Source organism: Engystomops pustulosus, chromosome 8, assembly GCF_040894005.1.
Source record: "Engystomops pustulosus chromosome 8, aEngPut4.maternal, whole genome shotgun sequence".
Lineage (NCBI taxonomy): Eukaryota > Metazoa > Chordata > Amphibia > Anura > Leptodactylidae > Engystomops > Engystomops pustulosus.
In genome coordinates, this window is record NC_092418.1 from 75,685,885 (window position 1) to 75,826,998 (window position 141,114).

General features: G+C 41.5%; 1 protein-coding gene across 3 annotated transcripts; it reads left to right on the forward strand.

Moving 5' to 3' along the window:
• The first annotated feature begins 22,632 nt into the window (after positions 1 to 22,632).
• ADARB1 (adenosine deaminase RNA specific B1) lies at positions 22,633 to 84,374 on the forward strand. 3 transcript variants are annotated; one of them, XM_072121289.1, is made up of 12 exons: positions 22,633 to 22,982; positions 36,523 to 36,603; positions 57,326 to 57,352; positions 65,943 to 66,017; positions 67,672 to 68,600; positions 71,696 to 71,810; positions 71,903 to 72,071; positions 73,428 to 73,576; positions 75,049 to 75,217; positions 75,925 to 76,106; positions 77,778 to 77,956; positions 78,702 to 84,374. In XM_072121289.1, exons 3-12 carry the CDS (start codon positions 57,343 to 57,345, stop codon positions 78,876 to 78,878), a joined length of 2,154 nt encoding a protein of 717 aa, XP_071977390.1. In that variant the 5' UTR covers positions 22,633 to 22,982; positions 36,523 to 36,603; positions 57,326 to 57,342; the 3' UTR covers positions 78,879 to 84,374. The 3 variants fall into 3 exon arrangements, with proteins under 3 accessions (XP_071977390.1, XP_071977389.1, XP_071977388.1); XM_072121288.1 differs by having other exon boundaries at positions 22,633 to 22,871; XM_072121287.1 differs by lacking the exons at positions 22,633 to 22,982; positions 36,523 to 36,603 and adding an exon at positions 48,384 to 48,617.
• Positions 84,375 to 141,114: the final 56,740 nt, after the last annotated feature.

The window sequence follows — 141,114 nt, forward strand, 5'->3', positions numbered from 1 at the left end:
CTAGATACCTGTGGTTAAGAGAGCAGAAAAACAATAGCCTGAGGAATTATAGAAATGATGAGTATTTTACACAGCGATGGATGGAAAGTCATACTTTTTAATAATCCATTGGTTTTTTTTGGCAAAAATGCATTTGCTTCTGCAAACTATATAAGGAAAAGATCAAAGATGTGATGAACAGAAGATAGCAAATACACACAGTAATACAAATAAAGAACAAAACTGTATTTTATTTTGGAAAGCTTTTAGATGGATAAATTTGCAGTCTAGGTTTATTGTGCACGGATGCATAAAATATAGATAACTTAATAGATAGTAGATAGCTAGATACATAGACAGTCGATAACTTAGCAGGTTGGGGACCAGTTATATCTCCTTATTAGTTTGGCTTATGGCCATTCTTGAGAAATGCTAGGGGGATGCACCAAGTGTCTTATGGCTTCTTTCACACGAACGTATGCTACGCCTTAGTATATAGTATGGTATGTATGGTGACAAACATGTGTGCTCACAGTACTGTGCCGTGCACAATGCACTCCTATGGCGGACATAGGTTAGCTGCCGTTCATACAGCTAGCATACGGCTGCCATATAGGATCCTCTAAAAGGGGACTCAAAGTGAGGTCAGGAGCAAGCTGGGATCAGAGCAGATCGGATTCTATCCTAGTCAAGAGTCAGGTAATGCTAAGTATTAGGATAGGCTACCACAGATTTGTAGTTAGGACAAGTGATAAGCAGACCACACCAGTAACACCCATGATCAGTACTGTTATCTGGCAAATGCTCCAACTGCATTGAAATTTATGCAACCGCACGCGCCTATACACATAACAGCATATCTATGGATAGAATTACAATTTATTTTTAGCTGCTTTCTTTTTTCCATCTGTAATTGTATGTATGAAATACTGTCTAAAATGCATAATGAACCTTATCGTTCTCATAGTTTGCTAATGCAGTTCTGCACATTGTTCTTCTTTCTTTGTGGATCTGTTGCTGTGGCTGTAAGCAAGTAAATGACAGTCGTTATGGAATTAAAGAAAAAAATATTCCCCCTAGTATTACACCTCTCAAAAATTGGCTGCTGGTCAAGTCCCATTTATTTTCTGTATTATTCTTACAGATTGTTGTGGCTCTCTGACCAAAAATTTGACTGTGAGCAAGCCGCTTGTGAATGTTCCCAGACATTCCATACAAGTGCAGAACAAAGAGAGAGGCACCCTGGGCCCTCTCATGAGGGTGCAGACATAATACACAACCCTTATAAAAAGAGGAGCTCTACAAGCAGTGTAGCCTGCGTCTCACATTAGAGTGTTTTGGATGGCTAAACATGATAGGGGTTATGTGAATCCCAAGAAATGCAGATAACAGACGGAGGAAGTAGAACTATATCCTATTTACAACATTTGTTGTCCCTTTGGTTAAACATATGGTGATAGTTTATTCTGCACTGGGAGCACAGATTTTATGGATATCTGGAGAAAATGGTGTTATTATCTTCCCTCATGCAAGGCAAGGTCAAGAATTCACCAGACATTAATCGAAGACTCATTAACTTTACCAGGAAATGCTGTACAGGGATAGCTGGAGGTTAAGTTGCCATGAAATGTAGTGTATATATGTATAATATATGTATCTCTTCTTTCTGTTAAATTGTAATTCAAATGTATTTTTGATAATGTTCTATATTCTTCTTGCTAATTATTCATGGCGTCACATGAGAATTAAGTCGTCTCCCGATTGCTACGCCCCATTGTGTATACTGTATGTTCCAACGGAGCTCCTGGCACCATAGGTCTTTCATTATACTGTTGGGAGCCTAAAGAGTACTGTGAGAAAGGTTACACAGTACTCCAACCACAAATATTTAAAGGGGTATTCCTACAAATACCCTATTCGCGGGATTAGGGCAAACTTACTGATCAGTGGGGGTCTCAGTGATGCGACCCCCACAGATTATGAAAGCATCGGACTAATGGAGCAGATGGCCGCGCATGACCATTCTGCTCCATTAATTTCTATGCTGACAGAGATCTGACGGAGCGTGGCGCTCTGCAATTTCCGTCAGATTTATACAGATTAATGGAGCAGACTGGTCATGCGCGGCCACCTACTCCATTAGTCTGACTGAGCAACGAGGGGTCCGACGGAGGTACGTGGGACCCCAGCGGACCCCTCATTTTTGTGGTCTGTGGGGGTCTTATCACTGAGGTCACCAAGTTAGGCCCTATCATGTGGATAGGGCCTAACTTTTGTTTGTGGGAAAACCCCTTTAATTAAAGTTTAATGCAAGAAAGAGATTTGCCACTGTCTCAAAAAATGAATTCATATGCTTGATAAGCATGGTGGTGACGGACTGGGGGGGTACTATTGAAGATTTTTTGTATGTCTTTGTATGTCTTTGTATGTGTTTGGCAGGTTCCATTACACATTAATGTAATGGATGAGTTAAGGAAGGTCCATTAAAGTCTATAGGCAACATAAGGTTTACGGAAGACCTGTTCACCCTCTGTTTTTAGTCTCCATTATACTCTTCTTAAAAGATCGGGAACACAGGTGTGAACTGGATTGGACCTGCTCATATGTAAAGTAACCCATGACAAAGATGTGTGCAATGTACACATAGGGGTGCTAGTGTTTGTACCTGCAGACATGGGACTGTATACTATATTCATTGGTGGACATTTATTATATGCTCTGGGCTTCATGAACTGGCGTATGATATTAGCCCCAGCCCTCTGGATACAACAGGAAGCTCCAACCACCTGCGTACAACTCAAGTGCTCAGTGGTCACAGGCAATAGCCAATGCACAGGCACAGGGCAGCAACGGCCCACGCCGGCCCACTCCACTGCCGACTTCACTTCACTTCATGCTCCTTCGTATCTCCATGGTGTGGGGTGGCATATATGGGAAAATAAATGCAATTCCTGGTGGTTCCAAGTCATTGTGATTATTTTAGGGCTTTTACGCCAGAATACTGGCAAAATCTTCACCATTGATTACTTTTTTTACATTGTGACAAATTTTGGATGTTCTTGTTATATTCTACAGCCGTCCTTTGGTAATGATCGCTGAATCCATGTGATCAGGCAGGACTCAATAGTGCATGTCTGGCCACTGTTGCCAAAATGTGAGGTGGTCGTATCTGAGGAAGCCATCTCGTTTCTAAGGGACAACATGACTACATTTATGAGAACACAGGAACATATTTTTTAATAAGAAATGTTTACATGTGGCAAATTAAATGTAAATTAAATGTAAATGCCCAGATGGGAATAGCCCTTTAATTTACTGCCCAATGAACACTGAGCATTTAATGGAATGTTTTAATACATCATCCCCCATGGGGACTCTGTGTGCGCTGTATAAACAAAGGAATTATTGTTATGCTTTTATTCTTGTTGATTATATATTGTTATATAAGTGATATCATTTGAGCTGACTGAAGATTAAGCTTTCAAGATGATGATATGTAAGTTTGATATTTAAAATTTTGGTAACCTTTCCTACAATGGATAATGTTTTTAATATGAAAGCTTATGTCACCTAATGGTATAACTAATAAAGAAGAAAGTACAAAGTTTCATGCAGAAAGATGTGAGAAAAGACATAATAAGGAGACAGGGTGAGTATGAATGGACGGATGTAAGGCAATTAGCCTTACAACAATGGCCATATGACATGGGAGCTCATGTTACCACATCTAACGCTAGAATGCTAGGTCATATTTAAGCTGAACGTATCAGATTCCAGTATTGTGGTTTAAAAGAAATTGACAAGAATACAAAAGGCTGTTTAGAAATGCAGTCTACTAAGCCACAAAGGGCACTGAAAGACATAGATACAGATATTTCAATGAGAATGATACCACAGAAGGAATCAGCTAAAAACATACTACTTCTTCGTGTATAATTCATGTATTTATCATTATTTTTTCCAAAATTTGTGTTTTCTACAAAGACACAATTAAAGGTGAGCCAAAGGGGGATAATTTATCATACAGCGCTCGAGCCTCTTGATGTATCCGGCAGGGGCCTGTGCAGTGCAGTATTTCTATGTGAGACCCTACCTGCACAGGTGCAGGGACAGGAAAAACCACCACCAGCCCACTCCCTGCCGGCTGTGCTAACCCCCCAGCCAGCCGTCACCCTCCTTCATGCAGGAGGAAGTGAAGGTGGCAGAAAGGGGGAAATAATCGCTAGTGCTAGTGACGTGGTGCCGGAGCCCTCAAAAATACCCCCCAAAGAGGCGATTGTTGTCCTTAGATACGATTGCTGCTGCTCGAGTGGTGTATGTGAGTGCATTGTCTTGCGACACAATTTGAATTTTAAATCCCGCGCTTAGTCGGGTTGTCCGACGGCCACGACCCCCGATTTGTGTCACATGAAAGTCGGCGCCAAAATCCAATCGCGTGCGGCAAAAAATCCTGTTAAATGCGGTGCAAATCGGAAATAGACGGGAAACCCGACGGAAATGCGGTGTGCGGACCCTTAATGTGCCCCAATATGTTGTCTGTACTGTGTTGGACTGGCCCAGCAGAGAACAAGAGGATCCTCCAGGCGACCCAGTCTCTCACTCACTACTAGGGCCCAACAGTAGATAACTCAATTTGGAGACTTCTAGGGGCCCTTTCGATAATTTTATCTGGTGGGCACAAGGAACCCATGTCTAACATTGTGTTTGTAACTTGGTCATATACAGTACAATATGGGACATAACTTCAGTCATGTTCTTAGGGCATGTGCCCTAATCAGCACATAATGGGGCAGATTTACTTACCCGTCCCTGCGCGATCCCTGAGGTGCGTTCCCCGACTTCAATGCCCAGTTCACTACGTGCATGCACCCAATTTCCAGCATTTGTCGCTTCCCTAATCAGGTTCGCCGGAGTTCACCTTCTTCTTCCCGGTGCACGGAAGTGCTTGATCTTGCGACACAAATTCAAAGTTAAATCCCGCGGTTTGTCCGAATATGTCAGATCGTCCGATAGCCCGCCCCCCGATTTGTGTCGCGTGAAAGTTGGCGCGTTTGTGCCAAAATCCGATTGTGGGCAACACAATACCATTTTAAATGCGCCTCAAACCTGAAATCAGCGGAATATCGGACGTTTGTGAGGTCCGCGGACCCTTAGTAACACCCAATCTTGGTTATTTAATGCACCTTCTCCTGTGGCAATGCCCTTGGGCTGAAAACGGTGTTTGCCATAATTCTGTCTGTACTACCTATATTTACCTCTACTGCTGCTTAAATAATTACAGTGATTCTGTGCTCCCTAGTGACCACTGCCTGGATTACCATAGGGACACTGTTCGACCAGCCTCAGTATCTATCTGGATAACCATAAAGCACAAATGATTCCCGTACTCACTTGTGATTAGGGCCACGAAAAGGGATGGGCTCCGCTGGTATGCAGTGCTATTCTATACAGTGATTGTTGCGTATAGATTCAATTGTCTAGAGTAAAGCAAAAAGCTGTTTAAATGGGAGTGGGGGGTATAGTTAAATCCAAGGTCAATGGAGTAATAGAAAAGATCTTATCTTGGTATTATATACATGAATCATAAGGTCCTGGCAGGGCAATTGCTTACTGACAGACAGTGATCACATGACCCTTCAACTGTGGCCATTTTAGGGTCAGGAACGTCTGGCTGATGAGGTTAAAGACAGGAGGCTTCAATTTACTTTCAATAAATTGGTTCAGAACTTTTATTAGATGTATATTAGTAAATTACCTATTAACTTGTCCCCCACACTTACACACACAATAAAGAAAATATGAGGTAAGGTGGCCAACTCCTTTAAGGAAAAACATATTGCATTGTGGAGAGATCTGTGGATGATATTCTAAACTACATACATCAGGTAGAGAAAGATGAAAGCATTTTTGCTAATTTTTCATTATATTAGTACTAATAAGTGTCAGATCACATCTCTGTTAGGTCTTCAGTTACTTTAAAGTGCTTGTACACACAGAAGAGAAGCTCTGCCCTTTCCAATATACCTTAAAGGAAAGCTACCACCACGGATCTACCTATTAAGGTACATCGGGTGGTAAGTGCCTCTATTGTACATGAGGATAGCCCTTTTAAGGACTAATCCTCACGTCCCATGTATCTGTTTATAACTTTTTTCCCCTAATATGCTAATTTTCTAAAGAGGCTACTGGGGCGTGGAGTAGCCGGAGCTGAGGCTACACGGCATGGCTACTCCACGCCCCAGTAACCTCTTTAGAAAATTAGCATATTAGGGGAAAAAAAGTTATAAAAAGATACAGGGGACGTGAGGATTAGCCCTTAAAAGGGCTATCCTCATGTACAATAGAGGCACCTACCACCCGAAGTGGAATTCGACTTGCACCTATTTCTTGTGGTCCACTACTGGTTTTGGCTCAAAATAACTGAAGGGAATGTGAAGTGTTATGACAAAAATTAAAATGGCTATTTGAAGTTTAAGATGGGGGCTGCATTTGTGTAATATTTCCCATGATATTGTCACAAGTACTTCCGTAATGGTTTGCGGCTGTGTAACATTATTTAAACCTTCCCTTATATCTACATTCAGTCAAACTTTCATAATTCCCTAATAACTTTCCCAAGCAGACTTTTTCTTTTATTTAACTACTGGAAGCCATTATCTTTAAAAGCTGATTTCCCACAATCTTCACATAGGAAAAAAGCTAGATTCTTCTAGATATGACTGCATTAGGAGGCACATTGGATGGACTAATAATGGCTTTTGATTAACTCTAAAGTAATTTTCTAATTATTTTGGACAAAAACAACTTAGTTGAACTTAAAGTAAACATATTTGGAAATTACAGTGATTTTTTTAGCACTATAACTAGGATGTAGTCTACCACTGCAGTACAGTTACTGGTCCACAAGCAGTTCTTTTAATGAATTATCCATGTGCCTGTTCTTTGTATTGATCACACATATATACGTTATATACACCTCTAAGGCATCTTTTCCCAAGATGAACATGCCCAATGTTTCTAGCATTATATTTCATTAAATAATCAAGTCTCCAATATGAAAGTGGTGCCTAAAATCTAATCCCCTGCACATATGAGCTATTTATAGAGGTAATATACACCCCCCATTTTCACCAAGAAAACTGGAAAATTACCTTCACACCTATAAATAGTTCTGCATAAAGTCATCAGATGTTATATTTCTTTAGCTTTTTGTGTTTAACATTTTACATAGTGGGAATCCGTCAAAATCAACCTAGCTTTAAACAACAAGTCAATGTATTCAGTTGTCTCTAGTCATAGCTCCGTAATGTAAACGGTGATCGGTGTTTGAAAAATTGATAATCTATCCATAACATAAGTGTTCAACTACAAGCATGGTTTTTATAATGCGGCACAGTTGAAACTCAAGCACCGATTCTCTTGAATCCTCTACCATCAGACTAATACCAAACCACTCAAGCATTAAACCTACTCTAAAACCCCATTTCTTTAGGCAATCCTACCACATTCCCTAACTGCATAAAACTTCATCTTTCCTTTCACTAGCCCACCATGTGTACTCCAACAGTCTGTTATCCTGGAAGCACCGGATACCAAGCTCCGGGCTTCTCTGCAGTCCGATTAACCTTGGACTCAGTATATAAGATGGCGGCTGATGACTGGTTCAAGCAGCAGCATTATTTAATTCTTTGTTAAAATATTTTTATTTTGGTCCCTTATAAAGAATGGCTGGACCATTATACAAGCTCTTATACCTCTTGTATCACCCCCTTCTTCCTCATAAACTGTAACCTCTTGTGTCTAGTCATAAATTGTAAGCAGAGCCCTCACTCCTTTTGTTTTTATTCTTTAATTTCTTATTTTGTTTGTATATGTACCCCATAAACTGTAACGCGCTGTGGAATATGATGGCATTATATAAATAAATATGTATTATTATTATGGTCCTCAAAGTGTGATGGCAATAGAGGTGGAGTTAATTGCCAAAGGTGGAGGAGGAGCTAAGAACCAAACCAGGCAGGAAGTGCTCTGCCACTGCCCACAACAGACAATTTAGGCAATAGAAGGGGAGGGGGGGGGAGTTGAGCCGATTATAGCAAGGCCACATGACTTATACTGCCAATCAAATCACTTTTGCTACTTACTGCATTTGTAGCCGACAGGTATGGTAACCAGCTCTCAATACATCCGGATCATGAAGGGTTGGGTCATTCTAGACACCTCATGCAGGGAAGACCAAATGAATATACATTCTCAGACAGGGCATTTCCCAATCCTGCTATTAACTGCACTAGTGCCCTGAGGATAAAGGTTTAGGGCCCCTTTTATATCTGGTGTCCACTGTCATTGGACCTTGGGTCCTTTTATTGATACATCTGCCCCTGGCTACTTACAGTGTTTGTAATAAAGTGGCAGGTGTGTGTATATTGCTCAGATGATGTTGACCAAAGTCTTTATTCTTGCAGATTTATTGTAGAGGATTTACACTTGATTCATGTTGGGATATTTAAATATTTACCCGAGGCGCAATACTTGAGTGATGTGCCATCATTAACAACTCTCAACCACTTCATAGGCGGCTTCAGTGAACTTTCATAAAGAGCTGCAATGTGCTATCAATTGTGAATTAATCATTACGGTTTACTTTGGCTTCTTGCTTGTTTTCTAAGTAATATAAATCTGGGGACTGAGCAGAATTTTGCAGCTTGGATCAGCCAAGTCCTTCCTCGGTCAGTTTATAAATATTTGTGATATATCTGAGCTGTGACTACATCTTTAACAACTTCTATTAGATGAAGAAAAGTGATCCACATACAAAGCCTCTGCTCATCATCAACCCATAGTGCCATCAAAAGACAGGCATAAAACATTATTATTCTGTGTAACTTTTCTGTAAATTTTAATATTCATTGTTGAATGAATAGACAGTGGTCCTTTAATTTAAAGGAAACCAGCCATCTTGGATCTACGTATTAAGGTAGATCCAATGGTTGGTTGCTATATACTTTATTATCCCTATTCTTTTTTTTTTGTTAAGTTAAAATTTAGCAGAAATATTAAAAATTCTTATCTTAAAAATATGCAAATTACCAGTGGATGCTACTGGGGCATGGAGTAGTTGCACCCTAGAGCGGGAGCTGTGGCTACTCCACGCCCCAGTAGCCTCCTACCCACCTGCTCTTTAGTACGCAGCAACTTCAGATTTGTGGGTGAGTGCGCGCAGCTACAGAAATGCAGCCTCATCTCCGAAGTCTTAATTACTGTAAATGCACAGAACTCTGGCTTCGGAGACTATAGTCCTATAGCGATCTGCGTTCTGAAGACAGGTGGGTTGGAAGGATCAAAAGAGCCTACTGGTACATGGATAAGAAGTAACTCCCGCTCCACGCCCCAGTAGCCTCCACCGGTAATTTGCATATTTGTAAGATAAGAATTTTCAACATTTCTGCCAAATCTTAGCTTTTGCAAAAAAAAAAAAAAAATGGATGAGGATAATCAAGTATATAGCAACCAACCATTGGATCTGCCTTATTAGGTAGATTGAGATGGTTGGTTTCCTTTAAGGAAAGGTAGAGTAAGATGAAGCAATTGTACAATAATTAAAAGTTGAAAAAAATGAATGTGCTTCACTCAGAGCTCTGCATAATTTTGGTGAAACATCTCCATGTCTATTTGGAATGCTTCTTTGTACTATTTTCATGTATTCTTTACAGAGTTCAATGAACCCAATAACCATTGCTGTGTGACCTGCATTTACCTCTTGGCAGAAATATGCTGAGAGCTCCTACTTGGCTAATAATCCAAATGAAAAGGTCAGATCATTTTATATTATAAAACATTCTATGGATCACCCTTTTTATGAATTCTATGTTTTCATGGTAAAAGATGGACTATATATTTTACCAAAATACATTCCTGTATCTGCTCATATCAGTTTGAATTGAGCAGTGTTCAAGTCTCCACACTATGGTTCTAATAAAAGTCCATGGGACTGCCTAAGATAGTCATGCACAGCACTTGGCTATGTTCACCAATAACATAGACATTGGTAGTGATTATGCTCTTGCATTGCCCCTAATCTAGCACCGATCTAGTGATAATAGTAACAACAGAAATACCCCTGCAACCAATACTGAGGTACATGTTTTGGAGCAACTAATGTGTTTAGAGAGACAACCTGTATGATAAATCACATACAAAACTGATGGAATAACGGGACAATGACCAAAAAATAATATCTTCAGGTCCAGAATCCTATTATTGGGATACACATCTTGCTAAAGGATGAGGTTCTTGTTTATAAGCATATTTTTTTTTTTTAAAGCAGTGTGTTCAATATAGACAGATCTACACTCATGGAATAAATGTGACTAACTCAGGTTACTTCGATATTTAAAGGACACCTGTCATGAGGTCTGTGTCACTAGTCTTGTCACTACTACCTGTTGGAGCAGATCACAAGGATCCCATCCCAGCCTTTATCTAGTTATTTCATACATTAATCATTATAAAATCATCTTTTCTTTATTATGTAAATGAGGCTGGTCACATGGTCAGAGGCAGTGATGTCACTCCTGTTACCCCTCCCCTCTCCTCTCCCTGCTCATGTCTGTGTGTAATGTATAGTAAAGCATGGCTAGTGTGTGTACTGCATCTGCTGACATACTGCATCCTCCTAATATACAGGTGAGAGACACAGACATCAGCTACACATGAATCTGACATGTTCTGCTGTAACATGGCTGCATCCTGGAGCTGCTGTATCTCTCCTAAACACACCTAAAATGTGTCGCTTGACACGCACTTACCTGCACCCAGCCTAGCTTGGTGAACTCCGGTGGACCTCGGCGGACTTAAGCGCAGCAGCGACACCTGGTGGACATCGGGCGCACTACCTTAGTGAATCGCCGGAAGACACGAATCAGCGTCGGAGAACCTGCCGCTGGATCGCGAATGGACCGGGTAAGTAAATCTGCCCCTATATGTCATTTTCATGTGCCATCTATAATGTTCTGTAGGTTAACAGAAGAACCCACCTTGCTCAACATAATGAGCCACATTTACTAAAGAACCTGCACCACTTTCATGTTCAAATTGCTTTAAGAAGTATCCATTCCACATATGTGTCGCACACTACACATTTGTGTGGTGGTTGCACTATCCCAACGCAACACAACATTTCTGCACTGAAATCAGCGTTCTGGTGCAAAGTTGGACGGTTGGACACATTTATCGTGCAGTGTCCGACAGAATTGTGTTGCACTCCCTTGGTTAAAGGTGCACCAAAAAAAAAGTTGGTGCACTCTGTTGAAGCAGTGCAAGGGGCGCCAGATTCATGCAGAACGGTCGCCAGAAATCCTGAATATTCGCCATCTGCACACTACACAGGCAAACTGCACATAGTACACACTGCACTGTTTTTGATAGATGTGGCCATTAAGTTTCAAAACTGCTTCAAATGACTGGTTTAGAGGAAGCCTCTTGCCACAGGACTCTTTCATAACCATTGCTGGTCCTGACAACTCAATAACTGCACTGTATGGCGTTGGTTTATATTAGATTACTGCAATGTCCTCCTTTTCCGCAGTCTTCCTTATCCAATGCTATCTGTTAAAGTAAATCTCGATAAAGCACAAACATAATTCAGTTTGTGACAAAACATTTATACACATTTATACAGCACAAACTCATTTTTTACAGCACAGAGCAAACACGATACATCTTTATGCTTGGTGAACACCTTCTTTTGTTCCCCTTATTCAGTCCCTGCATGTGAGAGGACCAGGGTTCCAGTCAGCAGGGACAAGGTTAGCAGAGATTAAAATTTTGGTCTGCTTTCCTTCACAGCTTTGGCACAATGTGCGGCAGTGCCCTACAAAACAGCAAGCGGACAAAAATAGCAAAGTTAAATAAAAACCTCATGTTGTTCTCTAGCTGTAATCATTGCAGGAAGGCAGAATTCATTCTGAAGTGAAGGGCAGTAGAAAGGGTTAATGGCAATGATTGAACCATATGTCCCCAGTCAGCACCATGGAGAGATCCAGCATGAATGAGATACCAGAAAGGTATTTGTATTATAGCTATATATATATTACTACCATCGTCTATCTAGTCCAGGTTATCCAACTGTTATTGCAAAAATGCCTGAAAAATAGTTATTTTCCCCTAGGAATCTATGTCTATATCCATAGCAAGTTAACCTACAAAAACCTAAAAGGGGTATCCAACAAACTATACCGATTCGCTCGACCACAAGGTCACTGTCATGGATGCTCCCGTGACCCACGTCTTGAGCTCACCCGTGATCCTCGGTATGCCCCAGCGTCCCTCCGCTCTGTCGTATCTCTCCCCGTTCCTGATTCCCGTTCGGCGACTGTGCGTGCGCGTTCCTGTCTCCTAGGGCACGTGCGCGCCGGCTTCAGAAGATTGGTGCTGGCCCTTTTCAGGAAATGGACCTCCCGTTGTGACCCTGGACCTTTTCCTGATTTCGCTCCTCCGCTAAGCCCTGACAACCTGCTACGTCTCAGAACCTGAACCTTTGCCGCATGTCTTGACCTCCTGCCTGTCCCCAACCACGAGATTGCCTGCTGACTTTGTACCTCAACCTTGACTGCCACCACGGACAAGTCACACCTGGTGGTACCACGACGCAGCGAGTCCAACCCGCTTTGCAACGGGGTCTGGTGAAAACCGGGTGCCACTTAGATTCCGGTCCCAGGTGTCGGCTTGTGTCATTGTCCAGGGGGTTCACTACCCCAGAAGCCTGACAGTCACTAGAACCAACCAAAAAACAGGCGAGAGTACACAATAATCATAATCCACATGATAATAAAATAATAAATGAATAATAATAATAATAATAATAAATAATAATAATAAAAGAATGTATAAATACAAAATATCTAATCAAATATCAAATGGAGAGGCAGTCAGGAATGTAACATCAGAAAAAGACTAGAAAGGGGGTAGACACCTAAGTATCCACATCGTGGATTTACCACTGACAGGTAACCAAGGCCTAAATCGATGGAGGCAATACCAGTTATAACATGTCACTAAGAAATATACTTCCTCTAAGGTAGAGCTAAATGAGCTCAATAACTAAAGGTAAATGGGGGAATATATAATACACAGGAATAATCTAATACGCATGAATACCAGCACATATAGTTCTTATATGCAAAAGGATATGATGACTCACAGGAGATGAATCATGTATAAAATCAGACATGCTGGAAAAAGCCATGTAAAATAACCACAATAGGTCATTCAAGAGATAAGGTCCCATGTATACCTTGCATCATTCTATCATGCATTGAATTTTATTCATATGGATTATGATTATTGTGTTTTTTGGTTGGTACATCCATAGCAAGAACAGGTCCCGTCAGGTGGGTACATCTAAATGATGCTTCTCTGTGTGTAAACTCCCGGCTTTCTAATGGATAATACAGACAAGTATTCTGCCTCTAAACATACCAGTAGGGAGGGATATTGCATTCAAAGTGCAAGAGCATTAGTGGTAGAAAAATAAGAAAATCTGTCTATTTACCTAATTTCTATATTACAAAAGAAGAATGGTGGTAGGTTTCCTAGTAAGTCATGTTTATGAAAGCATAGCAACAATTTTTATTATAGTACAGATCATTTTAGTGAAGTTCCAAAGCACCTATAGTAATATAGGAAATGTAGTATAGTTGGGGCATATGGTGTTCTATCATCTGTAGCTAATCTATCACATCAATTTACACCTCACACTTTCACATCAACAAGTGATCAATGGTTCTGACACTTTTTCACATTCACAAAATGCAAGGAAATGAAGATAGAAATGGCAATTACAGGTTACTAAGAATATCTTTTAGAATCCTTGTTCCATCACTTGATATCAAGCCATATAAACGACCTGCTCAACTGGAAGATCCAAGCCTGTAACCACTGCTGAACCACCAAGAATAATTAGGAGAGAAGTTTTTATACTATACCAGAAAGGTGCAAGGAAAAGGACTGAGCAAAGACACTTTTAAGTCGCAGATGCAAGGGCACACCAAGCCTGGCAGGAGAGTGACTGGTGATTATTACTCTCCTCTTGACACTCTTGGACGATAATGATGGTTTTGGAAGTATTATGGTATATGCAATATTTACCAAGCCCGTGTAGTAAAGGTGCTTTGATATTTGAGGTGAGAAGGGCACAGTGCAATGGTGCCATTGTGTCACCTAACCAGTTTAGCTTTGCCCTACTGTCGAGGGTGACCCCACAGGTTTTCACCCTTTAACCTCGACACAAGGATAAGACACAGGGTCGATGACTAGTTGCTTCTTGGGAATAATCCCAGTGTAAGTGACAGCTGAACCAGGGAGGTCAGGAGAAGCTAATTCAACAGTGGTTAGACTGGGAAATGCCAGAAACAAGCCGAGTATTGGGCAGTATTATAGGCAAGAAACAGGCCCTGATGGGCAGCACAACATTATAGTTAGGAGTAGCCACAGGAGAAATAAATGGCTCCCTGCCAGCAAACTGCACTGAGTCATGGGGAGTCTGTTACAAGGCTGCAATCATCACCATTATCTCCTTTCTGCTCTACTGGCTATCTCACCACCCCTCCCTTATGAGGCTGGAAAATCTCTGTCAGCTCACGTCTGCAGAATGGAGCGGGATGGAAGATCTAGCAGAGAGGACATGATGATGAAACCATCAGGGACTCCAATGCCCCTGTGACTAGATGCAGTTTGCTGGTAGGGAAATAATTTTGCAACTTTAAAAATTGAGTGGAACCATTAATGTTAATTATAAAAGCAAATAGAATTGGGAAATAGAATTAAATAGTCATTAGTTCAAAATGGTTGTCCTGATGACAGGTTACCATCCTGCCTTTACCAGCAATCACCAGTCACTTATATTCCATGGGATACCTTAACCTACCCCCTTGTCACCTGCATGACAGAAGTGACCCTGAGGGAGAAAAAGAAATCCAACAAAAAAAAAACATCTGCAAAGCACCTGTATTAGGTGAGAAAAACCTTTCAATAATAACCAGTTTAAAATGATTTCTTACCACCAGGATGGAGGATTGTAAGCCAAGCACACTGACATACTGGTGTGTGTCCCCTCTAACAGGATCCGCTCTTCTTTTAGCTTTTTATGCTCTAATTTTATAAAAATAGGCTTTAGAATTATGCAAATGACCCTGAGGGGCTCTGGGCTCAATTAACAGCTATAATATGAAATTCTTTTTTTTTTGTAAAAACAAGTGCGTAAGGAGCTAAAATAAGAGTGGATTCTGCCAGAGGGGGCACGCACCTGCATGTAAGTGTGATTGTTTTACACTCTTTGATCCTGGTGGTAGATTTAAGAATATGTAACACAAATCATGCTGTTATGTAAAGACACTTGTTTTACCTTCTTTCTCGAAGTGAAACTTGTGGATTGCTATTATCTAATAGTTTAGGCTTTTATACTGTAGCCTGCAAAATCTGGGTCACAGAATATGTTTAGAGCTGAAAAACATTGCAATTAACACAAAGTGCTGCATTGTCTGATCACTAAGTGCAAGGTTAGACCCAGATTTCTCCAGACAAAAAACGGATATCTTCCTTGCAGTCTTTCCCTGTGAAACACAAGTAGGGCTTCTATAATCTCTCCTCATTGTGAGAAGAGACTTTGGCTAGAACTTTTAAAAGTGTAGTTTACAATCGGCCAATCAACATATGACCTAGCTCAGAAAAGGGAAGCTCAAGTGAACAAAAGGTCCAGAACATTGCAGATCATTATACACTGGGACAAGCTCATTTAAATGCTACTACCAGCATTGCTTGCTGCACTATACATAATGATGAACGCGCTATATAGCTTCCCTCAAGGACTCCACATTTGTCTCACTTCAATCATGCCATATAAATAATGGGTATTTCACAAAGAAGCCTTGTTACACATAAGTAGGGGAGCTGCAGAAGAATCCAAGTGTTACTCAAGATATTTGCCTTAACACTCAGTGACAGTTTCGATACTACCCCTGAAGGGTACAGTCAGACACTGCAGGCTCTTGTGCTAATGATTAGAGTAGACCGATGCGTATAATTGCTGCTGGTGGCGATAACTCTACATTAGCCTTGTGCAATCAATGGCTTAGGCCACACTGTTATAAACCTGAGATTACAATATGTAATAGTAATTGTACATTTAAAGCAAACCTCTTGTTTCAGGTGACTTTTCAGGATAACTTCCCACATGTGCATTGAAAGTCACTATGACGTGTGAGGGGCTCTATCCGTCTGTTCTCTCTCTGCAGCTTATTGTCAGTTAAAGGGAACCTGGCAACCTGACAGGTTGCAAAAGCCCACCAAACCTGCAGTGCACATCTGCCTTTGTGCCTTCTCTGAGCATTTGCATTACAATATAATTGTGTTATAACTTACCTTGCACCCTGACAGAATCATCTGTGTAGTCCCAGGGGTTGGGCCTAGGTTTGGATGCATTTCAAAAAACAACACGTGACTTGTCTGTCCTGCAGACTGCTCAGCTCTCAGCCCCCACCTTGTGCTCCTGTACAGCTCCCCCGTCTCCCACTAATGTCTTCTGACCAGGCTGTGACCTCTGTGAAGGAGCAGGAGTGCTAGTGCTAGTTAATGAAGGCTAGCTGCTATGATTTCACCTTGACACTGTACAAATGTGTATATTCTAGTCGTCTATTGCTTATAGAGAAAAGGAAGAGGACGTTAAAAGGGTTTGCCCGTGAAAGAAAGTTCTCAACTTTTAATCCCCTAGTTATGTTTACACAATAAAGATAATTTTTAACCCCCTTTCTTTGCAGTTTTAATCAGTGTCATTGCTATTTTTGGTCCCATCACTCCCTAGACTGTTCAGTGTAAGAATCCAAAGTATCGATGGGGTCTCTCTAAGCAGACACTTTATGATCCCTCTAGTGCTATGAGATGCTGTGAGCTGACAATGTGCTTACATTATAAGAGTACAAGTTGTATCTACATTTTCATTTAGCTTCTAAACATTCTACTAGTATCTGATACATAGAAAAAGAGAGAAACAGATCAGAGTCAGATCACAGTCATGAGATGGATGTAAGACATAATGACACGCTCAGCGCTGCTATCTCACCTAATTAATAAAACACAGTAAGCACTGTTATGTCACCCCTCCCCTTGGATCCAGAGCTTATCTTGTCTGTAGCACTACTGCTGTTTAAAGGGTAATACCCCTTTAAAGAGAGGTACAGACTGGTGTAGCTGCTATTCTAGGGCTGTAGTGACATAGCTCTGTCTATGCATGGTCTGCAGTCTTCTGCCCTCTCCACTGATATAACATGGTCATTCAATAAGCTGGAAGTCATACTTGTCTCTGAAGATGGATTTAGCAGTGAATTTAGCAGTGAATTTAGAGTGAACAAACAATTTACGTGAAGGAAGAAAAATAAATATACAGATGATCCCGTACTTAAGAACACCTGACTTACATACGACCCCTAGTTACAAACGGACCTCTGGATTTTGGTAATTTACTGTACTTCAGTCCTGGGCTACAATAAACAGCTTTAACAGTTATCAATGGTGCCTGTAATTAAGATTTATAGTTAATCCTGGTTCTTATGACAATCCAACATTTTTAAAATCCAATTGCCACAGAGACCAAAAAAATTTTGACTGGGGTTACAATAATAAAGTATACGGTTCCGACTTACATACAAACTCAACTTAAGAACGAACCTACAGACCTATCTTGTATGTAACCCGGGGACTGCCTGTATTATAAAGTTTAATACTGTCCATAGGGGCACATGTCATCAAACTTTTGGCTTGACTTTTCATGGTGCATGTGCTCAGTTGCAACTTTTTTGTGCCTAAGACAACCTCCCTTTAAAGTTTGCCATTGTCAGTGTTCCCTGACTTATCACCAGAATCCAGATGTGAAAGATAAGACTTTCTTTTTAAGAAAGTAGCAAATTTTTTCTGAAATCTAAGGCTGCCTGGGACCAAGGTATTGAAATTAGCTTAGAGCCCGACAAAGCCAGACGTATGATAAATGTGCCTTATAGACTACCTTAAAAACGTGATAAATTTTAGATTAGTTATTGGGGGTACAACTGTCAGGAGTAAAAAACTAACTAATAATTTTGTATTCACAATAACTAATTAGAGCTTATCAATGGCCAATGCAAACTGAAAGAGGACATGAGGCACCTTCAGGATAGCTAATCCCAACTTGGTGATTTACTTTAAAATTATCTATTTATTTATAATAACATTTTTCAAACATCATTCAACAGGTCCATTGAATAAATGTGTTTTATTTAATTTATAATTTATACTGATTTCACCTCTACAAAATACTTAAAGGGTCTCAGCCGTATTTCCCAAAAAGTTTGAGGTTGAGCAAATAGCCACATTTTGCTGTTCTACATTATTTTGGAAACTCCCGCAGAGGTGAAGAGAAATTACAGTAACATCATAGGACAGTGAGCTATGCTGCTTCCTTAAAGGGGTTGTCCGACCTTTACAGAAAAGATGTACCAATCTGAGGGGGGAGGGTAATGGGGGGGGCAGGTGGCAGCTGGGAGTCTGTGGACCCTCTGGACCACAGCGGGAGATGGTACTAGCCGACCTGGGATCGGAGCCTAAGTGTGGCACCCGGTCTTCACCAGAGCCCGCCGCAAGGCGGGATGGGTTTGCTGCGGCGGGATACCACCAGGTCGTTCCACAGGTGCGACTAGCCCGCGGTGGCTGCCAAGGTAGTAATGCAGGAGAATAGCACAGGAAGGCACACTAAAACTCACGTCAGGAATCGCAGGAGCTGGCACACGGATCAGTAACACAGGAACGCAGGAATCACAGGAACGGACAGGTGCACAGGAACGCAGGATACACAGGAACGGACTGGCACACAGGAATCACAGGAACGGACTGGCGCACAGGAACGCAGGATACACAGAAACGGACTGGCACACAGGAACGCAGGACAAACAGGGGAGCTTTCTCTTCAGAGGAAGGCTTGAAGAAGGGCCAATTATCGGCGCGCCGGCCCTTTAAATCTTAGAAGACAGGGACGCGCGTGCCGTATTTGGAGCAGCGGAGATCACCGCTGGAGCCAGGGAAGGTAAGAGGCGCCAAGCTCCGGGGGCACACGGAAAGACACGGATGCGCCTGCGATCCGAGACAGGGATCGCGGGAGCACCAGTGACAGTAAGCATACATTTTTGTTTACAGCCCCCCAGCCGGATATATTGTTTTTTTCTCCCAAAGTACTTTAGAATTAAAGTCCAATTAACCCTATAATACTTAATGGGATCTTTTGGGCTTTGTTAGTGCTTTTCATTTTAAATATCCAGTGCTTCATTTTACTTTCGAACCTATAATGGAGCATGACAAGGGTGAACCTAGTCTTTCATATTTTTAATTGTTTCCCCAAACATAAAATATAGCTTATAAAAACATAAAAAACATCTGATCAGAGGTATAAAACGGAAGAGAAACTGTGCAAATTTTTCAAATATCAGCTAAAAAGTAAACATTTTCATAATTGCAGAGGCTTTGCATGAACAAAGTTTTATTCACAGGATAGTAGCCATACAGCTGGCATGTTCAATCCATATATCTCCGATTTCTGACTGTAGTTTAATGTCCTAATAATCTGTGTGCTAATGAGTCAGGATTCAGGAATCATTATGAATGAAATGAGGAAAATGTAAACTATTTAAATGCAAGAGGTGCCATATTACACAGCAGACATAAACAGCCCTAGGATACAGGAGCTGATACAGCTCCAGACAACACTTGGATGTGTGATAACAGCTCTGCCTCTATAAGGGGAGGCTTTGCTTAACACATTGCAAATCTCTTAAATAGCTTGATGCTGTCTCTCTATATATATCTATATATACACCGTGAGAAGTGTTGTATCAGTGACTTGATTTTGTGACAGCCAAATGCATTACATTTTTTATTTGGAGGGGGTAAAAAAAAATGCAGTCCTCCATTACAATGAAGGGGTCCATGGATTTTCCCAGCATAGTATGATCCTGTGATGGAACCACAACACTGCCACCTATGTGAGAAGCCCTGAGTGCCTTTGTGGAGAAGAAATGCCAAAGTGATCTTGGTGCTATCCATTTTTTCATTACCTGGGGTTTAAATAGGTCAGATCAGCTTGAAAATAATGTTATAGCCTATTCGAGTAATATGCTCCTAAATGACATAATAAAATCCTAAAATCCATCACTACGATTTGCCTACCGGAACTAATGGCTATGCCCACACATGCCATCCATTCCTTTGTATTCCAAAACTGCACTATAGAAATATAGGAGTCTGAAGTGCTTTGGGTGTGTGGGCAGAGCACCTTAGACCTCATGCTCCACAGCAATAACAACACTCCCCTTTACACTTCCACCATCTAACACCTTCTCTCTTCATACCCATTCAGCTGCATGTTACATCTCATAAATCCTACATATTCAGGGAATGTAATGAATATCCAATTTACATATCCAATATCAGCAGACTAGTGGAGCCTTTAGGCAGAATATCAAAGGCGCCAAGGCTCAACAAAAAGGCTCAACAATGTATCCTAGTATTTTGCATATATAATTACAGAAACACAATAATATGAGAATAAGGCTAGGCTCACATATGTGCAAAAAAATCTTGCTTTGTGTTCTGAAAACCTAAAAGAACAGCAGATGGGTCACAGAAGAAGAAGTGCAAAATATCCATGGAAAACTCTGTATTGGAAAAATGAGATCTGCTGTGAAATCTACAGCTTAAAATTCACAGGTTACGAATATTAAAGAATACACTTCCATTCAATTTCTATCTTTCTTCTGTAGTTCCGTGTTTCTCCGAAAATAAGGCTTAGACTCAAAATAAGCCTTACTTACAAACGGCCATATCTCCTGAACCATGGCACACAGTTACGCTGTGAGTTTATAGAAGAGACTGTTTCTACACAATTGGAGACATGCATCAGCAGTGATTTTGTCATATACAGCTTCAAACTCCTCTAACTTTAACTGTAGATCTCTATTCTCTGGCACCTAGAAACACAATAGGCCACATTTACTAAGGGTTTGGCGCATGCGATCGGATTTTGGCGCAATTGCGCAGACTTTCATGCAACACAAATCGGGAGGCGTGGCCATCGGACACCCCGCCTGATTCGGCCAACCAGCGGGATTTACAATTCAAATTGTGTTGCAAGACATGCACTCACATACACCGGGAAGAAGATGGTGAACTTCGGCGGACCTCAACGGGGAAGAGACACATGCAGGATTGCTTGTTGAATCACAGCAGACTTCATCCTTGTCGGACAACACACCTCGGGGATCGCGCAGGGACCGGGTAAGTAAACGTGCCCCAATGTGGCACATTTACTAAGAGTTGTGCAAACTGCACTAAAAGTGAGTTTGTCTCTGTATCATGCAGGGTGCGCCAGATTTATGAAGAACGGGTGCCATAAATCATAAATCTGGCGCAGCACAGTGGCTCAGTGTTTAGCACTACAGCCTTGCAGCGCTGGGGTCCTGGGTTCAAGTACCATCCAGTTTGTATGTTCTCTCTCTGTTTGCGTGGGTTTCCTTTGGATCCTCCGGTTTCTCCAAAACAAACTGGTAGGTTCTTTAGATTGTGAGCCGAATTGGGGACAGGGTATGATTTGGCAAGCTCTGTGCAGCGCTGTGGCATATGTGTGAGCTATATAAATAATTATAATAATTAAAACACAGGGCTTGTGACACACTTATGTCTGAATTTGCATAATAAATCTGGTGCACAGTCGTAATGAGCTCCAGAACGCCCCCTAATTTGTGTTGCATGATGACTAGTGCAGCTGCGCCACAAAATGGTTGCGTGCGGCACAAACGTGTCCCAGACACTTCTTAGCTACCTGTGCAAGCAGTTTGCGCTTAAAAAACATGCAAAGTCAGACAGAAAACTGGCGCAAGTGCATTAGTAAATGTGCCCCAATATTCTCTTCTTTAAAAGGGAGCAAAAAATCGCAAGACATTCACAATGGAATTCGAGGTTAGGTTCGATTTTCCAGTTTTATGAATTTTAAAAGAGAGAGGTCCATGGTTTAGTAATGGAAAGAATTTTGGTTCAGCACCCTGGACCTGAGGCTCAGTATTTGTCCTCTGGGCCCTCAGCATACAAACATTTGCGTTTTTTCGAGCTAAAGGTGTCGCAGAGTTTTAAATGAGTTTTAAAAACTTTTTCATGATAAAAATGATAACTTCCCCCTTTATGTGTGGAACTTCTCATTGTTACCAGAAAGTCATAGACTTGGAGTTGAATGGACTCTGCACTGGGAATCTCACCATCTAATGATCCATCTCAGTGCTAAGGACAGAGACAATACAATCAGAATGAATTACAGTTCACACAGAAACTCCTACAAGAAGAAGCTAAATCCCCCGACGCCAATAATATTGTAGGCTCTGACATGCCCGAGGGCGGCAGCTGCTGCTCTCACCCTGCGCACGACCCTGCCCATTACCAACATGTCACCTTCTGCGCTCCACAAGTCCCGCCCGCAGTGACGCACGCAGAAGGTGGGCGGGGCTTATCGGAACAGACACGCCCTCTATACGTAAACCATTGTCGGGGGGCTGCGGGGACGAGCGGTGGGCGTGGTGAGTGATGATGGAGGCAGGACGGTGATTGGCTGGAGGCGTGCGCGCGGTGTTGGCGGGAGGAGAATAGCGGAGCGCTGCGTGTGAACTGTGTGAGAGTGCGCAGCACCGGGCATAGCACCGAGCTCCGGCTGACAGGAAAGGTGCACCTGACTGACCCTGGAGGCGACACAGCGCTCCATATCTGTGACACAGACACCCCGCGCTGCCGCCACCGGAGCGTCCCTCCGTAGCCCGCCGGCCTGTGTGAAGGTGAGAGCCGGGGAGACTGCTGGACGTGCGGCTCAGGAGGGCGGGAGCGCCGCTGTGCTGGAGGATTAGGAACGTGGATCCCATTCATTGTACTGGGGAGGGGGCTGCCAGGTGAGGCAGAGGGGGCTGCACCGGGGGCACCGGCTCTCACTATGGAGGGTCTGATGCATCGTCATGTAATATACACGGGAAATATATATATATTCCTTATAGCCAAGAAAATCTGTGGGAATGTTTCAGAAAATGTCAAATTGGTCTGAAGCAATTACATGTGTGATGGCAGCACATAGCAAGGGGTGTCTTCTGAGTCGTCTCAATCAGTAGCATCATGGGGGGTAATCCTGTACTGTCGTCAGATGTGAGGGCAGAGCTCTGACATGCTGTGGCATCTGTGTGAGCAAGTGTGTGACCACAAGATAGCAGGTAAACATGCAAAGGGGATCTGTTGTCTTGTTATAGAGCAGGAGGAGCCGATCAGATTGTGCATAGTGTCCTATCTGCAGGCAGCATGTTATAGAGCAGGAGGAGATGAGCAGATTGTGCATAATGTCCTACCTGCAGGCGGCATGTTATAGAGCAGGAGGAGATGAGCAGATTGTGCATAATGTCCTACCTGCAGGCAGCACGTTATAGAGCAGGAGGAGATGAGCAGATTGTACATAGTATCCTATTTGCAGGCAGCACGTTATAGAGCAGGAGGAGATGAGCAGATTGTACATAGTATCCTATTTGTAGGCAGCATGTTATAGAGCAGGAGGAGATGAGTAGATTGTGCATAGTGTCTTATCTATATGCAGATTGATATAAACTTGTCATTATTCATCTATATCTCTGACCTGTCATATGCTACAGATCAGGCACCGTGTTTAATGTCCTCCTAGATAAGTGTTTGAAAATAATTAAGACTCATCACTGGACAAAAGTGAAAGCGATTGTCCTGATGAAGCCTCTCCCAGCCAGGAGTAGGAATAGAGTTGCATGCAGTTGTCATGACAAATAATTTACTCTCCGGTCTTCTGTGGTGACACTTGTGCCAGGTTGTGACATTCTGTGGGGCACTCGGTTTAAGCTGTGGTTTATGTGCTGGGCCAGCAGCACAGGAGTGAGAGGTAAGTAAGTCTGAAGCCATATCCAGTGTAGTAACTATTTTCTCTTGTTCTTCATAAGGATTTTTAGAGCATCCTCATACACAGATGTTAGGAGTGTTGGTCTTTGGTTGTAATTGAATTCATTATATTAAAAAAAAAAGTCCAATACAGCTCACTGATCACTTTTCAGATCTGTGGGATACCAATAGTACAAACTCAGGTGAAAAATTGAAGCAGTTCTTTGATGTTTTATTAGGTTACATTAATAAAGTGACTACATACATGCAGACAATCTGACACATTTCAGCTGAAAAAACACCCTTTGTCAATGCGTTGGCTTGTCTGCATGTATGTAGTTGCTCTTTTAATGTAACCTAATAAAACATTAAAGATTTTCTTACTCTAGTTCTGAACGCCTTCAGTTTTTCTCTTGTGTATTTGAAGTCTCCTTATTGAGTCTGTTCTAACTTTTTTCTGCAATTTGACTTTTTTCATGCTTGGCTAATTACAGGACCAGACCCTCTGCTGTTCCTATTGCTAGTGAATATGCTCGCTCCAGGTCCATCAGGGTTAGATTTCTTTGCATGTTGTGGGTTACATCAGAGCTACATTTGCTACTTGTGGTCTTCTATGTCACCTATAGCTGGATGTTAGGTTTTACTTTAAGATAAACATCCATCTTTGTCAATAACAAGCAGCAATGTGTAAAAGGTAGCATTGTCCGGCATCTCTTTGCCCTGCCATCACCATTGTTTATCATGGGGCTTTGTAAGCTGTGATTGAATTAGGTTGAGCCTTGTTTATGGGCCGGCCTGACCATCTGCTTCTTATTTTATAGCAGATATTGAGCTGCTGCACTGCTGGATCTGGAGATCTGAGCCTAAGCATCGCTGACTTGTTATCTTATGTTTCCTGTGTATTTCTAGCAGGACCTGAAGTAAACCTTCAGCTTTGGACCTGGGTGGCAGCATGACATTGTCTATGTTTGGAGCTTTATTGCATTTCTCCTTGAATATAATGTTGGGTGAATACAAAGTAACCTGTGAAGATCCTTATCTCAACGCTTATACTGTACCATAGTTTATTTGCCTGTGTTTAGTACTATAACAGGGTCTACATAGCGGATGCTGTAAGTTAGTGACACAATTGGAAATTAATGAATAACCAGAATTAGATTGACATGTAGATTGCTCTGCATACAGAGAGCCCGCTGCAGCATTCCTGCCCCATCCCCCTCGCCTAGATCCTGTCATTAGAAAGCTGATCACAGCATCCCTTAGCACCACGCTAACATGTACAGCCATACTTCACATTGTCATGCCAGTAAACTGGGCCTTTCACCAGGGGTTGTTCTTCATTGTGCCTTGTAACTAATAAATACTTTCCTTTTCCTAAGAGATTTTTGCATCTACCAGGTGGAAGGGTGAAGACCTGGTTGTTACATTTTTTGACTTTTACATAGACTGCCCACAAAGTGTTCTATCTAACCAAATGGTGATGCCTAAATATAAGAGGTTGCATTGGATTGGGGGGATCAGTATGTGAATGGCCACTTGCATTTCTTCAGTGGATACTTCTATATGTCTGGGTTTTTATCCATTGTCAAGGTCAGTAGCTCAGATCTGCCCCAGAGTGCCTGAGTTTTGCTTCCATTGTAAAGATTCTTTAAAAATGTCAATTTTCTGTAGATATCAATACAAATAGAAATCACACGGAGGCCAAGCTGTTTTGTGTTAGAGAAATGCATGCAGATCTGACCTGAACTGTAGGAAATACACAGTGTATGATGACTGCATGATCCCTGCACATGGAGCAGAGGCTACATACACGCTGTGTTCATCATCGTTTCTGATGATTCTGTGAGAAAAGACCAAAGCATAATGCACCTCTATGTAGCCCTGTTTGACTCTAGAAGAAGTTGACAAATCTTGTTTATGAATGCGCTAAAATTTGCAGAATTCCCATCTAATAAAAAAGTGTTACGGAAGGTGAGGGTGAAGTGTTTAACTGGTAAAAAGGAAATACACCCTTAAATTCTGTATTTAAAGTAGTTGTCTTAAACACTCCTATTTTTATGGGGTGCCCTTCAAGTGCAGGTCATTGCTGCAACCAATTGCTAGACAAATGGCACGTGTGTGTGTGTGTAGAGGTCAGCACTGAGGCCAGTGATTGGCTGCAGAGCTGATCTGCCATCAAATGCTACTGTATATATGAGAATCTGTATCGTGGGAGCTGTTGCTGAAATGTGAAGAGTGAGGAATAATTGTTTTCTGTAGAAATGACTGTCCCTCACATTAATCTTGAGAAAAGTGGTATAGAAATTTGCTCATTATGTGTTGGGCTTCTTAGCTGTTGGTCCAAAACTTGTGTTGCTTGACTTGCTTGATGTAATAAAATTGTGCCCTCCCCTACCCTAGGCACAATAGTTTTCTTTGCTCAATCTCAAATTTGAATATCCTGTTGGAAGAACTGGTCTTAATACTGAGCAACTGATCTGCACACATACTACATTGCCTCACATCTGCACACAACTCCGCATATGTAATACAGTAGTGTTGAAGTGTATGGGACTTAAAGGAAACCTACCACTTGTAGTGGCAGGTTTCCGATGGCAATACTGAGCACCAGCTCAGGGTGAGCTGGTGCCGGAGCTTATTTTTGTTAGTGTTTTAAACCGCAGTATCGCGGTTTAAAACACTTTTTAAACTTTATAGCCGGCGCAGGCAGGTACGCGCTCGGCGCTTACCGTGCACGCGGCTCTCATTCACTTCCTATGTAGCCGCGTGCACGGTAAGCGCCGAGCGCGTACCTCCCTGCACCGGCTATACAGTTTAAAAAGTGTTTTAAACCGCGATACCGCGGTTTAAAACACTAACGAAAATAAGCTCCGGCACCAGCTCACCCTGAGCTGGTGCCCGGTATTTCCATCAGAAACCTGCCACTACAAGTGGTAGGTTTCCTTTAAGAGAAAGCCAAACACAAAATGCTTTCACTGTGGATTTTTCATGTGGCTCATGGTGCGGTCAAAGGTTGAGATCAGTCTAACCTGTCACTGCAAGATTGTCGCATTATCTGCATTAGAAAGAAGCCAACTGTGGGTTGTGTCAAATGAGTAAAAAAAAATGGCTGCATGGTTACAGCTAACAAGGGCTCTATACACAAACATTTCAGAAGCAAAAAACAAATGATTTTGGTCAATTTTATGACTGTTTTCTTTGCTGGTTTTTCATAAAGTCAAAGTTTTGTTGAAATATGCACTACAATGGTTTGCAAATGCAGTAAAAATGGTTTTACTTACTCTTAGGGCATTGGACAGTAGATAGGTGTGAATTATTTTAAAATTAAAAACTACATTTTGTGTTGATACACACTCCTAGAACTGCTTGAGTTGTACTTGGTATGATTCATATTTTATATTTATGTAATATTCATTGATCACTTTTATTGTAGCCATTGGATTAGGTTGAAGGTCAGAAGCTGTGAAGAGAAATGTATACTTTGTTACAAAATGTTTTAGCATTTGTGAATTTTGTCTTTCTCTGAACCAATAAATTGAGTCTGCAGATTTCTCACACAGATTGAGACACTATTCTCTTGTTTCATCCATTTTTTTAATATATATATTTTTATGTATGCATATTTTTAGTTTTGTGATTTAAAGGGAACCTGTCAGCATAAATTGACCTGATCAATCACTACATTGTCAAACACTTAAACATTCTAACTCCTGTTTCTTTCATGACCTAGTGTGGTGGCATCATCAAGAAATGAAGTTGGATGTAAATTGGTTGTCTAAAAATCAGGGAGGCCGAGGGTTTAGTGCTATAGTCAAGCTTTCTCCACCTCAGAGCGCCCCCTTCATTGTAACTGACAGCCCTGCAGGGACATCACCGGAGGTCTGGTGCATGATGTCCAACAAAGCAGAGGGATGATCTGAAGTGGGGAGAGCGTGGCTTCAATGCTTAGCTCTCTGCCTTCATGACTTTATAAAACCATTTCATCTTGCTTCAAAGATTTTCTGAATGATGGCACCACAGTGGCCCAAGAAATAAACATGTTCTGGTAGATGTTAAAGGGTTTTGCCCATGAAAGAAAGTTCTCAAATGTTAATCCCCTAGTGATGTTTCCACAATAAAGATCATTTTTACCCCCATCTACTTCCCTCTAGTGCTATGAGATCTTGTGAGCTGACAATGTGCTTAGATTATGAGGGTACAGGGTTTTCACCAAGCCTTAATATATGTGGATATTTCAACAAAGTTAATAAAATGGATTGAAGCATTTTAACCGAGTGCTGGATCGCATCTTCTGATTATTTTTACAGGGTTTATAGTCAGAACGGTCGTGCACGGCTGCCTGCTCCATTACTCTCCCAGAGCGACGAGGTGTCCGACTGAGGTAACTTGGACTCCATCGGACCCCTTGTTTTCATGATCTGTGGGGTCTCGTCACTGGATAAGGCCTAACTTTGATTCGGGGGGGGGGGGACTTTTAATGGAGCAGCCGGCGTATGTGCAAACGACTGCTCTCCATCTCTGGTTATGACCGGGGTACAACGGAGAACCTCTTTGATCGGCAAGTTAGCCCCTATGTTACTGGAGAACCCTTTTAATAAATCTGTCCACCACATATAGATTTACATAAAACATCTGTCAAACCGTTCCACTGTTCACTTTAAACAACTTTTTCCAAAGTCACCACATTGGCACCAATCGACAGATGCTACAGTTGTGAGACATTGTGAAGATGGAAAACTGATGTAGCTGTATGCGCCCCATAGAGCATTTTTTAGGTAGGGCTTGCTGTGAATTTTTTGCAGAAGTGCATGTATGATGGGAAAAACCTATCTAGATCTTGTTCAGACATCCGTATTAGAAGCTGCCAAGTTGCTTCTGCAAAAAACCTGGTATATTGCATGTACACATTACAAATTACTGGGTGCTACTTACCGATCGCATGCACTTCAATGGAAACGCATATGCAATCGGTCTGATTGCCGACCACTTGCATTTCTAAACAGAATGCAAACGCAATGTGTGAATGCAGGCTAAGGACTTTTGCACACAACAGTATCCACTTTACAGACGGCAGACGGGGGGAAGTGTTAACTTTTTTGTGGCCAGTTTGATATTGGTGGAGAGCAGCAAAGAGTGGTAGGGATCTTCTCTTCAGCGGCACGGGCAGTCGGCATTTAGCGGTCTGCGAGAAAGCCCATAGATGTTAATGGATCGCTAACGGCCCATTACATGTTTGTGTGCATGAGGGCTAAGGCTGCATACATAAATTGTTGGATTGCGCTTAGAAATGTATTTCAAGCGCTGCTGGGAGGAATTTCTCTTGATCGCGTATATGTTTAGATCCAGATGCATATGCGATTGGGAGAAACTCTTCCCCGCTGCACTTCATTTACATTTATAGACATAACTGAAACGCAACGTAAGAATGCGTCCTGCGGCAGGTGCCAGAGGTCATGGTCGTTCTGTGATAAACGGGTTTTGTGCTGGACGCATTTCATTGCCCAACTATAGTGCAGAGAACGGGACACATTACTCTCTGTGCCTTCTTCAAGATGCTGAACACATGTTACTACTTGCTGAGTGACAAGCATTTTGGTCAAAACACATGTGTCAGGAAGGAGTTTAAATGATAAAAATAATCATAATTCTTAATATAGCGCACGGAGCTTGCCAAAGGTGTAAACACAGCCCAATAGCAAAGCAGAAGCCCTTCACTACTGACATGATTTATTTCTATGAGAAATCAGTCTACAATTTCCTTATGTAGAGATGGTTGATTAAGGTGCAGCCTGATAACCTTTCCTTTTGACATTTTTACACTCTAGTATACTGCATATTTAAGCAGATGGTTAAAGGAAAGCAAGGAGTAAGATGCTGTGCCCTGTAGAGAGTTATCGGAAATGGTTATTACGTATCTGGCATTCGTTACATATTTATGGTTCCATAATTAATTTAGATGTTGCAATACAAATGACTACACGAGGTAACAATGAACGTGCTGAAATATTCATGCCCGTTTCAGGAGGTTTGTTGGACATGATGTGAAATGGTTTTCTGTAGTTGTATTTTTCACCGGTAGTTTAAATAGCAAGAAGATAATTTTCTTGCGTCATTGAGGTGTACACTTGTCTGTGTGTGTCTGAATCACTTTCCAATTTTGGTGCTGTATTTGCTTTCCCTTAACATCCCACATTACCCAGTTTGACTGAAATCCAATCCCTCAGGTGCTGCTATTACAAGCTATTGCCAAAATAAATGTGAATGTCAGTGTGTGTTTTGTGTCTTCACAAGTTCAGTTTCTTTCCTGGGTTCTGCGTGCGAAAATATATTCTATCAGATTTGTGAAAAAAACAAATATTCCGCTGGTGTGAGGAAAGAATGACAGCTTGTAGTGTTTGTTCTTTGTTTGGTCATGGTGTGGCATTTTATCTTTCTGCAGTTTAGCCATCTGTTGCCTTTTAGCTGGTAAACTTTGTAATGTGTAGGCTTTTAGCAAGTTCTGTAACATACTGTATCTGTTTGGCTATATCTACCACTACATAACCTTCACTGATAAACCCTACTGCTGGGATAACCCCACAAGTCATGTTTTCAGACACCTTTTTCATTATGTCAAATTTTATCCTACTTTTTGAGAAATCTCAGTCTTTATCTGTTCACATTGTGTTAACATTTCTGCTATGTATTTGCATTAACACATTTTATTTTTTTTATTAAAGCCTTTGTTAAATTCATACAATCCAGAAATATTTTCAGATCAGCAAAATGATTTTACAAAAACCATCAAACATATATATTTTTTTTTAATGAGTTTAGAATATACCAATCCCCCACCTGCCCCTAGATTTAACACAATTAACACAATTTTAATTGATTTAAACAAATTGTTGATTTTGTCAGTTTTGTTATAAAGTCCAATGTGGAAGTTTTATCAATGTGTTGCACGTTAGCCCAGTCTTCTACAGCAGAGATCCCCAACCTTTTTTGCACCAGGGACCGGCTTTAAGCTAGACCAGTTTTCCATGGCCCGGTGGGGGCGGGGCTTTGGTCATATGGGGTGGGCTTATGGAGGGGTGGAGCTTAGTGCATACTTATCATATAATTATGACATTTATAATGAGATTGTGATTCAACTTACCATAGGTTCAGAATGAGTGGGAACACCAGGCTAGTTTCCCTGAATCAGTGGGAGCACTGGGCTTGTTTTCCTGCACCCACCCGCCCCACGCCGTCCTGCATAATGTTCTCTGCCGGGAGCTGCGAGCTGTCACAGTTATGGCAGAAAACATTATAAATCCACACAGAGCGAGCTCTGACCAGGCGCGGACCGGCGGTTGGGGACCTCTGTTCTACAGTAGCAGATTTATCAGTTTGTTTTCTGCTGGACACTGGAGTAGTTTGACTGCCCTGTTGTACTTTTGCTCCAATGCCATTTTACTCGTGAGTTGGTTTTCAGAGGAGGCTCAAAAAATACTGATCCCTCAGCCCTTGCCCATGGTCCTGTGGCCTCACATCAATGCTTTCATATCCCTGCACACTCCACCTGTTGTCTGTGTGTCACACATTGGTTTTCTATTATAAACTGCACTTTCTTTTGGCAGTGCTGCTTCTCCATCTTGATTTTAACATTTTCGCTGCTTTCTCTTCCTTTATGCATTGCTGTTATATTCCCATAATGCTTCAGCACTGCAGAACATGACCAGCAACTATTCAACCTCTCCTGATTTCTGTGTTTTTCTTAGTAATGTGTTAAGACTTTTAAATGAAGTCTACCTGCTATAAATTCAAGAAAACGTTTTTTTCAGTAGATCCAGACGTGTGGCTGCTATGTGTTGCCTACTTTTAGTGAGTGCAGTGTAAAGTCTCTCATTTGGCATGATGGTGGATAGATACTAAACATTCGACAAAACCTTTTAAAAGAAATCTACCATCTGGAAACTACTTTTTTTCAGTAGCTCCATAGGTAGATGACCCATGTGTGGTTCATCTGGTTTATAGTGTTATAAAGTTTAATCTGTGATTATGCAAAATACACCTTCAGAGGCTATTTGGGACGTTTAGTAACCTCTTTGAAGTCCGGGAGCTAAGGCTACTCCACAGCCAGAGAATCCTCTGCAATTTCTACCCCCAGTACTGAGTGTTGCAGACCGTGCAAGCACATTGTCCTCAGCTGAGGTTGTGGCTTCTGCCAATGCTCCTAGTCCCCTGCCTGCATTTCATAGGCTACTGGGGAATTGGTATAGCGTTAGCCACTGGAGTTGAGGTGCTACTGCTAATTTGCATAATCACACAAACTTTATAACACAATAGGCTGCTCTCTAAGAGGTTATTAAAAATCCCCCCCCTCTGGAACTACTGAAAAAGTAGTTTCTAGGCGGTATATTTCGGATATTAAAGGACACCTGTCATCAGGTCTGTGTCACTTGTCCTGTCACTACTACCTGTTGGAGCAGCTCACAAGGATCCCATCACAGCCTTTATCTAGTTATTTCATACATTATTCATTGTAAAATCATCTATTTTTTATCATGTAAATGAAGCTTGTCACATGGTCAGAGGCAGTGATGTCACCCCTGTTACCACTCCTATCTCCTCCCCCTGCTCATGTCTGTGTGTAATGTATAGTAAAGCATGGCTAGTGTGTGTTGCATCTGCTGACATGCTGCATCCTCCTAATACACAGAGACACAGACATCAGCTACACAAGTACCTGACATGTTCTGCTATATCATGGCTGCCTGGAGCTGTTGTATCTCTTACACACAGGCTGCAGGAGGCGTGGCCTCCAGCACCAGGAAGCACATCATTATACAGGCTGTCAGTCAAGCACTGGGGGTGTGGCTGTACCTCCCACTCGTTAATAAGCTGGACAGCTTGAATATGCTAATGACTCATTGGACATCTCACAGGTCATTTGCATACAGCTTTAGGAACTCATTGCTTAAAGGGGTATTCTCGTCTGGGCAGTCACATTCAGTTTGATAAATCTGCCATGTATATACATTTCTTCAATTAGATGTTATTAACAAAAATCTTCCTGTGTGAAGATAATTTCTCATAAATGTAGTCATATGGTCCCTTAGAGGACTCAATAGTGCATGTCTGGCCACCGCTGCCAGAGTGTGAGGTGGTCGTAACCGAGGAAGCTATCTGGTTTCTAAGGGACAACGTGGCTATGTTTATGGGAAATTATCTTCACACAGGAACATTTTTTTTTTTTTTTTTTTTTTTTTTTTTTATAACATCCAATTGAAGAAATGTTTACATATGGAAGATTAGTGAAACTGAATGTGAATGTCCAGACGAGAATACCCTTTTAAGTTTACAGGCATGTAGAGGGACAATGAAGGGGTAGGAGCAATGCTCTCTATTGGTAGTTTGGGAAAATCTATTTAGATTAGGGGGGGTTATTTTGCATGACGGGATGTTGTGGAAAGGCATTTTGAATCGATACTTGGAAAGTCTTACTTTTACTAATATTCGCATAATAACCTGTGGAAAGTCTATAGAATCTCTATCTAACAGCATATGGGCAGTGGCAGGTTTGGGAGTAGTTGGCTGTGTGTGCTGAATGCTTCTTAAACTGATGCCTGTGGTCCTTACAGTGCTGGCTTGTAACTTTTTTTAAAGCATAGTCATGTCGGTTTCAGTTTTTGTATAACCCTGTGTACGGTCTTAAATATAAAATTCTGTGATTATTTGGCAATAACCACTTGATTACTAGAGCTCCATTCATTTGCTTGGGACAAAGTTTGCCCTTCTGCACATCTGGAAGGCTAAAAGATTATAAATAGAGTTTTGACATCATAATCTCTCCGCTGTGAGGCTTCAGTAATTCTAATCACTATGGACATTAACACAGATGATACAGAAAACTTTTGAAAGATTAATGGTGAAAACGGGGTTTATTTGGTGTAGCATACACTTAGTAACTTATAGAAAAACCCATCCTTTCAGTAAATGTAGCAGATATTAGTAGTTCAGTGAGTGAAAATGAGGAGCAACTTTTGTTTTTCCATAAAATGACTTTCATACAGTCTATGTAGTCTCTAGTAGTTGGAAAAACTTCATTAAAACTTCTTTGCTATCTACTGTATGATTTCTATTGGAAACTTTCATGAGTGAAAAATCCCCCTCCACAGACAGGTTCCCTTCAAGGGATTAGGTCCTGAGTTCACATCTGTTTAATTTCTAATAAAAGGAAATAATAATTATTATTATTTGTATAGTGCTCACAGATTATGCAGCGCTGCACAGAGCTTGCCAAATCAGTCCCGTTCCCCATGGGGCTCACAATTTAATCAACATGTCTTCAGTTACTGTGATCCACAACCAGGATTGGTGGAACACGCGGTACAGCTGCAGGTTCTTCCATTTCCTCTTTATAGACTCGCACCTGTTCTGTGAGTTCTGACCATTCCTGGATTTTGTCAGCCTTTCCATCATAAGGCACTTGGATGAGATAGAAATCTTGTTGGGTCACGAAAAGAACCTTTTATATGTAGAAAGATACTGTACTTGTTTTGTACCTTTATTCACAAATTGAACCTTGTTGCCTGTTTTTACTTTGGCTTTTTTTTAATCTTTTTGCATCTTGGACCACGCCGTCCTGGCAATTAGATAATTGTGAAGCAGTGTATCCTGTTTTATGGAGCATAATTCTGGTACATTTTATTTTCATGACCCGCTTAACACTTTTTTTGCATTTATTAAAAATGCAGCTAAACAATTGCACAAATTTTGATGCAAATCGCCAGCTGCTCACAGCAGGGTACAGCTTTCTGATGTTTGTTCTTAAAGAGACATAGTAAGAGAAGTGCGGCTGTAATAAATGGATGCAAATCGTCTCGGCTCCCCCTCCTATACTTGTGCTGCTATAAATATATCCATAGCACCGGAGGGTACTATACATACTGCTTTTAGTGCTTACACGCCACAGGATCTCATCTGTGTATCCATTCCTGGCACTTTATTGTTATTGCTGTGTGTAACATGTTTGTTCTGCTGAGAAATATTTAGCATTATTGTAAACCTGCATTCCTCCAGACAAAGGGAAATGTGCATCTAAGCCTCTGTCAGCAGGTCGCTCATGGAAAAAGTATTTAGACTTTGTTTCTGAAGAATGTACAGTTTGTCAGGATGAATATTTTAGATAAAGCCTTATATGGGTAAGCATTGAGAGAATGACATTTCAGAGTGTTTGTGGTGTTAAATGCCAGGCATTTTTTGTTGAATTATATTCTTTTACAGTATATTTTATTGAAAGACTTGTTGTAGTGTCTCCTCCACTGACAGCTTGTGATGATAGTATATGAAACGGTCTTGTTTCTTTCCTGTCTTCTTTTTTATTACCTCCATGGGTTAAGTTCACCTGAGATGACACAACACATGATGCGCCCTGCATTTAGTTCACTTCAATTAATTTCTGTCATCTTCCACTTTCTCCAGAAATTACAGTGATGATTGATGAACTTGCGCTGTGCATATCAGGAACACGTATGTCTTCAGGTTATGGCTTTAGCTTTTCTTCATAGTCTTGCATGCTCTATCCACTGGAACAGAGCCTGCTGACCTAATCCTATATAATCCCAAATGCTGACAACAGAACATTAGAGTATAGGGGTTGCCTGGTTTCTGTAAGTAAGTTATTGATTGTGTAATGAAAAGCTATACAATTCTTTTCTGTTTACTTTTCTAGAGCTCTGCTGTCATTCTATAAGAAGCTTCATTGTTTACTTCCTGTGGATAAGTACCAGTGCCAATCACACAGGTGCAGCGCTCAGTATATCCCCGGTCATTTGATGTCACAAGGGTGCACTGCTCATTAATATCACAGAGTAATCAGAGCTGTGTGTAATACTGAGCCTGCACCTGTGTGACATCATATGACCAGGGACAGATTTCTATCCACAGGAAGTAAACAATGAAGCTTCCTATAGAATGAAAGCAAGCAGAGATCTAAAAACACAGTGAGGAAATGATATACAAAATATATTGGAAGCTTTTTTATTATAAAAACAATAGCATTCATTTGCTGAAATTGGACAACCCCTTATATGTTGGTGAAACTCTCCTGTTATGGAATGAATGCATGGAGAGACTCCCCATTATTCTCCCCATGACATGTTTATGGTAAGAGGCCTATTGCATTTCATAATTATGGGACCCATTACCTGTAGAACAACCTCAAAGTTTGTAACTTAAATTTGTAGTTTTTATTATTGCATTTTCTTTAGTGGGTGTAAGAGGACAATTAATATGATGCGTCTTTCCTACATGTAGTTTATGACTAGATCTGACGACTGTTGTGATTGATAATCGGTCTCCCCCATTGTTTATTATTGATACACAAGCTTACATGAAACAACATGCAGTGTTTGCACAGTCACTGGTGTTCAGCATGGTTGGAGCTGACTTGCTGGCATAAGATTATTCATTACGTATGTAAAATGGCAGAGACACAGCCAACTCTTCCGCCGTATTGAAGAGGATTTTCTAGGCCATCTGCTATCAAGTGCTAAAAATAGATTTCTTTATTTCCTCCAGGCGACATACCAGCTGGGGATCTTCCTGGTCATCCCAAGTTCCATAAGTCTGCAAAAACCACCATCTACCTGAAACCTTAAGGTAAGTCTCCTTATTCAGTGTTTGTATAGTTTTTACCCCTAGGAGGAGACATAATGGCTTGACCTGATTTTGTGTCGTGGAGACGCTAAATGGCCATTGACGCGGAGGTCAAATTCGAATAAACGGTTGAGCTGTAAAAGTTGTACATCATGGGTGAGATATTATTACACAGCAATACAAAATAATAAGTTTTATCAACTTATTTGTACCTCCTAATAATACCATTATATCGAATGAGTCTAAAAACTGCCGTCATCTAAGCTGACAGAAATAATAACTTATAGCGTTTAATGTAGCATGAAACAAAAAGATGTCATGTCTTCAAGTAGCAAACAAGACTCTCCTTATTTTGTTGCATACAAGTCCAGAGAAGTCGACTTCCTAACTCCTCTGTTAGTTATTTTAAAGCTAAAATACAAATATGTTATAAAACAAGAGTTAATTACAGGCACATAGATAAATCCGCATCTCGTGGCTTGTCTCGAGGACTGATGACGAGCCCGCTGCAAGCTCAAAAAGGCGTCTCTTATCTGTTATTTTAAAGGTGGGTTCATCTTCAGAAAACAAGGGACTTGAGCTAGGCTTAGTTCAGAGGACGTTTCCATTACACTCTCCATTTTTAGCAGAGGGAAATGGAAACTAAGAATGTGATTGGAAATTCTTAAACATTTGTTCCCCATTGACTTAAAGGGGTTATCCGAGTTAACTAATAAATTGGTGCTGGGGTGGGCTATTTAAAAATAATAAACCTGTACTTTCCTCCTTTGGCGCTGCCGATGTCCAGTGCCGCGGTCCGTTTGATCTGTGCTCCTGTTTGTTTACAGGGGCACAGAAGCCGCGCACAGGGAGCTTACGGCCGACGATGTGGCCGGCTCCTCCCATCCATCCTTATCTCTCAGCGTTGTAAACGCTGAGATGGTTTTGGATGGGAGCTTCCGGCCGGCCTTGTAATCAAACCGGCGCACAGATCAGATGAACCACGGTGCGGGACATCGGCAGCACCGGACGAGGTAAGTACACATTTATTATTTTTAAATAGTCCACCCTAGCACTGCCCTAAATTATGCCTAAACTCGGATAACACCTTTTAAGTGTATGGGAGGTTGCCTTCAATTAAATGTCAGCTCTATTTTCTCCACTATTTGACCATCTGATGAGAACAGAATCTGCTGAATGCATCTGTGAACTAATTCTTATCTTCAAACTGAACTTACATTAACATTAATTGGAGATAAAAGGTCACTCTCGCATTGGAAAACACAACGGGGAGGAGCTTTGCCAGAGTGTATATCTGTTTCCTCTGAAACACGTACGTTCTGGAATGAGCACCATGTGTTTTCCATGTTTATAATGCAAAACACCTGGTGATCATTCCAGAACCCATGTGTTTCAGTGGAAACGCGTATGCATTCTGGCAAAGCTCCTCCCTGTTGCGTTTTCCAATGCATTCACACACAGCGTAAGAACGCGGCCTCAAGCAGTTTTATTCTCCCCCCCCCCCCCCTTTTTATTGTGTAAATGTGTCCTATGGGTTTGTGTCGAATGGTAAAAATTTACGCTGGTGTAAAACTTTGGTTGTATTGTGTAGAACTCAGACCTGAATGAATGGTTATATTTATTATGATATATTCTAGTTTTACTTGTGCTTGGTGTGTAGAACATTTTAGCAGATTAATATTTTATGCAGTACTTTGTATTCTCATCCTTTACTTCAGGTGCTTAGCAGAGATTCATCCTTTTTTTTTTTTTTTTTCCCCTTCCCTTTTTTCTTTCTGGTAATGTCCATTCATCTGGAATCTGGTCTTTATAAATGTATATGTAACTAGGAGGTGTCTTTGGAGTAGTCAATTAATTCATCCAGAAATAACCTTTTGAAAGATGTAGATTAGTGGAAAAGACTTCAAAACACCAAAGAGATCTCCTGCGATGAATGTGCCACCTGGAGCGCCAGAATAAATCATTCTTTTTCAAGTGTGGTGGTTGTTGACCTTCTTTTCCTTTTTATTTTTATGTTTCTAATGTAAACAGAATCCCTAATTGCTAATTAAGCGCTTATTATAATTGACAATCCTGTGTACATAATCTGGTGTAATTGCTTTATAAGACATGTACATTTATTATTAGTTGGTATTTCTTTTCTAAAAATTTCTACTTGCTCTTAATATCCCATTTTATTCAGTACTGTTATATCTATTATTCTTTTAAATTCAAAGTGTTTGTTCCACCTTTAAAATCTGCTCTGAAAAACGCACATAATCCGCAGCCCATTGTTTGCAATACAAGGTCACAGCTGACAATTCCTTTTTTCATTACGATGGAGAATAATACGTCTTGATCCATCTTGCCACGACTGAAAGGGGTTTGCCCATGAAAGAAAATTCTCAAATTTCAATCCTCTAGTAGTGATTGCTTATCGTAGTGCAAACTCTTAGCAGAGACTAGCTAGAATTAGCGGTATCTGGAGGTTCGGGCTGCATTCGGGCATTGCGAATTTAGATGCAACGTCCAGGGGCTTGGCCAGAACGCACATGCGCATGCGTTCGGGAATGAGCACTACGTGTTTTGCATGTCATGCCCTACTGAAATGCATTATCTGACCGCAACCTTAGCCTACTGTTTCTTCCACAGTTACTACAGGCACAATGCAGAAAGTACCGAAGGAAAAAATCTGACAATTGGGTTTAAGGATTTGCTTTACTAAAACAAAAATTTAATTTCCCAATTATATGTAATAAAACTCCACTATATAATAATGACATTGGCTTTGTCCTTTTATTAATCTGCGATTGGTTTCTCCAAGTGGCATAAATATGCATTGTATTTGGGACATGTTCACACTTTTTTGGGTACCGTATGGGTTTTTTTTTTTTGTGCGTGATACTGCAGCAGTTCATCATGTAAAGTGACCATACGCTGACCCCCATATAGGCACATTAAAAAAATATCAGCATATACTTCTTGTGTGGACATGCTGTGGATCGGAAGTCATTCTTTCTATGTATTCTGATGAGACCCCCAGTGCAGGTTTCCTTCAAGCATCAAATGCAACAGAATTTCATCCCCCACCCCCACCCCACCCCACCCCACCCCATGGTGCAGTGGAGATAAAGCTGCCAGTAAGACAATGTAACAGAAGGGACTTTAGACTGTTGTACTGACATCTAGTGGACAGTATTAAAAACTACACTAAACATGTATTTGCATAACAAGTGTACAATATAATATATACATACATACATACATACACACTAATTGTCTAACCAATTCCTTAAGAGAGAGAAAACACATTTTTAATTCCTGATGTTTGTGACCTGGATCTTCTGCAGATCCGCTTGAAGATTATCCATATTCAGTGGAGATTGTTCTTTCCATGCAGCATTATAGGAAAGCAAATGCCTTCTCTCTCGAGCAGATTTTTTTTGGTATTCCTGCAAATTTGCTGCTGAAACTGTTGCACATCTAGTGCATAATATAAGTCTGTATAGGTTTCTGGCTGAGGAGAACAAAAGTTCCCTTTATAAATATCCATAAGACTTGCATGTCACAAAATGTCAGCTCAATCTTTGTATCCATAGCGCTATCCCTAGTAATGCAGAAATGTAAAATTGTAGTTTCTACAAAAATAATTTGTAATACATGGAGTACATACCAGTGGCATGGCTCTGAAAACTATCCTGGGTCTCAAAACCTTTCCAAACAAAAGATGTTTCACTTGTTAGGTGTCTAAACGTATATAGTAAGGGAAATCAGACCAGCATTACACAGAGTATTACGCACAGATTATTCATGCATATTTTTCCAGCTTTTTATTAAGACAAGTACAACTTTGAAGGTTCAGATTTAAAGTTACATGAATTGAGCATGGAAAATGTTTTTGATGGGGATCCTGGTGCTCTTATACCTATTAGGATCTGAATCCTATACAGTAGACTTGGAACATTCAATTCTGAATGCAGTCTTGTAAGTCTCATTGCACCAGCCTCATTTACTATGCTTGGAAAGTTGTATGATGGCATTGTGGATATTTCTATGCAGTGTCCTTCCAGCTTCTGTATAATATGTGGCCTCCCATTACCATAACAGAGTTGTCATTTATAGACTTTTGTTACTTGTCTTTGATTTTGATTTTTTCTCCCTGTCTGTATTATAGCAAGAAATGCCTTGAGCAGCTGCACTACATTAAATCTGTCAGTACTTCCTAAAATAGAAAGCCTTTGTGCCAAACCCCCCAATGTTCTCTTCAATTCTATTCTCACTCTTTGCCATCTTCTCATTTACACAAGATCAGCAGATGGTATAATGGTGAGGTGGAATAAAGTATAGTTGTGCAGCTGCTCTTAAGAGTACAGAGCACGCAATATATAAAGCCTGATCTCGGAAGATGAAATTGTGTATATGGGAGGAATTCACCCTGCAGATACCGGAGAATAAATGAGTGAACCTCTCTATGGTGAACACATGAGGTTATCTTAGATATATCATATCATAGTTTATATGGTTGAAAAAGGACATGTCCATCAAGTTCATCCAAGGAAGAGAATGGATTGGATGAGGATTTAGGGGAAACAATTCTATATAACCTAACCGTCAGTGTTATTTAGATGTAAAAAGGCACCTAGACCCTTCTTGAAGCTCTCTGCTGTCCCTACTGTGACCAGCGCTTGAGGCAGGCTATTCCAGAGATTGACCCTTCTCTAAGTAAAGAGAGCCTCAACAAGTCACTAGGAGTTGCAGTTTTTCATGTTATGTTGCAATGCTTTAAATGGTTGTCAGGTTTTATTTATATTTTTTTGGCAAGAGCCTTAAATGGATCAAGTCAAGTCCTCCGTGAATATTGGGTTGTACATTTTGGAGATCAGAGTGCCCCCCCCCCCCTCTTCATTTTCATTGATTTCAGAATCTATGATTTTGGGCACCAGTTTATTTCTATATAGGTTTAGAAGGGCTTTAAACAACACCATCACAAATCACTCGCACCACTCAAAATATTCAAAACTGCTTTAAAAAAAAAGTCATACAATGGCTGATGTACTCTGAAAATCACTCTGGTTCTGTGATTTTTATATTGGGTTTCCAAATTTTAGGATCGCCCTTCATGTGGCCCCAATCATTTTACTACCCAATCTTTAGTTTTCAAGACTACTATGCACATATAATTTGCTCATGTAAATTGCCCTGAAAATCAATGCAACAAATATGAAAAAGAATCTATAAGATTTCTGGCTTTAGCCTGTTTTCAGAAGGTCTTTTTGGTTTGAAGTAAGACTTTTTGAACAATCTTGTTTTAAAATAAGAATGGTTAATGGTTGTCCAATTCTAGGAGCATCAATTTATCCATATATTTCTATATGGTCCTGAAATGCATCATCTAAAAGCCTAAGGCTGCATTCACACGAACGTATGATCGCCGTGCCAAAGCCGTTCTCGCCATGAACGAGAGGAGGGGGGTTGACCCCTCCCTATAGCAATGCATGGCGCCCTAACATGGGGAAAGATAGGACATTGTCCTATCTTTTCCCCATGTATGGAGCGGTACCCCTACCCTCTCCATATCGATGCATGGTGCATTAAAACGGGGAAGGATAGCGCATTGTCTTATCTTTTCCCTGTGTACGGAGCGGTAAGGCACCATATCACTCTGTGCGGCCATTACTGTCTATGGGGGAGTTGTGTGCGGACATATATGCGTCTCCCCCCCCCCCCCAACGATCGTGCAAATTCAGCCAAAGAGCGTGGCTTCCCTTCTCCATCCTGCTGCGCAAACAGGCTTTCCATGCACGGCATCTGCATCCAATTTTACTTCCTGAACATAGCGTACAAGTAACAATGTATATGTACAGTAACCAACTTGTACCTCATTGTAACATGATCAGAAACTCCTCATCTGATTGACTGGACTGATTTCTCATATATCCATAATTTGGGATCACAAATGTAATTTTTTTTTTTTAGACACTCTATGGTAGTGCCTATTGGGAATCTTTGTAATATGTAAGCCTAAAATGCTTGTACAGAACCTATAGTTCTCATATAATACGGTATCACTTTGGCTTCAACTTTTTCATCTGCTTTAGTTTTTGGTTTTGGTTATTCTTGGATAAATAGTGCCTCCTTGTGGTGAAATGTTTTACTGCATTTTAGATTTCTACTGTTTTAAATTTTAGTCTTTCTCAGACTGCATGCCATTTCTTGGTAAATAAGGTTAGAAAAAGGCATCGGTTCATCAAGTCCAACCTATACTTTATATTGATTTGATCCAGAAGAAGGCAAAAACGCTCCAAGGCCGATCGTTGTTATGGCAGTGCCTGAAAGATGGCGTTTGTGATGTCTATGCATGTGCATAGGCTGACACTGCTAATACCCTGCAATAATCAGATGATTGCTTGTTCACTTCCCATGGTGGAAATTATAAAAAGTTCAAGTTGTTTAATAAAAAATAAATTAATAAAGCAATAAAAATCCCCATAAGCCCCAAAACAAATAGAGTCCTATAATGCTCAAAAACCCCACATATAAAGTATCACTGCATCCGTAACAACCTGTAGAACAAAAGTAAATAATTATTGAACCTGTTCGATGAGAGCCGTAAAAATTTTTTTTAAAAAACCCGCCAAAAATTATGATTTTTAAACAAAAAAAGTGCAAGAAAAAGTGATCAAAGAACATAAGTAATCCAGAATGTGACTGTTGCAAAGTACAACATGTCCCGCAAAATAACAAACAAGCCATCAACCAGCTTCATAGCCAAAAAAAATTTGATTTTTCCCGATATTTATTTGGCAAATTTTAGTAAAACATGAGAAAAAATATTCATGTATGGTATCCCTGTAATCGCATCAACCCATAGAATAAAGATAAAATGATTATTAGAAAAAAGTAAAAAATACAGTACAGAATTGATGCTTTTCTATAAAGTTCATAAAGTTTTAACAATAGGAGATACCAACCCCAAAATGGTAACACTGGAAAAAGTATCTCTTCTTGCAAAAAAATGCCATCACATGGCATGGCAACGAAAAAGCTAAAGTTTTATAACTCGCTGTGCACCCATAAAACAAGTAACTGCCAAATGTGGGGGCCCTGTACTCGGGGGAAATTGTATAACAAATTTTAAGATGGGTTTTCTCTTTTTATCTTTTGCAAATGTGTAAATTTTAGGGCTAAATGAACGTATAACCAACCAAATCGGTCCATTCCAAATTTCACTTCCATTTTGATTCAGTTAGCATATATACTCTAGTATAAGCAAAGTTTTTCAGCACAAAAAATTTGCTGAAAACCCCAAACTCTGCTTATACTCACAAAAAAAACCAAAAAACAAAACGTTTTGAATTATTTATTTATTTTTTTTAATCATCTGTATAACGGGGCGTGGGGCCAGCGCATAACGTGGTGGGGGCCTCCCACATAACTGGGTAGAGGGTTCATAGTATACAGGGGCGGCTGGCTGTATACTATGGGGGGGGGGGGCGGCTGGCTGTATACTATGGGGGGGGGGCGGCTGGGTGTATACTATGGGGGGGGGCGGCTGGCTGTATACTATGGGGGGGGCGGCTGGCTGTATACTATGGGGGGGGGGCGGCTGGCTGTATACTATGGGGGGGGGGCGGCTGGCTGTATACTATGGGGGGGGCGGCTGGCTGTATACTATGGGGGGGGGGCGGCTGGCTGTATACTATGGGGGGGGGCGGCTGGCTGTATACTATGGGGGGGGGGGCGGCTGGCTGTATACTATGGGGGGGGGGGGGCGGCTGGCTGTATACTATGGGGGGGGGCGGCTGGCTGTATACTATGGGGGGGGGGGCGGCTGGCTGTATACTATGGGGGGGGGCGGGCCGGCTGGCTGTATACTATGACCAATTCATTTCCCAGCCTCTGCTTATATTCGAGTCAATAGGTTTTCCCAGGTTTTTTTTTTTTTTTGTGGTTAAATTAGGGATCTCTGCTTATATTTGGGTCGGCTAATACTCGAGTATATACGGTACAATGAATATCTCAAGCAGTTAACAATCTTCCTAAAAGCTGTTTCTGATAGTTTGAGGGGTGCAGATTTGAAAATGGGTTAATTATATAGGGGGGGGGGGGTTTAATGCTAAATATTAAAATTTCATTCAAAACAGTACAGGCAGTCCCCGGGTTACATACAAGATAGGGTCCGGAGGTTTGTTCTTAAGTTGAATTTGTATGTAAGTCGAAACTGTATATGTTATAATTGTAGAGCCAGACAAAGAAATTTTTGGCCGCAGTGACATTTGGAGTTTCAAAATTTTTGCTGTAATTTGACCAAGAATTATCAATAAAGCTTCATTACAGACACCTTACAGCTGATTATTGCAGTCTGGGACTATAGTAAAGCATCCAGAGACCTTCACCAGAGGTCATAGTGGGCAGAGGGGTCCGTCTGTAACTATGGGTGTCCTTAAGTAGGGGATCGCCTGTATTTATCTCCAACATAATAGATTCTAAAAATACAGAAAAGCGATATTCAATTTGTAAACCGGCCAACAAAATAAATTATCAAGACATTTCAAAAATTATAAAAATGTAATGTAGACATATGGGAAATGTTATTCAGCAACTTATTTAGGTGGTAAATCTATCTACCTGTAAACACTATTATGTAGAATTTCGAAAATGGCAAATCTTTAAAAAAATTCATATATTTTTTTTTTTCTTGTAAATAAATGCAAAACTTATCAGCCAAACTTTACCACGGAAATGTGGGGAAAAAACAATCTCAGAATCGTTTAGATAAGTAACAGTGTTCAAAAGTTATAACCATATAAAGCGACGCAGGTCAGAATACAAAAAATGGGGCTGAGCCTTAAGCTACAAAATGGCTGCGTCCTTAAGGAGTTTATAACATGTCCGCAGCAGGCACCCCCAGCTTGAAAATTCCCCAAGAGTATTCCCCCTACTAATGAAATGCCCACAGCGGAGGTCCCATGAAAATAATAAAGAAAATACTTGCCTCCGGCACTCCCCTTCACCACGTGGTTCCGACTTCATCTTTTCTCATATTCCCTGCAGTGTGCGAAGAGTTATGGCATGGAATGGCAGATGGCTCATTGTAGCCATACTGCTCATACTAGTATATGGTAGGAACGATCTAACTATCTAGGGTTAATGTACCCTAGAAGGTCTAAGAAATTGTGAAAAAAAAAGTTTCAAAAATGTAAAATAATTAATAAAATATTAAATTCAAATCGCCCCCTTTCCCTAGAACTGATATAAAATATAAAAAACAGTAAAAATCACAAACACATTGGGTATCGCCATGCCCCAAAATGCCTGATCTAAAAAAAAATTAAAATGGTTATAACCAGCGGTAACCTCAGAAACGGGAAATGGCGCCCAAATGTCCGAAATGCGACTTTTACACCTTTTTACATGACTTGTAATGAAAAGTGACCAAAATGTCGCACAGTCCTCAAAATGGGAGCAATGAAACCGTCGGCTCTTTTCGCAAAAAATGACACCTCACACAGCTCCGTGTACCAAAGTATGAAAAAGTTATTAGCGTCAGAAGATGGCAAAAAAATTTTTTCCCTTTTCGTACACATCTGTTTAATTTTTGAAAATGTATTAAAATGCAATAAAACCTGTATAAATTTGGTATGACCGCGATTATACCGAACCAAAGAATAAAGTAGAAGTGTTATTATAAAAAAAAATGTGGTGTTTTTTTTTTTTTTTTTTTCAATTTTTCCACATTGGCATGGAATAATAAATAACATCACGGCAAAGTAAAATTTGTTACGCACAAAATAAGCCCTTACACAGCTCTGTACACAGAAAAAATGAAAAAGTTATGGATTTTTGAAGGTGGAGAGCGAGAAATGAGCGAAAAAACCCTTAGTCCTTAAGGTGTTACGGACATCCGACTTACAGATGACCTCTAGTTAAAAACGGACCTCTGATAATTAAAGGACATTTGGCCTTGGGCTGAAATGGTCAACTGGTCAAGAGGTGTTTGTCATGAAGGTTTGTTAATCCTTATTCCCAAATTTATGAAAATCCTATTGTCCCTGGAATGAACAAATACTTTACAAATATAAAATATACCTGAGTTGCATACAAATTCAACTTAAGAACAAACCTATATAACCTATCTGCCCTATACTGCCTGTGTGGGATCTGATCTAATGTACTGTACCCTCCTCTATTGCAGTGGGCACATTTAGAGACACAGTGCCCAAACCACAACCAAAACCCACTTACTGCAAAGTGCCAAAACGGTAATTTGAACAGGAATTTATTGCTCTCTGCACACACACTGCTCACAGCTTGCAATCATATCAGCGTCCTGAGGACACAAATACAGTGGAAATAAAGTTTGGTGTGTTATTTTAGCTTCTCTCCAGTGTCCTCAGAACAGAAGTAATTGTGGGGCCCTATCAAAATGATAATTTGGCTCTGTCCACACCTTCTTGGTTCTTTGGTATTTTCAGGCAGTGTAGGATGTGTGTTTGAACATAGAATTGAACATGGCATGTCCCGACACTTAGCGAACCGGAGCAGGAGGTCTTCAGCTCTGTTAGGGTGACAGCCATTGTGCCCACAGAGTGCTTGGAGTGCCACCGCTGGTACCCGTGGCATAGGTTCACCACCACTGCTCTATCGCATCCTTTGCACATTTTATCTCCACGTGGATTTGCTAAATCACTTACATTACATGTGTGCAAAACTATTACAGCAGATATACAGATGAAAGTTTAACTACTTTAACAGTAGATGGCGCTAATGTGTCATTTATCTTCCCATCCGTTCTGTAGCAAGTAGCCTCATAGACTCTCGTATCTCACAGGGATCTGTGAGCTCAATAGGTGTGAAAATTTGCTTCACACCACCTACCAAAAAAAATAAATCTGTTCTGTATATGTATAAGTCTGATCAACCGGTGCACAAATCTTTTAAAGGGAAGAAGTTTCCTGCGGTCCGTGAATATGGAAAAAAAACAAGAACCGTAAGAGTAGTTTGGTTTGGATAAACCTATCTTCTTAGAAGTGTCTCATGTTTAAAAAAAAAAAAAAAAAATTATATATGTCACAAATTTTGTCACTCGTGGGTTTTAATTTAAATATTTTCTTGCTTCTGATCTACTCCCTCGTTATATGCAAGTCTTGCAATATTACTTGCAGTGCTCTGTGGAATTGTATAGATCTTAAATTATCAGCTGCTAAAGTCTTTGCTAATATTTTATGGCTGACATCAGGATCCATATTTTATATCTTAAAATACTTTTAATGTCAAATACACTATTGGTGATGCCTGGTTTATGCAACCCTGGTGATCATGGAACAAGATTTTCCCTTATGAATAAAATGGCAATGTATTTGCACCACTGATCCCCATTCTGGTTCCTGCTGGGGGGATTATCCCTGGTTCAGAGATCCTGTGTATAGAGTTTCTATAGGGTTTTTCTATAGTTTTTTTTCTTCAACTCCCTTTTAATAAGTATCTGAATATACTATTGTGATGCTGTCTTTATGTACTAATACATATCAGTGTGTGAAATGTGATAATGATGTTGTTCTGCATCGCTAAAAAAATATTAGATGTGAAGCTGGTTAGTGGATTGGAAGGAAATGTTAAGCCTCTTGCCTTGTTCCCCTGTGCTGCTCTCAGTTACCGTGTATGATGCTGGATTGCTCAGCAAGTTGTCTCTCTGGGTCTGCTTAGGATATGAATGATGCCACAGGAGGGTTCAGCGTCACATGGACCTCTCGTGCCTAGTAGAGATGTATTCCTGAGCATCTGGATTAGGAAGAGTGAGAGCTCATGTGGAGGAGGGCACTTGTGCGCTGGGGATGCTCATTGAGGGTTAACTGCCTGCTCTGCTACTTGCTATAAAGAGACTGGTACCCGGATAACCAGGCTGTCGGCTTCAGTGCTCTGACCCTCTGTACTTGCCATGGCATCCCTTTTGGTTAATACCTGTTACTTGGGAAACCTTTTTAGCCTTGTCCGGCGCCGTTTTAAAAGAAGAAGAAAGAAGCGATCTGAGAGGAAAGGTAGGTGCTCTGCTTCTGGCTCTTGTTACATGGGGTTTGTAGCTGTTCATAACTATTACATACCCTCTGCTGATTTATGTGTAGAGCTGGCAGTGTGCATCCAGACATTTCCTAAGATCCTGTGTTTTAGGCTCTTTTATCACGTTATTGAACTTGTGTCTTTGAGGATTGACTTGTATGTATACTAACCATTCATGGACCTATCTTTGGAGCAAGGGTGAAGTGATTCAGTCACAATCGGCTTTTCATCTTTCAGCCCTACATCGCTTGTCAGCTGTAATTTACATATTCATACGTCTCACAGTAACCATTTCCAATATGTGTGCAATACAGAAAATGTATAGATGCAGATATATATTTAGATTTACAAAGTGTTGTCATTGTTTGAAATGTTGTGCTTTTTTGCTATATCATATTGGTAGCATCCCAAATCCCCTAAATTGTATCATTTAGCTTTAGTCTGTGATCTTTATTCTATAAATGCCAAATACCATTGTGTAAACAAAATGAAGTGGACCCTATTACTGTGCTCCTGCTGAATACTTATGGAGGTGCTCAGGATTTATACAGCTTGTCTGGTCATTGTCCTCCTGAATCCATTCTGCTCCGAGGGTATTGGATTAAGACTTTCGCTTCCAGGCAGTCATTTGGATAAAATGCCAATTTTTGTTGTTTACCTAAGAGAGTTAAGACTTTAGAAATGGAATAAATGCGTCTTATTTTGTTTGGAAATTCAAGCTTTCAGCAGCTCCACAATGGCTTCTGTGCCATAGACCCAAGTGTCATCCATCCAGTGCTACTTGTAGGTTTATGAGCGGTTACTCTAACAAATGGACTTTTCTACATCTTCTATTTATCAGTCTTGTCTGAAATAGACTTTCTCTGGTGACTGTGCACTAAACTTGATAATGTCTTCCTCATCACAGTCCTACTACTAAACCCTACTCGTGTTCTGCTTTTTGTATTCCAAATCTTTTTGGGCACTTTGGATTTTATTTAGAAGTTAAATTCTTATTAGTTGTTTGGTGTGAAGCTACAGATGACAACATACAGCTTCTATGGGCAGTTTTTTTTTATTTCACCTTGTAAAATTCCTATTAGCTGCAAAATAATATTGCATGAAAATGAGCAGATTGTTATAGAGATATGTGTAAGGTGTGTTGACCTAATGGCCGCTTCACCCTTTGTTGCAATTCCTGGTTCACAGACCCTAAAAAGTGGAAGCAAATACAGCTGAATGCGTAGTACACAGACAAGACTACAGAAAAGCGGCACAGATGGGGTAGACCATCTAAAACTTTGACCATAAAAAGATAGACTAGTCGACTTACAGCTAGTTCAGACCTCAATGATCATCAGCTTATGAGAGCCCTGAAAACACTTCAATGTGTTGCAAATCATGTGAGACAGTTTTGCACATAAATTACATAAATAACCCTAATTGTGACATATATCCTTTAGTATATCTGAAGCTCTGTCTAATATTTTGCCACGTTTTTGGTGCATTTTATAACCTGGTGAAGAATCTATCGTATATCTGCCCGGACAATTTTTTTATTTTTTTTTTGTCAGTTTTGGTTAACGTGCTTTTATCTTTTTTTTTAATAAAAAAAAAAAAATCAATGTTCCTGTAGTGACAGATTTGAACCAACAAATTGTACTGTATATATTGTGCATTTGTAACTATATCTTTGTGCCACCCATAGCAACTTTTTTTTTAAATGGTAAAGTTTCTTATAATGCAATAGTGACACAATATAGCTATCGTAAGTTAGTATTCTGAAGCTGGATCATATACTGCATGTAATGTAAAGTGATGTTCCTCACATACTGTGTGGGACATTTATCTTTAGCACTAGAACAGTTTTTGTGCCATTTTACAGCAAAAAAGTAACATCACTATTTTCTGAAGTAGTTCCCTATGTAGATTCCCCCCCCCCTCCTTGCCCCATCCCCAAACTGTTTTTACCCAACTCTGGTGTGTAGCCTTTGCTTAAATAAACTTTTATTTGCATGAAGAAGAAATAAATTGTAAGAGCTACTGGGGGAGTGGAGTAGCCTCAGAAAGCTTTAGGGGTGAAAGCTAGTCCTCTCCTCCGTTAGCATGTGAGCTCTGCGTAAGTGACACTTATGATAAATCTCCCCCACAGTGTCTATAAGTATCAGCTATCACAAGGTGCAGGAGCAGCTGCACAGTATGTGATGAGCAGTAGAAAAGAGTATTCTCTGCTGTGTGAGATGCTAAGGGTCTCTTGAGAAGCTGAATTGAACTGGCATGCTTCAGTTCGGTTGCTCAGCTTTTGGGCTAGTTATCCTGCAAATGCACACAGATAGTTTGCTTGGGAGCTGCAGAGGTGTAACTGAGTCATAAGTGCAGTCTGAGCTGCAGTAGTGGGCATAGAAAGTAGCGCAAGATCAGACTGGGATGGTAGGACTGATTGGGAATATGGGAGCTGCTTTGCATTCCCTATTGTATGCACAGGCATGCGGCTTGTTGCTGGATACAGTAAGAACAGCAATCACCTCATCTGCACCTTAAAGAAAAACCTGTCACCACATTTCCACATATAAAGCTTAGTCGCAAGTTCCTATAGAGCCCTAGTAACTGACTGCCTTCTTTCAGCTAAAAATTGTTTCCTTCACATACCCATGAGTCAATTTTATCTTGTATTTACCTAGAATCATAGGGGGGAGGGGGTCTTGCTTGGCCAGCTCCTCCCATCTACTTCTCCTTGTGTCTCTTCACACTTTCTCACTATTCAGCAGTTAATGTCATGTGATCAGTGTGATGTCATCAAAGGTCCTGTACCCTTTACATTTACAAAATGTACCCCTTGTATGTATCTGATGACATGATATCACAGCAGCCTGCATGGACCTTTACCCCTGTCCATCCTCCATAGAGGGTGCTGTGATTTCATGTGATTAGATTAAGTGCAGTACAGTTTGCTAATGTTAGGAGGCTTAAGGAGCTTATGTGATGTCACATGACATGAATGTAACAAAAGGCAGAGTTGTCAGTAAAAATGAGGGGGCGTGGTTTACTGTCAGCCTGGGAGAGAGGAGAGTCAAAGCCAGAAGACACGAGTCAGAAAATAAATTGCAGTTGCATTGGCAGCTAATTTTAGGTGATATTGGGAGTACTTGTAACCCTTAAAGCCGGCATTGTTAGTCAGGGTGGTAGAATTCTGCTGACAGGTCTTCTTTAATCTCCAGCTTTTCCTTGCATATTATATAATTTCATGGAGATAATCTGCAAGGAGACTGTAGTACTGTTCTGATGGGCTACACTGTGGAGGAAGGAAAAGGAATAAAAGTAATCGGCTAAGCAGATCTAAAATGACAAAAGGCTAGAAAAAAATATTTATAAAACTAGCACTTTGAAACCTTTAGTGTTGCTAATTGTGCTGATCCAGAATTAAAGAGAACCCGTCATGCAAAATAACCCCCCTAAACTAAATATATTTTCATAAACTGCCATTAGAGAGCATTGCCTCTATCCCTTCATTGCCTCTCTACATGCCTGTAAACTTAAGCAATGAGGTCCTAAAGCTGTATGCAAATGACCTGTGAAATGTCCAATGAAGCATTAGCATATTCAAGCTGTCCACTCTATTCATGAGTGGGAGGCACAGCCACACCCCCAGTGCATGACTGACAGCCTGTATAATGATGTGAGGCTGTATAATGATGTGCTTCCTGGTGCTGGAGCCCCATGCAGCCTGTGTGTGCATGTGTGTGTATGTTTAGGAGGGATACAGCAGCTCCAGGCAGCCATGTTATAGCAGAACATGTCAGATTCATGTGTAGCTGATGTCTGTGTCTCTCACCTGTATATTAGGTGGATGCAGCATGTCAGCAGATGCAGCACACACACTAGCCATGCTTTACTATACATTACACACAGACATGAGCAGGGGGAGGGGAGGAGAGGGGAGGGGGAACAGGGGTGACATCACTGCCTCTGACCATGTGACCAGCCTCATTTACATGATAAAAAATAGATGATTTTACAATGAATAATGTATGAAATAACTAGATAAAGGCTGGGATGGGATCCTTGTGAGCTGCTCCAACAGTTAGTGGTGATAGGACTAGTGACACAGACCTGTTGACAGGTGTCCTTTAATGTTCTTCCCACTAAAATTGTATCATGTTCATGAGAACATTGTGAATATGTAGTTCAGTGCGACAGTGGGCTTGTCAAAGGATATAAAGTGCTTAAGCGCTACTTATTTTAAAAGGTTTTTTTTTTTCCCCTTTAAGTAGAAATTGTGCTGAGCTGTTGAATCATTTTAGTTTTTGTGCTACTTGGCTGGTCACCACAGGTTATGATAGATTGTCCATTATAGAGACGCATGAGCTGAATGTTTTATACAGCAAGCAATCCACATCCTATCGCTGAGCCCCCCATTTCCTTTCCGACAGATTTAGAGAAGTAAAGTCTTATCAATGTGTGCACCATGTTTTTGGTAAAAATACTGGATCTATTGTACCTATACGGTTGCCAGTGACTTACACATATACCTCTTCATACTATGGACATAATGAAGGAAATCTGCAAACTTGTCCTTGTGTCTCTAATTCTCACTGGAGTAGATTTTTTTTTTATATATATATTTTGTGGCAAAGTCTGATAATGGGTTAAAGGACTTCTTTACTCTCTTGTCAAAAGCCATCAGGTTTCCCTTTTCACCAGGTCCCACATCGGTTCCCACTTAGGGAGTGAAATGGAAATAATGTGGTACCTAGTTAGGAAGACACTTGGGGACCTTGGCACAAATTACTACTGTCACAAACATTTACTGCATCTGTGGAGGATGAGGCCGGAGCACACACTAAATGTCCTTGAATCTCATCGGCCTAAATGAGTTTTGTTATTGGAATCGCTAAGTAATTTACCAACCACTTTACTAGCAGAATTTCCAAAATCCTAAAATGGTGTTAAAATGTTACCACTTACTAAATATTAGTATTTTACTGTACATGTAAGTCATATCCTGAACTTTTTTCCCTTTTTGTCTTGTCTTGTGTCACTTACATTTACCTTGTAAACTTTTGTCAGAGACAGAGTACTGTCTAATGCCTTGGTCTGCTTTTCCATGTAATTACCTCTAGCTTAAAGGAAATATGCTATTTGTTTTTATATATTGTGAACCAAATATACCTTGAGAATGCTGTAGCGACGCTGATGCAGAAACATGTTGATTTGATCCCTGATCCAAGTGGTTTTCTCAAAAAAAAAAAAAAAATTATAAAATTCGGGACCTTGGGAAAAGCTGGGTTGCATACTGGCTGCTGTTCAGGAAGCTCTGTGCTGTACGTTTATGAACGGTCCAGACAGGACTAATCAACCTGTGCTGGGTGACTCATACACAGCAGCTGGGGGCATGGTTCAGTGATTGATTACTTCTGCCTGTCTGGGACAACACATTGGTTACAGCATTCTCTGAGCAGTCACATTGGCGAAAGAGCCTCATTATCATAATTTTATAATTTTTTTTTTTTAGCAAAACCAATTCGATCAGGGAGTAAACAAGCTATGTTTCTGCATCATTGTAGCTCCAGCATTCTCAAGGTATATTTATTTCATTATGCATAAAAGCAAGATTTCCTTTAAGGTAAAACGGAAATCTAAATGGTAGTGTGAACTTAACCCAACATGGGGAGATGCGCTAAAACTTATGCACTTGTGCACTGCTTAATTTTGGGGCATGAGATAGCCTAACTCAAGGCTGTGTGTGAGAGGGGATGAATCATGGTGTAGGTGTTCCCAATCATTTTATTGTACGTCACAATAATGAAACTGCCGTATATAAACCCGAGTATAAGCCAACCTGAGTATAAGCAGAGACCCCTTATTTTAACACAAAAAACTGAAAAAACCCATTGACTCAAGTATAAGCCGAGGGTGGGAATTGCATTGGTAACAGCCCCTTGTAGCATACAGCTCCCCCCCCCCTTTCCCCGTTATATAGCCTGTCGGAAAAAAAACAGTGTACTCTCCTTCAGTTTAACGCCAAAAATACAGGTTTTATTGTGTACAAAAAAATATACAAAAAAGATGTTTTTGCCATCTTCTGACACTAATAACTTTTTCATATTTCAATGCGTGGAGCAGTGTGATGTGTCATATTTTGCAAAATGAGCAGACATTGCTCATTGCTACCATTTTGAGGACTGTGCGACATTTTGATCACTTATTACATTTTTTTATGTCATGTAAAATGGTGTAAAAGTCGCGTTTTTGGACATTTGGGTGCCATTTTCCGTTATGGAGGTCACCGCCAGGGGATTTGGGGACGCGGCGATACCTAATGTGTTTGTGACTTTTACTTTTTATTATGTTTTATATTAGTTCTAGGGAAAGGCGTGATTTGAATTTTTAACATTTTATTAATTTTTTTAATTTTTAAACTTTTTTTGTTTATTTTTTTTCACTATTTCTTAGCCCCTGTAGGGTACATTAACCCTAGATGGTCTATTCAATGTATGCTGGACTGGAGGTGTGGTGTGTGTGTGGTTTTTTTTTTTTAATTCTATGTTACCTGTTTATGAAATGTGCACATTATGTGCTTTACTAGAATTACCGTAAGTAAGTTTCTCGAGTCGGCTTATATCAAAGCGTTATAACAATCCTGTCTATAGACTCTCATAGTCTGTGTTTTCAATCCACAATTCTTCTTTTCCCCCCCCTTTTACATTTCCATAACCCTGGGAGCCCATAAAACTCCCAGCCTGTCCCTGAAACACAATTGTGGTGATAGATCTTATGCGATTTGTACAATGAATCATTCCCACTTTGCAGGGTAAGGTAGCCTTGAAGATGATGCAGTTTTATTCCACATTGGAATATGATACTTGAAAAATGTATTCATTACAGCAAAGTTTAGCCAGGCGTGATATCGAGCTCTGCTATTATTCTCATCTGCATTTTAACTTGATGGCAACTGGCTGGTAATCAAGCCTGTCACTCTACAGAATATGCTGCTACATTGAGTAATGCTTGAGGTCGCTCCCAAGTGATCATCCCCATTGCATAGTATTCACTCTATTCTTAGCCCTTTATATTCTAACTACCTGTAATTATGCTATGGCTGATGCAGGCATTGGATCTCTGTAACTAACACTTTCTGTTTTCAGTTTTTTTGTATTGTTGCTTGAGGAATTTTATTTTTCCTGATACTTGGGGGTCATTTAATTGACTTTTTAATTTATTTTCTGTGTTATTATGCGGTTGATGTACACATTTTGTAACTTGCAATTTAATTTAAAAATAGATTTACTGTACTTTTGTGTGTAGATCCTATTGTATATATAATATCTATAGACTGGGAATATTTTTTATTTTTTTTTGCCTCTATTCACTACATACTCCTTCAACCCTATGTTGTGAGTATAGGAGAAGATGGTGATAATAAAGGGTAAATGATGTCAATGACAGAAAGAAACCCAACTGTTCCTGCAGCAACCTAGAAAGACGTCTTCGGTGGCGTGAGGTGCACATCCACACGAAAGACAGTAGGGGGATTTAAAAATGCACTTGCACCACAATTCTGGTGGTTTTGTGCCAAAAACACTGTCTGTAAAATGCCTTGCACCACAGTTATCAAGGCTTGCAAAAAATTGTCGTGGCTTGCAGGAATTTGTCTGTGCCCCCAAAATTCTAGAGCATGGAGCACAGTTTAGACCAACTAGAAATAGCAGCAAAAGACTGGTGTTTTCTAGCTAGATCTGGCGGAACCTGAAACACATTGTAAAATATCCCTCCCCCCGTGGGTATTGAGATAATAATATGGCCCAAATTTGAAGGCTGTCTTGCTTTCTGCAGACTTTCATCATTAATACACCCCACCCCTGATAATTGCATACTCCTTTATAGTAATGCTTAGAGAAATCCTCTGCCGGCCACTTCCCTATCTATATTCCCCATCAGTGTGGAGATGGCATGAAGGAGGATGTAATCTGAATTGGTGGCATTGTGCTTCTATGTGTGATTTAAGGGCTTTTATGTCAAAGAAACTGTCGTACAAGTCCTGATAAATGCCCCCCATAAACTTGTTTTCCCAAATTCTTTTTTCATTCTGTGACCTGAAAATGCCCCTTTTAATATTACAACATTCATATATATTATAGCCAGGACTTTAGAAATTTCTGGCAACATGTAGTTGTGTCTTTGCATTTTGTATTGTATGATGATGAGACCTCAACCACACTTTGTGTGCCTCTTTTTTAACATAACCCCCCCCCCCCACAGTACATGTCTGAAGCATATAAACATAGTTAGTTCTCTGCTTGCTGTCCTTCTATAGAAGGCGTCTATTCTTTACTTCCATTAGATGGAAATCTGTCTATGGTCACACATGTGCACGGTTTGGTAGTATCGGAGAGTAATCAGAGCTGTGTGTCATAACGAGCTGTGCTCCTGTGTGACCATGGTCAGATTTCTGTCCACCGGAAGTAAACACAGAAGCTTCCTATAGAATGACAACATGCAGAGATCTAGAAAACCATGAGGAATTGATACAGAAAGTTTATTAGAAAATTGTATAACTTTTCATCATGCAAACTTCAACATTTATTTGCTGAAATTGGAATAACCTTTAATTTTGGTCAACCCATTCATTTCTATTAACAGATAATAAAATGTTGCCATAGCTGTGTATTTTGTATAATGAGCCATAATGTATTTTCTTTTCTTTTTGTAGGCATCATCACGAAAGCAATGACAGAAGGTAGGAATCTTGGAATTTTTTTTTATCCTATGTCAGTAGCAAAACATTTTCCTAGAACTGTTTAAATATGAAAATCCCCAAGTAACTGCAGACAGAACAGAACCACTAGAGACACGAATGTTTAGCTTTTATTTGCTTGTTCCTTGTTTTTTTTTTCCCACTCTGTGCCTTTGATCTGACACTGGGAAAGCAATGTTGTATATTAAAAATGATAAAGGAGCTCATATTATGTAGAAAAGGGCAAGAACAAAGCTACTGGTGCTCTTGTGTATTCTGGAAGCTGAATGTGATTGCTGGTTGTATTCCTGTGTAAATAACTTAAAGAGAACCCGTCATGCAAAATAACCCCCCTAAACTAAATATATTTTCATAAACTGAGAGAGCATTGCCTCGATCCCTTCATTGTCCCTCTACATGGCAGTAAACCTAAGCAATGAGGTCCTAAAGCTGTATGCAAATGACCTGTGAGATGTCCAATGAAGCATTAGCATATTCAAGCTGTCCACTCTATTCATGAGTGGGAGGCACAGCCACACCCCCAGTGCATGACTGACAGCCTGTGTAATGATGTCAGGCTGTATAATGATGTGCTTGCTGGTGGCCACGCCCCCTGCAGCCTGTGTGTGTGTGTGTGTGTGTGTGTGTGTGTATAGGAGAGATACAGCAGCTCCAGGCAGCCATGTTACAGCAGAACATGTCAGATTCATGTGTAGCTGATGTCTGTGTCTCTCACCTGTATATTAGGAGGATGCAGCATGTCAGCAGATGCAGCACACACACTAGCAATGCTTTACTATACATTATACACAGACATGAGCAGGGGGAGGAGAGGGGAGGGGGAACAGGGGTGACATCACTGCCTCTGACCATGTGACCAGCCTCATTTACATAATAAAGAATAGATGATTTTACAATGAATAATGTATGAAATAACTAGATAAAGGCTGGGATGGGATCCTTGTGAGCTGCTCCAACAGGTAGAGGTGACAGGACAAGTGACACAGACCTGATGACAGGTGTCCTTTATAATGGTACTAAAGAGGTTACTTCATGCTATATTGAAGAACCACTTGGTACAAGCCTTTTCTCCTGTCCTCACAAAGCATTTTTAGGGTGATCCCACATGTGGCGTTTTGTACAAGGTTTTTGGGCCGTTTTTAAGGAATCCGTGAAAAACCGAATGCGGTTTTGAAAAACACATGCGGTTTCTGAAAACAAATGCGTTTTTGACCAGTTTGAATTAAGAGAATTGGTCAAACCAGTCAAAAATGAATGCGTTCGCGCCGCCATGTGTGGCATCACTTTTAAATTAAGACAAAAAATTCCATGGTGCATCTGACTCTTTTGGTTCTATTTTGGTCAAGTAGAACAATGGCTACTAGTCTGCGTGGTGGTTTCATAAAAGCAGTGGTCCGTGGAAACTGTGTTCATCTGAATAGACTCCTTATAGTCAATGGATGTGTGAATTAGCCCCAAGGGTCAGGGTTCAGCCAAGCCTGAGCTTGAAGTCCACACAGTCACCTTTCACATTTTTTTATGTGTTCTGTGTTTTGCATCAGTTATTTTGATCCGAACCAGGGAAGCAACTACAGATGAGTATGGTGTAATGCAGAGACTTGCACTTCTGTGAGTTCAGGCACAATAACTGATACAAAAACTGAGGATGGGTTTACATGTGGCGTTAATTAATGCATGTGTTTTAAAACACTTCTCCACTTCTGATGAGGAGATTTGCCTGATAACATTGTTAATGTTATGTTAACACAATATTGAAAGCAAACTTATGCATTAACAGTGTGTTAACACATGCGTCTTGTAAACGCAATGTTGACAGCAATGTAATCGGGCAAATCTCCTCTTCTCAGCTTTTCTGATGCGTTAATGTCACATTAGCATTGGTTCTAACAAATGGAGCCTCATAACTCGGTCACTAATCAAGTTGATGAGACAATAAAGAAAAAGTACAGTTGGTTCAATATTATCACACAAATGTTAAGTTGCATTTTGTAAACACAAATGTTAACAGTTATTTAGTTCAGCAAATCTTTCTTTAGCTGTTGCAATAAGTTTTTAAAATCAACTCATGCGCTAGACCCTTTGGTCTAGGCTCAAAATTACTGATTGAAATGTTGGTATGAACTGGCCTCAGGACTAGTACATAGACAAGTTTGTTCCAACAAACTCGCTCTGTGTGTCTGCTGTATTTACCAAGCAAATGTTCAGGCTGAAATGTGCAACCAGCATTAAGTCCTAGACACAAGATCGCAAGACAAACTTAGAAAATCTGATGAGTTTAAAATTTCTCAGTCATACCCATATTTATGCAAACCGTGGTACATGTGAGTAACTTACTGGGGTTACACCTAAAGTCTGGAAATATAAGCATATTTATTTCTTTTGCTTTGATTTTGTTTTGCCAAGATGTCCATATTATAATGCTGGGAGAAGGGGGGGTTGCATTGTCTCCCCAACAAATTGGACATTAGACATCTCTTTGCCAGATTGAATGAGCGATAATCCTTTAAAGTTTTCTGCCACTGTAAAATTGTAGTGTTAGCTGCATAAAATCTGCATTCATCAACCTGTTGAAAAATCGCTGATATAATGAAAAAGGAAACTCATGCCTCAGCAGTTGGGAAGAAGCATGGCATCATTTTCTAAGCCTCACTAGTCAGAATGGAAGATGAGGAGGCGCAACAAGCCATTTCCTACTGAGCCTGGAGGAATGATGAGTAGAGGACCCCTGGTGTGTCTTCAAACCTGTTCTCAATCCAAGTGTAAATTGTCTGATTATTTCTAAGTGAAAATGAGGTTTTCAGGTGAGGGTGCGGTCACACGTCGCGTTTAAAAGCACATTGCAATAGCTTAAGTGAGATTTGCCTAATTAACCCCTTAAGGACGCAGGGTTTTTCGGCCGATTTCTCGCTCTCCAACTTCAAAAATCCATAACTTTTTCATTTTTACGTGTACAGACCTGTGTGAGGGCTTATTTTGTGCGTAACAAATTTTACTTTCCCGTGATGTTATTTATTTTAACATGCCCTGTACTGCGAAGCCGAAAAAAAATTCCAAATGTGGAAAAATTTTAAAAAAACGTCACGTGCGTCACGTTCTTGTGGGCTCAGTTTTTATGACTTTCACTCTTTGCTCCAAATAACACGCCTACTTTATTCTTTGGTTCGGTGCGATCGCGGTGATACCAAATTTATACAGGTTTTATTGTGTTTTAATACATTTTCAAAAATTAAACGAATGTGTACAAAAAAGAAAAAAAAAATTTTGCCATCTTCTGACGCTAATAACTTTTTCATACTTTGGCGCACAGAGATGTGTGAGGGGTCATTTTTTGCGAAATGAGGCGACGTTTTCATTGCTACCATTTTGAGGTCTTTGCGACATTTTAATCATTTTTTATTTCATTTTTTATGTTATGTAAAAAGGTGTAAAAGTCGCATTTCGGACATTTGGGCGCCATTTCCCGCCTCGGAGGTCACCGCCGGCCGTAACCGTTTTTATATTTTGATAGATCGGGCATTTTGGGAGGCGGCGATACCTAATATGTTTGATTTTTACTGTTTATTATGTTTTATATCCGTTCTAGGGAAAGGGGGGTGATTTGAACTTTTAATATTTTATTAAATTTTTTTAAACTTTTTTTTTTTTCTATTTTTTCACTATTTTTTAGACCATCTAGGGTACATTAACCCTAGATAGTCAGATCGCTCCTACCATATACTGCAATACTACAGTATTGCAATATATGGCATTTTTGCAGGTCATACATTACAATGAGCCACTGGTTCATTGTAACGAACCTGCATAAGCCATGTAGCCTCGTGTCAAAAGAAGACCCGAGGCTACCATGGTAACCGATCGCCGCCCCCCGATGACGTTCGCCTGCGATTGGGAACGAGCCGCTGGTGTTTTGCATTAAATTAACGCAAAACACCAGCGGCTCGTTCCGGACCGCAGGCGTTTCCATAGAAATGCCGATGCGATCAGGACGCGGCTCGTCCCTGTGGGAGCGGCTTTGTTTGCGTTTGCAAACGGAGACAAAGCGGCTCGGGTGATGGGACAACTGCCGTTTTGAACATTTTTTTGGCCCGTTTTTAAGCAGCCCGTCAAAAGACTAGTTTCAATTAAGATAATTGGTCAAACCTGTCAAAAACTGATGCGTTTTCAAAAAACGCATGCGTTTTTAATGTACTGCTTAAAACGACCCACATATGCCATCACCCTAACTCTTGATAGCCACCAATGTCTCTGATAGGTCATAATTGTCTGGTGTAGGCAGGTTGGATACATCTATCTATGCAAGTTTATTCATAAGTAACAGCAGGTGAATAAATCCAGATATAGCTCCTAGGAATAAATCAATGGAATGCATTTTAGATGGAAACCATGCAGATTTTTAATTTTTTTTAATCCTATTATAAAGACTTTGTGAACATGTACAGCCATCAAGGAAACTATCAGAATACCAGAAGAAAGAATTGTATTGTATATTTAGTATGCAGCTTTTATGTAAGAGGGGAATTCTGCACACCCACATTCCTACGAGGAACACGACTTAAGTTTTAGATTCCCCAGACTCCTCTACTGTCACAAAGGACATTGTCACAGGAAGGAAAGTTTAAGCAGTCCACTAGATCTAAAACAAGGAAAGTGATAGGTAAATACATACACTGACAGTTATTTATTATGATATGTGAGGCCGGATTCTTTACACGGCTTTTCTTACTACCTGGAGTTCCCCAGAGGGACAGCAGCAAGATACACTGTGAATGCTTTCTCAGTAGGGGGAGGGAAGCTGTTTCCAGTCCTGTAAATGGAAAGGTTTTTCTATATACATTCTGTATCAATTGTGCACCCTCTTAAGAAAGCAGTTGACAAATCTCATCAGAATCAATGTTCTAATTTTTTTTCACTTCTTAATACTGAGCTTTTACTTGGGCCCAATGCACATGCTCGCAAATGGCAGCCGTGAGCTAGCCGCAAAATTGTCAGCTAGCTCCTAGTTGCCATAGACACACATTGTGAATGCCTGAGCAGGGCCTATTCCTGCCTGGCTTTGCAGCACAGCTGCTCAGCTACCTGTTTATAGAGAAGGGTTAGCAGAGCCACCTTTGCATTTTTTTTTCACTGAAGCTAGTTTGGCTTATAGACGCATACATATTGGGTTTCTCTTCCTGCCTTCAGTGATTTATTTTTATTTTCATTTAGTGATTTATTTTTATTTTCATTTTTTTTCCCCCACTGATGTTTTACTGAACCATTCTTTTCACTGATCCGATGTTGTGTGAACAAAAAAATGACAGGGCTCAAAATATGTTTCCACCTACAACATTGGACCAGTGGAAAGAGATTGAAGTGTGGAAACACACATTAAAAAGAATGGATCAGTAAGGCATACCTTTTTTGTAGGTTTGTACGAAAAAAATTGACCATGCACCGTCCACTTTTGAAAAAGACTAAATGCAATACATTTTAATGGATCCGTTCTCGATCCATGAAAAAGTAAACCATGTATCACTGGAATTGCACAATATATTGAAACTTTGATAATTTTTAGATACCATAATTTTCTGCACTGATTGATTATGCTGCAATAGGGGGTTTTCAATGTAGTAGCTGTCAGCAGTGCAGGAATCAATAATGTCTCAAGGGAATCCTCTTAGAGTAGATGCTGGCAGGAACCAATCGGGGGAAGCCATATCACCTGTCCATGTATGGTATTTCCACATTGTAGAGGGTTCTCCCTGACACAAGATGGGAGATTTATCAGAAGTGTCTGAGAGCAGAACTGTTCTAGTTGCCCATGGCAACCAATCGGAGCAAAGCTTTCATTTTACAACCGCTTTGGGAAAGCTGGGCTCCAATTGGATGACATGACATTGATGGGTCTTAAATTATTCTCGAAGTTATTCATGTAGTTTTTGGTCAGAAAGGATCCAAAAGCCCAACCTTGATGTTTGCAGGCAAGATCTTTACCACGGAGTTATTTACTTCCCTGCTACAATTAGCACAATATGTGCAGATGCCCAAAATTAGTTTTTGGTGGGGGGTTGTTCTTTTTCCCATTTCAAAGTATTGTTTTGGTATCGTGATACTAAATATCGGTATTAAATTAAAGTTTCTGGTATTGGTGCAACTTAATTTCCTAGTCAGATCTGTTTTTCACACATCACTCATAGACTATAGTTCAAAAGGATCCTTGAAAAAATGGATGCCATACTGACGTTTTGCATGGCCGATTTTTGCAACATTTATGTGCAGGTAGGATTAGTGTATGTAAGAAATATTTGACCCAATTTTTTGATGTATGTTCTTACAGCTTTGGTCACCTACACAGTGAATCCATATTTCCATTTTTTTGTGCAGCCCTGTCCCATTTTTACTGTAAACTGTGAAAAGTATTGTTAAAAAAAATTACCGTAAGTGAACCAATAACAAATATCTGGTCGTCAGCTGTGAAAAATACCCAGCTTTGAATTGAGTATTTGTATATGTATGTGTCTCGGTGTATAAGGTCCTGTTAAAGAATAGGAGCAGCTCAAATTTGTGGCCCAAGCAGTTGGCTCATACACACCCAAGAAAATCATTGTTGTGTGCATGAGCTCATGGAAATAAATGGGGACGTATGCTAGCACATGTCTAAATACAAAGTTTGTGTGCATGAGCCTGTCATCCCCACAGGTTTCCGCTCTTCTGTTATAAAGGGGTTTTCAGGAAATGAATATTTATAGCCTATACTTAGGACTCCCCAGGCGTTCTCTGGCACATTCTCTCAGCCGATTTGTTAAGGTGTCATCGATAATAATGTCCCAGAAAATCCCTTTAAGTGTTCTGATGACAATAATCAAAAAATTACAGAAAAATGTCCACTTATATTAACCGTAATCTCTTCACTCGGGAGCCCAGATCTCGATTGCTGTGGGAGATTTTCTGTTCTACATTAAGCCTATGACCCATGTCCAAATAACCTATTATTTTTAAGTTCCATATTGGATGGCTGACAATACAGCTGACAGATCAGTGATTAACTAAAGTGGAAAATACTGATCAGCTCATACTTTTTATGTCATGAGCAGATGGAAGCAGAATTCCGGTGGCAATAGATTCATGTAGTCAAGGACAAGAATGTAGGACACGAAGAAATGATTTCTTCTTAGAGATGCTAATCCACACAGCAATGAAACTTCTTTATTCTCTCTTCCCTCATACAAGAAAAAGTAGAGTTAAAACTGTGACTGATCAGCTGGCACTGACTGTCAGTGTTGCTGTATATTGTAAGAGGTTAAAAGTGCCGTAGTAAAAAAGTATAAATCACAATCCTCAAATAATATTCTAATCACTCCCCTTTCCTTACAACGCATATACAAATCATCACATTTATAAACATCTTGGATATTCACATGTCCTAAAAGAAGCAGTCTATCAAAATGATTATCCCATACAGTTAAAGCTGTAAACAGAAAAAGATTTAAAAAAAAAAACAAACTTGCACTTGGACTCTTTCCAGCTTTCCAGTACATTGCATGGAAGTGTGTCCTGCAGATAAATGGGAAAAAAATAAGTATATTTTAAAAACCATCATAATACTAAACGATGTAATATACTTAATAATCTTTATATAGAATCATCAAATTCCGTTACACTTTACAGATTATAGGGAACATTTACAAATTGAATAAGACATTACAGACTAATAACATTGTCATATGAAACAATAGGAATGAGGACCCTGCTCGCAAGACTTTATAGTCCATGGATTTATTAAAGGCCTCTTTCACACAGATGTATGCTAGCCCATACTTTCTTTACTTTACTTTACTTTCTTCTTTATTTAGTCAGTTATGTAATTCTGCTTTCTGTCCTGTATCCACTGACTGCTGAGAGAAAAGGAACCTGATGGTGTCTAATTATTTATCTCTTTACATACAGTCCCTGGATATCTAATTTCATTAGAGCTTCCTATACATTCTCTATGTATAGGAAGAGTTAAACATTAGCCTCCTTATCTGTCTAAAGTGTACAGAACGCAGAAGTTCTTCAGATACACTACTCGAATCCTGGAGAAACTGCACAGACGCTCCTTTTACTTAAAGGGGTATTCCCATATTGACATTCACATTTAATACATCATATATATATATATATTTCTTCAATTGGATTTTATTAAAAAATTTACCTGTATGTAGATAATTTCCCATCAATGTAGCTACATGGTCCCTTGACAGCTGTCCTTGGATATACTGCTGCTGGAGGGGTGGCACAAAGAAACACATAGTTTTTACATATGAAATGTTGGGGAGTCGCTTCATGTCCCACAGCCGTCCTGCGGTAATGAACACTGAATCCAGGTGATCACTCTGGCAGCCACATATCTGCTATTGAGTCCTGCCTGAATGGTGGTCATAGCCAAGGATGATTCTGAAATTTAAAAAAAAAAGCTTCAAAGGTCTAGATATTCTTTAAATATTTTAACTTGTTTGTTGAAAAATAGTTTTGAATTTCTCCGTATAAAGTTTACTTAATTTTAAATGAATATTAAAATTGACCTATAATTACTTGTTCATTTTCCTTGCAGAGCGAGGTGGGTTTCACCAGTCCAGGAAGCAGCAAAAGTATTTCACAATGGATGTGGATGATGAAGAAAATATGAGTAAGATGTAGTAGATAATGAGTTTTTGAGAAGTGCTTCATTTTGGTAAATGAAGCCTTACACGGTCTCCTAGCAGCATGCATTTAAAGCTTCCCCTCTGCTAATATCCATGAAGGGCAATTTACCCAGTGCCTTCACCATTTTCAGCTAGCCAGTGTTTCCACTTAAACCAACATATTCCGATATATTCATTTTCTTTGTGTTGTGTTCCAGCCTCGCTCCATAGAAACCCCTTTGAATTGGTTTGTTACAGGCTCTCTGCTTGTTATAATATTCTAAGGCTATGTTCATACATCAGGTTTTTCATATGTAAAAATACAACACGAAATCTGACCCTGCTAATTTACAGTTTGACCAGAGTACAAATGACTACAAATGAACTTGTATATAACTTGCATAATTAACTTGTATAAACAGTATGAATTAACCAGACTTAATCTGTGCACGGTAACCTACTTCAGTAATTGACCCATTACTTATTAACTTAATAACTTAATTTGGCGCAGTATTCGCAAAATCTGCAATCGTGAAGGCTTCATGCACACAGCCGGGAGAAATGGCCAAGAGCTAGTCACACACCTGCCCAACAACACTGTGAATGTGCCAACAGTCCCCCCCCGCAAAATTTTCTAGAGCAGGTCCTATTGCGACCAAAAGACTTGGGCGGGATAGAGAATGTATCCGAAAAGATGTGTTCAGCAGTAAATGGCCCAGTTAGTTGCCCATCTTTGATGGAGAGTAGTAGGCAATACATTTACAGATTTCTGTGGTATAAAGTAATTAATGTACTTTTAATATGTTGTAATGATATTTATGGTTCCAAAGGTAGTTATAAGTAATTACTCAAATCACACATAAGTTGTAAGACCTGTTTGACTGTGATTCTTTTATAATCGTAAAATGATCACTTGTAAAAGATCCTTTCAGCAAACCTTTTTTTTGATTTTTTTTTTTTAATTTCAAAATGTTCTTTCCCTCCCCTTGGTCTGTTGAGCGCCGAAAGGAGTAACCTATCGAGCTTTTGCTGGAGGATGTTATAAATGAAAATTTAGCAACCATTCCATCAGCTTTGTTAGCTGGGTAAAGTGGTGTGTGTTTGCTTAGTGTTCATGTTCCAAGATTCACTACCGTTTAAGACTATTTTACTAAAAGTGAAATATTTATAAAAGTGAAAATGCCTTTTACTAATCCTTGACCTTTACTTGATGGAAATAATGTGCAGATAATCTGTGGGTTTTTTCAAAATTTATATAATAAGTATTAAAGTTTGTTTTACTGTAGATCACAATATCTTTTTGGCTAAGAGAATTGTTATAGTTTTATGTAAGGAATTGTCTGCATTCATTAATTGAATGTGTCTGTGTTCGAGTTGTAGAAATTCAGATATTTATTTTTGTCATTATTTGTATACTATTTAACATTCAATACCCATAAGACATGGAGATAGAGTAGAGACAATTGATTTCCTTTAGATTCCGTGTTGATTTAAAAAGTTAATAGGCAAGTAGCCTCTGCTATTATAGCCTAAAAACAAATATTCCGTGACCACACATCACTGAACCAGTAACAAAGATAGATAAAGGAATCTATAAATTTTGCATTTACAAGATCCTGCAACGAAGGCGTTGTAAGTTACTCTTTCTGGGCACCACAGGTTCAAGCAGCACTGACGTTAAAGAAAATCGTAACGTGGATGGAGTGTCAAGAAAGGATGGGAATGGCCAAAGTACCGGGGAGGGGGCTCTACTATCCAATGGGGGTGAGGGAAGCAGCAGGAAAAGACCATTGGAGGAAGGTAATAATGGCCATTCCAAGTTTCGTCCAAAGAAGAGGAAGAAAACACCAGGGCCGGTATTGCCAAAAAATGCGCTCATGCAGCTGAACGAAATAAAGCCAGGTTTGCAGTATAAACTACTTTCTCAGTCTGGGCCAGTCCATGCACCGGTTTTTATTATGACTGTAGATGTAAATGGGCAAGCTTTTGAGGGATCAGGCCCAACAAAAAAGAAAGCAAAGCTTCATGCGGCCGAAAAAGCATTGCGGTCCTTTGTGCAATTTCCCAATGCCTCTGAAGCTCACATTGCTATGGGGAGAACTCTATCTATAAACACTGACTTTACATCGGACCAAGCAGACTTCCCAGACACACTCTTCAATGGATTTGAGAAACCTGAGCTGTCGGATCATACATTTTTCTTGGGTTCCAATGGGAATGAACCCTTTAATTCAACAAGTGACTATAGCATGGCATTGGCTGGATCTTGTAATCTCATCCAGGCCCCACTTCCAACACCTTCCTTTTTTCCTCCTTCAAGTGGGAAAAATCCTGTAATGATCTTAAATGAGTTGCGACCCGGACTGAAGTATGACTTTGTATCCGAGAGTGGCGAAAGCCACGCCAAGAATTTTGTCATGTCTGTCACAGTGGACAACCAGACATTTGAGGGGTCTGGTAGAAACAAGAAACTTGCTAAGGCACGAGCAGCACAGTCGGCTTTGGCCTCATTATTTAACATGCAGTTGGACCAGACTCCTTCGAGACAGCCTGTTCCAAGTGAGGGCCTACAATTGCACTTACCTCAGGTTAGTGGCTTGAGCATTCCTCCCCCTCCCCAAAGTTATTATATACTTTCTAATAATCACATGTTATCTATAAATATATTTACAATTTAAGAAAATAACCTGCCATGTTTTAAAGGGGTTATCCGGGTATTAAAAATTACTGAGGGCCGGGCTGGGTGGGAGGAGCCGGCCACATCGCGGACCGGAAGCTCCCTGTGCGTGGCTTCTGTGCCCCTGTAAACAAACAGGGGCACGGATTGAAGGGACAGTGTAATAAAAGTTTATTATGTTTAACTATCCCACCCAAGCCCAGCCATCAGTAATTTTTAAAACCCAGATAACCCCTTTAAGTGGTCCACATGCAGTCCATTATTTGGGGTATAAATAACAAACTTATTAAGGTGGTTTGGGGTCTATTAATAATAACCATCTTTTTATAGCTCCGTCATATTCTGTAGCGCTTAAGAAATCATAGGGGACATATACAAATATAATATTACATTGGAGTCATATGGAACAGTAGAAGTGAGGGCCCTGCTCGCAAGAGCTTACAGTCCTATCCCATAATTCCAAGTATTTGAACTTCTTGCAGAACCACTACAGTGATACCCATTAAAATGAAAGGATAGGGCATAAATGTATGATTGCAGGGACAGATCCTCCACAAGTTGCAGAATTGGGGGCCACAAGTCATCCAGACTTGTGTATATATCGCAATTCAATATTTTGCTTTTTATAATTCAAAAAATTTTATGCACTTTCTAAAGTAGGCAGAGTTATCTCCAAGATGGCTGCCACAAGATACTACAACTCCTATTATCTTTCTGTTCTCAGTAAAATCTCTTCCCTCTTCTGCTCTGCTCCCAGTAATGATATAACAGACTGTCCTTCTCTGTTACCATAGTAATGATGTGTAACTGCCATCACTGCACATTACCTCACTGAGATGGGTCACAACACTGGGCATACTGGATGCACTGCAACCAACCAACTATAGCTAAACATAGTGGTGATCACATGACCAGCCCAAGCGGAACTTACCAGGGGGGCATCTGTGGTTCGCGTGTCAGCCCTGGGTCTGCCAGTGCCCCGGGGCTGCGCGATCCTCTTCCTGGAGCTGGGTCCTGCCTCCTAGCAGGATCCGGCTGTAACACATAGAGCTTGTCCAGCAGCTCAGTGTGTTGCATAACACAGTGTAATACAAGTGCTTGAACAAGTAATAAGAGCATCGCTTGTTCAAGCCAACCTGTAAAAGTAAAAAAACCTAGTTAACCCCTTATCACCGACCCTTGTTTTCAGCTCAATGACCAGACCCGATTTTTTTTATTTTTTTTTTTATCTGATGTGTCTTAAGGTAATTGGCTATAACTTCGGAACGCTTTAACATATCTTGGTGATTTTGAGATTTACTCGACACACATTGTACTTCACGATAGTGGTAAAATTGATTAAAAAAAAGTGATACGTTTTTTGCGTTTCATTCTGGAAAAAAATGAAAATTGGCAAAATTTTGGAAAAAATCTTCATTTTCAAAATCTTGATATTTTCTGCATTCCAGACAGGTAAAACTACCCCAAAAGCTAGATAACTAACATTTCTGGATTGCCTGCTTTATGTTAGAATGATATTTTATCCATCCTCTCCGTTTTCTAGGATGTTATGAGGCTTAGAACTCTAGGTGCGTTTTTTAACATTTTTATGAAAATCGCCAAAACTCACATTTTGAGGGACAACTCGGCTTTCAAGTGATTTGGAAAACCCTAAATAATACTAAAACCCCATAAATTACCCCACTATATAAACTACACCACTCAACATATGTAAAACAACTTCTATGAAGTCTATTACCCTTTAAGTTTTTCAAATTGGTTAAAATAAAATGTAAGTGCTTTTGACTTTTTTTGGAAAATACATTCATTTAGGCCAAAAATGACACTTTCATAATGACTAAAATGATGAAATGCTCTTCAAAGTTTGATGCCCCATTTCTCTTGAGTGTATAGACTCCCCATATTTACTGGTAAACTGCTATATGGGGCACGGCCGGGCATAGGATCATTCAGTGCAGATTTGTATTGTCACAATGTACAGGCTATAAAATTTTATATTTTTTGGTAATGTAAACATATAAGGGCTTATTATTTGCGGGATGAGATACAATGCATAATTAATAAAATAATAAGCTATAGACCCCCAAAATTAATTAACTATTTCAAGGGGAACTGTGTGGAAAAAGTAGAACATTTTGAATTTCTAAAATCAAGAATTTTTCTAATTTTTCAACAAATATCCGTTTTTGTTTGTTTTTTTTTTTTTTTTACATAAATAAACGCAAAACATACCACCAAAATTTTTCAACTAACATGAAGTACAAAGTGTCACGAGAAAACATACCAAAATCACTTGGATGTGTTAAAGCGTTCCGAAGTTATAACCATTTATAGTGACACAGGGCAGATTTGAAAAAATGGGCCGTGTCAGGAAGGTGAAAAGTGGCTTCGGCCTTAAGGCGTTAAATTAATAAAAAAAATGTGAAGACATTACTATATAACAAAACTATAAATAAATTTGGTATCTCCAAATTATAAATGGAATGCAGTCAACTTGACCCAATTGTTTTTTTGTTACTTGCATAGTAAGGGGTTGATTTGGACCATACAGTGAATGCTGCAATTACAAAATCCCAAAAATTAAAAGCCAGCTCTATAAAGTTCAGCTCTATAAATGGAAAATGGAAAATAAAAAATTATTGCTTTTGCGGCACAGGAAGTGAATAACACAAAAACTTTAAAGGGCCTGAAGGGGTTAATCAGAATCGCTGTAGATGATGGCAGCAGAGGTACTGACTAGTATGTACCCTGAGGTTAAATGTGATTAGCTGATTCTAAAAACAACCTCATTCTTAGTTCTACGAGGGTGTTTGCATTTGTGGAACCACATTATTTTAATTGTTTTATTTTTGTGGAAATAAATTGCCTTTAAAAAAAAAAAAAACCTTGGCATATTATATATTCAATGTGTGGATATTATGTGTATGTGGTCATAGAGCTGAGCACAGACATATTATTTTGAGGGAAGTGTCTCCTCTTGTTACATTGGCGTTTTGTCTTCTGAAGGTTCTGGCCGATGCAGTTGCACGTTTGGTTGTAGATAAGTTCAGTGATCTCACGGATAACTTCACCTCCCCACATGCAAGAAGAAAAGTCCTGGCCGGAATTGTCATGACCACAGGTACTATAAGGAATTCTGTTTACCCCTCCTCTTCCTTACCACTTTGCATCTTTGAGAGGAAGCTACCCAATAATGGTTATTTTAATACTTAGGAATAGATGTGAAAGATGCCCAGGTTATTAGTGTTTCCACCGGAACCAAATGCATCAATGGAGAATACATGAGTGATCGTGGTCTGGCACTAAATGACTGTCATGCTGAGATTGTCGCTCGCAGGTCACTGCTTCGATTCCTCTACACACAGCTCGAATTATTTCTAAGGTGAGCAGAAAATCTTTCAAGCATTTTGATTGAAATCCCAAGTATTCTGAGTATTCATTGAGTCGCTGACATGATGGAATATAAAACACTTTGTATACTGTTCTAAATATTACAAGTGGAAACTTTTTTCAGTTTTCTGTCCTTTTTGTACCAAAATCCAGTTCCTTGAATGCACACAAGTTGTTGCCATGATCTAATATTTGTCTTACACAGAGTATCTACCACATTCTTTTGCATTCATTTGCATATACAAGTTGTTTGCTCCCATCGACATTTTCCTCTGGCTAAGTACAGTATAGGGTTGTCCAGGGTTAATTGAGTGAAGTGACTACCATTCTCAGACAAAACACTGATAAAGGTGATCTCTTCTCCTCCATGCATAGTGCAGCAGTTGTGCTTGGTATTCCTTTCACTTCGCTTTCACTTTATTCACTTGAATGAGACTGAGCTTCACAAAGGCCACTTGATGAATGGATGTGACAATGTAAGCGGTTGTCATATGACTACTTCACGCCATTTGCCAAAAGTGTAAGATACGGTGCGGGCTCTATCCAACTGTTAATGATCACCAATCCCATAGGTGATCGGTTTTTTTAAACTCTAAAAACCCTTTTGGGTAGTTTTACACAATATCTTTAGGAGATTTTCTTTAAAAGAAAACCATCTTTCTATGACAGTACCATTGGACGCCTGTATAACAGAAGACTTTTTCTGTTCACTTTCTGCTCCCCATAAAGTTCGGTACATAAATGTATTCATGACATCTTTTTAAACAAAAATAACTATATCCTGCAATTTTTACTTTGCTGTCGCTACTGACAGTAGAAGATGTTACAACTTATGTATTCTTCCTATCAGTGGCGTAACTAGAAGCTGATGGGCCCCAGTGCAAAGTCTGTGCCAGGCCCCTGACTATAATGTATGGTTTATAGTAATAGTCTTCTCATATGGGTAAGTGACACCATAAGGGCCCCCTAAATCTCTTGGGCCCAGGTGAGATCGCAACCTCTGCAGCCCCTAAAGTTACGTCCCTGCCTCCTATCTTTGGTGAGAATGTCCAGATAATTCTCCATAGACTGCAGCAAGTAGTCTATTGTTGTCCATAGTCATAAGACTAAGAATAGCCATAACAATATAAACCGATTAGACAGTGATTTTTTTTTTTTTTTTGTCCTAATGAAATTGTTGACCCTTTCCTTCTAATGTAGCTAATATAAAGGAATAGAGGTAGTTATTGGTTTTTAGTTTTTTATTTTGTTTTTTAACAGAGCTGCATTTTCAGTGTTTTTATAGTATGCTAAACCTTATTGCATATCTTAAACACAATCCTTTCTTCTTGTCTTGTACTTTTAACAGTACTAAAGAAGATCAGCAAAAATCCATATTTATTAAGTCAGAGCATGGTGGATATAGACTAAAGGACAATGTTCAGTTCCATCTGTACATCAGTACATCACCATGTGGAGACGCTCGGATTTTCTCACCTCATGAAGCTGGACAGGAAGGTACTATCATCATTATTGCTGAAAACAATGTGTCCTTCATTATATTCTATGTAAATGTGTGATGTGATATACTCTGATATTATTATACAACCCTTTGCACTGAAAAACATTGGCAGTCATGGCGTTTTTTTGAAATCTCATAGATCTTATCTTATCCATGGCCTCCTTCCTTCTAACATCAACTTTCAAAATTATGCTAATAGAGCCAAAGTGCTATGGGGTCGTTGTCAGACCCCCTCATGCTGCAGCTTCACAGGCTGTTACACAGGCCGTCTCCCCTTTCCCTGCTCCATCAGCAGATCCCACTCCCTCTGTTCCTTCAAAATGTACCAGCCTGTGAAGCTACAGCACGGAAGGGCTTTGGTAACACCCCCTTCCCCCTATATCACTTCTGGTTTCTAAAGGCTAATGCTATCCTATGCTATAAACCCTGGAGGCCATGAAGTGCCCTTGGTTTATCATGTTTAATTTTGATGTTTTCCTTTAAAATGTCTTTTTTACACCCTGCCTCAAATAATAATAAAAAGATAAATTAATACATTTACTCTGTACCACAAAATAGTGGAAATGAGAAATATTGCATATCCAGAGACTACTACTAAACTGCAGCAAGCTATCTACAATAAAGGTTATGGATCACCTTGAATGCATCAGCGAGGGAACATAATGCTTATCCTTTGAAGAGTTAAATGGATATCCTATCATTTGGATTGGGGCTCAGTTATGTGTGTTTGGGTGTGAGGATATTCTTTTGATTCTACCCTTTGGATTCCTCGAGCAGGCGGACATAAATGTACAAGCTCCAATACAGTATAGAGTGAATCTATGTATGACCTTCCTGAGTAATGGCATGCCAGATAAATGTAACGGAGTACTAGAATGAATGTGGCTTTACGTTTTTGAAAAGTAGAATAGATTCAACAGATTTCTTACAGATGTGAATCTCTTATCTAAGTTTTATTGATGTCTGACTGCTGGTTATATATATCTGTCTATTACTGTGCAAACCTGTTCCTAAGTGACTTCATCTGTTACAGAGCCGAGTTAGGGTTTAGTATGACTACTGTATCTTTACTTTTATACAGGCAGTCCCCGGGTTACTTACCGGATAGGTTCTATAGGTTTGTTCTTAAGTTGAATTTGCATGCAAGTCGGAACTGTACATGTTAAAATTGTAGCCCCAGCCAAATTTTATTTTTGGTTTCTGACAATTGGATTTAAAAAATGTTGGATTGACATTAGAACCCGGATTTGCAATAAACCTTAATTGCAGACACTTTTGATAAGTGTTATAGCTGTTTATTGTAGCCAAAGGCAAAAAGACAGTAAGTTACCAACATCCAGAGGTCCATTTGTAACTAGGGGTCATCTGTAAGTCAGGTGTTCTTAAGTAAGGTACCACCGGTATATAGCTTAATAATGATTGTGTAAAAATGAGTTCATTCTTTATAGTATTTTATTCTCCTTGGTAGATCAGGGGGATCGCCATCCTAACCGAAAGGCACGTGGACAGCTTCGTACCAAGATAGAGTCTGGAGAAGGGACAATTCCTGTACGATCAAGTAGTACAATCCAAACATGGGATGGGGTGTTACAAGGAGAGAGGTTGCTCACCATGTCTTGCAGCGATAAGATTGCCCGGTAAGGATGTGAAATAATAGTAGGATAAAAACTGGAATATTCTGCACGCACTTGCACAGTTTTGGCCAAGAAGATTTTAATGGATTTAATTCGAATCAAATGAATTGAACAACATGACTGCTCAAACACAGATTTGTCTTTAATGAAATGCATAAGAAATCGTGGCAAATATGAAGCAGGATACTGCAAGGTTTTTGCCTTTCATAGGAAATTGTGCTATATTCTTGGAGACAGACATATTAGGATGGGTATTCTGGTCTTATAGGGGAAGATGAGCCAAATATATGAGAAACCATTCCAGATTTATAACCTAAATTATATAATTTTCTTGAGATCATAGAATCCCGGTCCTTCCCTTTTCTACCACACTATAACAAAGGATAGACCAAACTTTTTATTTCCGGTTTAGGCTCTACTTATATTTGAGTATATTGTTGTCTGTACGGCATAGTGTACTATAGAAAAGCATGACAGTACCTGGTAATTATTGTTCTGGGTCCATCTTGATAGTGATATAGCCTCCTATCTACAGTGACATGGCTATAATACCGCTGTTAAAAGGTTCTGGCATATTTAAATGAATGTAACACATGTATATAGGTTAGACATGAACCCTACCTTAGTGTTGTGAGTTTTTTTTTTTTTTTTTTGGTACATGTCGGTTGTAACCAGATAATAACTTTTGTTTTTGAAAACTTTCAATACAGATGGAACGTTGTAGGAATCCAGGGATCTCTGTTTAGTCTCTTTGTCGAGCCAATTTATTTCTCCAGTATTATATTGGGAAGTCTCTATCACGGTGATCATCTCTCCAGGGCTGTGTATCAGAGAATATCTGATATTGAAGATTTGCCCCAGCTGTATTCACTAAACAAACCTTTACTAAGTGGTAGGTTATTTACACTGTCACGTATGAATGTTTTTTGTTTGTTTTTTTTGTTAGCCATTGCTGCTTCCAAATTGAGATAAAAAATGGACCATGGTGCAGTAAAAAAAAAAAAAAAAAAAAAAAAAGTTCCGCCTCCAAAACTTGATAAAGCCTTCCACTAAATACCACATTTAATCAGGTGCAGCATGAGGGCCATATGTGGTCGCCTGCCTAACTCATCCCTTCATTGATTGAAATGGGGAGAAGGCTGTAAATCAGCAATAAGTAGGGAGGAATTTGCAGTGTCCCTCAATTAGAATAGTATCAAAGGGGGACATTTGTCATAGGCCTGATGTAAAATGGGACTATAGCTTGTCAACTTTCAGGCCTGATTATTTGCATATATAGCTTCTCGCTCACCCCTTCCCACTTTGCATGGAGATGGTGTTGAGGAAAAAATAATCACAATTATTATTGCGGGTTGCTAGTAATTGCAATTATTTTAGGGTCTGTTCACTAAGAAAAAAAGTTAGCATACCGATCCTGATAAATATTCCTCAAAGGATGTATGTCATTGAGAGCCCTTTTGCCCATTGATACAATCAGTGCCAGCTACGCACTGCTGTACGTCATGAAATGAAATACCTTTTATACTTGAGTATAAGCCAACCCGATTATAAGCTGCGGTACCCAATTTTAACACAAACTGGGAAAACATATTGACTAAAGTATAAGTCTAGTGTGGGAAATGCATTGGTCAAAGACTCCAGTCAGTATATAGCCTGTCGGCTCCTGCCCCCCAGTATATAGCCTGTCGGCTCCTGCCCCCAGGTATATAGCCTGTCGGCTCCTGCCCCCCGGTATATAGCCTGTCGGCTCCTGCCCCCCAGTATATAGCCTGTCGGCTCCTGCCCCCCAGTATATAGCCTGTCGGCTCCTGCCCCCCAGTATATAGCCTGTCGGCTCCTGCCCCCCAGTATATAGCCTGTCGGCTCCTGCCCCCCGCCTTCTAGTATGCCAAGCCTGTAATTTAAAAAAAAAAAAAGAACAATGTACTGAACCTTCTGAGGCCCCACAAGGCTGCCTTCTTGCTTCCGATGCTCCGGTGCCTCTTTGGGTCCTTACGCTCTTCTTCAGGTCCCCTTGCATGGTCGGCACACCAAATGACATCAGCCATTTGCCAATGTTATTGTTTGTGAGCCACCGGCATGGGGAAGGGACCGGAGAAGCACCATGGCATCGGAAGCAAGAAGAGGACCTGAGGGGGCATCGGAAACATGAGTACAGTGCTAATTTTTGTGCTGAAAAACTTTGCTTATACTAAAGTATATATGGTAATAAGAAATGTTTTTATTTTTTTGAAACCTAAACTGGTCCAGCAAAGCAAACTAAAATTCCTACCAGGAGGAAAGCAACACCTGTCAAGTTTTGCATTAATGATCCTTTTAGATTAAAAGGAAGATTGCACTGTAGCAAATTAGAGGGGCGAAACTTCTAAAGTTTAGGAAGGTTTGTGCTGTGAACCTGCATGTGCAGATGTACAGGAGAAGATATTTCCCATATGTGACATTAAATGGGCCTAATCACATTTTCCACCAATCCGGATCTCCATTGTGCATACACAAGTCACTGTTTTATGGCTCGCAACAAGCCTTTCCCTCATCACTTCTTCTTTTTCTTACTTTTTGCCAGGTATTAGTAATGCTGAAGCACGCCAACCGGGCAAAGCTCCGAGCTTTAGTGTCAACTGGACAATAGGAGATACCAGCCTTGAAGTAATTAATGCTACGACTGGCAAGGATGAAATGGGTCGTGCATCGCGTCTTTGTAAACATGCTCTTTACAGCCGATGGATGCGTATTCATGGCAAGGTGAGTTTTATAGTTTTTCACCGGGTTTTTTGAGTTACTGTTACAAGAAATATTGTCTCATTTCATTGGGTTCTTGAAGATTTTTAATGAGGGTTGATTTGAACATCCTGATTTATTTTGGATAAGCCGTAATAAAGTGCTATATAAACGAATATAGGCAGTCTCCGGGTCACATAAAAGAATCTGTAGGTTTGTCCTTAAAGGGAACCTGTCATCAGAAAATGACCCGATTAACCAGTACCAGTATGTTAAGAAGAACCCTTCACACCTTCCAGATCATGTTTTTTTCATAACCCAGTGTTGCGGCATCATCCACCTCCCTACCTCAAAATGTTCCCATTTCTATAATTGAGATCTCTGCATCTAGGGATATAGTAACCGTCTGGTGCATGTTGTCAATTTTAGCAAAGGGGGTGTTCTGAGCTAGGGAGAGCTTGACTTCAGCACTGAACTCTCCATCCATGATGATGGACCATGATAAAAACCTAATATGCCACCAGAATGTTGTGAGGCTTCTTATTAGGTCAACTTTTAAGTTGAATTTGTATGCAAGTCTGGGGTCAAGGATTAATAATAAAGTTTAATTGCGGTCCACCTTTCATAACTTTTTGTTGAACATTGTATCCCGGGGCTGAAGGACCGTTCCCAGTGGGCAAAGGTCTTTTTGTAACTAGGGGTTGTCTGTAAGTCATGGATTGCCTGGATAGAATTGGATACTAATCCCTCCTTGCATTTCATTCCACAGCTTTCTTACAACCTGAGATGTAAAATTGGAAAGCCCAATCTATACTATGACACGAAGCAATCGGCCTTAGAATACCAAGCGGCAAAGGAGAGCGTCTTCAAAGCCTTCCAAAAGGCAGGACTTGGAGCTTGGGTTAAAAAACCTATAGAGCAGGATCAGTTTCCCCTAACTGCTTAAAGTTCTGAACAAATCTCTCCCTTCAGTTTTTCCTCTGTATCGGACACTGTTTTTAGACCTGGTTATGATTTCTCAGTCCTCTGACGTGCCAATCATTCTCATCTGCCTTTTTATCTCCCTATCTTTAAAACCTGTAATTTTTAATTCATTGCATTGTTTTATAGGATCTGGAAAAAAATATTGAATTTATTTATTCCTTAGTGACCAAAGGCAGTATATATATATTATTTTTTTTGTAAACGCCTGCCTCAGTTTTTATTTTAAGTAAAATGTACCTGTAGCTGGATCTCTCTCACCTCTGTAAATTGTAGATAGTCACTTATCACAGCACCAGTGTGCAATACAATTGGGCAGTTGTACTGAACTTGGAAAGTGATTCTTCTTTTCACTGCAGATGTGTTATTGGTCTTTGAAACACTGTATTTTTAGGTAGCGTATTTCATGAGCTTCGTTTTGTGAAATCTAGCCTCCTGAGGACAGTAATGTAACCAGCAATATGTCTGCCTGGAGTTAGCAGTTGTTCAAACCTTCACCTTTCCTTGCTAACATATTGCCGATTTGGAAAGTGTAAGAAATGGCGCCCATTCTTCTACAGTACAAGGGTTCAAAATGAGCTGCTATACATTTGTATCATTTGGTATCTATTTAAGTGTGGCTAAGATTTTATTCTGTATCTGTGTCTCATTTACCCATGTTGTGAATTTCCGTATCTTACTGTTGGTAACTGGATTGAAATACATTTGTATTTTTCTTGATCTCTAGGATGTAATTGTGTACCAAAACCTATAAAGAAGTGAAATGTTTGCTGAAAATACAGTATATACATAAAACCACTATTTGTTTTGCAAAAAAAAAATGTTGCTTGACATCTGTTTAGATCCCTTTCTATTTCATATAGACAGATTTCAAAATCAAATAAATTCTTAAAGGAGTGGATTAAATGCAAATATATATTTGTAGTCCCATCATCTACAGGTGAATCTTCAACCATTCACTTTCATTAACCTGCAATCTGCTTTTTTGACCTCATACACAATTGTGTTATAGTGTAAAGTCACCCATGAGGTATCCAAAGCCATGATGTGGTACCTACATCCTCCATGAACTCCATGGCAAGCATGCTGCAACAGTTTTTAGAGTGTCTTAGGAGATCTCTTGCACATCAGATTTATCAACGTGGCTTTAACAGCTTGATAAATGTGGTTATGTCCACGTTATTTTGTGAAAATTTTCACATTGGGGAGAATCATTATCCCTTTTCTGCCAGTTTTCTGACGGAGAAAGCACATGAATCTCCCCCTCCTTACCAGTCTTTTTGCTTTTTCCGTGGCTGAACGCCACTTTGTGTGTGTGTGTGTCGTGAACACCCAGGCTGCCACATTTACTATAGTCTACACCAGAAAACCGGTGCTTTACAGATCAGAACTGGTGCCCGTTGCTAGTGCCTCTTAGAAGATATTAGCGCCATAGCACAAGTGGGGTGAATTTTAAGTCTGGCATGGAAAACACCAGTCATAATGTATAATAATGTAGAATGCAAAGTGGAATGGCTAGGCAAGAATGGTGCAAATTCGCAATTGCAGCAATTGACAGAAAACTGACATAACTATAATGATACGGTTAACCTACCACCCTACCCCCCACCCTTTCCTACACACACTTACACTCACTCACTCTTTATACATGCTTTGTGCATACATTCAACTTTTTGGCTATTGTTCACATGGGACTTCAATGGGAGGGTAAAGATGCAAAGGTGGCCAAGAATAGGACCTGGTCTGAGTTTTTTTTTTCAGGGGCACTAGGCCTTATACACTGGCGATGAGGAAATTATGAGCCCATAGAAATACATATGGCATGAGTTGTGGCTTTCACGCTTTAGACAAATATGTTTGTGTGCATTAGAGCAAAGATTGACAGAGACGGCCTGCAGGGATTCCTACCAATCGCTGAATCGTAATTTAAATGGAGCCGTCATCGAGCAAGTGTATTATTGCTCCATTTAATGTTTAGAAGCTGGTAGTAGCATACTCATCCACTCATTAAACGAGGGCCGCTTAATGGGAAGGCTGCTCAGCAGATGAAATACCCTTCACTCAGTCGGGTTACGCACCCATCTATTGTCATTGCCATATTTGATATTAGCCAAGTAGTATGACGCACATAAAACCATTCACTCGGCTTGGAATGTGTGCCACCTTTAACTACCCTGTTAGTTTTGGCTCCAGCAGCAGTCGCTGAGAGTTTGGCAAGGTTTATCTCTTTGTACAATTGTTCCATAATGTTATTTGAGTTTATTCATTACTGGAGTATTTTGCACCTGAAATGCTCTGTGCATTTACTGACGGTTTTATACCAATCTTAGGCAAATTTTTTCCTACTCCTATGAAAAGAACTTTTTGTCAGTAACATGGGTGTGTCTGCATCAGAATATTTAAAATTGTGGTGAAGCGAACTAGACCAACTAAAGGAGGTTCAAATTAGGACTGACCAGTCTTGGGCCCTATTCACATGACCGTTATTTGGACATATATGGACGGCTAAGGTGTCACGTGTGGCATCATACACTGAGAAAAGATAGAGCATGCACAGCTGTGCGCTGCTGCACCATACTAGTCATCCAGCATCAGACACAAAGATTAATCTGGCACAGCAGAGAACTGTCTAGTTCTACTCTGCACTGGTCTAAAGACCGATACGTTACCACATCTCCTGCGTTTAGTGTTAGTAAGTTAGGTTACTAAATGATAACTAGTGAATACGTTTAATGAGAAGCATTACAATGGTACTGATGTGTAATACCCCATCTGTGAACACGCAATGACTTTCCTTTTTTTTAACTGGTTATTTCTTTTATATTGCTACACTGGAGATTTGGTAAGACTCTACCTCATACTTGCCATCAGGACTGATTTGTAGGTATGACATATGCATTACATGATAGATTACGTTCCTGCGTAGAACTGGTCACCCCAACACAATTTCAAGGAAACCTACCATTTGTTTTCATGCATTATGAACCAAACATACACTGAGAATGTTGTAGTTACGCTGATGCAGAAACCAATCTTGTTTAATCTCTGAACTGAGTGGTTGCTGAAAAAAACAATTATAAAATTATGATAATGAGGCTCTGTCGCTCCTGTGGCTGGCTTGGCGCTTCTCCTCTCACATTAAAGGGGTTTCCCCACAAAAGAAAATTGTCACATTTCAATCCCCTAGTGATGTTAACACTATAAATATGATTTTAGCCCCTTCCTTTACAATTTTACTCAGTATTTTGGCTCCTATCACTCTCTAAGGTGCTCAGTGTAAAATCCCAGGGTGTGGGCTTGGCCTCTCTAGCAGACACCTTATGCTCCATCTAGTTTTGTGGGCTGACAATGTGGCTAGATTATCAGGGTACGGGTGTAAATACACTTTCATTTGGCTTCTACTAACTCACTGACACATAGAAAGAGATGAGACAGATCAGAGATGCATGAGGTCCGTTAGATTACACACACACAGCGCTGCTACATCTGTGTTCTCACAGATCTGTGCCTGCCTCCCCCATCCCCCGGATCACTTATCTCCTTGTAGTTTGTAGTTTTCAGCTAGTCTCTCCAACCAATCTCCTGCCAGGAAGTGAATTGGTGTGAGCTTTGTGCAGGGGGTGTGGCTACAGACACAAGACACAGAAATCTCATCTGCAGGATCTCACACAAAAATCCAAGATGGCGCCCAATTCTAGTCAGAAGTTATAGGGTCGGATCTAGGGGCACCTGAAAATGTGTACAGTAGGACTGATAGACAGGTTGAACTTATATCTGTGAAATCTGCATTTTTGTGCTGAGTACATATAAGAAACTTGTCTTCGTGGGAGCACCCCTTTAAGTATGCACTGCTCCAGTGAATGATGTAATCACTGACAGGTAGAAGTAATCAATCTCTGCACCATCCCCTGGCTGCTGTATATGAGTAATCCAGCTCAGGTTGATTAGTCCTGTCTGGACAGTTCAGGAAGCTTCGTGTAAGGTGTTTATGACTGGCAGCCAGCATGCAACCCAGCTTTCCCAACCAAGTTCTTGAATTTTCTAATTGTTTTTTGTGCAAAACCACTCAGTTCATGGACTAAACAAGATATGCTTCTGCATCAGTGTAGTGACAGCATTCTCAATTGATGAAAACAAATGGTATATTTCCTTTTAAGGACATCTACCATCAGATCACCTGATGTTAGATTTTTTTTTTTCCCACCCATAATTTAGAAGTGACGGATTGCATAGATATAAAGCTTTATAAACGATGCAACTGAGCCAGAGGCGTTCTGCGGAACCAATAATTATTTTAGGCTCTTACCCCGGCCGATTGGCACGCCCACACAAAGCTGAGATCGGCGGTGACGTCTCCGCCTCTCCTCCTTCTATTCTCGCACTATGCCCGATTATAACAGAATGTAGTTGGACAATGTTGTGATGTCCTTTAAGCCTCAAGTAGCCTGACTAGGCATACATACAGAGAAGCGAGAGTGGTTTGTTTTCTACATTGTATTTTACATTAGGAATACAGATTTCATATATGGCTGCATGAGCACCCCCCCCCCCCCCTATATTTTAGATAGCTTTCTCAAAAATACATGAGATAATGCTAATAGAAGAAAATGTTGTAATGATTGTATAGAGCAATGTATCCTAAGAAAAGACTTTACCCTGGAAGGCACAACAGATACGCCAATGGGGCATAACTACTAGGATAACATGGGGACTATAGTACTGTGCACCATTTAAAGGGGTTATCCAGGTGTTAAAAATTACTGAGGGGTGGGCTAGTTAATACACATGTACTTGTCTCGTCCGGCCAGCCGGAAGCTCCCATCCGACAACATCTTCCAGCGCTTACAACCCTGAGAGATGGGGACGGATAGGAGGAGTTGGCCACATCCCGGACCGGAAGCTCCCTGTGCGCGGCTTCTGTGCCCCTCTAAACAAACAATTTTAACAGCCCTGATGGTTGTGATTCAGCAATAAATATTAGAGAAATAAACCCACACAATCCACATGATGTGTGTGAGATACAACTCCTCTCCAGCACACATTAGCGATGGGAAGCCCGGCTCTTCTGGCTCCTGAACAGCTTCCTATCAAATGTATAATGGGGAGCCTCCGGCCAGGTCGATTTGATCGTGTTACAGGGGCCTTGGTGAGACGATCAGGGGCTGGGTTAAGCGAGCTTTCTGCTTGCTGAACAGAGCCAACTCCCGTCGTTCACGCTAGCGCACATCACAGTGATATCATCCCTCTCATTGTGACTGCAGGTGTCTTAGTAGAGTAGGTTTACAGTCTCCCTTACCTCCATACCTCATTGTACGCTCCTTATACGCAGGTTCAGGACGTTGTCCAGTCCGTGCGCTCATTTGTTGCACTTTGTCATTGGAACATACAGCATAAACATTGGAGGTTGTATGCAATAAAGCAGGGATTGTGTGTGTATATATAAAATACTATATCTCCACTACTTGGCTGTCTGTCATTATTTCATCTGGACTTCCTGATTTCTGGGAAATAACGTCTACCAGCTCATTAATCTCTCTCTACCAATGTATATAATTTTTCATGATTGTTAAACACCCAGGAACCAAACATGAGGTAGTAAGTTTATCAAATCTGTCAACTATTGTAAACGGTAAAGCTGAGCGTGGGTACGACTGTGATCTCCGAGATATTCACATGACTTTTCACTGACTCCTGGATTATCAATGGCCCGTACTACGAAAGACTCCCTGAAATCTCTCAATGCTTTCCTATATGGTAACAATTCTTACCTAAAAAGCGAAAAAGTTAGCAGTTTTCAAGTCTTGGTATTTCATGGGTTTTTTAACTTGAAACTAAACTTAATAAACTTTTGTCCCTCATGTTAGTTCCTACACTTTCTAGAATACACATATTTTATTAGTGCTGTTGCTCAGTGTACTATGATCCTACACGTCATTCTCCACTTTTTCACATATGGACTTGTATGTACAGTAGAAACCTATGGGTCAGAGGTAAATAAATTGGACAGCACTGTCTGTATCAAAACTGAGTGCTGAGTGCTGTCTGTACAAAACTGATGGTTGCTAGGATACACTTATGAAATTTATACAGAACGGACAGGAAATGAATGGATGCTACTTGTTAAAGGAATCGACCATCGAATATACTGAAGGTAACCCTCCTATTCATTGTGTTCTCTTGTTTCCAAAAATGTTTTTACTACATCCTAGAAGGGTGGTATGGTGGAAGAATAGACTTTTATAAATACACATGGTGAGCTCCTCTAGAGGCTGATTTATTCCCGCCCCTTGTATTTTAATTTTAACCTGGATCCCGCCCTCGTCTCTTTGACATCACCCAGCAGTCTGCAAATCTCGTGCATCGACTGCAAGCAAAATCTTTACGAAATTAGGCAGAATGCCGGGTGACGTCACCATCAGTCTTAAAAATACTGAGCCGGGACCTGGCTACATTTATTCAAGCCCCTATTATTTAAATTCATCAGCCCCCGAATGTGCACTGGCGAGTGCCTATGAATTATTTGCATGCTGTATGGTACTATTTTTCCACAATGCCGACCTTCTAGGATGTAGTAAAAATGTTTTAGGAAACGAGAGTACACAAGGAACAGGTAAGTTATAGGAGTCCACCATCAGTATCTCTGATAGAAGGATACAAAACGTATGGAAATCAGCCTTGAAACATGCAAGCATCTGTTATGTTACTATCTATACATTTGACAGTTTCTCAGCAAAGTTATGCCAAGCTCATAAAGTGCCATACACAACAAAATTTTTTATTATTATACCGATGACGGAGATCCGGGAGCTGGGCACTTAAGCCAAAATCCCCATTCAACGCATTTAGCTGTGGATTCGATTTTCTACATGTTATCCACCATCTTTGAACTGTGTTTGTGGGTTCGTTCACACATCAGCAGTGATTCCTCACTCAGATTCCTGTTTTGAGTATACAGCCAGATCTTAGAATGATCCAACCTCTTTGTCATTATGGGGGTTATCCTGAGGTATTTCATATTTTATTTTATATCCATGCTGTAGATGCTGTGGCTCATTAGCATACTTTTATAGTTGCTTTTAGAAGAAAGGAGGCAGTGGGTAACAAATATAAGAAGATTACTGTAGTCCCAGTCCCTGGATCTCTGAGTAAGTGTCCTGTTTTATCAGGATGGATGATGGTAGATTTCCTTTAATATGGATTTCAGCTTGGGATGAATACATTTACAGTAGTTCATTTTTCCTAATTTATAAAAAAAAAAAAAAACTACCATCAAAATCCATCATGATAAACCAGGGACACTCCTAGATCCAGGCACCATGACTGTGGTAATCTTATGTTTGTAATCCATGGCCGCCTTTCTTCTAAAATCAACCTTTATTAAATTAAGCTGATGAGACCAAAGGCCTCAAAAAAGTGTTCTCAGAGCCCCTACAGCTTCGTAGGCTGTATTTTGCCCACCCCCTGCTCCCTCAGCACTTCACTGCTCCCTCTGCCTGTTGTAATCTCAATGCAGCAGAAAAAGTTTCAGCACACAGAGGAAGGGGGTAGTGCTCCTCCATAGTGTAACAGCCTGTGAATCTTCAGCACGGAGAGGCTCTGGTTGAACCCCCAGGAGCCCTTTAGGCTCAATTTATAAAAGTTGATTTTAAAAGGAAGGAGGCCATAGATAACAAATATAAGATGATCACCACAGTCCCTGTGCCTGGAGTACATGCCACCGTTTATCATGCTTGATTTTTAATGGTAGATTTAAAGGGGTTGTCCACTTTCAGCAAATATTTGATATGGTTTGTATAAGGAAAAGTTATACAGGTTTTCTATATACTTTCTTTATCAATTCCTCAGTTTTCAAGATCTCTGCTTGCTGTCCTGCTATAGGACACTCTTTGTTTTCTTCCAGTGGATAGAAATCTGTCTATAGTCATGTGATGGACAGACAGGTGCACGAACCGTTATTATCACAGAGAGTAATGGGAGTTGTGTGATAATACAAGACCATGGACAGATTTCTATCCACTGGAAGTAAACATATAAGCTTTCTATAGAATGCCAGCAAGCAGAGATCTAGAAAACCGTGAGGTTTGATACAGAAAGTATATTGGAAAATTGTATAACTTTTCCTTACACAAATCATATCATATATTTGCTGAAAGTGGACAACTCCTTTAAGTTGTTAGATGTTACAACTCCAGGAAACGGAATGAAGACTGTTTATGGTATCATACTTGTCTTTCTCTTATGTAAATGTTACATATATAGTATTCTATGTATAGTCCATTTGTCTCTGTAACTTCACAGTGTAGATGCCTCTCGCCTTGTGGTTCTCTTTTACTATGGAAGGTGTTTGTCTTGGTGCTTAGATCCCTTCTCTTGTAGGTTTATCCCAGCAGTCACAGCTTCCTGATGTATGATCTTCCTAATGTCAACCAACATCTGTACAAGCTTTTCTATAGACCAGTATTAGATGTAGCAAAATCATATAAGTGACTGTAGTATGGGTCTCATAGAAGGCCTGGCACCTATGGCCATATTTACTAAGTGTTCAACCATAATGGCCTACACCATCATTGCTTAAAAATGTGCACATATTTTGGTGTTTGCCAGATATGGTTGTAAAAAGATGCAAAACAAAAAAGATACAAATCTACTCCTGCTCATAGCAGTAACAATACAGGCAGCCCCCTACTTAAGGACACCCGACTTACAGACAACCCATAGACAACCCCCTCTGACCTCTGGTGAAGCTCTCTGGATGCTTTATTATAGTCCCTGGCTGCAATAATCAGCTGTAAGGTGTCTGTAATGAAGCTTTATTGATAATCCTGGTTCACATGACAGCACAAAATGTTTAAACTCCAATTGTCACTGGGACACAAAAAATTGTCTGGAACCTCAATTATAACATATACTGTTTCGCCTTACATACAAATTCAACTTAAGAACAAACCTCCGGACCCTTTCTTGTACGTAACCCGGGGACTGCCTGTATTCTGTTATTACATTAGGACAGGGGTTGTAATAGGTTAGTATTGTGTCTTATATGTTTCCATACATTAACTCGGTTACAATCCTCTTCTGATACAAATGTTATGGAACAATCTTAACTGTGATTTTAGTTTATCTTTTTGGCTATAAGTTAATTATTCTTAGTCTATATCCAGTGTGTTAGCTAATAATAAGCTCTGTAAGGCCTGGAAAGAGTTACACACATTGTTTTTAGGGCGACCTTCTCTCCGTATTGACATTTGCTGATATTTTACAGCTAAGCGGCTTAACTCTCAGTCTGGTGTAAAAACAGATATTGGTTCTTTGAACTCTTTATGCATACTGAAGAGATAGCAGACATCAGACCTGTGGATGAATGACAGTAACCTTTTTTTCTATATTTATCAGGAGGGGGGGGGGGGGAGGGGGAGCTTCCATAGGCTCTACTGCCATTCAAATGAATGACCATATTTCTCATTATAGTAAATAGGGTTGTGTGCTAGCCGTATGAAAGCATTGCAGTATGGGTAAAACACTGCCAAAAAACCCCCTTTGTATAAAAGAGGCCTGAGGATGGCGTCACTTCTTCTCTGTAGGCAGATTCCTGACATGTCCTTACAGACATATCTCACTATATGCTTATGCGGTTGGATAGAGTGATAGGGGCATATTTATCAGGGCGTCTGCGCCACGTCCTGAAATAATCACAAATACTAGTTTATTGCTAGCACGTGTAATTATTTTGCCCTCTCCGCCACCTTCACAGCACTTGGGACGTGAAGGGCCATGGGGGTCCACAGCCGTCCGGGAGTGGGCCGTGCACTCGCTTCTCATGGCGACTTTTCATATGTGGAGCGCCATTTAGAGCAGAACTGCATTGTCACATTTTACAGGCTATAAAATGTTTATTTTTTTGTAATTTGGACATATGGGGGATTATTTTTTTTGTGGATGAGGTCCACTTTTCAGCTACATCATTTGTTGGGGATTCAATAGCTAATAATCAGATTTTATTAACTCTTTCTTGGTGGTGTTTAATAAATCATTAATTCTTGTTTATGGCTTTTAGCATTTTCTATCCCGGACGTTCACCGTACCATAAAAATAATGTGTTATCTTTATTCTATGGGTCATCACGATTACGGCGATACCCCATTTATATGACTTTTTTATGGTTAACTTGTTTTTCAAAATATAGAACTTATTTTGTGAGAAATTTGCTTGTTTTTGCATTGCCATGTAACAATGGGCAGAACATTGATACTTTTTTGTTTACAGAGCTGGTTTATAGCTTAATTTTGCAGGACAAGCTGTACTTGGAATCATGTCGGGGAAAATGTTACTTTTTGATCACTTTTTATGTTTTTTTTAATGAGGTCAGATGTGAAAATTTCATTTTTTTTTTACCACATTCACATACGGGTTCAGTGACAATCTTACTGTAGGAGTTGTTACAGACGTAGTGATACCCAATTTGTTGTGTTTTTTTGGGGACTTCAGGGGACTTTTATTGATTTTTAATAATTTTTTTAATTGCACTTTTATAAAAAAATATATATATTTTACTGTTTTATTTTGTGGGACATGAACACGCATTTGATCACTTGTTTGTTCATTGTAATATACTGCAATAAGAATATTTTAAACAACTAGAATGTGGATATATGTTGACTGGGTCCAACATTTTTTTACTGCAATAAGAATGCACAATTTAGCAGACATTTACTGCTGGCAGCCCCGGGGTCCTTCAACAGACCTCAGGACTGCCATGGCAGAAATCATCACAGCAATGCACTATAGACCGCGACTATGACCACAGCGTCTATAAGGTGAAACAGGCGGGATCTCTATAGTTGCAATCCCACAGTAACAGCCGGGATCACGGCTAAGTGTTCCCAAACTCTCCTGACAGCCCTTTAAAACTGTGCATGTTGTGGATCTGGTTGTTCGGAAAAGCATTGAGCTTGGAAAATGGATGATATTAGACATCTTTTTGTGAAAAGATTTTTATTTGTACACACTTGGGATTCATTAAATTTTTCGATTGATATAAATTTTGTAGGATAAATGATTACAAAATGTAAATGCCTATTGTTTTTCCTTTTTTTTTGTTGTACAGGTTAAATAATATTGTTTTGTAGCCTGGGTTGGTACAGGTGTGGAGGTACAAAATGTGTGTGGCTTTTTTTTCGTTTTTTTAATATAAAACTTTTTTTTTCTTTATCTTAATATGTCACCCAAGGGAACACTCACATGTGGTCATCTCTTATATAAAACTCTGCACTAATTATGTAGTACAGTGCATTCCATGTCTCTGACAGGCATTAGGACAGGTCACGAGCCTAGCCTGGTAGTCAGTTAAACCAGACAGCCATGAGGTCCTTCAGCACCCTGCGATCGTTGCTGTGGGGTGCCAATGGGTAACATAGTGATTTTGAATAGGGACCTTGTTCAGTGTCTAAGGGTTAAACACTACGTATTGGAGCTGGTCAAGTGACCATTCACTTATTGCTGGGGATCGTTGTGCAGAAATCATACTTAGTGATGCACAGAGATTTCTGCTTGTATGGGCAAATTCACACTGCCATTTTTTTTCACATCTGTGCTTTTTCTCATCTGCAAAGCTCTTCAATTGCAGGTGCGTACACACAATTACATTTTTTATGCATTTTGGCAGCACATGAAAACGCTACAGGGAGGGGCTTTGTCCAGATTAGTTAAATCTTCTCTCCTCAGCTGTTGCATTGTATTGCAAAACACAATATAAATGCAGTTTGTGAACACAGCCTTACTGAGCTCTGAACATGCATGTAAGGGAAAGCAGGTTTTAGGGTGCGGTTACAAACGCTGCACAACCGTACAGGGGCAGGCCTCGGCCCGATTACATAAATGCCAGCGATCGGTAACCAGATTGGTAATGCAAGACACCAGGTTCTGGTTACCGATCGTATGGGTTTCCATAGGAATACATAAGTGATCGGGCCAAGGCCCAACCTCATACACTAGTGCTGCATCTGTAAACGCAGCGCTAGAGGTACGTGTGACCGCACCCTTACATTCAATAAAAACCATAGTGCACAAGTAATGGCCTAACTCCCATAAGGCTTCTTCTACAAACCATCATAGAAAATTGTATTTTGTTTTCCTCTTTACCCCTCCATATCCCTTTAACTCAAATAAACATAAAAAAAAATAGAAAAAAGAAAATATTGGTTTAATGAAGAAGCTCATGAGCAATGCACAAACGGATGGATTATATGGAATCATTATGTCATATTTCACATATACATGAACGTCATTGAATCACAAGATGCTGCTTAGTGTATGCTACACTGGGGTTAAGTTTTTAGGTGACAGCAGAAACATTTCTGGGAGAACATTGCGTTTTTGAAGCCCGGTCTGTGAAGTGTTGTGCGTTTGGACACGCTATTAATTCTTATCTGTTGTATCCATGTGCAGCTCTGCACTTGGCATATGAGGAACAGTGACGCTGTCATATCAGCTCTCAGCACCTGGGCTGCATGAAGCAGACAGAAAAATAATCTCTTCAGGATTACCTGTCTGTGCAGCACATTTGAGACCCACAGAAAAAAAAAGTGTCGGGCAAGAAGACTGATTTCCATTCTGTTTGCTGTAGTGCTCTCAATCTAAGTTATTTGGCTGGAAGATGCTTTAACCCTTTAGCTGCCAACTATTTTTTCATTCCAAATGGCTCTTTAAATTAGTCATCACTTTTCTGCAAAGTTTTTTTTTAAAGCTTTTTAAACACAAATAGACTTAGTCTCTGAACATGAGAGATGCGTCTCTAAAGAATTGCGAGAAATGTTCGCCAGCTCAAATTTAGCCAACTACACAGTTTAATATAAATGGAAATGGCGTATTGAGCACAGGAGAATGCAAGTACATTATATTGTACAAAGGTATTTAATTCTCCAGCATCTGCTGACGGGACTGTGCCGGCCTTTAATCCAAGCAAAGTGGAGATCAGAACATTACGTTGGTTATGCAGCAAGGAAGCAGCACTTTGTCCCAGAAGTTGTCTGCTGTTCGTGCCAGGGCCAGCGCCAGCACTGGGCATACCTGGGCAAGTGCCAGGGCCCAGAGCTGCTGGGGGGCCCACATATGGCTGTACATAATGGGGCACATTTACTAAGGGTCCGCACACCGCATTTCCATTTAGCGCCACATTTAACTGGGGTTTTTGGCGCACGCAATCGACACAAATCGGGCGCATGGCCGTCAGACAATCCGACTGATTCGGACTAAACGTGCGATTTAACATTCAAAATTGTGTCGCAAGCCATGCACTTGGGAATGGGAATAAGATGGTGAACTCCGGCGGACCTCAGCAGGGAAGCAACACATGCAGGAAATTGGACGTACGATCTTAGTGAATCGCGGCAGCTCCGAATCCTCGTCAGACAACACACCTTGGGGATCGCGACGGGATATACTGTCTGGGGCAATGTGTGGCAGTCTTAAAGGAAACCTACCATTTCAAATGGTAGGTGTAAGCCGTAAACACCGAGCACCAGCTCAGGGTGAGCTGGTGCCGGTGCTTAGTTTCGTTAGTGTTAAAACCGCGGTATCGCGGTTTTAACACTTTTTAAACTTTATAGCAAAAGCTGCTTCAGCGCTGCGCGCGACCGTGCGCGCGCAACGCCTGCGGCATTTCCTATGTCGGCGCGCGCCCGATCGTGCGCACGCAGCGCCGAAGCAGTTTCTGCAATAAAGTTTAAAAAGTGTTAAAACCGCGATACCGCGGTTTTAACACTAACGAAGCTAAGCACCGGCACCAGCTCACCCTGAGCTGGTGCTCGGTGTTTACAGCTTACACCTACCATTTGAAATGGTAGGTTTCCTTTAAGGGGAATCTGTCATCACAAAGGGCATTAAGGGCGAAAAGAGCATTCAAGGACCAAAAGAGCATTAAATGCTGAATGCAAATCATCTTTTTGTAAGCATATAAATCGCTTGAATCCTTTACAATCATTTAGTTTATCTTACTTGGCTCCTTGCCAGAATCCCAGTGCTGGGCAACCGGGGTTGTTCCAGTCCATCCCTTCTCCCTTTAGTGTTGCTCATCTCAAAACCCCTCCTCCTACATCTTCTCGCTCTCTTTCCTGCATATGTCGGCTCACTGGAGCAAGCAATACTCGAGCTTTCTTCCTCGGTCATGCATACCGAGAAGTACCTCCATTCTCAGGGCACAAGCGTCACATCAAGTGGCCCGGTTGCTAGGGAGTGGGGAGCTACGCAAACTCCATAGTGAGTTTGCATAGCTCCTCACTGCCACAGTATCACGTGATGTGGTGAGCCAATGTAAGCGGGAGGAGGGAGGATATGAGAGGGGTAGTTTTGAGATGGGTGACCCTGAAAGGAGGAGGAATGGGAGCACAAATGACTGTTTAGATTTGAAATGCCCCCCTCCACGGGACTCAGCAGTGGTATTCTGGCAGGGAGCCAGGTAAGATAAACAAAATGATTGGAAAGGATTAAAGCTATTTATGTACTAACAAAATGATGATTTGCATTCACAATTAACCAGTTGACCAGTTCCCTTTAATCATTAGCACACCCAATACGCAAAAGACAGATGTTACTAAGAGGTTATAACTTTTTATTAATTACAGTGCCGCACTCGTGCACCACAATTCAAATCTATGAAAGTTCAGACCTTGCGTAGCTTTCAGCTATAACCTGTGCCAAATCTTTTGGCGCAGGTACTAGTAAATATGGCTGGCCAGGGCATCCTTAGCCCATCTTGTGCCCAGCCCCTCTTACTTCTTGTAAAAGCAGCTTGCCTGTGAAAAAAAACACTTTTTCAAGCCTTGTACACCAGAAAACTGGAAAACAAGGCATGATATATCAGACTCTATGTTTATATAGTCTATAGAAAATCTGTATATTGCACATAAGAAGGTACCATAATAATCTTTATTTATATAGCGCCATCATATTCCGTAGCGCATACAAATCATAGGGGACAAATATAAAACGAGTGAGGTCCCTGCTCGCAAGAGCTTACAGTCTATGAGGAAGAGAGGGGTGACACAAGAGGTAAAAAGCTTATACAATGGTCCAGCCATTCTTCATAATGGAATAGAACAGGGGTGTAACTACAGTGGTAGCAGCCATAGCAGCCGCTATTGGGCCCACAGTTTAGGGGGCCCCGGGATCTATGGTATTGGGTGTATGCTGAGTGTGTGGTGTCTATAAAATGTATGTTTGTGTGTGTATATTATGTATGTGAGTGTATATGTGATGTGTATATGCACCATGGGTGTATATAATGTATGTATATGTTGTGTGTCTATTGTATGTATATTTATTTATGGGGGAGGGGCCCCAATTCAGAAATCTGCTATGGGGCCCAGTCTCTCCTAGTTATGCCCCTGGAATAGAACAAAATATAATATAGTATTATATTATATCTCTACATCTATTACATATGTAAGGAAGGATCATATATGGCGATATGTGCTATAATTTATCTCTTTATATCTGTTTTAGTACAAAGATTTTTCCATAAAAATCCAGCAGACAAAATATAGCATCATTTAAAAACAGACTTTTAAGTGGATGATTATCTAATCACCACAGGGGGCTCTTTACACCTGTAACTGGGGATCCAGGAGATGCATTTTCAATAGTTTGAAATTTTCAGCCATAAACAAATAAAATGTAGAAATACGTTTTAAATAAAAATGTATCTGTACCTGCAAATGGCATCCACATACACAGCAACTAATACTGCAAAAAAAAGCCCTATGGCAATGAAAAATAAAATATTCTGGTCCTTAAAGGGAACCTGTCATCAGGCTGTCAATAGGATGACCAGTTCCTATATATTACAACAGGAAGAAACCATATCTGTTTAAAAGTCTTCTTTTATAGTTTGAAAATATACTTGGCTGTCTGCTAAAGAAGAACCCAAACTATGAGGTCCAAATGATGGATTAATCCTCTAAATTCTTCACTTGGCACGTGCACATAGAGACAGGGAACCCGGGTTGTAGACTCAGGTCCATAATATAGGGGGCGCATGTGGCACGAGCCCCCCAACACTTTGCCCTTAAAGGGGGCCCCAACCAAATGTGGGCGATTCCCGTTGATGTGCCCTGAATCAGTCTATGGCAGAGCGAGGGAACAATAGGTTCCCTGCCCTGCCATAGACGATCGGATGGAAATAAAGATGGTGACACCCTGCTACTGACGTCACTGTGCCGCCTGTAGCAGGACACCACCATCTTTTTTTTACATCCGATATCCACCCTGACACCGCAAAGGAAGATAAGGATTGCGTGCATCAGGGGAACAATGAAAGGTGAGTACAATTTTATTATGTTACCTATGAATGTACATAGTTATTATATGGGGAATGTATGTATTTATTATGCGGGGTTGTATATAGTTAGGGGGACTGTATGTAGTTAGTTATTGTAGGGAGGCTGTATATAGTTATTATAAGGGGTGTATAAAGTTGTTATAGGGGGACTGTATATAGTTGGGTGTATATAGTTATTATAGAGGGACTATATATACGGTAGTTATAACGGGGACTGTATATAATTATAGGGAGGCTGTATATAGTTATTATAGGGGGCTGTATATACTTAATGCTGTGGGGCTGTATATAGTGATTACTGTGGGACCTTTATAAAGTGATTGCTGGGGGAGCTGTATATAGCGATTGCTGGGGGAGCTGTATGTAGCGGTTGCTGGGGGAGCTGTATTTAGCAGTTGTTGGCGGAGCTGTATATAGCGGTTGTTGGGAGAGCTGTTCCCTGTCTGGACTGATATCTGTGGGCTGTATATAGTAAATACTGGGTGCTGTATATATTTATTATTGGGGGTGTATATAGTTATAGGGGACTTTATATAGTTATAGGGAGCTGTACATAGTGATTGCTGGGGGCTGTATACAGTGATTGCTAGGGGAGCTATATATAGTGGTAGCTGAGGAAGTTGTATATAGCGGTTGCTGGGGGAGCTGTATATAGTGGTTGCTGTTCCCTGTCTGGACTGATGTCTGTAGGCTGTAAATAGTGAATACTGGGCACTGTATATAGTGAATACTGGGGACGCTGTATATAGTTATTGCTGGGAAGCAGTGTATAATGATTGCTGTTCCCTGTCTGGACTACATTTAATAGGGACACCCACCATATTTTGCGCCCAGGGGCCCCCACCAACCAACCCAACTGCACATACACAAAACCGGATTTGAACAGCGCAACCAGCTATGTGACTATTAGGGATAGGGGGAAAGGGAAGAATTCAGAGGATGGATCCATGACTTACGGACCCACTGCACATCCACCTTGATTTAGGGTCTTATTTGGCAATGAGCCAGGTACATTTTTAAATGTTAGCTTCTGCTCAACAGAGCAAAAAAAAAAAAAAAAAAGATATGTTTTCTGCAGGGTCAGCACCAGCAATGGGCATATCTGGGCAAGTCCCAGGGCCCATAGCTGCTGAGGGGGCCCACATAAGGCTGTACATAAGGAATCCATGGGGAAGAGAGGGCTATATCTAATGAATCCATAGGGTGTGAGGCAAGTTTATATAAAATAACTATGAGGGGGCTGTTTGGTATGATAAACTAGGGAATATTTTGGGACAGGAGACTCATTTAGTTTCCTAATTTTGAATGCTACCACGTGAGTTCACTGCAAAGGGGCCGACTGAGGCTCTGCCGCCTATGGGGCCTACTGAAACCTGGAGCTGACCCTGGTTTTCTGCCTGTTGTATTATATAGGAACCTGTCATTAGATTGATAGATCAAAACCTCTTGACAGCTTACCGGGACAAAATCTTCTTGATCCTCAATGGTTAATAGTAAGATTTAAGAGTAATGAATTCCATGATCCTTTACACTTCAGAGGAACATGCTCCTCTTCCTTGAATTTAGATTTCCCCATTATAGAAAAGTCTTTGTGATGCCCGCAAAATATTATTGTCCTTATGTCATCCAGTATTTCAACAAGGAACATTTTACTGACCTGTTATAAACAGATCTGTTTTCTTGCATTCTTAAAATGTCCGAGCTCCATTCCGGATGCAGAGATTTACATTAGAGAAGACAAAGGTTGTTATTCATGGCACCTGAGACTGAAGCACGAATGTGTTATAGGATCTGGCGGTGGTGGCTGGATATTATACAAAACGGACATGATATTATTGATGATCCTATTATAGATGGTTACAAACAGCAAATCAATGTATCTCATTATTCTCCATTTCCTATTTTATCTTGATTCAATACATTTTAAGGGGGGGGGGGTCCAAAGATGTCTGTCAGCTTTGTGATGCATAAAAGTCCATGGTACATGGACTATAATTTATCCAAATTTTTGTGAATTACAGAGCAAATTTGGTTAACGAAAGACGTTTTTACCCACCATTTCACCCCTTATTTGATTGAACAACATATACAAGAAGGTCAGAGTGTGGGAGACATTCACATCCCTCTAGTACAGTCCCATGTTTTTTTTCATTGGACACAATCTTTGCTTTGTTCTTTGTTAATCATGATGCATGAGCAGTTCCATGTCTGCTTGCTGGGGAGACAGTGTACTAATCCATATCACTAAATTCTCCTGGTAAAGAGAACATATGTGTTATGTGAACATACAGGAGGTTTTACTGCCATTTTATAATTTGTAATGATTTTGTTACCGTATTTGTAATCCATTGCTAGCTATGACAGGATCCCTATCTATCTTCCTCCAATCCATAGTCCACATAGATATGTAGGTATAGGGACAGACAGCACTGCAAAAAGCTTCCTCTTCCAGTGCTCCTTAAACCAACCAAATCTCCTGCTATGCTGCACCCCTCCTGACTGACCAGACTGCTGCGGGCGTGTATATAAAGGAGTACAAAAATCCACACTATCCATGCAGCACTAAAAAGAGCTAAAGTAATGCATATTGGGGCTCATTTACTAAGGGTCCGAATGCCGCACTTTCGTCGGGTCTCCCGATTATTTCTCTTTTGCCCTGAATTGCCCGGGGTTTTTGCTGCACGTGATCAGATTGTGGTGCATCGGCGCCGGCTTGCATGCAACAGAAATGGGGGGGGGCATGGCCGTCGGACGACCCGACAGATTAAAAAAAAACGTGGAATTTAAAAAAGGAAATATTCGCAAGATCAAGCACTCACATACACTGGGAAGAAGCAGGTGAACTCCGGCGGACCTTGGCGCAGAAGCGACACATGCAGGAACTTGGACGCACAATCTTAGTGAATTGCGCCGGACCCAAATCCTCGTCGGACAATGCACCGCAAGATCGCGACGGGACCGGGTAAGTAAATCTGCCCAATAGTGTTAAAGCTGAGCATTCTGCTCCTACATCTCCTGCAATATCGTCAGTATCAGCTAGATTTTAAAGTTGATGTGTAGGAGAAGCCGTTTTGTGCTTCTTGGCCCTTTCCTTATCACTCTGTTGCCCTGGGTGATTGCACCCCTTGCCTGGTGCTTAAGGAAAATGACCTCTCCCCTGAGTCATCTCGCAGGAGGCGGTCATAAATTATAGTTTATGCACGCCTCCTGAGTGAGGTCACCGGGCTCTCCTGCAGGGGAGAGGAGGGAAGTATGGCTGCTGGAAGCGTGCATAATTATTAACCCTGAGGATTTAGGGCACCAGAGGCTAGTTAGCATTTTTAGAAGTCTTTTTTTTACAGGAGCGCCGTGATGCCAAGGCTTAAGAAGATGCCGTCAAGTACGTATAGTTAGTTTATAGCAGTGGTGGCGAACCTATGGTACTCTGAGCCCTCTCTGTGGGCACCCAGGCCATCACCCTAGAAGGAAGTTCACCAGACAGAACTCAAAGAATCTTCCTGCAGAATCTTCCTACAATGATAGACAAATTATTCCCTCCTCCTTTCAATTGCGTTGGTGTCCTTGGGAGGCTGAAGGATTGAAAGTTGTCAATGAACAAGGAGAAATAAATTACTACTTAAATTGCTGCGCTGGCACTTTGCAATAAATAAGTGGCTTTTGGTTGAAGTTTGGGCACTGAGGCTCTAAAAGGTTTGCCATCACTGGCTTATGGGGGTATTCTCATCTGGCATGCACATTGAATTTCATTCAGTTGCCATACATAAACATTTCTTCAAGTGGATGTTATTAAAAATAAGTTCCTGTGTGAAGATAATTTGTCATAAATGTAGCCATGTTGTCCCTTAGAAACAAGATGGCTTCCTCGGATACGGCCAGCCTTGCACTCTGGCAGCGAAGGCCAGAAATGCGCTATAGAGTCCTGTCTGACCACTTGGATTCAACGTTCATTACCACAGGACGGGTGCGGGACATGCAGTAACTCCTGGACATTTCATATACAAAAACTCTCCAGCCAAACAGTCTTGTTTCTAAGGGACTATATAACTAGATTGAAGAAATGTATATATATATGGCAGGTTAATGGAATTGAATATAAATGCCCAGACGAGAATACCCCTTTAATTCTCTACCACTCAAGTGGTACTTTTCCTTTGTTCACAAACTTGCCGTTAGTGTAATCAAAGTTGCTGTTATTTGCAGAGCAATGACTCATAGAATGGGGTAGAGGCTGTGCTGTGTTCAGTGAAGATTTCTCACACACCAGTGCACCAGAGTTCTGCAAGTCCAGCTGAAATATAAATTCATTTTCACTGTCCAGCTGCTACTCACAACGCACACAAAGGTTTAGTTACACAGATCTCCAGGGCTAATACCTAACAATATCTGTTACTTTGGTCAAGACTACTTTTAGACTTTACCTAAATTTACAGTTACACTTTATGAATCAACCTGGAGAATCTGTGTAACCAAACCTTTGCTGGTAACATCTGGATGGTGTGATATCTCTTTACTAAATAGAGGACAGTTACTCTTCTCTGCTATTAGTCACTGCTGTAGCTGGCCTCTGTTTGAGTACTACAGCAGTTACTCATAGCGGAGGGGCTGTGCTGTGTTCAGTGAAGAACATATAGTTCTGGATGCCTCAATATGTATTGCTTGTATGCTGTGGATCCAAATGATAGAAAACTTTTCCCTGTGTGTGGCTCTGCATCTTAATTTAAAACCTCTTTGACACATATGTCAAACAAAAGCCCCTTGAATCTGACCTGCCACTGCATGTTATGTGGCCCACAAGGTCTGTAGCATTGTAAAACCTAATTCAGCTTTTACAGGCAGCATTACACCATCCAGGGCCAGATCTTCGTGACACTCCTGCTCCAGGCTGGACAAGAGGAAGTCCTACGAGTACAATTTGCCTTTTGAATGTAATAATATGGATTACATGGTATTCATGCAATTGACTGCTCTATGATTTCTAGTGGCATGGAACGACATATTGAGAAAGAATATATTTTCTCTGACTGGATGGGTTACTTTAATAAGTAGAAAATCCAATGTTAATTAAACATCTATAATTCTGTAGGACTAATATACACTTCACAGTCCCTATGTGTTTTCTTTTTCTATTCATACTGCTTCAATAATAGTCTAATAATCTAGAAATTCTGCTAATTTCAATAATTGCTCTGTCTATCTGCCTTCTTTTTCTCTGTGAGCTTTTCATTATACTGCGCCATTGTGTACATAGAAGGTGAGAGAGACTCTTCTCTATAGTCAGCAGTGGTTGTGGAAATGGGAGGTGCTCGTCCACCATTGACCCGATTTTGCTGAAATGAATTTGTTGCCATACTGTAGGATTCAATGACTCCCTGTAGAAAAAGTTTAACGCTTGTAGTTGTCACCTCACAGTGCGATATAAATGAACAAACTTCCCCGAGCGCCCATCATCCCTCTCTGTAGCCAGCTGTCATGACAATGAGCTCTATCTAGATCTACACCCCAGAGTGCTGGCCTAAAAAAACATACTGACACAGACCAGTTCTTTGCACAACGCGAAACACTGAGAAGTTATAGTCTGGATTTTATGTGTATGTTCTGGCTCTCCTGGGACACTTTTACATTGTATTGTTACTGGGAAATAATTTATCAATCTCTTCCTCTGATTCTCTTGCGATTACTCTGAAAGTGTTGCCTGCTTTTTACTTTCTAATAAAATATCAATGTGCTTTCAGGGAAGGAGGCAAAAATGTAGTAGAACATTAATCTATTAATGTGTTGTCAGTGCAAAATAATACTGCAATAGACTTTCTTTTATATACAGTGCAGTATGTTGCGCCACATTTTCGTTTCTTTTCCTTGGAAGGTGACATACCTCAAAATTTGTACTTAAATGGGGGACCCGATATTTAAAGTTATAAGTTTACTAGTAGGAACTAGTAGGAAGTCTAAATCCTTGACCCCAACTGATCATGACTCTAGTCTCATGAATCCATTTGATTGGGATCCAGACATTCCTAAACAGTTTGTTAAATTTTCAGCTGGTTCAGAGAAGACAGGACTATCTATGTCGTCACACCCACATTCAACGAGCCACACACTGTAATATCCCTGCATGCCAAAATGTCTGATCTCTCAAAATATACCATAACGGAAAAGAAAAAGTCCAACATGACATTTTTTGAAAATCATCTCACCCTGTAAAAAATGACACTTTATCCTACTCCATGTATGAAAAAGCGGCAGAAAAACATTTAGGGTTAAGTGCGTCAGAATATGACTTTCCAAAAAAGTTTTTTTTTTTAAGTTTTTACCCATATACCCATTGGCATATACTGGCAGATGGAGACAAAGTTGTTGGTCAGTTCTCTCTGACCAGTATATGACTTATCCTGCGAAAAAGACAGGATGAGAAGACGTGGCTTCCTCCCGCATGCTGAGTGACGTATACGCTCAGTGGAGGCAATAGAAGTTTATGGGTAGCGGATGCAACATATTGCATCTCTCCCCCAGCCTGGCTGAGTGTATACATTGCTCAGCAGGAGGTAGAACACTGGTGATGTCACTGTCCATATAAGGATAGTGACATCACTAGGGAAACACCCCATAAGCATACAGTGGGATATGTCTGTGACATATGTTGTCAGGACACATCGGAATACGCCCAACGTGTCCATACAATGTAGGACAAAAACGAGATGTGAACCTAGCCTTGGCAAGATATGGAGCAAAGGTTAAAGTATGACTGCAGGATCAGACTACACAGGGTTTGCTTGCTGTCTGTTACCGTAGAGACACTTCTAATAAGAAGGCTATTTACTAAGTTTATTTTTCATTTTGAAAACACTGAAACAAGAAATCATAATGCAAGAATGGACACAGCCTTTTAAAAATAGACGTTAAAAGACCTCAATTTATCTGGCCGTTGGGTTTTTATTAGCCTGAACTGAAGAAAATTTATGAAAGGTCAATAGTACTAGTGAAATGCAATGTTCCTTCTCATTTTTTAAGGTACAATAATCAAAGGTTGGAATCACAGTGAAGCTGTACATACTTCTCCAATAATATACATTAAAGATGTGTTATTAAGCTTACAATGCAGAACAGGATTACTTCACCCTCTACACGTGAGGGCCATTGAGCAAATCGCCATTGGTTGCCCCAAAATAGGTTCTTATTACAGGCTTTAATTTGTCACAGGCAGTTTCTTGCGGATTCCAACCTCCATTAGCTGGCTAATGCAGCAGTCACAATCAATGCTTTGGTCCCTCTTGAAACAGATGGTGTTCTCTTACTTTAGCAAAGAAAAAGGCGTGATTACAAAACCACTTTATAAAATGTGCTTTTTTTATTTTTATATTTTCTTTTATGCGGAAAAGCATTTACTTACCCAGTAACAATATGCAACACATTCATAATAATAGTCATAAAGTTACTTCTCCTCTGTGTCCATGACAGCATTCATAGTATTCATTGGGTGGTCTATGCTTTGTAGTTTATTGTCAAGATCTTTATTTTTATTGTGTTGCTTAATTAAATTATTATTTTTTTATGAAGGCTTCTTGAGAAAGGCATGGTATCTTTTGAAATGGTGTTTGTTGGATCAAAGGAATCTTACACTAACTTAGAATAGGTCATAGCTGAAAACAGAAATGCTTTCAGATCCAATCAAATATGTAGGGGGGAATAATCTTTGTAGTCGTACCTGTTTTCCTCTGGCATAGGAAATATTTGGGAATCAGTTTTGCAAAAATGTACAACTTTTTCGACAGACCTTAACTTCATGACAGATTTAATAAGCAATCTAAGTCACTATGATAAATAAAGCCACTATGATCCTAATGTGTAACTAACTGTGTATATATAAATATTTATGTATATATTTATATATACTGATTGAATGAGGATGATTGTAAATACTGCAGTTTGTAACACTGATATTCTAAATGAAATATGTTAGAAAAATAATGTAATTGAGGACTGGATGTCTCTGATGAATGGGGCATTCCCCTGACACATCACAAGGTGTGGATGATGCTCCTGCACAACCCCAATTGCTGAAGTGGATTCCTGCATGTGAAAACTTTGCAGCATAAAGTCACATGACGATAAGACTAAAACAGAAATATAAGGTTAATATGCTACTATGGAGTATCTATAACCAATTCAGTGCAGATATATTTGGCTAAAATGCCTTATGGTCTACAATAAGACCACTGTACCTACATTTTACTACCTAAGGTACATATGTCCATCTCAAAGCCGCCAGGCCTCCCAATCGTTGCACGCAGTGGAAGTTTGTGTGAACGTGCATGCATTCATGTGGACTACTTACAACCGTTGGTCATGTCCCTTCCATCATATTTGAGAGATTCCATTCATTTGATCATAAAATTAGAGAATTTTAAACTGCCTCTCGGGACATTTATTGTCACCTTAGACGTGGAGGCACTATATACCAATATTGCCCACCAGGAGGGGCTGCGTGCTATTGCATTCTTTCTGGACCAACAAACTTCTGGCAACCGTAGACATGATTCCTTTCTGGTGGAGTTATTGGACTGCGTGCTCAAACAAAATTATTTTGTCTTTGACTGTTCCTACTACTGCCAGGGGGGGCTAGACGTGCTATAACTTTTTGTAGGTTGTTGGGAGGAGGCACACGTTACTGGACTGGACCTTTCCCCCTTTGTTATAACTTCATTCAACAACTTAACAGCAATACCTTTAACATTTCCCTTGTGCCTTGAAACAGCCCATAAAGTACTGCATGATACATCATGGAGCTCCTGGGCACAGAGTCTTGGAATTGGTGTTTTAGGGCGTCTAACAGGCTCTGAGCAAAGGGGCACTCTCAGAACAGGTGCAGAGGGGTCTCAGCGTTCAGGCATACATGCCTGTTGAGCAGTCTGCCCCAAGACACATCGGCCCAAACAGTCCTGGCCGTGTCCTGGGTGACTTCTGGAACAAATTACAACAAATCTTTGGCTTGGATGAGCTTGCACACGGTCTTTGGTTTCCACAGGTCTGGCTTGAGTTCCTCCAGCTGGTGCTGTCTCACAAAGCGGACAGCCTGGCCGTAGTACCAGGGCGCATCCCAGTTGTAAGAGAAGGAGCTGTCCCACTTGTCCCAGCCAAGCTCCCTCCGGAGGGGCAGGAGGAAAAAGCAAGACATGGACTTTCCCGCAGATCTTGCACAGTTTCTCAGGGTCCTGCGCACACAGAAGCAAACAAAAGAAATCCAGAGCAAAGTGCAGATGTCCGGAACACCTTTGCCCCCCTTGCTTGGCTCCTTGAACATGACTGCTCGATTGACCCTGTCCATCTTTGAGCCCCAAACAAAGTGGAAAATGGTTCTGGTAATGGCCTTGCAAACAGGGGCCCGGGGTGGCCACATCTGTGCCGCGTATTGGACTACGGGCAGCACCTCGTTACACAGGACAAGAGTTTTCCCCTCCAAGGAGAGCTGTCTGAGGTTCCAGAAGGTGACAGGGTGTTGTCTTTGGCCAAGCGTTCTTTCCAGATCTTCAGGGCTGTGCCTTCCTTCATGAACCAGATCCCCAGAACCTTCATGAAGTTCTGTTGAATGGTGAAGGGGAAACGGGCAGAAGAAGCGAGCTGCCAGTCTACGAAAAGCATCGCCTCCGATATCTTGCAGTTGACTTTTGCCCCCAAAGCCTGTCCGAACTCCTCGCGGGTCTGGAAGAGCGCCATCACTGAACTCCGGTCTGACCATCACCTCGTCACATCCGGGTCCAGGTGTGGTGATCCCTCTGAACTCTTTGTTCTGCCGGATAGAGGACAGGTGAGAGAGGACAGCCTTGTCTGACCCCCGATAGCACCGTGAAGGGGTCAGTCTTCCAGTTGTTCACCAGCATCAAGCTGTGGATGTCAAGGTACATTAGGTCAACAAATGAGCAGAACGTCTTACCCAACCTGAACCTGCGCAGGACCTGGCCCATGAAGTGGTGCAAGACACAGTCAAAGGCCTTCTCCTGGTCCAGGCTGACCAAGACCACGCGGACGGAGCAGCTTCTGACGTACTGCAGGGTGCCTCTCACCAGGGCCAGGTTGTCCACAATCCTGCGCCGCAGGTCTGGTCCGGGTGGATGATCTCACCGATGACTCCCTACAGCCTGTTGGCCAGCACCCTGGCCAGGATCTTGTAGTCCACGCTCAGCAGAGAGATGGGACGCCAGTTCTTCAGGTCACACCGCTCTCCCTTCCACTTGTACAATACCGTGATCAGTCCTTGCCTCAGGGACGGCAGCATCCTGCCCTCCATCACCTTCTCTGACTCCCATGAAGGCCCTCTTCCTGCTGTGCATGCATCCGCTTTCGTCTTGCAATTTGTTTAGGGGCGTGTGGCCGGCATGGACTTTCCTGAAAAAGAAAGAGTTACAATTCTCACCCTTCTCCAGGTTATCGATGATTCGCTTGGATTCCTCCTCAAAGTGCCTCTTCAGGCTCTTCTTGGTGTCCTCTCTGACATCCTGCAGCGCTCGAGGTCCTGCAGGGATCTCAGCTGTCGCTGGAGGTCTCTGAGGCCACTCTTCGCTGTGGCTGCCTGCCACCTGCCTTTGTCCTGAAAGAATGAACGGATTTCAACTTTGGCATATTCCCACCATTCGCTTACGGTCAGGACCATGTAGATGTCTCTCAGCTATGCCTGCACTCCCTCATCCGCCAGCAGGGCACAGTTCAGCTTCCAGGAGCCCAGGGCGCACCGGATCTGCACAGCCCTGTGGTCAGAGAAGAAGCAGGGGACCATGGAGGACCCGCACTGCCTGAGGCCACAGTCAGCCACAGATGAGCTCCTGGACAAAATTGAGCTGCAATCGCCCCCACCGGACCAGTAGAAAGGACCATGATTCCATCTCCTGACCAGATGGTCGTAGGACCTAGAGGAGGGGATACCACATTCTTGTAACATGTACACATTGCACGACTGGGAGGCAAGATAAGTTAGTGAAGTCTAACAACGAAACTGATCTCTAATGCTTCTAACATTGATGGAGAAAACAGTTAAGTTGGCCATCATGAGGGAAGAAAAAGAGGTTTAGGTTGGGACAATACCGCCTTAGTTACCTGCCCGGGACGGCTTGTCTTTGGCTCCGTCTGGAACCTTTTTGAGGTTCTCCAGCACCTCGTCCATCTTCTGTTCTTCTGCGGTCAAACCGATGGAGCTGGAGAGGGAGCCATGTTCCCTGAAACCGCCTTCCAGCTCCTCAAAGAACTCCTCCTTTTCATCCTCCTCTGCTGCCGGGACGGATCTGTTGCCTCCTCCTGCAGTTTCTTGCTGGTGGAGTCACTGACAGGGCTGTCCCTCTGTTTTCTCTTCCTTTGCATTGGTTCTAGGGAGACATGATCAGAGACAGGGGTGTGGGAGAGGAAGGGGAAGTTTGCCTCTGTTACAGCAAGGGGGGAGACGGCAGGGGAGGAGATCATTAGTACCGCCTCTCTGAAGGGGGGGATGGACTGGGGCAGGATGGTTGCCTAAGGGGCTCCTGGCAGAATACCTGAGATGCCTGCTAGGGGGAGGGTGGCATTCTCAGCTGTGGAGAGGGCGGGATGAAAGGTTAAGGGAGGGCTGTATTACCAGACTTTGGCATTGACGCCTCTGGCTGCTTGTTTGCATTCTTTGACGCCTTCACCCCGGCTTCAAAGCCCTTGGCTGGAGCCAGTGCAGCCACTTCTGCCCAGGTCTTTTTCCTCTCTGAACAATCCTTGTAGAGATGTCCAGCTAGTCCACAAAGGTTACATGTGGTTCTTCTTGGGAAATCCTTAGAAACATGACCGGTCACCCGGCAGTTCTTGCATGCTTCCTCCTTGCAGGCCTTAATCAAGTGCCCTTCTTTGCCCTCAGGTCTGCGGCCTGGACGGATCTGTTGCCTCCTCCTGCAGTTTCTTGCTGGTGGAGTCACTGACAGGGCTGTCCCTCTGTTTTCTCTTCCTTTGCATTGGTTCTAGGGAGACATGATCAGAGACAGGGGTGTGGGAGAGGAAGGGGAAGTTTGCCTCTGTTACAGCAAGGGGGGAGACGGCAGGGGAGGAGATCATTAGTACCGCCTCTCTGAAGGGGGGGATGGACTGGGGCAGGATGGTTGCCTAAGGGGCTCCTGGCAGAATACCTGAGATGCCTGCTAGGGGGAGGGTGGCATTCTCAGCTGTGGAGAGGGCGGGATGAAAGGTTAAGGGAGGGCTGTATTACCAGACTTTGGCATTGACGCCTCTGGCTGCTTGTTTGCATTCTTTGACGCCTTCACCCCGGCTTCAAAGCCCTTGGCTGGAGCCAGTGCAGCCACTTCTGCCCAGGTCTTTTTCCTCTCTGAACAATCCTTGTAGAGATGTCCAGCTAGTCCACAAAGGTTACATGTGGTTCTTCTTGGGAAATCCTTAGAAACATGACCGGTCACCCGGCAGTTCTTGCATGCTTCCTCCTTGCAGGCCTTAATCAAGTGCCCTTCTTTGCCCTCAGGTCTGCGGCCTGTCCAGGTAGTAAATCAGGCCATAGGAGTTCCCCAGCATTAATGACTGGGGCAGGTGCTTGAGTCTGTCCTTGGCTTCTAGGTCCGGGGTGAGCCGGACGGTCGCGGACCACTTACCCATCCAGAGGCCATAGAATTTCAGGATCTTTGTGGGCTCCTTTACCACTATGCAGAACCTCTTGAGGAAAGTGTTGATGTCGCAGCCGGGGGTCCGCAAGTTCCACATGGACACCGTGATCTTCCTCTTTTCCCTCTGCAGCAAGCAGTTGCCGACAAAGTTGGAGAAGGGAGAGTCCGGGGCCACTATTATGATTACTTCCCAATATCTTCTACAGACGCTCGCAGAGATGAATGTCATGTAGAAGAGCGCGGTGACCATGGCCTGGATTCCGAAGATGTCCAAGGCTTGGACCCCCTGGGCCAGCAGCATCTTCTTGCAGAACAGTTCTTACGTCATGTCTGGGCACCCTTCCATCTACCTCCTTCAGTCGCACCACCACCGTGTCCCTCATGTAGGGTGGGAACTTGGGGGGCTCCGGGCTGGTTTGTGTGGCTTTGCTTGAAGAGGCCTTGGCTTCTTTCAGGCTTCCTCCAGAGGTGTGAAAAAATCCTGCTCAGCTTCCAAGTAGGGGGCAGAGCTATGCAAATCTTCCCATATGAGTTCTTCTCAAAAAAGGCTTCACCAGTTCTCTTCAGTAGAATCAAGATTCAAGCGAGTACTAGCTCTGTGTTCTTAAAAGAACAATACTGCACTTAATCTGCCGAAATCCCCAGTCTTCTTTAGTAAAAGGCAAAAGATTTTTGCGTTTTGAAGAAGAACAAGAGCATGTAATGTAAACAGCACTGTTTCAACCTGGTTGGATCTCTTCAGTACAGCATAGGGAACTAGTCTGGCTGTTTGAGAGGCTATTGACTTATTTTCAGACAGTAGGTGTTCTCCTTATGGAGAGTTTGGCACTTTATGAAGGTTGGCTGGCGTCTTATGAATTGCTTCAAATACATCTTGTGGTACGCCAGGAGGCGCCTCACCATACACAGAGAAACTTTGTCCATGCAGGATTGACATCAGCTAGTCTTGAGCCAGCTCAGAGACTACGCCTCCCTTGACAGCAGGATGGACTTAGAAGAAGAGGACTGACAAGCCACTTCTTCACTTTTCTCTAGTGGACTTTGTTTTTCTTGTTTTATTTGATCATGGACTTTTTTTAGGGAGTTATGGGACTTTGCCTCTTTCTTCACAGATTGAGGCATCCAGGAAGTAGAAGACTTACCATCCTCTCCTTCCCCCCCTACCTCCCTCATGTGTCTGTTATTTTTCAATAAAACTACGGGCCTGTGACAACTTACCCTTTCCCCTTTTCCTCTCCCCCTTCCATCTGTATCCCCTGTTGCAGGTAGTTGCTTTAACCCCTACGGGACTCCGCCTCTTTTGACCTTAAGGACGCGGTACCATTTTTCAAATCTGCCCTATCCAGGGGATTTTGGGATTGTTTTCTCGTGACACATTGTACTTCAAATTAGTTAAAAAATTTGGATGATATCTTTCGTGTTTAGTTATGAAAAAAAACTAAATTTGGCAAAAATTTGGAAAAATTCTTTATTTTCAAAGTTCTAAATTCTCTACTTGATGCAGATAGTCATAACACCCAAATAAATTCATAACTTGCATTTCCTAAATGTCTGCTAGATTCAACACATTTTACTAGAATGTTATGAGGCTCAGAATTTGGGTGCCATTTTTCAAATTTTTGGAAAAAATCACCAAAACTAATATTTAGATTGACCTGCTGAACTTTTAATTGACTGTGAGAGGCCTAAATAATAGTTAGAATTGTTAATTACCCCATTATGGAAACTACATCCCTCAATGTATGAAAAAGCACTTTTAAGAAGTTTGTTAACCCTTTAGGTGTTTTATAGGGGTTAAAACAAAATGGAGGTGCAGTCAACAAATTGTAATATTTTTTGACAATACATTCATTTTGGGTGGAAAATTAAACATTTGTAATGGATTAAATGAAAAAGGCTCCCCAAAGTGTGATACCCAATTTCTCCTGAGTACACCGATACCCCATATGTGGTGTATGTGTATGGGCACACGGCTGGGCATAGAAGGGAAGGAGGCGCCATGCTGATGAGATTTGCTATGTCACATTGTACAGGGGGCACCTATAGCTAATTGGTGAGATTTTATTAACTCTTTGTTGGTGGAGGAAATGGAAATCATCAATTTTTAGGAACATTTTTTTTGCGTTTTACCAAATTTGCGGCGTTTTTTTGTGTGTTTGTGTTTTTTATAGTTTATTAAGTGTTTTTTTACTTATGCATAGCATTTTTACTTATACGGATCATTCAGCAGACATCGGGGCTGCCCAGAATAGGATCGGATCCTCCGGTAAGCGGCACCGTGGATCCGATCCATGGCAGAAACACCCTTAGACGTCGCGGTCATGCATGCCCGCAACGTGTAAGGGGTTAACACCCACGATCAGAGCCGGCTCCGATCTTGGGTGTTAGCGTGCAGTGTCAGCTGTGATTGACAGCTGACAGCCGCTGCTTCTGGTACCGGCTCCGTTCGTGACATTATAGTGTGTCATGGTGCGCTAAGTATCTAGCCACCGGGACATACTATCACGTCCTGGTGCGCCTAGGGGTTAATTGAAAAATGTGTGTCTTTTGTTTGCCTAAGCTAGAATGCTAGAGTAGCACTTTATTATTATTGTGTGCTTTGCCAATGCTGCGTCATGGCACACACTGTCTGTAAGTTTTACTGTGTATTTGTGAATAAAGGCTCTTTCAATCAAAAAGAGTGCTGTCTACAGTTGGGAGTCTGTTCCTTCTGGAATAGATATATTGGTTTGGCTTAATCGCTCATCATGTTTTTAGACTTCTTGTAGGTCATACTTGGTGTTAAGGGGGCTGACTTTCAGGGTAGCAAAAGGAGGCATTGTTTTCCATTTAACGCCTTGGAAAATATTTTTGCATACTTCCCAGAATTCCCTAGTGGAGCATCTATGGCTTTAAGTCTCCACATGCCTTCAATTGGCAATCTCTCCATAAGGAGAACACCTACTGTCTGACCCATATCTCATATGTATCTATATATATTATAAGAAGAACTCAAAATACATATAATGGATCACTCCATGAGCCGCATATTAATTATGTCAGTCAGTCAAAGGCATAGCACTGGTTACATGAGATAAATGAATTACTTTCAATATTTTACTAGTGATGGCATCCTCTACAGATATAGGGAAAGAAACAGCTACAGCAATGAAAGACCAGACAGCTGATGAATGATCTGTTATAGCCAGAGGTTCCATACAATAAAACAAATTAATTAGGTAATAATTACATTTCAGAAAATTAATTTGGTAACTCCATTTAGGAACATTTGTACAACAGTGATTACATTTAGGTAAAGGTAAATCTTTCACTGACACAGTTTCTTCAATGTAATTCAGTGCAGACCTGTTATTGTATATTTTGTGTTTTTTTTTTTTTTTTTGCTATATGGGGTTATAGAGATTTATCAAGCGCTTGCTCTCCTCCGTACCTGAGCACTTGATGTTGGGCCCACCAGATAAATTAAGCCTCACCTGCCTGGCATAGACATGCAATATATAGATATATGTTTATATATATTTCTATTACTACTATTCCTTCATGCTGTTCTTTTATGTTTATTTTTGAGGGGAACCCTAAAATTACCATAGTGTTTCCATATAGTGCTACTATATGGTAATAAGACCTTTTAAAGTACTCACTGAAACTAATAAGATGTTACTGTGTATATAGAACTAGTAATTGAACGTTTTATTAAAATTTATTCGTTGAAATGTATTATGTGGTGTTTTCTTTTAGTAGTTTTAGATTTATCATACTTGCAATTTGTGAGGTGATCCTGAAGGGTTTTTTGGGGATATTTTAATTACCTAATCTATTTGCCTAAAAACCATACATCATAATAGTGCACTATTGTGTTTGGCAACCAATATCATGTTTTTATATAATGAACCTATGTGCTGTAAAACTGCTAATAATAAGCATAAAATATATCCATTGTGATGACTATTGCTAGTCTGTAGCTTCCCACACATTTGTGGGCAATTCTTAACGTGAAACATCATTTTACCTGTGACTGTAGTAAGATAAAATTCAATGTTAAATACAATTTATCCCCTTTAGGCAATAAATCATTCACACTGGAATACACCAGCGACTTTCAGATAACACTGAGATGTGAAGGTCTTTTCAACTCCACTGAATCTCCTTTAAGGGAAGATTTTCCTGCAAATTAGAATTTTTTGGAAGCCTTCAATCATCATGAGAATGACAACATTGAATTTGTAACATATTTAAAGGTGTCAACTAACTACATACAGGCCTTACGGCCTTCCTCCCATAGTCAACAACAGTATAGTATTACCCCACAGGTAGAGATCATCATTTTGATCCAGATTGTGCTTACAGGCTTTAATGGGCCTCGACATGTGAAGTCCATGGTACCTAGCTACAGTGTCAGGCAGTCGTGTCATTCACATCTACAAGCTTCTGCGACTGGATGAACATTGAAAGTTATTAAAACCGGTTAGTTCGATGTGGTCATCCATTATGATTGGCCATGGATTGGTCTTCCTGTAAATGCCCTTGGATGTTTAAAAACAAAACATACAACCCTTGTTTTTCATAATTTATCTTAAGTAGTCAACAGTAACCAAACTGCATGGCTATATACTGGGGGTGGTCTGGCGCTATAAACTGGGGGGGGGGAGCTGGCTATATACTGGGGGTGACTGGCTGGCTATATAGTGGGGGGGGGGGTGGCTGGCTATATACTGGGGGGGGACTGGCTGGCTATATACTGGGGAGGACTGGCTGGCTATATACTGGGGGGAACTGGCTGGCTATATACTGGGGGGACTGACTGGCTATATACTGGGGGGACTGGCTGGCTATATACTTTAGGGGACTTGATGGCTATATACTGGGACAGGACTGGCTGGCTATATACTGGGGCGGGACTGGCTGGCTATATACTGGGGGGGACTGGCTGGCTATATACTTTGAGGGACTGGCTGGTTATATACTGGGGCAGGACTGGCTGGCTATATACTGGGGCGGGACTGGCTGGCTATATACTGGGGCGGGACTGGCTGGCTATATACTGGGGGGGGGGAATGGCTGGCTATATACTGGGGCGGGACTGGCTGGCTATATACTGGGGGGACTGGCTGGCTCTATACTGGGGGGCTGGCTATATACTGGGGGGCTGGCTGGCTATATACTGGGTGGTAGGCTAGCTGGCTATTTACTGGGGGGGGCTGGCAACTATTTATAGTAGTTGTATTCCCATACCTAGGGGGCAGTATTACAGTAGTTATATTATTGTACATAGGGGACAGTATTATAGTAGTTATATTCTTGTACATAGGAGGCAGTATTATAGTAGTTATATTCTTGAACATGGGGGGCAGTATTATAGTAGTTATATTCTTGAACATGGGGGGCAGTATTATAGTAGTTATATTCTTGAACATGGGGGGCAGTATTATAGTAGTTATATTCTTGTACATGGGGGGCAGTAAAATAGTAGTCATATTCCTGTGCATAGGGGGCAGTATTATAGTAGCTATATTCTTGTACATAAGGGGCGTTATTATAGTAGTTATATTCTTGTACATATGGGGCAGCATTAAAGTAGTTATATTCTTGTACATAAGGGGCGGTATTATAGTAGTTATATTCTTGTACATAAGGGGCGGTATTATAGTAGTTATATTCTTGTACATAGGGGGCGGTATTATAGTAGTTATATTCTTATACATAGGAGGCAGTATTATAGTAGTTATATTCTTGTACATAGGGGGCAGCATTATAGTAGTTATATTCCTGTTCATAGGGGCTGTATTATAGTAGTTATATTCTTGTACATAGGGGGCAGTATCATAGTAGTTATATTCTTGTACATAGGGAGCAGTATTATAGTAGTTATATTCTTGTACATAGGGGGCAGTATTATAGTAGTTGTATTCTTGTACATAGGGGGCAGTATTACAGCAGTTATATTCTTGTACACAGGGGGCAGTATTATAGTAGTTACATTCTTGTTTATCAGAGAAGGTATTGTAGTATTTTTTTAGTGTATATATGTCAGTATTAAATTGTGTTCTCTTAAAAAAGAAGCTTCATTACTGTACAAAGGAGGCATATATATGGGTATCTTTCTCTGCGGTGTACATGTTCATTTAGACCATCTATAAACAGTTTGTATGGAGTTTAGTAACTCCACCCACATCACATGGTCACGCCTACTTGTTTTTACCCCGCCCACAGAATGGTGCCACTTTAACACTTTTTTCCAGGGCCACTTTAAATTCCCAGTCCTCCCCTTTTAGTCACCGACAAACATAAGTGGCATCTAGTACCTTACATGTGACAATCTGCTCCATCACGAAAAGAACTTCATTTTGTTTTATCACTTATCACTGTGGAATTGGTCTCCAGATGTCTTCATCTCTGTGCAGCAACTCCTTCACACTCTGCACTTAAAAATACCACAGTCACTTACAGTATAAAGTCACCTGGATAAAAGTGCTCCTAAATAATATATATCCCTCACACCTTAACCCCTTCAAGACAAAGTTTTTTCATTTTTTTTGTGCTTCCGTTTTACACTCCTATCTTTCCACAAGCTTTAACTTTTTAGCTATTTGAGGGCTTGTTATATGCAATTCAAATTGTATTTTCTAGTGTAGCACCATTTAATATTCTGTGCCACATACAGGGAGGCTGGAAAAAATGTTTCCAATGTTGTGAAATTGGCAAAAAACACAGATGCGCCATATTCTGATGAGCTTTATTTTGGGCTTTCAATGTGTGGTCGAGATGACGCCTCCGCTTTATTCTGTGGATCAGTATGATAAATAAATATAAGATTTCATTGTTTGCAGCATATGATGACATTTTCATTGATACCATTTTGACTATTTTACATCCCTTTGATCACTTTTAAAAAAAAATTTGTTGGAAACAAAATGGCAGAAAAGGAGTGATTCAGACATTTAGGCACTATTTTCCATTATGGGATTCATCGCTGGCAATAATTTTTTTTGCAGCGATGCCTGATATGTTTATGATTTTACTTGTTATTTTTTTATTTGTGTTCTAGCAGGGGTTGATCTGAATTTTTATTTATTTATTTTTTAAAAATATCTACATTTCTTTATAAAATAAAGTACTTTATATAAATATGCAAATAAGGTGGAGGTGGCTGGTAGCCGAGTGCCTCCTGGCTCTGTCCTTTGATAAAATATGCACGTCCCTTCATCATCATCGTTATTATGGCCGGCTGCAAGCGCTGCAGGCAGTCAGTGACGTCACCGGGCTGTCTGCAAATCTCATGCATGCGCATGTGCACTACACGTTGCGCAGGTGGCTTGAGAGTAGTGTGGCTGCGCAAGGTGTAGTGCTCACGGAAGATTTGCTTAATTCTATTCTTTAAAGAGGACCTGTCACCTAAATTTTCGGCACTAGGAGCTGCTTACTAAAGTAAAGCAGCTCCTAGTGCTTGATCAAACGCCGCAGCGGTAACGCTATCAAACACTGCGGCGGGGTACAATGTAATCTGTCCGATGTATTCGTGAGGGGGCGGTCCGAGGCGCTGCCTCTTCCCCGGACTGCCCCGCTAGCTCCATAGGCCGGCAGTGCTAGCTCCATAGGCCGGCGCTAGGCGGCAGTCACCGCCCCTAGCCACGCCCCAACCCCGCCCCCTCATGAATATGTCGGACAGCTTTGTGAGCTGTCCGACAATTACATCCTACCCCGCTGCAGTGTTTGATAGCGTTACCGGAGGTTTCCGGTAATGCTATCCTTCTAACACTGGGGCGTTTGATCGAGCACTAGGAGCTGCTTACTTTAGTAAGCAGCTCGTAGTGCCGATAAATTGGGTGACAGGTCCTCTTTAAGTATATGGCTGCATACAGGCCAAAACTCTAATTACTGTACTGTTATTGTTATGTCCAGGCTCCAGTATGATCTGAAAGCCTTCTCAACCTCTGACAATGAAAGTTTCCATTCAGACATCTTAAGTATTGTGGGGAAATAATTACTGGAGTACATGTTGTATAACAGACTTTCTTCTGTTAAGTTTGAGGAAATAAAAGAATATGTAACAGCCATAACGGTGATGCTCAGTAGCAGGAGGGTTAAATATTACTTGTTTTCTAAGCATATTACTGCAGGAAAGCAATGTCAGCAGCTCAACAAGAGACGCGAATGCAAAATGTGAGCAGCGACATTGATAAATTCACAAATTTCCTAGGTGTCCCCAGGATATACAACAAATGAGCACTTGACACACTCTACTGTACAGCCGTCTCCGGCACGGGTGTTAGTGTGCACTGTACTGCTGTATTTTTAGCAGTTCTAGAGGTGACCTTCTTGTCTATTAATGTTGCTGAAGAGGTCTTCAGATTTCTTTAAATTGTTCTCCCTCAGGCCTGCGCTGCCCTCTGTGTTTTACCAGCAGAAACTGTCAACTTGGTAGCAACATAAATCATTTCAAGTGGGTTTTTTCCTTTTCTGCAAAACAAACATTCTGTCCTATAAAGGTGAGCGAGAAAAACAAGTCATTAGCACCTTGTATAACATTTACCCAAACTCTTTGTACTTTGTGCATTGGTCGCTAAATAACAACTAGACTCAATATACTAGTATAGTGCTAATAGTATATACTAACATACTAATGCCTTACGATTTGGCCTCTCCTGCTGTGTGGGATCGAGTTGGGTGGGGTATATGGTTACAGGAAAGGGGTCTTTTTCCAGATTGCTTCTAGAAACGTGGGGATTAAAATTCTATAATTCAGGGGGGCCAATTTATAAATGAAAATTTATGAGTAGGGTAGGTACTGAAAAAAGGCATCTGTGAGAGGGGTTACAGCAAGGGGTGTTATAGAAGTCTCTTCTTAAATAAAGGATGAACATTACATGGGACATTATATAGGGTGGGGTGTCACAGGAAGGAGTGTGGTGGTATTTTATTAGGTTCGAGTACTAGGGGTTGGGAGCATGGGCATGGAACAGGCATATAAATGTACATTCCATTCCAAAGTTGAGAGGTATTCTCTAGTAAGGTGTGAAGAAATTTGTGTCTTGTATGTCTTCCATGTGAGTCTATTATCTCCGCGCAAACTGCCATGAAATTGGCGAGCAGGTGGTGGCCCCCGAGAGGTGCACCATGTGTACTATCTATTATTCTACTCTCCTGTCTTTAAGCAGAATACAGATTTGTGTGCCCTGCAGCGTAGCATAATGCGTTTCTGGTCACTTCTAGGTAAGCCATAGAGAGTTTCCACTGTTCCTGTGAATGCAGCAAATCATGTAATATATATACAGCAATGTCACACATTTGACTTATTTTTTCAGCCTCATGGCCATTGGAACTGCACCTGAAATATGATTACAGCAAAGATAACTTACAAAAAAGTTCTGTCCATTGTTCTATTTGTTCCATCAGAAGCTGTTTGTGATTAAATCTCCTCCAGTAACAAGGCTCCTCCAGTAAATCTCACCCACAGGAACAAAGCAGATCACAATACACAGAAGAATATTTACTTCCCAAATGGTTGGTAATTACTGGCAATGCAAAGTCATTTCATAACACAGAAATGATCATTTATGACAGCAATAATATCCAGGCAGACAGCACAAATACTGCTTTGTGAGGTCGTTCTTTTATTGTTTTGTCGGCTTTGAAGTAAAACACATGGAATTCTAATGTTGGAGAAAAGCTTTATAGAAAGAGTGCACAGTTTTATATGTCATGGTGGGAAAAGATGGAAAAGAAATAGAGGAAGCTAAGAACATGAGATTCCTCCCAGGGCGTAACTACAGCGGTGACAGATATAGCAGCTGCAACGGGGCCAGCAGTGTCAGGGGGCCCTGGTATCTGATTTGACTTACTAAATAATGGATTTTCACTATTATATACAGTACATTGTACAGCATTATATATACATAACAGTGCACATCTACAGTACACAGAGTCAGCAGCTCAGATAAGATATTTTGGGGTAGAGGTCATTTCTAATTCATGTCGTGTTCTTCTCCCAAGTGGTCAGCAGCTACTGGGACAGATCTTTGTAAGTGTTTAAATGTATGTATCAGTGGGTAAGTGTGTGCACATAATTGTATAAATGTGTGTAAGAGTGACAAATATGTATATTTTCTGAGAAGGTAAGGGGCCCCATTCAGAAGTCTGTTCTGGGGCATTGCCTTTTCTAGTTATGCCCCTGATTCCTATTATACCTATACGTAATAAGGATGTTCATCAATTAGCACAACTGGATTTGTTAATAGCAATGCATGAGTGAGGAAGCTGGGTAGTTTACTACTGAGTTCTGCTGCCTTGCAGAAGGGGCATTCAGGATTCAAATACATCCCAAAACTTTTACATTAAGTTTAGAAGTTCTCTACTGTAGATACATCCAACCAAACAAAGGTAGCCACGGTTACTTACATTCAAAGATGTTAACTTAGCTTAACCGTTTTCCTGCCAGGCATTTCTGGAAATTGCGTTGCGTTATTGAAAGAGCAATTTTTACAATTTTGGAATGTACAAATAAAACCAAAAGTACAGCATAAAGAATTATACTAATCGCATCTTCATGCAATTTTGATTCAAAGTGTAAAAATTTTAAAAAAATGCATAAAAGTAGCTTCACATCTCCTTTTTACAAAGTATAAAATTCCTTTTCTGTCATATTTTTCTCAGAAATCACTACATTATGTATACAAAAATAACTTCCTTCTTTTAACTTTGCATCAAATCCTGATAAAATGCAAATATTAAATGATGGGGATCATTTACTTAGAAAGATGGAAACTTCACTAAAAGTGCTCTGTCCATGTATAATGCTGGGTGCCGTAAGAGGGTCACTTGCGACACAATTGTAGCAGACACGTCCTAAATACCTGTGCAAGCTGTTTCTGCCTACTAGAATGTGTAAAGTCTGACAGAAGTGCGGGGCAAAGCCACAGTTAATGTGCCACAATATTTTATTACATAAAATATATTACATACCATATATGTGCTGAAAAATGTCACTTCGGCTTATACATGAGTCTATAAAAAAAAAAAAAGTTATATACTCACCCTCCTGCGTCCCGATGCTCCACGCGGCTCCCCGATGTCGGCTCGGCCCATCTTTCTTCCGCGCGGCTCCTCTTCTTTCTTCTGTCCTCTTTAACCGCCGGCATGGACGCGGCCATGTTATCTTCTGGCCGGCCGCCGCATACTATGACGTCAGCAGCGACCGCGTCATATTATGCGCCTGCTGGAAGAAAACATGGCCGCGTCCATGCCGGCAGTTATAGAAGACAGAAGAAAGACGAGGAGCTGCGCGGAAGAAAGAAGACGATCCCAACCGACATCGGGGAGCCGCACCGAGCATCGGAGGGTGAGTATATAAGTTTATTTTTTGCTGGGGGCCGCAGGCTGTATACTACTAGGGGGCAGGCTGGCTATATACTACATGGGGGCAGGCTCGCTATATACTTCTGGGGGCAGGCTGTATACTACTAGGGGCTGTATAGTACTGGGGGCTGTCTGTATACTACTAGGGGCATACTACTAGGGGCTGTCTGTCTGTATACTACTAGGGGCTGGCTGGCTGTGTACTACTAGCGGCTGGCTGGCTGTATACTACTAGGGGCTGGCTGGCTGTATACTACTAGGGGCTGGCTGTATACTACTAGGGGCTGGCTGGCTGTATACTACTGAGGGCTGGCTGGCTGTATGCTACATGGGGCTGGCTATATACTACTTGGGGGCTGGCTGGTTGTATACTACATGGGGCTGTCTGTATAATATTTGGGGCTGGCTGGCTGTATACTACTTGGGGCTGGCAGGCTGCATACTACTAGAGGCTGGCTGGCTGTATACTATTAGGGGCTGGCTGTAAACTACATGGGGGCTGGCTGTATACTACTAGGGGGTGGCTGTATACTACATGGGGCTGGCTGGCTGTATACTACATGGGGGCAGGCTGGTTATATACTACTGGGAGCTGGCTGACTATATACTACTGGGGACTTGCTGGCTATATACTGGGGGGGGGGCTGTGACCAATGCATTTCCCACCCTCAGCTTATACTCGAGTCAATAGTTTTTCTCAGTTTTTTGTGGTAAAATTAAGGGTCTCGGCTTAAACTCGGGTCAGCTTATACTCGAGTATATACGGTATATTACATGTACTATTAAATTCAATATTTCCACTAAAATATGTAGAAATTCAGACCTTTTATACATAGAAAATATACTTTACTAAAACAGTAAGATGTGAGGAGTGAGGAGGGGGCGCCAAAGAATTATTGCACTGAGCTTCACTCCCCTATACAGCAGTAACCCAAATAAAAAACTATATATAGTTTAACAAAGCTAATGAGATAATAAAGGTCACTTTTAGATGTGCGCCAACTTTCTGCGGTTCATAAGTATACGAGTAGGAACGCCATGACATAGGTATAAATAATGGAGAATTGTGTGAATTAAATATTTTCTTCAGGAAAGTGTGTTTTTCATGTTAAATATAATATTTAGGACACGTTTTGGGTTGCAGTTTTAATATGTAGCTACATTAGGCAAAGAGTGACCCCCCAGATGAAGGCTTGACAGCTGAAACGTGCGTCGGGGTCAGCGTGGAGTTCAGCTGCACTATGGGTGAGGACAATTTGACTCTTTTAACCTTATAAGAATCCCTCTTTTTATGTGCACTTGCATTGTTTTCTTGAGATATGTCTGATGGGGATTAGTTTCCACAATAGGTATTCGTTGTCCATCTCCCAGGTGTGCTTACACAATACTCCTATGTTGTTCTTACTGCCACTGTGCTAAATATTACACACAATGTTAACCCACGCTGTCTAGTGTCGGGGTATATCTCCCCTGGGCACAGGTTTCTATTATCTTGTATGTATTTGTTGTCATGGTTTTAAAACTGTTTTGTTTACAATAAAACTATCTATATTTGATTATACTCCCTTTTGTGGAACTCTTTTTTGGTTTTAATTAGGCAAAGAGTATAGAATGTTTTCGCTCAATTTAAAAACAAAAACAAACAATTGATCAGAGAGTTTTCACTATTCTTTAAAAATTTATAAAATTTAGCAAAAATAAAGCCAATATTTACTTTATTTGTGAGGTGTGAGCAGCTTCTCTGCATTCAAATTCTTCCTGCAGACTACAGGCTAAGGAGCTGGGTTTCACTTCAGAGTGCTATAACTTCAGATCTGTAGCACCTAGAATCTCTGCTTTCATTTGAATCTAACTTTGCGTTTCTAAGTGCCAAGGAAGGGAGATATTGGATCACATTTACTTACCCAGTCCGCGGAGTTCACCGGAAGTGCATTGTCATTTGCCCCATTATATCCTGCATTTGTCGCTTCCACGCTCAGGTCCAGCAGAGTTCTCCTTCTTCTTTCTGGTGCACGTAACTGCATTGTCTTGCAACACAATTTGAAAGTTAAATCCCACGCTCAGTACGAATCAGTCGGATCGTTCGACAGCACCCCCCCAATCTCTGTCGCATGAAAGCCAGGGCAGGTGTGCCAAAATGCTGGAAAGTCCGGTGAAAGTGCACCTGCAGACCCTTAGTAAATAAGCCCCATTAACTGGGGCTAAATTCTCACTTTAAATGTGAATATCTCCAGTTCCCTGGCACCTAGAAACACATTCACATTGTGAAAGCTGAAGTACTAATAGTATACAGAGACTCTGTAAGAAGTAACATTTTGTTACATTTAAAGATTGATAAGTTCTGCAAGCTGGACTTACTTGTAAGGAAAAATGACAGACACTGCAACAGATGCTCAGTTGAACCTATTGTAGTTAATAGGGAGTCTCCATTGGCTGTTGTCCATTATATAGCACTTACAGGCCCACATTTACTAAAAACAGTGCAATCTGCAATATGTGCAGTTTGCCAGTGTAGTGAGCAGAGGGCAGCCAGATCCATGATTTGCGGCACCCATTCTTCATGAATCTGGCGCCCCCTGCACTGCTACTACAGAATGCACCTTTTTTTTTTTTTTTTTTGGACCTTTAACATTCGGTATGTGACAGACTTCTGTCGGACTCTGCATGTTAATGTGGTGCACAGACTGACTGAGCACCAAAACGCCCACTTCAATGCGGAATTTTGTATTGCGTCGGGTATAGTGCGGCATGTGCCACAAAGGGGCACATTTACTAAGAACAAGGCAAAATGCACTAAATGCAGTTTGCCTGTGTAGTGTACAGGGTGTGCCAGATTCAGGATTTCTGGTGCATGTTTTCCATGAATCTGGCTCTCCTTGCACTGCCTCGACAGAGTGCACTAAATTTTCTTTGGTGCGCCTTTAACATTGGGTTTGCAACATAATTCTGTCCAACTTTGCATGATAAATCTGGCACATGGTCCGACTGAGCCCCTTAATTTGTATCCCATGAATACCAGTGCAACTGCCCCGCAAAACGGTCGTGTGCAACACAATTGTAGTGCAGGCACTTCTTAAATACCTGTGCTAGCAGTTTGCACATGAAAGAGTGTGGAAAGTCTGACAGAAAACTGGTGAAGGGGCTTAAGTAAATCTGGGCCACAGTGTTTTTCAGAAATCCTGCTCACTGCAGGAGAAGAAAGCAGAAAAAGGGACCGATAATCTTTTCTCCGTAATAAAGTATTGCCAAATTTACTATTTACTATCACTGACACTATTTATTTCTGAAATAAAAAATGAATTGTTATAAAGAAATTTTTTAAGCTTTTACCAGTGGACATTACTTTGTATTTGCTGAGATTTCCTGAATATAAAACAAACAAATCATTTATTCTACAAGCCTCCAAATAACACTTACCATTCAGGTTTTTCATTGAATATTCAGCTTTTTAGCCAGTACGCAGAAAGGGCAGCATTACATGTTTTTATGGATTTGCTGACTCATACTTTTAGATCCTTTATTTTGTAATTTTTTTAAAGTTTTAAACGCTTAAAGGTAAATTTGCATTAGCAAGTGATTTCACACCATTACTGAAGCAGAACCTGTTCTGATCCCTAAGGAGGTTTTTATATTCCAAATCCTCTCAACTATAAGAAATCATATCTCTTGTTTATTCTGTTGAAAATACACTAGAAGTTATCTCCATTATTATGGCCAAATAAACAAAGATCATAGTGAAAATTAGAAATATCATTGGTCTTGGCCAAGCTGAATAAACACATTTCTGGGTAAATAGAGGAAGACACCTGTCAGCAGAAACAGTATCTACATCGACACACAAATATAAGTGTGTCGTTCCGGACCCCTGTAGGGTACGCAAGTTCAATGAATTATTGTTTTTTCTCGATACTCCCTGAAATCATGGGTTCATGGAAGTGCAAGAAGTGAAAAAAATGTACGCAACAACACTAGCACACAATCCTGAATGTCCGAAAGTCGTCTTTCACTAGCCTCAGTGAAACAGAGCCTTGGCAGTACAGTAGAATGCCACCAACTTCTCATTTCATAACATTTGTGATTCAGTCAACTTGTGCTGGACAAATTGTGGAAAGAGTTTATTCCACACTGGAAGATCCTTCCTCTTCTTGATATGATAGTAAATAATTGCCCCCGGCAAAAAAAACACAGATAGACACATCCCTTGACACTTCCTAGGTGGCTTTAGGGAACATCTCACCTTCGATCAAGTCCAAGACCTTGGATGAGTTCTAGCTTCTCAATAGGAAATTATAGTATCAGGTTTCTGGTTTCATCAGGTCCAGCTGAATCTCTGGATTCTTTTGAGACCAGACATGAACGTATTCCTATACTCCCACTGAGAGCTCTGAGACCCAGGTACTTGTTTGTCTCACTGCCCTGATCCCACATATGTATTTGTCCTTTGGCTGGGATAAACCATAAATCTATAACTAACATATTGGTTGGATAATTTGGTTGGTTTTTATGGCCCTTTGTGCTTTTGTAAAAAGTGGAGAAAATTCTAAGAAGGTTGTCAGTGCCGCCAGGTCTGCGGTAGTGTCAGTTACTGCCCCCCCCCCCACTGGGTAAATTACACTCTCCTGCTTGTCTTCCCGCACTGGTACTGGCACTGTTTAACATAATGCTCCATTCCCCTGGATGTATGGTCTTTACTTTCATCAAAATAAGCTAAAAGTCTGTTAAAATTGCAGATTCTGACCATTTTGGGCATTAATAGTCAAAATCAATTTGATATATTGAAATAAGAGTGGTATCGACTAAATAGTTGTTTAAATGTATTGTATTTTATTTATATTGTATGCTGAACTGAAAAATCAAAAGAATTATAAATTAAAATAAAGGATGATTTTGTGTCACAGAGAAATCAAGAAACTTGGATACTAATCTGAGGAGTGGTTTATATTCTAGCTCACTACTGTACTGATCCTAAACATAGCAGATTACCAATCTACATAATCTGTAGGCTGAACAGCATAGTAAATAAGGCTCCTGCCTTTCTGGAACATTTTGCACAGTACAGAGCTGTAGCTTTCCCTCTTAGCAGTCATGTAAACCCATTGGTAATGATGTACTGAAATCGAGAGTTCCCCTCCAGAATTCAGTAGCATTCAGCATTTTCGCTCAGGGAGAACAGAAGACATTTTTTAATTCCCACTATAACTGTGTCTGTCCTATACACATCACATCAGCTAATAGATTCTGCTACCCTCCTAGGCTCTTCATGCTGCACTGCCCAACTCGGAATAGGTTACACTGGGATTTCCAGCCTCGCCAATTCTTGCAATAATTATCATTTCTAATGGAATTTTTACACCTCGGTTCTTTTTTGATTGAAAAGGTTATTGGTGACAAACCCGTTCTATTTCATATTACTATTTCTCCCACATTTACTTTGTCTAATGACATCTGTTTAACCAGTTATCTGCCAGGTTTAGAATATATCTATAGATCAGGGGTGTCAACCTAATTTTTACCAGGGGTCACATTAAGGGGCTGAATATAATTTTATTACTGTATAACTGTAATTTATACAGAATTATCATTACAATCAGTCCTATCAGCTCTATAATCAACCACAAAGCTGAACATATTGTCAAATAACAATTACCTGAGGCTGCGTTCACATGTGGTGATTGCGTTGCATTTCAAAACACTCAGATTCCTCCTGAATTTACTAAATGCGATGCAAATGCAATATTATTACAATAGATGATCCAGGAAGAGTCTGTGCTTCATGAAAAGCAACCATAATGCAATAGCCATGTGTGAATGTGGCCTCAGACATTGGCATTGCCAGTAGGTGTCCCCACATCAACCAATAGCCCTGGTAGCCTCACAACAGCCAGAAGATCCCACCAAGCAGCCACAGTACCATGTCACCCCTCCAAGCACCCTACATCCCCCCAACAACAGCCACAGTGCCCCACACCTGTCCCATAGCAGAAGCCATTGTGTCCCACACCTCCCCACCCAAGCAGCAGCCACAGTGCCCGCCCCCCCAAGCAGCAGCTACATTGCCCACATACGCCCCCCCCCCAGAAGCCACAGTGCCCACATCTTTCCCCCAAGCAGCAACCACAGTGCCCTACAGCCCACCCCCCAGTACCCCCTGCCCTGCTGTGAAAACAAAAAAAACCCTCACCTTTCCCCTCTTCCCTGAAGCCGTCCTCTTCGTCTTCACTCCTTTGTGCGCCACCACTGTAGGCCTCAACTCTGAAGCCTGCAGACATGATGACGTTACCTCACGTGTGCCAGATTTGGAGCCGGGAAAAGGAGTGTCGGAGTTACCCTGCCCATAATCTGAACTCCCGTCGAGAACAGCAAAGGAGCAGGGAACCGGGCTTCATCTGGATCAGGCCCGGCGCCAGAACCCGGCCAGCCCGGGCAAGTGCCGGGGCCCCGGGGTACTGGAGGGTCCCACTCGGGCCCCCGGATCAATTGTACCAGTGTCGGTATAAAACACTGGTACAATTGATCACCATCCGGATCGATTGCTTTTCTGCCTCTATGCTGCCCTGGTCGGGAGCAGAATCTAAAACTCACCTGTCCCGGTTCCCACGATGTAGCGCTCCGCAGGGTATGCAACGGCTCTGAAGCCGGCGCACATGATGACGTCATCAGATCACGTGTGCCGGCTTCAGAGGCGGCGCGTACGGGAGGCCCAGGCCGAAGACAGCTGCAGGCGCTGCTCCGGGGGAACCAGGAAAGGTGAATTCTTTTTTCTTTTCCGGAGGGGAGTCAGTGTGTCCGCGGGGGGGTTAGTGTGTATACAGGGGGAGGGGGGGGGGAGGTTAGTGTATCCACAGGGGGAAGGGGGGGGGGGGTTCAATGTGTCTGCAGGGGGAGGAGGGGGTCATTGTGTCTGCAGGGGGGAGGTTTAGTGTGTCCGCAGGGGAGGGGAGGTGGTTCAGTGTGTCCACAGGGGGGGGTTTCAGTGTGTCCGCAGGGGGGGGGATCAGTGTGTCTCCGGGGTGGTGGGGGAGGATCAGTGTGTCCCCGGGGTCAGTGTGTCCGCAGGGGGATGTTGGGGGGGTCAGTGTGCCCAGAGGGGAAGGGGGGGTGGTCAGTGTGTCCGAAGGGGGGGGTGGTCAGTGTGTCCGCAGGTGGAAGGGGGGTAGTCAGTGTGTCCGCAGGGGGAGGGGGCGCAGTGTGGCCACTGGAGGGCGGCCCATGGAGGGGCCCACTAAGCTCTGTCACCCAGGGGCCCACTAAAACCTGGAGCCGGCCCTGATCTGGATCTAGATAATTGGTTTAAATAGATTACATTTTCAGAATGCATATAGATGTAGCAAACATTACAAGTAAAGAGTTAAATAAAAAGTGGCACAACAATTTCGCTTGACTTTGTTTGAATGGTTTTCAATGGGGGTTTGGGAATGCTAGATGGTCTTACTAAGGCTACATTCGATTTGCGTTTAGCGCGCTTTACAAAAGCATACATTGGCAAGTGGCCTACAATGTAACCCATTATTTGCCTTTTACACACTCTCTGGTTCAATCCCTCCCCCCTTGAAAGTGGGTGAAGTGAACATTGGCTCCCTGTGACATCCTGTGAACACTCAATACTGTCTGTGATAACCACTCCAACCACTGATAATGTCTGGCTTTTCGATGTACCCCTAGTCTTTGACTGCTACGGGGTCCTCTCTATCACTCTACAAACTGCAGACTCTGGGTCCTCTTTCCACTTTTGTTATATTTTGTTCTGCTGTGTTAAGCCTTCAATCTCTCCCTTCTTTTTCAGTGGGGAAGAGGAGATGGGGTTAGTTTTCAGTTGATAACAGTTGACCTGCAGGGAGGATACAGAAAGTTACAACCAAAGGCATCATGCACAAAACTGTGTGCAGAAACGGGCCGCAAACAGGTTCGGGCTGGAAGAGAGGTCTTGGGAGCCAGAGGACAATGGACCGTGATCTCCTGCAGAGATTCCTCCAGCCCAAGAAGAGGGGGTCGCAGGCTCACAGGATCACCTGTGCATCTTACCCGTCCCGGTTCCTGTCTCGTTCCGTCCGCCGTGCACGCGCACCCCACCTACTAGGGGGCGCATGCACTGCCTTCTCTAAGCTTAAAGGGCCAGCGCACAATTAATTGGCGCTGGTCATTTCCACTTATTCCATATTAGCCTGCCTCTTCCTGCAAACCCTGCCGAATCTTTGTGCCTATGCCATTGAGAAAGCTTCCCTGCGACATTTCTGAGTATTCTTACATTCCTGTGTGTTCCTGCTCCTGAGTCCTGTGTTCCTGCTCCTGAGTCCTGTGTTCCCGCTCCTGTGTGTTCCTGCTCTTGAGTCCTGCGTTCCTGTGTTTCTGCGTTCCTGTGTCCCATGTTCCCGTTCCCATCTGCCTGGACCTTCCATTGCTGACCCCAGATTGGACTTGAGCTTGCATCTCTGCCGCCTGCCCTGATCTTGTGCCTGAACCTGACTGTCTCGTACTAAGGTACCTCGACCTCAGCTGCCACCGCGGGCTAGTCGCACCTGTGGAACGTCCTGGTGGTACCCTGCGGCATGTACAACCATCCAGCTTTGGGGCGGCCTGGTGAAGACCAGGTGCCACTGAGACTCCGATCCCAGGTGTCAGCCAGTACCACCTCCCGTGGTGGTGCAGAGAATACACACATCCCGAATCCTGACAAGCGATACATATGTAACATTTGACATATGTAAAGTTTAACTTTACTTTTTTTAGGTTCAATAAACCCAATATGAACATTGGGTATAAGTACTGCAATCACCATGAGACACATACATTGCATGAATATTACAGAAAAAAGAAGCAACAATAATCCAAATCACACATAACTCTGGTGCAAATTGAATATATGACAAAAACATCATTAAGTGGTAACATCAATATATAAGAAGATGTAGTTTTTCATCCCGCCTTCCTTTGAAGTATGTACAAACCCAAACAGGACATGCAACACATACCTAAACTAAATAGAACCCACACAAAGACATCATACACCAACACATAGGGGCACATGTATTATAGCATCTGCACCAAAAAATGACGGGATTTTAATGTTTTTTTTTTGCACAGAACTGTTGCGGATCATTTCTAATGAGTTTGTGCCAGAAAGAACAGATGTTTCCGACTATCCCGACTCCTCCATCTTTTTTTGGCGCAAGTGGGTGTGGCCTAACGTTTCCACATTATCCTCCACATTTATGTGTATTTTATCTGCATTTTTAGGCGCAATTTTTGGCGCACGATAGACCAGGGAAAAAATGGTCAGATAGCAAAATTAAGGCGCAGTCCATGTAAGATTTTGGCGCACATCTCATTGATGTCGGCATTTTTATGGCGCCCGACTGATCAGTTCCGTCTACGCATTCGTTACTACCCTTTAATTACTAATTGCCTTGCCCCATTTAAATACATGGGGTTGTGATTTGCGGAGACTTATCTCCGATGCCGACAGACGTGCTTGCGCCACAATTAGTAAATCCCCCTCAGAGCCATATTGACACACAAGACAACATTTACAAACTGGGGAGGACATACAAGAGGAGGGGGGGGGGAGGGAGGAAGCATCCTATTGGATAACTGCAAATTACAAACCTCTAATCCAAACAAAATCAAACTTTGGGAACTCTCTATACGGTGTATAGCTGGTGAGCATAAAGAGTAGGAACACAGATGATCCCAAACTGAACTTTTGTGGCAGAGTCCATGAACCTTTAGTTACAACCCTAATTTATGTACAGCATGCTTGGCTTACAATCCTTCATCCTGTTGGTAGTAAAGATGGGCGAATTTGTTGAAATTCGGTTTGATCCGATTCGCCAAATTTTTTGAGAAAAATTAGATTTGACCCGAATTGAATCATGACGAATCATGCTAAAAAACAGATATTTCCTGGCTGCATAGAGCCTGTAGGGTGTTGTAGAATGTTGTGCCATGCTCAAATATGCAAAGTGAGAGTGGTTTGGTCTTCAAACAATGCTGTGTTTTAGTATGACACGCACATGACAGCCACCGCTCTTAGAATCACTTCACTCTTCAATTCCATGGGCACTTACAGAGGCCAACTTCACCAAATAAGTGAAGCTGGAACGCAGCCTGACAAGGTAACATCTGTGCCAGCTCAAAAGGACTGATGTGAGGGCCAAGATCCCACTATGACATCAAAGAGTGCACTCTTCTTACACTGACATCAGAGGAGGAGGAGGCGGACACTGGCGCAGGAGCAGCAGTTTGACAACGTGGAGGAGAAAGCGGCGTCTCCTGTTCAAATTGTTGGTATGGCTGGGCGGGAAGCACATTCACCCAATGGGCTGTAAAGGACATGTACTGGCCCTGACCGTAGTTACAGCTCCACACGTCTGCGCTGCCATGCACCTTGGAAGAAACCGATAAGCTCAAGGACTGGCCCACCTTCTGTTCTACATATTTGTGAAGGGCTGGCACTGACTTTTTGGAAAAGAAATTTCGGCTTGGAACTCTCCACCTCGGTTCAGCACAAGCCATTAGTTCTCTGAAGGGTGCAGAGTCCACGACTTGGAAACAGAGGGACTGCAGTACCAACAACAGGTGCTGCAGCCTTGACTGGCTGAAATGGCATGTGTGCCACTAGGTGCTGCTGTTGCTGCGGCGGCATGATGGACCTCCACATCTGAGCCACGTTTCTCCCAGGCCATTGGATGGTGATGCTACATGTGTTGACGCAGGGCCATGGTGCCAACATTAGCTCCATGGCCATGCTTCACTTTCTGCCCGCAGATTCTATATATACACAAGCTCGACTCCTCTGGTGTCTTAACAAAAAACTGCCACACTGCCCAGGTGGTGACTTTACTGCCAAGACTCTGCACTGAGTGACTACTAATGCTGTTACCTCGCTGAGCCCCTGTGCCACTGCTTACTTGGACCTGTGAAGTGGGGTTTGTACCTCACGGCCCTTTGGCTCCCATCCTCGCACTGCTGCCACCCTGTTGACTTGCTGCCTGCTACACTGCCTGATGCGCAAGTTGACACCCTCTTCTCCCGACAATGATGATGAATCCCTGGCTTCACTCAACTCCCAAGTGCGATTGGCTACATCATCATTGATTTGTGTTTCCCTGTCACTGCTACTCTCCTCAACGGTTTTTAGTATGCCCAGTCCGACTACTAGCAGGTGCAACATAACCTACCGTACCACTCTCTACATCTCTACTTTCCCGCCTACTGCCCAAAGCAGTGGATGTCTGTCCCACCTCTTTACTGCCGAACAGCTGCTGACTGTCCTCAAAGAATTCATCCTCTCTGTATAGTGGCACTGAGCCCAGACCACCAAGTAGATCTCTGTCTGAGGGAAATGAACAAGGCAGAGGCTGGTTGAGGACAGGTGAGCACCGCTGACCTGCTCCTGGGCTATGCCAACTAAGGGTTGTATCTGACAAACCCATGGACTCTTGGCTGGGGTTGTCAGATGTCATTTGGGAGAAAGTGGATGACCTAGTCAAGCAACCTTTGGGCTGTTTATCAACACACTGCCACTAGAGGACACTGGCAGTTCTGGCCTCACAGAATCACAAAGTCACCCCTGATGTCCCCTTTCTGTGCTGTGACCTGTGCCTGCTCCACCTGCCACCTCTCTGACATATTGGTTAATCAACTATGTAGATTTGACACGGATATACTTTATCTACCAAAAAAACTTGAAATTTGGGGTACACAGAAGCACAAGATCTGACACCCTTGAATAGGAGCAGAAATGACTACAGAAAATATGTGGATTTTACACAGATTTCTTCCTATTCACTTCAGCAACAAAAAATAACTGCTATTTGGGGTATACAGATCCCCAAACGGACACCCCGTGATAGGAGCAGAAATCACTACAGAAACTATTTGGATTTTACACAGATTTCTTCCTATTCACTTCAGCAACAAAAAAGAACTGCCATTTGGGGTATACAGATCCCCAAACAGACACCCTGGAATTGGAGCAGAAATCGCTACAGCACAGTACAGTAAAAAGAGCTAGATGCTGGAGACAGCACATGCAATGTGAAATGCGGCGATTGGAAATGGCTGCCTGTTTTTATAGGTCTGTGTAACATCACATTAGCCTGCCGGGCGCTGATTGGCTTACAGTTCTCTGCCCCATGTAACACATTGTTCTCGTGCCCATTTTGGTAATAATAGAGGAAAAAAAATTTGTTCCCACGAATAACCGTAAGCTTCGGATTTGTGACGAATCAAATTTTCCATGAAATTCGGATCGAATTCCACTTCGTTCAAATCGATTCGCCCATCTCTAGTTGGTAGATTTCCTTTAAAGGGGTATTCCCAAATTCCACATAATTCATATACATATAGGTCCTTACAATATAAGCTAATATGTAATTAGTTGTTATTTAAAATGTTGCTCCCCTTAGCATAAAAATGTTCCTGACATACATTGTAATGAAGAATTAAAATGCTACTGGCCCATTAATCAGTCCGTTGTCTGCTGGTCACATGTCCATATCACATGTCCTGCACCTGCCTGGGCAGGTCATGTGATCACCACTAAGTTTGGCTGTAGTCAGTTGGTTGAAGCGCATCCAGTATGGACAGTGTTGTGGTGAGACATCATCTCAGTGAGGTAATGTGCAGTGATGGCAGTTACACATTATTACTATGGTAACAGAGCAAGAAAGTCTGTTAATCACTGGGAGCAAAGCATAAGAGAGAGGAGGAGTTACTGAGAACTAAAGGATCATGGGACTTGTAGTTTGCATTGGCGGGCATCTTGGTGATAACTCTGCATACTTTAGAGAAGCCATAAAATGTTGTGAATCAAAATAATCAAACTATTAACGCTGACATTGAGTTTTGCTGTATTCATTTATTTATAGCATTATAGGGTTTTGTATCAGATGTTTATATTCCCGGAATACCCCTTTAATGCTGCATTTTGGAAGGAAATGTACACATCACTTTAATTTCTGTAACCTTTCTCCCAGTGTTTTATCTTTCACTGTGTCTCATCCAAACTATCCCATCTTTTACAGATCTTATGTTTAAATTCATAGCAAAAGAAATATAACCTTAGAAGGGAAGAATTTATTTCACCATATTGGGATAAACATTTCTCTAAGGGGCTTTGTAGAGGGAATTTTCTTTATAATCTGCTGCATCAAATTGTTATTTATGAAAGTTCTGGAGTATTTTTGTAAATTATGTATGAATTTATATGGAATGAATGCATCTTTATCAAATTTGTCATTCCCTTGAAGCATTGGATAGGTTTATGTTCCGGTTTATATACAGTGTTTCTGAAATGGTCAGGGACTGAGGTATTACGGTATAAATTAAAACAAAATCTTCCTCCTCATTAAATGAGCAAAGATTGTTTTGCTCCCTTATTTCTGCTACCTACAGGTTCTTGAAAAATTTTGACCTTGTTGTTTTTTTAAAGATATTTAGCTCTAGGCAGGAAGATAAATTGGTGGTCTGTTATCTAAATGCGTTCAACTTTTTATGAAAGCTTCAATGCAAGGATCCATATTTGCAAGGACTATGTTTCGAGACACAAATGTCTATTTACTACCTGAACAAAACAATACTATAACCTTATTAAAGCAGTGAAAAGGGTTTTCCATTCAAAATATTGATAATATATCCATAGATAAGGTCATCAATGGTGGGTAGAACAGCCAGCAGCCATTCTCAAAATCTTATACACAGAGAATAAAATAGGAAACAGACAATTCTGTTCTAATTGTATTGCATGTTTTTAAAAAATATTTTTATTTAATATTTTCAACATTTGAAAAACAACACAAACACATGTGGGTGTGCGGGCCGTTAACAACCCCCTCCCCCCCCTTCCTTTAACACAACAAAATTCCTATATTAAAACTGGTGATGTTTCTTATTCTACATTTCTGAATCTACATTCTGGGTCACATTTACTTACCCGTCCCCGCGCGATCCCTGAGGTGTGTTCCCTGACTCCAATGCACAGCTGCGGCGATTCACTAAGATTGTGCGCACAATTTCCTGCATCTGTCACTTCCCTGATCAGGTCCGCCGGAGTTCACCTTCTTCTTCCTGGTGCATGTAAGTGCTTGATCTTGCGACATAAATTCAAAGTTAAATCCCGTGGTTTGCCCGAATCCGACAGATCGTCCGATGACCCGCCCCCGATTTCTGTTGCATGGAAGCTGGCGCCGATGCGCCAAAATCTGATCGCGTGGAACACAATCCCCGGTGCGATCCCCGAAAAGTTGATAAACCCTATGAAAATGCGGCCGCGGGACCCTTAGTAAATAAGCCCCTCTATGTTTAAGGGATCTGTCTAGCCGAAGAGATCAGGTTCAGAGAGTGTTGCAGTCACCCCTAAAGTTCTTTTACAGCTTCCCATATTATATTCTCAATGAGCCTAGTGTGCCCCTCAAACTTTCCTTTACATACCATCCTCCGCAGACCATCTTATTATAGTTCAACTCTTTTCAACATTCATTTCAATGGAGGCTGAGCAACAGTGACTAATTTCTATTCCAGTTCTCTGTTTATTAGATGCCATAGTGGTGCTTTCTGTTGAGCCCCACTGATGAGCTAGTATAGGTCATGAATATTTGTAGCCTCTAAAACCCCTTTTACTGCATGTTAAATATATGAACCTGTCACCAGATTTTTACTTAGAAAACCTAATAACAGGTTCCCCTAGCACTGTGTTACTATTGCACACACTGGGTGTTATGTATCATTGTTGTTTTGTCTATGTGTGGCATTGTTTTGGCGCAGTTACAGGGGATGCAAGCGCAATTGTTACACCCCTTCCTATTGCAGATGCCTAAATTTAAAAAAAAATTTAAAAAAACCCCAAAAGGACAAGTTATTTTCATCTCATACTACTTCCTAAAAATTACATATTTGACATATATACAACCTGTCTTTAGTGAAATAAGGTCCCTGGAGACACTTTCTATTTAAATCAACTTTATTATCAGAAAAATAAAGTTATAGTTAAGACAATAATAAAAAAATTAAAAGAAATACTTGCCCATTAAGGATCAACTAGAACTGTTCCTTCAGGGGTTAAGGAGCATATCCCATTTTGTATTGGTAGGAATATTATAGTATGGTATAGTATTTTGGTGTGGCTCTCCTGCAATCTTAAAAATGTACTGCTGCATTTTGCATGCAGAGCAGAGTTCCTGACCACCGGATTTACAGGGAAAGGCAACTCCCTTCCATGATTCTATCCTTAGCATACCTCCCAACTTTTGGACAAGAGAAAGAGGGACAAAAGCCCCTCCCCCTTTTTCTAAACCACGCCCATTGACCCACCCACAAGCATAGTATATCAACCTTGACGGTCCCCACATAGTAAAGTGCCCCTTACTTTGGCCACCCCCACCCCCCCACCCCCATGGACCCGTATAATATCCCATAAAGCAAATCTGCAACATATAAAATTCATCTTTAATTTTATCCTCCCTTGACATTTTGTCTTCCACTTTTATTTATCTCCCCAAACTTACACATAATATTATCTGTACCCCCACCCCTCCTCACATGGTCCCTGTTCTCTATCCTCCTCATAATGTAGCCTCCTGTCCTACAGCCTCCTCCTGTAGCCTCCAGTCCTCCAGCCTCCTCCTGTAGCCTCCAGCCTCCTCCTGTAGCCTCCTGTCCTCCAGCCTCCTCCTGTAGCCTCCTGTCCTCCAGCCTCCTCCTGTAGCCTCCTGTCTTCCAGCCTCCTCCTGTAGCCTCCTGTGCTCCAGCCTCCTCCTGTAGCCTCCTGTCCTCCAGCCTCCTCCTGTAGCCCCCTGTCCTCCAGCCTCCTCCACCTGTCCTCCAGTCCCACCTAGAATCCTCCTGTCCTCCGACCTCCCCCTCAAGCATCCTCCTGTCCTGCAGCCTCCTCCTGTCCCCCAGCCTCCTCCTCCTGTCCCGCAGCAGCCTCCACCTGTCCCCCAGCCTCCTCCTCCTGCCCTTTAGCCTCCTTCTGTCCCCCAGCCTACTCAAGCATCCTCCTGTCCTCAGCCTCCTCCTGTCCCCAGCCTCCTCCTCCTGTCCTCCAGCCTCCTCCTCCTGTCCTCCAGCCTCCTCCTCCTGTCCCGCAGCAGCCTCCTCCTGTCCCGCAGCAGCCTCCTCCTGTTCCCCAGCAGCCTCCTCCTGTCCCCCTGCAGCCTCCTCCTGTCCCCCTGCAGCCTCCTCCTGTCCCCCTGCAGCCTCCTCCTGTCCCCCTGCAGCCTCCTCCTGCCCACCAGCAGCCTCCTCTCGTCCTCCTGTAGCTTCCAGCCCCCCCTGTCCTGCTCCTGTGCCCCAGCCCTCCCTGTCCTCCTGTAGCCTCCAGCCCCCCTGTAGCCTCCAGCCCCCCCTGTCCTCCTCCTTCAGCATCCTCCACCTGTCCTCCAGTCCCACAGTCCCCTCCAGAATCCTCCTGTCCTCCGACCTCCCCCTCAAGCATCCTCCTGTCCTTCAGCCTCCTCCTCCTGTCCCCCAGCCTCCTCCACCTGTCCCCCAGGCTCCTCCTCCTGCCCTTTAGCCTCCTTCTGTCCCCCAGCCTACTCAAGCATCCTCCTGTCCTCAGCCTCCACCTGTCCTCCAGCATCCTCCTCCTGTCCCCAGCCTCCTCCTCCTGTCCCCCAGCATCCTCCTCCTGTCCCCCAACATCCTCCTCCTGTTCCCCAGCATCCTCCTCCTGTCCCCCAGCAGCCTCCTCCTGTCCCCCACGAGCCTCCTCCTGTCCCCCGCCAGCCTCCTCCTGCCCACCAGCCTCCTCCTGCCCACCAGCCTCCTCCTCCTGTCCCCCAGCCTCCTCCTCCTGTCCCCCAGCATCCTCCTCCTGTCCCCCAGCAGCCTCCTCCTGTCCCCCAGCAGCCTCCTCCTGTCCCCCAGCAGCCTGTCCCCCACGAGCCTCCTCATGCCCACCAGCACCCTCCTCCTGTCCTCCTGTAGCCTCCAGCCCCCCTGTCCTGCTCCTGTAACCTCCAGCCCCCCCTGTCCTCCTGTAGCGTCCAGCCCCCCCTGTCCTCCTGTAGCCTCCAGCCCCCCCTGTCCTCCTGTAGCCTCCAGCCCCCCCTGTCCTCCTGTAGCCTCCAGCCCCCCCTGTCCTCCTGTAGCTTCCAGCACCCCCTGTCCTCCAGTAGTCTCCAGCCCCCCCTGTAGCCTCCAGCACCCCCCTGTCCTCTTCCTGTGCCCCAGCTCCCCCTTTCCTCCTCCTGTAGCCTCCAGCCCCCCCCCCCCGTAGCCTCCAGCACCCCCCTGTCCTCTTCCTGTGCCCCAGACCCTCTTTCCTCCTCCATTAGCCTCCAGCTCCCCCTTGTAGCCTCCAGCTTCCCCTGTCCTGCTGTAGCCTCCAGCACCCACCTGTCCTCTTACTGTGCCCCAGCCCCCCTTTCCTCCTCCAGTAGCCTCCAGCCCCCCCCCCCCAGCCTCCCTGTCCTTTCTGTAGCCTCCATCCTCCTCCTGGCTCCTCTCCCTGTGGCCCCCCTGTCCCCTCAGTCTCTTACCTTCTGTCATTCTTCTCCCCTGGACGCGCGGAGGGGGCGTGGCCAGCCGGGGGAGGAGCTTGATCCTCACATGATTGGTGCAGACATCATGTGAGGAGGGAGCAGGGGCTGGTCCCGCCTCCTCCCGGCCCCCATGCCTTGGCTGCTCTGCAGCTCTAAACTACGGGGGCTGGAGGAGGCGGGACAAAGCGGAAAAAGTGGGCGGGGCCCGGGACATTCTCTCCCCCTTCCGTGGCAGCGTGACAGAGCCCATAAAACGGGACTGTCACGCTGAAAGCGGGACGGTTGGGAGGTATGCCTTAGCAATGCTCTACAGGCTATGTTGTTTTGCTATTATTGTGACATTTGTTCATATTGATTTCAGTAATAAAAGACTAAATAGTTCACATGTTTTAACAACTCAGTGCATGAACAGGATATATTACAATAAGCACAGGCTGAGGGTGAGTGATTTGTTTAAAATTAAGCTCAATTACTTCCACAGGCACAAAGCTTATCATTTCTGTCTCATGTGTTTTTAGTTATATTAGCGATGTATTTGAGCTCTGTGCAGAAGCTGTATATTTAGAGACATCTTTGTGATTTTAGAATCAGACACTGCTGTGGAACAAACCCACTTCACAACACTTACCACTAAATCCTATAAATGTACATTGAATATATTGGGCCATTACTGGTCATGTGCACAAATCTGTGTGGACAGCACAACCTTCTTTATTGTGCTATTTGCTCAAATGAGACATCAGATAACAGCCATGTTGCAATAGTATGGTCTTTAGGTGATATTCAACCATAATATTTGCATAAACTTTGCATGCTGCTCAGGGTCGGCGCCAGATTTAGGCCCCTGGGTGACACAGCCTCATTGGGCCCTTTGCAGTGAAATAAGAAAAATTCGGAAACTAAAACAGTCTCCTGTTCCCTAAAATATTACATAGTTTATCATACCAATCAGCCCCCTCATGGATTATTTTATATACAGACTACTCATGGCTACTTTATATGAAGCCCCCCTCACCACCTATGGATTCCACCATATGCGCCATCCAGCAGCCCTGGGCCTCAGCACTTGCCCGGGTATGCCCAGTGCTGCCCATCAGCTCCCGCACTCTGCCTTAGGCTTTGCCTTACGCTTTGGGGATCCAGACAGTAGATCCGGATCTCACCCCCGCGCATACTATGATGTCATCAGTGGCTGCATCATAGTATGCTCCTGCCGCATAAAAGTCCCCGATTCCCCATCCCTTGTAAAATTAATATACAACATTAAAAAGTGAAAATCCCCATGTCTGTAACAGCCCGTGCAAGAGAGTAAAATTGTTACTGAACTGTAAAGTGAGCGTTGCAAAAAAACTTGCACAAATTATGATCATTTCACATCCAACCTCATAAAAACAAAATAAAAAGTGATCAAAAAGTGACATTTACCCTAACATAATATCAATAAAAAGTAAAGCCCTAAAACAGATCTGTAAACAAACAAATAAAAATATTATGCCCATGAATGATGCAAAAAGCAAATTTCTCATAAAATGAGTTCTGTATTCTGCAAAACAAGTCAACCATAAAAAAGCTATATGAATGGGGGTCCACCGTAATCGTGGTGACCCATGGAATAAAGATACCATTATTAGATACCATGGTACAGTGAATGGACAGAAAAGAAAACTAAAAACCTTAAACCAGAATTAATGGTTTTCTTAACCCCCTTCAAGAAAGATCATAATAATAAGATCTCATTAATTTGCTATTGAATCCACATAAATGATGTACCTGAAAAGTGGATCTCATCCCGCAAAAAATAAAAAATGTAATAAAATGAACACATTACAAATAAAACATTTTATAGCCTGTAAAACGTGACAATGCAAATCTGCTCCAAATGTCGCTGTTCTATGCCCGGCCGTGTGTCCATACAGCAGTTTAACACCACATATGTGGTATTGGCGTGCTCGGGTAAAACTGGGTATCAAACTTTGCAAAACTTTTCATCATTTAATCCTTTGTGAATTTTAAATTTTTGACTAAATGAATATATTATCTAAAAAATGTACAGTTTGCAAATTTCACATTTAACACCTGTCAAACACCTAAAGGGTTAACAAACATCTTAAAGTTAGTTTTTCATACATTGATGTGTGCATTTATTATAATTTGGAAATTTATGGGGTTTTACTATTACAGACAGTCCCCGGGTTACGTACAAGATAGGGTCCGGAAGTTTGTTCTTAAGTTGAATTTGTATGTAAGTCGAAACTGTATATTTTATAATTGTAGAACCAGACAAAAAAAATTTTGGCCCCAGTGACAATTGGAGTTTAAACATTTTTTGCTGTAATGGGACCAAGGATAATCAATAAAGCTTCATTACAGACACCTTACAGCTGTTTATTGCAATCTGGGACTATAGTAAAGCATTCAGAAAGCTTCACTAAAGGTCAGAGGGGTCTGTCTGTAACTATGGGTTGTCTGTAAGTCGGATGTCCTTAAGTAGGGGACCGCCTGTATTTGGGCTTCTCATAGTCACTTAAAGCTGAGCAGGTCTCTGCAAATACAGGTATCGGCAATCCGTGTCCTCCTCTCATTGCTTATCCGGCAAACACCATAAATATATACCAAGCTCCAGGCTTCTCTGCAGTCACTTTCACCTTGGACCTTGTATATAAGATGGTGGCTGATGGCTGGTTCAAACAGCAGAATTTTTATCTATTAAATTACTTTATACTGTTCCCTTATAAAGATTGGCTGGACCATTATCCAAGCTCTTATATATCTTGTGTCACCCTCTCATCCTCATAGACTTGTACTCTGTAATGTAATATTATATTATATTTGTGCCCCGAGTGCTACCGAGTTTGATGGTGCTAAATAAAGATTATTATTTTCATAAAAATGTAAAAAATTGCGCCCAAACTTCTAAACCTCCTAACAATCTGGGGAGAGGATGCATAAAACAACCATGCCAATATAAAGCAGACTTTAAGAAAATGTTAGTTATAAAGTTCTTTGGGTGGTATCACTATCTGCCTGAACAGCAGAAAATTTAGAAACAATCTGAAAACACCCTTGATGTGTTAAAAGGATCCAATGTCATGACCACTCGTAGTGACACAGGGCAGATTAAAAAAATCAGGCTTGGTCCTTATGCCCTAAATGTCGTATTCCTGAAGGGGTTAAGTCAAAATGTCATTAAACACTATTTAGCAAAATCCCTTTAATAGGAAAGCATGAAGTAGCTGACATCTCTATATAACTCACAGTGATCTGCTATAGCAACTAGTTCAAAGTTATGGGAAATGGGCCCATCTCTATAGTACTAAGTTCTGATGAAGCTCTGCTTTCTTGCATAGGAAGCGCATCTAATGTCAGAGATCTTTGTCTGTACTATGTAAAAAGTGGCTCAGGCTTCTCAGCAGATGATGCAGCCTGTTTCAAGTTAATTCCTCATGGATATATTTGAAGTCTATATTATTTTATCTAGACGTTTGTTGACTCTGAAGGGCTGAAATGGGAACAAGACCATTGGGACTTTTAAATTATATGGCGTGAAATTAAAAATTAATTAATTGACATATAGGTTAAGTGTCTTTTAGAGTCCCTTGCAGTTGGTTTACGATCATACAATGTATAAAAATGTACCATACACTGGATAATAATGCAGTATATTACTCACAGGGTGCATAATATTGGCACGCAGCCTGGATACAGCAACTATTCAAGTTATGTGATGTAATAGCTGCAGAAGCAAAGCTAGGGGTTCAGCACAGGGGAGGCAAAACCCACTCAATCCAGGTGTACCAATATTCCCCTCTAGAGTGACCTCATAGACAGGGTGTACTACTCCAGCTTCAGTAGCAGCATCAAAAGCCCCGAACCGAGGTGAGTGTAAATAGTAATCATAGTGTCATATAAATTGCTGCTCCTGCAAACACATAAGCAACAGCGACAACCTTCCCCAAAATTCCACCCTAAAAAGCATGTGCAGGCCACACATTTTCAAAATTATGAATTTTAACTGCTGCGCTCATAACTTTCTTGACATTGCCATTACAGGATAGAGAAATTACTCTACTGTATACCATGTGGGAGATTTATCAAGCTGTCTGTGCCTGGAGGAGTAACTTTTTTGGGCCAGTTTAAGCACTTTTCCAACGAAAAAAGGATCAAGGCTTCACAGCAAGAAGTCTGTGTGTCACAAAATTATGCAACTGCTCTCAAATTTTAGCACAGTTTGCAATGGGGGGGCGTAGCTGAACGAAAACCCAACGGATTCGGAAAAACCGCCGCATTTTTTAAAAAAATGTGTCGCGGAGCTTGCACTTACCTTCACTAGGAATAGGCCGGTGAACTTGAGTGCGTTTCGATGCTCTTCAGCGCAGCAGCGCCACCTGGTGGACGTCGGAGGAACTGCCTTAGTGAATC

Coding starts and splice junctions, on each gene's coding strand:
- ADARB1 (XM_072121287.1), top strand. CDS start 48,518: ATGGCATCCCTTTTGGTTAATACCTGTTACTTGGGAAACCTTTTTAGC. Junction 75,218..75,924: donor TGCAGCGATAAGATTGCCCG/GTAAGGATGTGA, acceptor CTTTCAATACAG/ATGGAACGTTGTAGGAATCC. Junction 77,957..78,701: donor GGATGCGTATTCATGGCAAG/GTGAGTTTTATA, acceptor TTCATTCCACAG/CTTTCTTACAACCTGAGATG.